Raw genomic sequence first — 121,896 nt, forward strand, 5'->3', positions numbered from 1 at the left:
GTAGAGTTCATGTTTAATTTGTGTGATATTTTCAAATAAACTGCATGTGTACCAGAAAGTTATGGGATGAGTACACTATATTCTGAATCTGAGTTTTTAATGCTTGTATGATGATTTGAGGCTGATTTCTTTTACATTTCAAACATTTATATTTTATATTTCCTTCTCCTTCACGGTTCTCTCAGGGCATCACGGTTTGCCATGGTAGTAAATCTTGTAAATAGGGATCTGTAAACTAGTGGGCATACGTTGGGAAAAAAAGTTATGAAACGTTGAAACTTAAGTTTTGAAATGCTACGTCACTTGCACTCCTAATTCAGACTAGTCTTCCAGAGCTGGTCTTACAGCTGGTCTTACTCTTCAGACATTTGGCCACACAGTTGCGAGTCATATGATTTTTGGCAGCATTATCACAATCTAAAAGTCCTGTGCTTAGCCTTTTGTTTACCCCACTGAAGGGCAGTCCAATCCCATCTTGTATTAAAGGGATTGACAGACTCCTCCACCAATGACTGTCTGTGGTTCAGAGCAAAACAATTTTAGACTTGAGTCATGTCTCATATTTCAGATGTTACTTGTTGCTAAAAATGGTTTCACAGTCTCCAGGACGACCTCTTTTTATGATGCAACCTCGGCTTGTGACAGTAACAATCACTTTTAACTTGATCTGCAACCGTATTTGAGTTCAGAATTTTTTACTTGATTGTTAACTGTACACAATCTTTTTCATCCATATATTATTATTATTTTATAAATTATTCCAATGTCAGAAATTGTATAAGTTACAGTGTCTGTGTGTCATTTGGAGCTGGAGCCTACACCTGTAACTTTTGGAGATTCATTTGACCAGAGAATAAAACCAAATTGTTCCCTTCACACTCAGGACAAAACCTGCATGTTAATGGTGTTGGTGGAAAGTGCAAAACGGGCTTTTGTCAGGAGAAAATGGTTTCTGTAGGTCAGTTTCTGTTTTATATGAACGTGGGGAGGGCCAGCAGTTTCACAGGGAGGGCCTCATGTGCACGGACATGAATGGCCACCAAAACATGTCACTATGTTAAATTAAGTATAAATAATTCCTGGATCTGCCCCTTTGTCCGGATCTGCAACAGAATTTAATGAGTTCTTTCTTGGCCCATGTCCCATCCTTCCACATAGTTTCATGGGAATCCATCAAGTGGATTTTGCCTGGCTGCTGACAAACAAACCAACCAACCAACAAATAAACCAACGGTCAGGGGGCAGACAGCAATATTTCCTGCTGGAGATAATACATCTATTGGTCAAAAGCTTGTGAATAAATGGGCTTTGAGAAGTTGTGTTGAAAGAAGGGACTTTGTGGATATCTGCCAGGAGAGAATTCCAGAGGGTGGGGGGTGCCACACTGAATTCCCTGTCAACAAAGCTCCTCAGGCTGATGCAAAGGATGGTGAGCAGACCTGTGTCCAAGCACCATTGGTTCCTGGATCGAGTAAAAGGCTAGAGGAGGTCTGATAGGTGCTGAGGGACGAGAGCATGAAGGGATTTATAGGAGAGGATGAGGATTTTGTAAATTATCTGGGACTTGACTGGAAGTCAGTGAAGAGATAGAATAACTATTCTCTGCTCAGGACAATTGACTTTATATAAAGATGGACGACATGACAGCTCCCCCAAAGTAAAGCAAAGCATCTAAATCGCTCCCTCATAATGGCTGGCTGCAGTATAAGTAATAAACCCTTCCTCCATGTTAATGAATTGGTCATGGACCAAACAAAATAGACAAAATACATGTCAAATTTAATTTCTCTTGTTTTAGGTAGTCCTTATCACACTAATGTTTGTTCAAGTGTTCATGATTTTTGGTCTTAAGAAGTTATTTGATGCAATAACAACATGTGAAATGTCATGATTGACAGCTGAGACCGACTGGCTATTGGCTAAGTATGTGCCTTGACCTCAACACCGAGTAGGTCAAGAGACATGGAGTCATGGGCTTTTTTGGAAATCAGGGAAGTATAGAGGCTGCTGCAAACAAGTCAAGGAAATGACTGGAAGAGGAACTGGAGGAAATATTGTCTTTTTACATCCTGGACACTTTTTATAAACACTGAGCACATGCACTGGAACTTGTAGAAGAGATGAGTGCAAACAAATGAAACTAATGAAGCATGAAATCAGTTTGTTTTACAAATGAATTGACTTCGTGATCGACAGCTGATCATTTTAGTTTGTTGAGTTTTGGCTGAGTCACTGACTCTGACTGTTTTTCTCAGGGGGCTGGGGGCTGGGGGCTGGGGGCTGTGTGTATGAGCGTGAGTGAAGACACTGACCTAGTTTCATTGTAAAGGGTGATGGGGGAGGCACTGTGTGTGTATGTTCGGGCGCGCTCTGGCATGGGGAGAGCACTATTTAAGGGAACAGGGATTAAGAGGCAAGAGCAATAAACCAAACTGATAGCACGGCTCATGACACATGAGGAAGGAAGCTAACTCTATTTTATGTCTCAATCTTGTACCTTTTATAGCTTTAACATTTTAATAATATAGGCTATTGTAACTGTTGATATTTCATGTCTTTTATTTTATGTCTAGATAGTTGCTCACAATACACAATAAATACTCCTGTATACTAAATGTGTGTGTATAAGATACAATAAAATTAAACAAATAGAAACAAGAGGAAATAGAAAAGAGCTTGCATATATAAGATATTGAAATTTCAGACAGGTAGACAAATATATATACATATACTTCTGCATGGTAGCACATGTAGCCTACCTTGTGCGTAGATAGAAATATCTACATGGACCATGTACATCTAGATATAGGCTAGTATGTCTGAAATTTCCATATCTTGAAAGTATGTTTGTAGATATATAAATATATATCGATGTGTACATGTAGATATACATATACATGTCTGTGTCTGAAATTAAGACCTCATATATGTATGCATGTGTAGACATATCTATGTCTGAATTTTCAATATCGTATATGTAAAACCCTATATATATATATATATATATATATATATATATATATATATATATATATATATATATATATATATATATATAGATGTAGGGATACAGGTGAAAACCGAGTAAATAAATCTACGTTTCTAAATGTGTATTTAATGTTATATCACCAGTATCTTTTCTTTTTTTATTCCATTCATATGTTTCTATATTTTTTATATTTCCGTACACTTAAGTATTATTATCTTTACACTTAAGTACTGCATGTTAAATATTATTACTTACTGATGCCTAGTTTTGACTCTTGCTCCTGTAATATTCCATCTTCCCCATGGTGGGACTAATAAAGGATTATCTTAGCTTTATTGACTGCTCTAGCGCACAACACAGAACCTACAGTATCTGAATGTTTCAAATTGTATTAATTCATCGTTTGCTAAATGCATAAATGATATAACATTAGTGAACCTAAGTGGTCCGAGCAGCAGATTGATTACAGTGGTTGTCAACAGGATCACACCCCTCTGGTCAGACTGGAAATGAGTCTTAACACATCAATGCATCAGCATCCTGCACCTGATTGGTCGACAAAAGTCATGCCTGGTCACATGACGTGAATAATGACAGTATGGCAGCGTGGCGAGCCAATGGCCTGATCCATCACCTGACCGCTCTTTGAATATTGATGCTGCCTCCGCCGCCACGGTCGGCCCGCCCTCCCCGTGTTGTTGTTGTGTGACATTGTCTGACTGGGACCTTCGCCCCAGTAGAGGATCTTCTGGAACCAGCCCCTGAGCGACCAGACATGTCTTCGCTGCTGAAGCCGTTCGCGGTGTGCGAGGGGCCGTGCGAGAGCAGCGGGGGTGTCAGGAGAGGATGCCCGAGTCCGGCTCCGCATCAGCAGCCTCCATTCCAGCGTCTGAGCGCCGCGGCGGGGCCGGGCGGCTCTCTGCCGGCCCACCAGCGCCCGTACCCGGACAGGAGGAACCTGGCGGCGGCTGCGGTCGGGGGGAGGAAAATTACGCATCCCGGGAAGGCTATTCTTGCAGGTGGATTTTGCACGCAGGATCCCCCCCCCCCTTTCATCATAGTCACCTATCGCTTTCTGCACATCGCAGCCTGATCTCCAGTCTGTCGCCCATTAAGGTTATCCATGCAGAACTGGGTCAAAACGCACTGGGCAAGCAGTGATGCTTCAGCAGTTGCATGATGTATTGTATTGTGTCTGTATTTATTCAGCATCATGCTCACATTTTCCTTCTTATTTTAAATATACATACAGATGCTGAAAGTTGTAATGCTGTGTTTTGAATGGAGGCAGGTACATTCAGTAGCCCGGCTATTCTTTCCAGTTCTGCTGTATAGTCACATCAGCATTTATTTTAAACAAAGATCCAGCAGTGAGGTTTCACCAGCATCACTCTGCAGTTAATCCATCTAATCTTTTTTTTTTTTACATATACTGAAATGGAGATGCTGGTTTCTCCTGATCTCACAACATGCACAAACAATTCTGCAGTGAGTCAACAAATCTTGACATGCAGTGCTTCTCTGTCCCCCTCCTCGCCCTCACCCAGGTGGCATCGCAGGAGGGATCGAGATCTGCATCACCTTCCCTACAGAGTACGTCAAGACCCAGCTGCAGCTAGACGAGAGAGCCAACCCGCCGCGATACCGAGGGATAGGTAGGTCACTGGGCCGTGTGTGACTGACTGCTGGGTTGTGTGCTCATCCTCTCCTGGGTTACTCACTCCTGGATGCTGTGTGTGTGTGTGTGTTTGTGTGTGTGCAGGGGACTGTGTGAAGTTGACAGTGCAGGATCATGGACTCCGAGGGTTGTACAGAGGACTCAGCTCGCTGCTCTATGGATCAATACCAAAGTCTGCTGTGAGGTAAAGATGCACACATGACACACAGCAGGTTATTTACTGGATTATGTGTAAGAACACTGCAGCTGCAGTAGTAAAGCACATTTGGCTCCTTCATTCTTTAAGCGTCACGGTTGTAATCCTTTAATTACTTAAACAGTTGACTTGTGTCAAAGCGCCGACTCAGCATTTCTCAGTACTTAAAGTAAAGGCCAGCCAAATGTGAAGGGTTGCAACTAATAAGTCCTGTTAGAATCTATTTATTGTGTTTTTTGTGCAAGTCTTAAGTGTTTGGTCTATAAAATGTAGCAAAACCTTAAGAGCCCACAAGGATCTCCTCTCTGGAGTTGACAGGGCCTTTGCTGTCCAGGCTCCTCATCTCTGGATCTCTCTGCCTGGAGAACTTAGTTACTCAGTATCTTTCTCTAAATCTCTTCCTCAGACTCAGTTTTATCAAATGTCCTATTTTTAACCGTTGAGATTCGATTTTAACAATTTCATATTGTACAATTTGGTGAATCTTGCATCTTTTAACACTGTAAAGCACTTTGTAACTCTGGTTTTGAAAGGTGCTATATAAAACAAGTTATTATTATCAAATAAGTGGTTAAAACATTAACTCCTTAAGGAAACTATGCTACTAATTGCAAACCTATTAATAGCACCATTGAGTCAGTTGTTTGGAGCCAGGAATTTAACAATTAACTATAGATTACAGTTGATTCCATCAAACAAATGTCCACCTATTCTTATCCTTGAATGTGTCTCTCCCCCCTCTTTCTCTCAGGTTTGGCACATTTGAGATGCTCAGCAACCCGATGCGAGACGCCACAGGTCGGCTGGATAACACGCGGAGCCTCTTGTGTGGGTTAGGTGCAGGGATAGCAGAGGCCATCGTGGTCGTCTGTCCCATGGAGACACTCAAGGTCGGTGGAGCTGACATTTGCACATTTCTTTCCAGTGTCTGTTTAATCAACATTGACTTGACTTCAACGGTTTTCCCCTTTTGCTCCAGGTTAAGCTGATCCACGACCAGTGTTCCCTCAGACCTCGTTACAGAGGCTTCTTCCATGGCGTCAGCGAGATTATTAGAGAACAGGGTAAAGACAGCAGCGAATCTAAAAACATTGAAGCAGTTGTTACAAACTCCATCTTTAACTAGCAATTTGTATGTGAATGTGTTGTGCTCCATATTGAAACCTAATCTGTTTGACTGTAGGTGTGCGGGGGACGTATCAAGGTCTGACAGCGACAGTGCTGAAACAAGGAAGCAATCAGGCCATTCGGTTCTATGTGATGAATGCGCTACGAAATTGGTACAAAGGTGAGAAACACTGCAAAACAAAATCCAATGTCTCTCTCCTCTTTTTTTCCCAACGATCCAAGTCCTTTCACTGAAAAAAATCCCACTATCCTCTTTTCACCCTCCATTAATCCAACTCCTGGATTTGGCCTCAAAGGGGATGATCCCAGGCGAGATATGCACCCGATTGTCACAGCGATGTTCGGCGCAACGGCTGGAGCCGCCAGTGTTTTTGGAAATACACCTCTGGATGTGGTGAAGACCAGGATGCAGGTAGGAAGTCCACCCACTGGTGATTCTACTGTCGCCAGGTTTGCCTCTTTTAAGACGCTGGTTTGTTTTTTTAGGGTTTGGAGGCTCACCGCTACAAAAACACAGTGGACTGTGCCTTCCAGATCTTGAAGCACGAAGGACCACAAGCGTGAGTAACCCTGATCCATGGCTTGCATTGTATCAGCTTTCTCTGCTTCAGACAAACCATCTCATCTCACCTTGTACTTCATGCAGATTCTACAAAGGGACAGTCCCCAGGCTTGGCCGTGTGTGCTTGGACGTGGCCATAGTGTTTGTCATCTACGAGGAGGTGGTCAAACTACTCAACAACATGTGGAAGACCCAGTAGACCGACCGCTCAGTGGCAGAGGTTCAGAGGGAAGCACGGAGCAGTGCATCATGCTACGCACAACTGAACACCTCTACTCTAGTTCATACTAGCTCACTGCATTCGCCGAGAACAGATGACACTTCATCTTGAGCAGCTTCCACTCATAAATCAATTCATTTTGCAGGACCTATCTACAATCGGTGATAATAAAGAAGGGAGACTGTCTAGTTGCAGGATAAACAGCTCAGTTTTGCATTTCTCTTTGTCTCTAGTGGTCAGATTTGGGAATAGAGAGGGATCACCTTGTTTTGAAGGAGACAGGAAAGGGAAAGAAGGAAATGAAGTAGGTGATGAGTTATTCTCTGCACCTGACCAAATTGTAGACTCAGTTTGTTGAGTCGTATTACAAGAAAAACAACCTTAGAGTATTTAGAGAAGCAGCACAAAATTACTTGAGTAGATTTCAAGAGGCATTCGTTTTTTTGAATTGTTTTAGCTTTCTATGACTGTTGTTACTGTACATGTTGTAGAGTGACCACTTTGTACTGAAACCATAAATGTGTCTTCTGATTCACTAAGTACTTACTACTTAATACTGAGGGAAGAGCTGGGATGCTACCGGACACTGAACGAGCCTGCTGCAGAACGTTAAAATGTCTGTGCAGTTCCTCAACACATCTCGGTGTTGGAATCGCTTACTTGACCGTGATTGTGGCATCATTGTACTTTAGTACTCACAGTATTTTTGTCGCTGTGTCTTGGTGATGAAGTGTAGATACTGTTCATTTGCGCATTTTATGGCTGCTGCTGACAAACAAGAGTATGGCTGCATGAAAATTGATGCTGCATCCGTCCTGTTACACACTGGCAGTGGCTCACAGGCTTGTTGACACGACACAAACTGGTCTGGAGTCAGTAACTCTCCTGAGTTTCAACCAAACATGACTCAACATTAAAGCATATTGTTGGGATGCAAAAATCATATGTAGCAAAAATATTCACACGCAGTCTTAATAGTAGGAGGTAAGAGTCAGTTTTTGAACTCGTCCACATCCTGGAAAAATGACTAAATTCTAAACATCAATTAAGTTACTGAAGTTTTCAGTAGGTGGTGTGATCTCTACAAATGAATATTTGTACTGTTTTATTTTGGAATATATAACTATTCATATTTATTCATATTCAGTCAGGCTGACTCTTTTGTATTTCCAACCATGTGCTGGTGTGCTGCCGGAAATTTACAAGTGGATCCACTTAACCCCAACCCTTCTCCACACGAGATAACAAGATGGGAAAATGTCCGACTGAGTAAGCCATACGACTCCGACACGCTTGAGCCTTCAGTTGTTTTCTTGCGCTTATTGTTTAAAACATCAGACTGTCCTTTAGTCAAGATTTACGTCACTTGAGTATCTTTTGTTTACATCAAGCTAAAATAAGTATTTTGTACGCTAACTGATGAAATTGTTCATTAGCCATCTTTGAATGCACTTATTCTTGTCTAACATAGTGTTTACATGCATTGAACCCCAGCAGGGGGAACTGAGATGTGTCAGAGGCTTGATAGCAAAGCAAGGATTTTAGTGAGGCTTTTTGTTGACCTAGTTGAATTACACAGCCTCGCACTGAAGCCTTTTATTGCTCTTTGCCAAACTACTTCTAAAATATCTCGCTGCCACTTTGGTTTTATTAACCAAAGCACATTTTTTTTTACAGTGTTACAAACTTTGTGCTTCTGCTTTACTGCTTTGTATAAGCAGGTTAACACCATGTGGACCTCTTTATACAGCATATTCATACTGTGTAGTCATTGCCATTTCAGAAGATCCTGTCAGGGATATTGAATGATTTGAGTTGAAGGAAAACAAACATGTTGGCAAGACATCAATAAAGAATATTGTTAAAAAAAACCTCAGTGCTCAAAGTTTGATTTAGGTCATCAGATGTGGAAACCTCTGAAGAAATAATGTGGTTACATTGATCTCAATATACTTGAACTTAATAAAAATGATTTGAGCGAAGGTAAATGAGATCAATCAGATTAATAAAATGAAGCATTAAATGTTAACAATATGATGGGATGTACTGTGAGGCTGTGTGTGTATGTTTATATGGAATTTGGGGTAAGTTCGGCCTCCAGTAGTGTAGAAAGCGTCTTAAAAAGTATAAGTGATACTTAACATAAATCGCAGCCAACAACTGCTTACTACATAAAGATAGAGTAATGGAGTCCTGAGATGCATGTTTATGTACGTGCATGTGCCCATCAGTGCATGTGTATCCCTCTCAATTTTGGCATGGATCCGGACAAAGGGTATTTTTTTTTATTTCACTTTCTTTGACATTGTGAGATAGGGAGGTTATTTCTTTTTTTTACATTTGCACAGATTTTCTAAGGAGAAATTCATTGCCCTCGATGAAAAACAAATAACAGGCATATTTAGGGAACTGATATATCGTGTTGGCAATTTGAAGGGGACTGTTGGGCCTTGGTGGAAATATGTGCTCAACTGAGACATTCTAGTTTATGTCCGAGATGCTTGTGCAACATCTAGAAGCTGTAAAAAACAAACCAAACCCCCCCAAACATATTTATACCCTTCCCTAAGCATTGGAAATTTAGTATTCAATGATGCATGGAACCTGAACATTTATACGTCGCTGTTATTTATTGTCTTATAGGTTTTAATTTTCTACATAGATCAGTTATGTGAATTAACTGGAAGTGACATAAATGCTGTGATTTAGATTTATTGGTGGTAAATATACACAAAGCAAGTTGGTACAGATTATAAAATGTCTCGTAGCTGGAATGGTGAACCTGGATTTTCCTCACTGATGAGAATCGCATGGTTCAGAGTTGGTGACACTTGGCTTTGCTACAAAAGGCAGAAAATACAGCGGATTGCGGCTTTGCTGACCGCGAGACTGAGGAGATTAAAGGCTGACGGAGCACGGCGAGCTCCGTCTGCATTAACATCACAGAGGAAGGTATTAGCGCTCCCACCTGTCACCTTCGGGATATAGGTCATTTAGTGAAGCTTAAGGTGAGGGAGGGGACAAACATGCTGCTGAGAAATATGTTTCCTAATGTGCAGGTGAAATGTATTCACTTTTAAATACAAGTCCTTGTTTGTGGCTTCTGTATATCCAGTAGGTACATGAACAGTATGTACATGAATATAAATCCTCATAGCACAAATCTGAGATGCAAATACTGAAATCCGCACAGTACAGCTTCTATTTGAAATTATCTTAACGGATGTTTGTTGTGATGAAAAGACCGTCTCCCATTCTTCAGTTCCATTGAGCTGAACACCTTCACACTCATCAGTATTCCCGTGACGTCTGCATTGTGACCAGAGTACAGTTCCTTGACACAATGCATTTGACGGACCGTGTAATAAAGCCAAATGGTGGATTAGGAACAGTCTAGTCACCCTTGCTCCAGCTGTCGGGTTTCTTGACGTTAGAAGATGTGAATCCTCAGCCAGCGTCAGAACAGAGGTCTGACTATCTTCTCCATCTGGGAACACGCACACAAGGTGTTAGGTTAGAGGAAACACTGGTATTTAACGATTAACTAAACCGATAAAGATGTTTGGCATTTCACTTACATTCGGAGACATTTGTCTTTCCCGCCACTGGCCACTCTTTGTCCATCAGGACTCCAGTCCACGGCATAAACCTACAGATACAACAAACATTGCTATTAGGGGAAAAAAATAGAATAAAAACACAACTATCACGATTTCTGTGACATCTTTCCTCACCTCATCAGCGTGGCCAGGCAGGTCCATGTTAAGCTTTCCAGTCTTAACATCCCAAACTTTTAGAGTGCTGTCACTGCTGCCACTGACCAGCAACCTGCTGTCTGCGGACCACGCCACTTGATACACAGATCCCACATGGCCACGCAGGGACATCAAGTACCTGAAGGTAGATAGACAAACAGGCAGAGGAATTATATAGTGATAGACACATTATTAGGCTTACAGCCCCATCATCTGGACAACAGCAGTATTACACACAGATAATTTATGACACCTCGTAAAATGCCAGATGTTGTGGATGAGAGATTTTCTTACTTTCCAGTGCGTCCGTCCCATATTTTAACAGATTTATCGAACGAGGCAGAGGCGAGGAGCCTGGTGTCCGGGGAGAAGAGGACTTCGTTGACCAGAGCGCTGTGGCCTGTCAACCTGGCGAGAGGTTTCTTCTCTTCTGCAGGGTTCCACATGAACAAGGTGAAATCATCCGAGCCGGACACCAAGCGCTCTGAGGCGGAACCCTGCGGCAGAGGAGCAGGAGTAAGGGCACTGATATAAAGTGGACACAGACACATCAATACTTCACAACAGATAATAACTTACCCTGACTTTACTATATCTCTCCAAGGCCTTCTCCTTCAGCTCTTCCACTGGGGGAAAATAATACTTGTTACATGAAAAGAATCCTCCACAGAAACATGTTTTACAGAAAACGTGATTTTTAGATTTGAACAGAAAAAGTGAGTTCACACTTTAAACTCTAAGGCCTTACGTGATCCCTTGAGGTCTTGTGGGTTCACAGTGGCAGTTGCAGGTTCAAAAGCACCAGTGCGCAGAACATAGTCTGTGCTGAGGGCTAGGGTGTTCACCCAGTGGGCATGACCCTGCAGAGTCCTGCACTGGACACCCTGTATCCACAGACACACATTACACACATTATGACTTGCTCTGCCACACAGATATCTCCTCACTCTTTTCTCCTCAATTTTCTCAGTCACACATACACGCATGCACACACACTTACGTCTTCGGCTCTCCAGACTTTGATCGTTCTGTCCTGAGAAGAACTATACAGAAGTCCATCTCCTCCCCACTTCACGCAGGTGACTGACTGAGTGTGTCCAGTCAGGATCTTCTCACAGCGTCCCAACACGGTGTCCCAGATACGTAATGAGCCGTCCTTCGAGCTACTGGCTATGTAACGACACTCTGGGTTACTGAAAGAGAAAGGGAGATAGTGATCAGAAAAACAGTAAATCAGGACAGATCGATTAAAACTAGGGCTGCACAATATTAGGAAAACATGCGATAACGTTGTTGAATATGGCGATATGACTTGCGATAAACATTAACAGTCCTTGGCTACAGATGCAGAGACCATGGACAGCTCAACAGCTGGGATAGGGCGCACAGCCCGGCCACAGCCAGGGAGCACTACTAAGGCCACTGTGTTAATTTGGAGTCTTTTCATACATGTTTGGACCGTGAATAGTACATTTTTTACAGTTTTTAGCGTCTCTGTCTGTAATTTACTGCTCCTCTCTGTGTCTCTATCAGAAGAAAGAGGAGAGAGAGAAGGAGTAGTGAGAGAACATGAACATTTTGAAACTGAAAAACACTGTTTTAATTAGGGTTGCACAATATATCAGAAATGTATTGTCCTTGTGATATCAACGTGCGCGATACACATATCACAATAGACGGCTCAAACTGCAATAGATGGTGTTCCGTGCACCATGCATTCATGCTCTGCATGTCCATATATTTGGCCAAAATAATAGGAGGCGATATACATATGTGAGAAAGGGATGACTTGAGCACTTACAGATGGAGAGGCTCCCAGCACAGCCAGGTGATCCACTTGGTGTGTCCTGTCATAGTCTTCCCAATCTGTGCACCTGTCACTGGATCCCAAAGACAGATCTGCAGAAACACACAACCACAAAAGAATAAATGCATGTTCATGTGACACATCTAACAGAGATCAGATGAGTGTGTTGGAAGCATACCTGACTGTTCTTGCACCCTGAAGCCAGTTTCTTGCCATCAGGTGACCAGGCAATGGTCAGCACCCAGTGAGTGTGTCCTTTAATAAAGCAGAATAAAGCTCAATGTTTTCTTAATTCACTGATTTATCATTTGTATGTTTAAAACATTGCAGATCAAGATGCCCCAAAGTGGAGACTATACCTCTGGCAGTGTGATGAGGCGTCTCAGTTGACAAGTCCCAAAAGCGCACTGTGGTATCACCGGAACCACTAGCCAGATATCTTAAACAAACAAGGACAACTTAATTACCAACATATCTGAGCCTATAAGGTGTGTAAAAAAGATGCTGCTAAATGATAAATCTACAGAACAAAAGACTGTGAAAACAGGCAAAACAAATTCTCTATCAGAGTTACTCACTTGCCAGTGGGGCTGAAAGCAGTTGAGATGACCGCTTCCGTGTGTCCCTGTAGTGTGCTGGTACACCGGGACACAGCTCGGACCCTGAACACAGCCTGGGGCTGGTACACAACTGGAAGGACCTGCTCTGTCTCGATGGCAAGAGCCTTCACACAAGTCCGCAGGTTGGACACCACCTCTGACTCTCCGCGCACAAAAAATGCCAGTGGTACTGGCTCGTCCTACACAAAATGTAACACAAAATGAGACATTCATAAGTGTGGTTAAAACAGAACCCAGTCTTTTTATAGTATATCTAAACTGTTGATTAATTAAATCTGCATTAGCTACTGCAATATTATTACTTGGAATAAGGACTTAACATGGGAAGAGTGAGAACTGTGTTGAAGACTACAACAGGATTAACATATAAGCCTGTATACCATAACTGGGTGGAAGAGGAAATGTACAAGTCCAGACTTCGAAAGACAGGCTTAGATATTTTTAAGGACCCCTCCCACCCAGCTGAAATGTTCCCTTTCCATAAGAGACTGAAATGTTTTAAGACAAGAACACCCAGATTGGAGAATAGTACATATCCCAAAGCTGTCTACCTCCTGAATACCTGGATATAGTACTACAGCACAGTCAGTAGACTTTTACTAAAGGGTAGTAAAGCAGAGTTTTATTTGTAATTGCCCTGGTGCTTGTGTCTTATCTATGCATTTTAGGTGTTGAGTTTTTATTTTTTTTAAACATATTTTGACACTAGTTTTATCATTTCATACTTAATCCCTTTTAAGGGCTGGGATATTATTTATGTGTTTCATACTTATATATTCAGCATGTGTATTTTTTCTTGTTATGTTTGGGTGAGCTCAATGATTCATATATCAATCAACTTATTGATTCTTGATAGACTGGCAGGCTTTCATGTGAACATCACACCTCACGTCCTGCTGAAGTTACATAAAACCACGTGCTTACCTTCTGTAGCAGTGCATTGCAGACCAGTTGGAGTTTGTCTGGGGTGATGTCTAGAGAAACATCGAAAGGTGAACCCAGAATCTCCCCTTCCTCATTCTGAAACTGGATCAGCAGGCGCTCCACGTCCTCACTCCACATCTTCGATCTGGTTTGTATACAACCCTAAGAAAAACAAGAGATTTATTTAGGTGGAGGCATAAACACGTGTTATGTTATGTTGATTTAAAGTTTGTAAATAAAGTGAAGTCTCTTGTGGTGTTTGGGAAACATCTAAATGATACATCAGCAGTCTCTACAAAGACAGAAAAGGTGGACAGACCTTGTTTTAAATGTTAAGGATGGTGGATGGGGACTCCCTTTAAGCCCCAAACCATGACGTTGCCAAAATATAATAAAGATTTTTGCAGAAGTGAATACAGTTCACTACACGATATGGAGTTTTCCTGATTGTCCTGAAGGCAACAGTACAGCTAGCTAAACTAGCTGACAGCATGTTAGTTAGCTTACTAACGCTCATTAAAGTATTAAAGTATCGGCACACAATAGATCCAGGTCTAACATTGTTATCGTAACAATCGGGACCAAGTCGTCCCACATGAACTTAACCCATGAGGTGTTTACTTTGAGCTAACCCAACCAGCAAAGCTAACACCACTAGCCTGCTTGCTAGCTAGCATTTCAGACACGTTTTTAGCAGGGAGCACGTGACCCTAAGAGAACCGTCACCTGTTTACACAACAGTTTCCAGGTTTGTATGATATCACGTTAGCTTATAACTCAAACTTTACCTTCAGAAACGCAGCGACGTGCTAACACTCTCCACGTGTGAAGCACCGAAGAGCCTTTAAGTGACAGATGCCCCGGAGGTAGTAGTACTCAAGTGAGGGGACGGAATCTCGCAATGGATTATGGGAGAGCAAACTAGCAAGAGGTTGTCGGTGGTTTACCTGTTTGCGCATCTTTATCTTTAGTAATGTTTCGGTAACTTTTTCTGCGCGCTATTTCTACGTCAAGTTTCAGGTAAAGGCGCAAGCACGAAGAATAAGGACGCGTCATGGAGGATGTGGCCTCGAGTTAGGTCTGCTCCTCTGAGGGGTTTTCTGACCGATCAAAGTGAGAGAAGAGAGAGAAGTTTAAACTGATCAGATCTTTCCTGAGAAGATATCAACCAGAGATCGAGTCCAGCTGTTCCTTTTGTAACAGTTCATATTAAACTGTTCATACAGAAACGTTTTGTTTCAGATTTGTCTTCTTGCTTTAAGGATGTATTATAAGATTGATAGTGAAGGTAATTTCTTTATGATATATGTTTCTTTGTAATGGGTAAATACCACATTCACAAATGTCAATTCAGTGGCTCTAAACCTAGACTATACAGAGAGAGAACTGTTCTTTTTTTAAAAATAATTCCTTGGTTTATGAATTATTTTAGACAAGTATCCCTGGACCATTTGTTTTCGATCCTTTGTTAAGCATTTCATGTGTCGATATGTTGTATGTATGTTTTGGATTCTGTCTTTGATAAATACAATTATTTAAAAAAACAGAAGAATAAAGAAAGAAATTAGATTAATTTTTTTATTTTTTGTCTATCCTCATAGCTATATAAATATTAATATGGTCGACATATATGATTCTGTGTGTTTTGAAAAGCACCAAAAGTCTTCACTTGATTGAACACATGTAGGTTTTTTTTAACAAGAAATATAAAACATAACAATGTTTATAACAGTTTACATGTTTTATGTCAAATTTGCTATAGACAGTCACTGAATTACGTGATATGGAATAAATATTAAAACAATCTAAACCTGTCCAATTTCTGTCCACGATCATTTACTTATTAGACAACTTTTTTCATAATTATGAAAATTGTTTTGCAATTATTTCGTAATCATGGAAGTGAAAGTTGCCAGACACGAAAGATATTATTAGGCCATGATATCATTTCTGAATATTTTTTCTTCTGTGAATGCAATGTGCTTCCGTAGAGGAGAGAAATATCCTTGTTTATCCATTAAGCAAAGCCAAATCTTGTCTTTCCTTGCAAGCTCCAGATGCACAGTTAATCCCTGAAATGTAGACTATACATAAAAACTGAAAAGCACCTGTTGAGATGTGAATAGAGCTGCTGATCATTTAGATTCAGAACATTTAAAAACTTACTGGAAGCAAGCACTTCATTTTCATTACCAATAAACCAAAAATTCAAATACATATCAGGGTTAGTTTCTGTTGTTGTGATATTAATCACACACACAAACTATTTATCAGTCAACCAAATATACACAACTTCACTACAACACACAGAAACATTTCTTTTCTTTGTCCTTGACAACAATCATTTTCGCATTGGAATCGAAAAGACATCATGCAATTTGACTGAAGTGAGAAACTACAGTGAAGTTCAGAGAAAGATATATATTTGAAATATTAAAATCATAGGTCAATTTAAAATATAAATCTATTGCGATTGATGTTCACTACCTTATACTCAGTCATGATACACACACGTTTTATATTACCACACAGATAATGGCTCATAAAGAAATATATGACTCAAAACACCTCAGTGTGAAAGTCCACATCAACCTTTCATGTTCTTCAGGGGATTCATGTGTACATTATATTTTGAATCTTTCTCCCATCTTCCTTATTCCACCCCAACAAATTAGGGTCTAATAGCTGCTGCAAACAATTGATAGCAAGACAGCCTCCTCCTGTATTACAATAAACGGCTAAATGATTTATATTGTTCCATATGATTGACAGGTCATTCTGCACGACTTTCAAAGAACAAACTTAAGCACACCTTTTGCTTTTAAATGAACTGTGTCATTTGACATGTTTATTACTGTATTTTCTACTCTAACAGGCATAAACTCATAACAGCAGTTAAGGAACTGTTCCAGCAAGAGTGAATCTGACTTAAAGTGAATTCCTAACACGCAAAATTCGACAACAACTCAAGTTTCCAGTACACGTGATGGCAGTTAGAGTCGGCTTATCCAGTACAAGATTGTATCCGTGTATCCAGTTGATCATGAGGCATTTGAAAGTTCGGTTCTTTGTAGATTTGCTGGCGAGAGGAACACGATGTGGCACTGTGGTGACTTTGTTCTTATTTGTTGATCCCGTTGATGCCCTCAGGAACCAGGCCCTCCATTACAGCACGCTTTGACTCCAGGATCTGCAAGACCAAAACCAAGATGGGATCCTTAAACCAACCAGCCCACTGCCATGCTCACTTACTACTGAAAATACAATGGCCTCAATAAGATCTGCCGTAACTCGCCTGTAAAGAGCAACGTTTATGTATAGTTTTTCTTGACATAGGAAATTCTGTTATATGTTTATTACTGGAGCCATATTTAGCCTCCATCTATTTCTGTCATTATTCTAAGAGTGAATATTAATTACTTAAAAATACAACTATTATGTCAGTGGAGAAATGATAATAAGTAACTGAGAGATGACTCACCTGGAAGTTTGAGCTAAGGCCAAGGATGCTTTGCATGTTCGTGCTGTAGTAACCCAAAACATACTGTCCACCGAGCAGAGGGATCTCATCCTTATCCACAGATATCTGCAACCACAACACACACGTGTCTGATAATGAAGCCTGCACTCATAACTTATTTTCATTATAAACAGTATAATTCAAAAGCCTCATTTGTAATTTACCTGTATGACTTCATTTATCTCTGGCAGCTCGTTCTCCCTCACCCAAACAAAGGTCTCATAGTCGGACGCACTCTTGAATCCAACCTGCAGGACATAAACCTCTTGAGTTCAGATCTGTCTTATATCATTGGTTTTCTTTTGCCATATATGTTGTTCTCAGTACCTTGTACAGGCCGATCCAGTCCCATGTGGAGGACATGAAGTCCTCTTGGACGGTGTAGGTAAGAACTGCATCCTGGTCGGCGCTCCATACACCCACAGGAGAGATGTGCACCATCGGCGTGTCAAAGCATTTCCTCAGCTGATGGAACAACAAGAGGAGGATGAGTTTTGACAATGAACAAAAAAAACTTCACTTAGTGGTAGTATTTGAATGAAAAAGGCAAACTTCACCTCCAGGCTGAAGGTTGCAATGACAGGCTTGTGGTCACTGACTCCATAGCTCATATCACTGGTGTACTTATCCTGGGTGACCATGATTGGATATTCATCTTGTCCATCGTCGGTACAAGTCGATGCTTTCTCATCATCCTCCGATGGCAGGTCTTTGGGTTTGATGCGCCAGAGGATCCGATCTGTCCAAGCTGGTTTCCTCTTCTTGCCACTGAGCAACGCAAAGACAAGTGTTGGTACCACAGGCTGAAAAATAATTCTCTGTTTCTAACGGTTTCCACATGTGTCAAGTGTCCGTTTCAACCTAACTTGCAATTCTTATTCTCATACAGAAATATTGGAAACAAAAACCAGACACACACACATGCGATGCAGAGCTGTGAAGAAATGACAGATGAGCGTGGACAATACCATTTGACAAATAGCTTATGTCTATTCACTTTCACTATAAAAAGCAACACATACATTATGCAGGAACAAACAGTGGGGTGCTGGGTGCAGGAGGGAGCGGCCTCCGGTCTCATGAATTTGCAGATCACGTCTGAAATTCATCGTGGTGATTAGTTTACTAAACCCCTTTTTGTCTTGTCATTTACATCAGTGTCTCCACTTTGTGAGCGTAGGTTTTTGTGATTATACAACCTATCCTATGTAAATAACAGGGCATGTCTATGGAGACACCCACCTTGGCGGGTCTAGCTCCCTGTACCAGGCCCCCAACCAGACAGAGAGCAGCCCCCATGTGAGGGAGGTGAGGAGGAAGAGGAGGGTGGTGCTGCAGCGCTGCAGGGGCCTGGGTCTGTACATGGTTAGAGGCAGCGCCACAGTGCTCTTTCTGAGAGAGACACATACACGGTGCTCATGTCAAGAACGGATATGACTCACAGAAGGAGCTGCTCCCAATTGCATCTAAGCATCAGGGTTCACTGCGTTTGCTGCTTAGGTTTTCTGTCTGCGTGTCTCAGGGGGTGCATGTTAAATATCAACCGAAGATGTGGCGGCTAAAGCTTTGGGGAAAAAGGACAGATGGTGCAGAGACTAAGAAATAAGGGAACGTGGGGCATGCAACACAAAGGGAGTCTTACTTAAAACCAAACCATGTCTTCGGAGAGCTGTGCAAAAAATTCAAATGGGAAGAGGAGCACGGATAAAGTTTGGATGCATGTTTGAAATGTGTGTGTCTGTTTTGGCGACTTGCTAGAAGCTCAGGTTACCTGGTATCATAGGTGTCAGAGTTGCGGGCAAACTTGTAGGTGGGTTTAAAATTCAATGGGCCTTCCTCAAATTCCTGCAGGAACGCTTCCTTCTTCTTCATCATCAAGAGCTGCAAAAACATGACAGACGTTGGCGAGTGAGAATTATAGTGTTTGTGCGTGAGTGTGAGTGTGCTTGTGCTCATTTTGGCACATCACCTGGTCCTTGCTCCACAGCAAATTAAGGCGTCCACTGTTGATGGACGAGCGGAGGAAGTGCAAGCCGTGGTCTGCAATACGGAAGTTCAGGTCGCCGAACCAGAACACCACCCTGTGAGAGAGAGAGAGGGATGGAGCCACGTTTTTACCTGCTTTCCAACAACCCCTCTTTGCATATGTTCCACAGTGCAAGTGTGCGTGCGCTGACTTGTGGTCCAGCACGTTTGGGCTCTCGCTGATGTCAAAATCTTGCGTCTCCAGGATGTACTCAAACTCGTCGACGCGCTGCAGAGCGTAGTTCATGTGGGCTGCTAGGTGGCAGTTGAGGAAGCACACCATGTGGCCGTAGAAAGAAAAACGCACGGACACTCCTCCTTTATTACCCTAACACAGACAAACAGAGGAGGGGGAATGTACAGGAGTATGTGAAGTAGATCACAATGTTTCATGAATCATGAATACAGAATTATAGTATCTTTACGAACACTAATTAATTCCCATTTTTCCATCAATTCTCGATCAAATAAAGTTTTTCCTTTAACTTGAATCATGCATTCGACCATTTGTATTGGAGGTGTTTGCCTCGGATGTACCAGATCCAGCACTGAGTGTTCTTTGTTTGAGATTTCATTCAGTCAAAGCTGTTGATGTTCCACTAAACAAACACAATAGGCCTTTCATAGTGTCTTTAAACTCCACCGCATCTCATGCTAGTGGGATTCCTGGTGTGCAGGGTTTAACCGTGTTGTCGTCATCTCTATGGCTTAGGGCTAACCAGCGCTCGCCTTGTGATTTCCTACCCAGTAGCCGAAGATGCCGGTGCGAGTGTACGTGGTCTGGATGTCTCGGATGTAGGGGAGGTGGACTTGTTTGGCGAAAACCAGGAGCAGCAAGCCCTGCATCCTCACTGATGTCACCTAGATAGATAGATAGATAGATAGATAGATAGAGAGAGAGAGAGAGAGAGAGAGAGAGAGAGAGAGAGAGAGAGAGAGAGAGAGAGAGAGAGTTTTGTTCAGTTTCATTATTGTATTTATGATAACATGTAAATGCAGTAGGACTTCAGTTATTAATTCATGTTATATATGTTACTAACCCTAATTGGTATATGAGACACCAAACACTACAGGCGCAGTGATCAATTACAAAATAAAGTATTGTTTTACAACTCGGTCTTCAACGAAAGCGAGACTAAATTTTTGGTATATATTGTTCATACATTTTTCATATATTCTCGTAGACACCAGAGAACATTACAATAAGAAAAATCTTACTCATTCTCAATTTCACAACAAAGTCTGGAGTACATTTTTTTTTTTAAATGTTTGTGGTTCTGAGTTTAACATTTTGAGTTTTGGGGATTTCATTGTATTTGGATGTATCCTTAATGTAAATTTTGTTTTGTTCTTAAATTGAGGATTTTTGAGTTGTTCTTCAGGTAGTTTATTTAAAAACAATTGCAATAAAGACACCCAAATACAATGAAATGCAAAAAAACTCACAATATGTGAACATAGTGTTACAAGTGATATAACCCAGTACAAGCTATTGTTTTATTATTGTTATTTTTTACAGTAGGGCCCCAGGTTAGTATTATTTATACCAGTTGTTCACCTCCCCTGATTTCCTCACACTTTTTTACTTATATCAGCCCACACACTAGTTTCCCTCTTCCTGCCTTTGTCTCCTCTCACCTTGATGAATCCTCTGGGGGCCAGCGTGTCCATGAAGACGTGGCTCCAGGAGTCCTCCACCAACAGGTCTGAGATGAACCTCACAGGCGAAGAGCTCACCTCCTGCAGGCTGACACACACATACACAACAATGTATGACCATTACTGGCATACTGTCGTTGTTTCAAATTAAGTGCCAGGTTCCATATTTTGTTGCTGACCCAATCACATAGAGATCTGTGGGGGGTTGGACATCCAGCTGCAGCAAAGAGGTGATGTCTTCAGGAGGCTCTGCTGTGGCCACGTTCCAGGTCACCATGTGCATCCTGGAAGTTTTGGGTTTTGGTTAATGACAGTAATTAATCAAAGTGATGAAAATACAGAAAATAAAAAATATCCATTAGATAAGGTCACATTTCCTTCAAATTCAAATAACATTTGTGTGAATATTTTTACATGACTTGGAAAAATAAAGTAGAGGCATTAAAAATGGATCCATTGTGCATGTGTCAACATGTGTCAACCTGAATGCGTCTGTGGGAATGTAGCTTCCACAGAGCTGAAACGCCTCGTCCAGAGAGCGGGACACCTCCTCGCTGGCCTCGTCGTCAGAGCTCAGGTCCTCGATGCAGATCAGCAGCTGGGCCAGACGCTGGCGGAGGAGCACCTTGGACCTCGAGCCCTGAGATGCAGAGCTGCTCATGCTGTCTGAGCGCAAACGCAGGCTGCCTGTGAAGGTGTCCATCTTTGGATATTAGACTGAAAATAAGGTCTTCCTGATTTGAGCTTTGTTACCTCTCTGTCCTATAAGTTATTTTGGATTGTTCAAATAAAAACGCTTTATTGGAAACGAGCAGAATCCAGTGAACGAAATGCTCTTGGCTTGATTCCTCCTCAGACTTCTCTAGTTGGTTTGTTTGCAGCCATTTGATGAGAGAGGCCTTCGTTCTGCTCAGACCAGTGGAAGTAACGTGAATCGTTCCCCCCCCCCGTTCGTCAAATCTCTCTGCAGGTGCTTCAGGGAGCTTCTGTTTCAGGTCCTCCAAACTGACCAGGATGAAAGAATACTCTGCGCCTCTGTGTTGGTGTAATCCTTTCTGTGGCAGAGTCCGGTGTGATCAGGCAGCGATGGAGCAACGATTCACAAAGCAGTGGGGTCGACTCAGGAATGTGGGCAAGAACGAGTCCGATTTGGACCATAATCGCTGGCATGTGAATGTGTGTTTGTCCTTGAGTCACAGGGGGATAGAAGAGGAGGACCAGGGGCTGATCCTCCATCCTTGCGGGTACTTTTGCAAGACTTGAGTAACCGTTCAGATCTCTAAGAGGTTTACTCAACCAGCATTCTCCCCATCAGCTGAGTACACTTACCACTGCGCCGCAGTTACAGCCGTGTATTAGTGACGGGACATCAGTGCACAATAGCATTAGCTTCTTTTGGCCTCAATCCAGCCCCTCCACATGTAGGTGAAAGGTTATCTTTGTAAACCCAGATTGAGGTGGGGGTTAAACGGAGTTGATGCGGCTCTGACACAGATGCCTCATTTCTTTATATAATAGTTTTATCTAATTTTATTTTTGCGGCACAGTCAGTAGTGGACGAATTTACATAATGGATTTGGAAGGTCATAATACATGAAGCAATCAGTGACTCTGAATATTTACCCTAATGCGTAAATTTATATTTAGACGCTTTAAGATTTCAAAACCATGAATGTGGATAAGACTTTCAGCTGTAGGTGAGACGTTTAGTTTCAGAGTTTAGTAGCCAGAATTAGAAAATGTGTCGCTCTGTGAACAATGACTGGGATTAGAAACTGTGAGAAAGTTCAATCAAGCCTCTTACTCTTTATAGACTCTGTTTATTCTTTTTATTAATTAGTAATTATTCATTTTAATTCGACCTTTTATTTTATTAAGGGATTAAATTCCTTATTTGTTTTAGTTTTTTTTGGCAAATTTGCTGCCATCAATGATTGACAACATATTAAAACAAAAAATGTTTTGCCTTCAGACATTGAATATCTGATTCTGACACTGTGCACTGAATCACAAAGCATTATTAAATTTAATTACTGATAGCATTTAACGAATTCATTTAAAAAACATATTTATATGAGTAATCAATGTCAGTGTTTTCACTGTGGCGGACAATAGTGTATGATGAAAAAGAAAACAGCAGTGGAAATGAGCTTGGAGAAAATACATAAAGTGCTAATCTTGGGTGCCCCAGTTCTCCCTGTCACACCATGTAACAGTGTCACATGAAGAGAATTAGGACACATTCTTTAGCAAGCAGAAGTGTTAAGTGGATAACAGACGGGGGTTCACTGGTCCAGTGAGAAATGACGAAGTGGAGACTGTTTCAGATTTATCACGGAACCCTGAAAAGACTATATTTGGCTTAAATTTGTACTAGTTAGGCAACTGTACAGGAGGGTCCCAGCGTCTTTTTCTGTACTCACGTATACAGCCTGTTCTGCCTAAAGTCTGTGCTTTCTATCACAATTACTTTCATCGCTACTTTCTCTCTGTTGTTTCTAGAAGAAGAAGAAGAAGAAGAAGAAGAAGAAGAAGAAGAAGAAGAAGAAGAAGAAGAAGAAGTGGGAGAAAAGGTGAATGTTGATCTTACCTGCACTTGTCCCTCCCACCACTTCGAAATCTTCCAGTGCTCATTTCCTCCCCTGCAGATACACAAACACACACACGTGCCCAAACAAATTGAGAACAAACAGGACACACATAAGCACAATAATAGAGCTAGAGCCCAATAAATCAGACAAAAGCCGAACCTGACCGGGATGCCTGAAAGCCATTTCTGAAATGGCTTTGTAATCATGTCAAATCACGCTTAACTTCCTCCACCTGAAAGTGACAGTGCCCTGAAGGTCACATGTAGAAGCACATTTTTTTTACACAGATTTAGTTATAGTGGAAGAAAAGGTTCCTGATGTTTTAAAGAGATTTTATTTTTATACTTTGTCCGTGATAAATATTTGGCTGTGGGGTCATACAGCTTATTGGCCAAAAAGTAAAAGGTCTCAGAGAAGAACACTGCAGAATGTCAATATATGATATTCATTTAAATATTTAGAAAATGACCATGTGGTTGTCTTCCATTAAAATCCATATTGGAAAAGCCAGTATCTTGAGGCTTTTGCACCATAGACCATTTTGACAGGCTGATTACAGAAAAACCAAAGTTTACAACATTATTGATTAATTTCCAATGGGCACATGCAAACACATTCTTTTGTCGTTTGTGATGACATTGTGTTAAAGTTGCATTAATTGGTGTTTTGACCACTTGGGGGCAGCATAGCAAGCTGCAAACAGTAACAGTAGACAGTTTAACGACATTGGCATTAACTAATGTTTCTGGCCACTACAGAAATGTAACAGTCACTCACCTCAGTTCTGTTTATGTCCCAAAAAAAGAAATACCTGAAAAAACTATGTGGCTCTTTAACTGCTAAATGCTCCACTATGTTTGCATGCTAGCAAGTCGCTAAGGCTAACATATATTTTGACATATTGATGTCACTGTCAATATAAACATTGTTTGGTAAACTTTTAGTCAAACTGACATTTGCATAAACCCTGATCACCTAAACCTTAGCGCCACAATGGGGACCAGTTTTTAGGGACACACCGGCGAAAGATGAGTGATGGTTAATAGGTTTTTTTTTCTACACACACACACACACTAACACTGGTACTCCGTAAGTGGATTCTATAAAGGCTGGCATGTTTTGGTTTAAAAGTAACACAATGGTTCCAATCATTTGTCTCAAATGTAACCCATCATTTTCTATATCTGTTCGATTTTTGGATTGATTGTCCAGTCTTAAAAACTGTGTTCTTCGAACCCTGAAGGACAGTCCTACCTGTTTCTGACCTTTAAGTTCTCAAAGCTTTGAACATCAACTGAAGTCTTTTAATGTGACAATTTAATCTTCAAGAAGATCATTACCCTCTAATTTATTTATGAAGATGTTTAATCTGGTGTAATCAAGCCATGGTCTTAACATTTTTTTAAATGTGTTTTTTTCCTTCTTTCTTTTCAAGAACCTGCTGAAAATAAACCCCCACCATCATCGATTCAGGGCAGTACCTTTATCAGTGTCTCTCTCTTGTGGTGTCGGGAAGAAGCCGCAGACCCCCTGGGCACAGATGACGAAGATCTCCAAAGGGGAGTCGAGGGACTGGATCTGCTTTCCAATGGTGAGTCCCGTTGTTTGACTGTTTCTTCTCTTTTCCGTTGCCTTTACTTTGCGCTCTGCTGTTCCCCTCCTGAGTGCAAGGTCCCACACACAACCTGCTCTGGACTTAAAGCGGAACATCGGATCAAGCTTATTATCCCAGGTTGGCCAACAATCCAGTGAGAAAGTATTATCTTATTCTTGAATGGACACGTTTGTTTATCGAATGTCACCATGACGCACGGTGTTTTTTGCATTAAAGCCCTCTTTGTATGTTCATAAATAATCCCTCACTTTCTTAACATATGGAATGTGTTGGGTGCTCAGCATCGCTCTTTGTGCCATTTCAACGTAAATACAGCAAAAAACCTAGAACTTCTCTTAAAGGGCAATGATTCTGGACAATTCAGTCATGGGGAATAGTATAAATATTAGGTTTGAACATCTAACAATGCATGCTGGGAGAGCTGTTAATAAGCTAGTGTTGTTTTCAAAACTTAATTCAATGAGTTGAGCAGCAGTTGAGAAAAAAGAGGTGAAGATTATACATGCTGGAGTGATGTAAAAAAAATAAAACATTTACACATTTGAATGACCTTTAAAACACTTAAGCTAATGAGAAACAATTAATTGATTCCACAAAATCAATCCCCCCCCCCCCATGTGTGGGTTTTCTCCAGGTGATCCAGCTTCCACCCACAGTTCAGAGACATGCAGAGGGTTAGATTAATTAGAGACTCTAAATTAGCCATGAGTGTGAATGTTTGTCTCTGTATGTTGACCCTGCGATACGCTCTCGACATATAGAGACACTCACGTTTAAACAAACAGGCATTTCAATGTTTCAAATCAACCTAAACTGGATGCCTTTATTGTGGGAAGCCGGAGTACACTCTGAGAAAACCCACACATACATGGGAAGAACATGAGAGAACATGTATAAAACACCCACAGACTGGGTAGAGTCTCATCAACATCTCCCTAAACATGTTGCAGTTCTCATTCTTGGCTCCTCTTCAGCTTCATAATCAGGATTTAAAGTAATCTTTGCCATCCAAAGCCTGATTAATTTTACCCTGCCTACAGTGTGTGTGTGTGTGTGTGTGTGTGTGTGTGTGTGTGTGTGTGTGTGTGTGTATGTGTGCATATAGCAGCTACTGCCTGCCACAGTCTGTGTTTTTAGTTTTCTCACCAGTAAATTGTTAAATTACCAATCTTACTGATATATTAATTATATTTAAAATGAATATATATGTAAAATATGTATAAATTGCAATATGATTTTTCAGTTCCCACTTTCATCATTTTCTGTAATTGTGGGATAGTCGCCGCATAGGTTTTATTACGAGCCTAACAGGTATCATTGTACACGCTGCCTTGATTGCTTTTGTGTAAAAAAAAAACATTCACATCAAAACGTCTGTACAGTTGCTCTGCTTCTTTTTATTCATTTCTTACGTCTCCAATGTACAGTAGTGTTATTGGAAGATAAGATGACAAAAAGGCACAAATTCACAATAAAAGAAAGAAAAACAGGAGACAGGTCAACAGGAGAGAGAGAGAGAGAGAGAGAGAGAGAGAGAGAGAGAGAGAGAGAGATTTAACAATTTCAAAACAGTTTTGGAATCATTTGGTTTCATACTCTGATTATGAATTGAGGAATCTAACAACAGATATCTATGAGATTGTCTCTGTTAAACCACGTCCTCTCGCCGGTTTGTGTGGTGTGTCAGGCTCTTACAATGGATCTACTTTTTTCTGCTTAGAGGAGTAAATTCCCTCTATCACGAATCACAAGAGGGGGAAAACTTATCCAAATCTAACCCAGGCTCCACTTGTAGTGCCGACATCATCCGTGAGTAATGTGGATCAATGGCCTGACCCAAGCTGCCGTTATAGAATACGTTCCTTTTTTTCCGTGAGAGAGAGGCGAGTGTAGTTCAGAGACCGACAACAGAGGTACAACAACACTCAGAACAAAAATATATATCTATACACTGTCCTGTCAATGAGACGTGGTCCCTGTGAGGAGGGACGAACGTGAGGAGAGGGAGTAGTGAGCAGGCTTTTTGCTTTTCATAATTTTTTTTCTCTCCACAACTTTGCTGGCGCATCCTAAAAATCTGCAGCCAGCAAAAAAAAAAAGAATCACTAACAATATGTAAGAATGCATTTAATTATGTCTACAGCTGACAGTACTCCTCGAAATGGTCTTATCAGCACTACGACTATATCTCTACACATCCTCACAACACCTCTGTGAGCAACTTGGTCACTCTGGTCTGTGTGATGCTGAAGATTTCGGACGGACGGAATAAGAGGATCAAGTGCCAAGAGGGTGTGCTGTAGGTTTTGGCAGGACAGTCTGGTCTATATATATATATTTATGTGTTCATCTACATTACTTTATTTTCTATTTACAAAGTCAGTACATACAGTACGTCCACAAATCTCCATGATTCAGTTGGTAGCCCCATCACTGACAGTGAGTGAGATGCGTGATGGACACAGAGAGAGGAGGAAGGAGGTGGGACGCCCGGGGGACAGTGGGTCTTCTTCAAAGAGGATGCAACAGATACTCAATCAAGACATGGAGGAAGTGTCATGAGATGGATATTAAAGAGCAGATTTTTAATGGTGTAAAGTTGGCTTCACCGAGGTTGAGCTTTACTTAAGTGTATTGAATTCACTTGAGAAAAAAGAAACCTGCTCTATTTTTCAAAATTAGCGAGATCATTTTCTTGAAAAAAATCTGCTCTGTTTTTCTGAATAAACGAGAAAGACCGAAAAACAGAGAAGATGATTTTTTTTCTCAAGTGATTGCAATTCTCTTTGTAGAGTCTTGACTAGAATTCTGGGTAAATTGAATTGATACAGTAAAATGCCAAAACTCTGCTAAAAAAAATGTATATATTAGGGACTGTTGTCATTTTGATGACAATATGGATATATATGATTGAGTCATTAATGCAAAATATCATTTTTTTCTTATATCCACAAATCTCAATGTAATCTATTTGGTTTATAAATATGTTAAGTGCTTACAACTATAAATACATGTTTTGATGGCAGTAATTTGTCCATGACACTTAATCCAATCCCAATGTATTAACTCTGAGTGAATACCTGTGTCAGCAGCATTATACCAATGGTTTACTGTTGCTTTCTCTCTGAACTTGCCACACTGTACGAACATATGGAGGATGTGAAGGAAATGGTAGAAAAGAGGAAAATATAAGTGACTGAGGACAAAGGAGGCCAAACAGACATCAACAAGAGGAAGAGGTATAATGCATGTTGTGATCGCTCCTCTAGCTTCACTATATGTCCTCCCTTCTTTACCCAGCCAGCATCAGATCTCTTCAACAAGACACCGTACATCACTCATGTACACTCATGCATATACCGAAAAAACCACACCGTCACAAACAACAGATTCCGATTCCAGCAGGAGAAAAAAAAAAACACCTCATCCAATCACAATAAAACCAGCATTTTAATATTTCACCAACAACTTGACTCTCAGCTTGGACACTGTTTAACTAAAGCTGTTGTCATGACAAAAACAAACTGTCAAGTGAAATGGATTTGCGATGATAAAAGGTAGGAACCAATGTGTCATGGTAGTTATTGCTATCACTGGATAATACCATTTATCCACTGGAGGAATGACAGAATGGCTGACAGGGCAAAAATAAAATCATGCAGAGGGCATAAAGTTTTCAAATAACATTCGTTTTTCTATCTACTGCACCGTATATCCTGGATGGCTGTTCATTTTAACATCACCACCATGTTGACAAGCTTTGCATTTAACATCTTTGAATCATGTGGACGGAAAGATTGTCAGACTAAGAGAAAAAAGAGACAGTCCTACACTCCTTCTAATTGTCTACTGTGCATTTTCCATTGTAGCGTCACACATTTCATCTTCTAACTTTGTAGAAGAGAGTCTTTCTTTGTGTGTGTGTATTTGCGTGTGTGTGTGTTCTGTTTGAACAGCCTGACTAGAAATGTTCCTCGAGCTAGAAATGATCTGGGGAAGGAAAAATTATAAAAAAATATGTCTGGAAACCTTGAAGACCTACAATGACTACAGAAACACACACACATACACTCACACACACACACACACAAACTCACAAAGCAGCAGAAAAGCCTAATGAATGCATCAACATATTAAGGGATATACAGCGAAGAAATCCTATGTGGTAGGCCAGGAGCACAACAGACACAACATAACACTCTGAGCACAATTGCAACCGTGCAGCTGCGGTTTTGTAGATTTGCAAATTGACTTTGAGCAACAAAAGGGAGAAAAAACCCACTGCATAAAACATGACACGAAAGGAGCGAAGGGAGGTACTACGATAAATCCAGAAAAAATAAGAAATAAAAGTAAAACGAGAAAAAAGCTATCACAGGATCAGAACGCAACACTGAGCAGACACAGCTTGGTCTGGAAGAATAAACATCCACAGACAAACTTAGGGACAAAATCCTTTTTAAAAACCCTGTTTATATATATTTATATATTTATATATATATTTCAATACAATTATTCAGCTCCCCGATATACTGTATATGTACACATTGGGATATCTTAAGTAGAAATAAATCCTAAATTGCAGAGTATATGACACTATTCTCTGTAGTTTAGAACGGTTTAGAGACTGAGAGAGAAACAGAGGACTGACTGACCGACAAAATCTATAGTGTTGCTACCAGAGGCCTCAGAGCAGTTATTAAGATGGGGACGCTGGATGGAAAAAAAGAAGAGAGACGAATGGGAGTCGGGGGAGGTGGGATGGGGTGGAGGAGATCATCTGAAAAACTGGGAGTTTACTGGGTCCAGGTCCCCGAAAACCAGATTGCACCGGGGAGAGGAAGAGTTTGGACCGACTGGTCCGGTGTTGTATCAGTTGGAGGAGAGGGAGGATGTGAATCCGCTGGTGTCTGGGTGTTCTGGTCTGAAAGAGACACAAACTGATAAGAGCAAGTATACAACACACTGCCATCATCTAAATTGCTGGAATCTTTTGACCCCTCATCAATATACTTTTCTAATATGCAGCCAGATCTCATGCAAGACTTTGGTAGCTGAATCTGTTATTAATATTTTAAAGCACATATTTTCCCTCAGGATCTGTTAACGCAACACTAATTAATACTGTTACAATAACAATAGACCATGTGATGTGAAAGCTGTTGCCCATGGTGATGAACCCACAGATCATTGCAATCCAACTGTACGGAGCTTTTTAGCTTCTTTCAGTTCATTGTTTTGGTCTTTGAGCAAAAATAGCAAAGATTTGGATATTGAAGAACTGCAGCCATGACATGTAGTGAGCGTCAAATTTTACAAATTGTAACATCAAGAATATCATGAGCATTTCTGTGCTGCAATATCTTCTTACTTATCAGCCAACATACCCTATATGCAGTGATACTGATACCCGCCATGCTCGAATGTGAGTACCTTCCTATTTTTTGTGTTTAATATCATTGAACATTGATTATCTTACTGTTGCAAAAACACAAACAACTTAAAGATACCAAAAGGGGAAATTGTAGTAAAATAAACGTGTATTTTTGGAGGCAAAATAGCCTGAAAACACTGACATACAAATAAACACCAATGGTTCACAAAACACTTCCTCTCACCTGATGAGCAGCAGCATTCACAGTCTGACGCAACCTCAGTCCTCGAGAGCCACCATCCCCTTCACTGGGTCCTTAACTCTCATCTGACAAACACAGCACAAACATATCATATGCAGTACACTGGCATGCTGTCACAACCACACGAGAGCTCACATCCTGTCCTGTTTCATCACTCTGAGATAATGTATTTAGCTTTGTTTTACTAATGTGTTTATGTGTACTTACTGGGAAATAAAAACTTGCCTTGATCTGTCCTTTGGTGTTCTTTTTTTTTTGCTAACCTCATCTAGCTCCTTGCGTGTCTCCTCCTCCATACGACGAATGTCTTCCATGTTCAATTCGATCCACTTGTCAATCCAACAGAACAGCTGGCGGTGGAAATTAGTGAACAACCGCTTCTCTTGCTGAGAAGAACAGGAAATGAAATATGAAGTCATAAAGTTGTTTGGAGAAAGTGAATCTTCAAGCAGGAACAATAAAATGAAGCTGTGTGATTATCAGAGATGTTCAATTCCATCCTGCTTTACCCTGTTTATCCACTAGAGGCTGGTACAGCACTTATGTTCAGGATGTGAGACACTGTATGCTCTGTTTGCATGCACAGGACACACAGTGGGTCAACAGTCCTTAACACACAATACTGTCCGGGAAGCAAACTAACACCAGCGTTTCCGGTGACACCAACATCATCCCGTTAAACAGTAGGTTGTTAATAATCCATGCTCAGCAGCTGACCTTGAGCTTTGGCTACCTGGATGTCATGACGATCATAAGGTGACAAAACAGTCTGAGCTGTAAACAAACCTTCTGAATGAAGTTCTCCACTTTATTTTGCAGACCCCACCACTTGAACTTGACAGTGACCAGTTTGTAGGCACACATGTGTGGGCAGTCTTTCTTGTTTGGAAGTTCCTTCTGCAAACGTACAAACATGTCAATTTCAGTTGTTAACAAGTTCAACATTTTTCATTCATATATTTAAGGGCAATCTCCATGAATGTATTTCATAAATATTCACTAATACATTTTGACGAAACAACAGCAACAAAATGTTCTTAACGTTTTGAATCATTCAACTTTTTCATATTTTATAGATTCAGATAGGAGTTCGGCTCTATTGTCAGTAGATGTGAGCTCAAATGACGGCTTACATGGTCTTTCGAAGCTTTCTGTACACTACATTGACAGGGATATATTCAAAGCCTTATTTATTCATCCACTTATTTTTCTGTTTGTGGACCTAAAACAGTCAAACTTAAATATACTGAGGTAAAACATCCTAGAATATATTCACGTTAACAAACTGCAAGTGGCTGTTTGTAATTTAGTTTAACTCCCCCACAGGTCGTTAAAACCCAAAAGGCCCCAAATTGGTTATGGCGCAGGTTACATTATAAAGAAATATTTGTCTTGTGCTAAGTACTTCAATACTGATTAAATGATACAGTTGCTAAGCAACAAGAATCGGTGAAGTGATACATTTTTTTTGTTCATCAGTAGTTAACACTAATGTAGTTGAAGGTCTCTGTTACCTCCCCTTTATGTTTGTTGGTTTGTTTGTGTGTTTGTTAGCAAGATTACACAAATACAACTAGACGGAGTTCCACTAAAAAAAACATGGAATTTGATATCACTTTCTTTACCCCTGTGAGTTTTTCAACATATTCACCATTTTCCGAGGGGATATTTCATAATTGCATAAAAGGGGACTATTTGGCCTTGGTGGAGATATGCGCTCTACTGAGTGCCACTCTAGTTTATCATATATCTCAATCAACATTTACAACAAGACACTGTACCTTCCAGTCTGGTCCTAGAGGGCCTCGGCTGGTCTTCACTGACTTGAACCTGCGTGGGTCCTCCTCTGGCTTATAGTCCTGGAGAGACACAGGAAAACCCAGAGTGAACCACGTGGATGAGCTGACACAAGAAGTCAGAGATCTAGTTTCTGCTGAATATGGCTGAATATGGATCTTACGCTAAACATATTTACCTTGGGTTCCACTTGGGATGAGTCCGCAATATCAATATAGACTACATCCACCTTTTTCCAAGTTTCCGCGTCCAACCCGTGAACCTGAAGCAGAACCACAGAGCTCAGCTATAGATACAGACCGAAGTCTCTGCAGGCAGCACACACACACGATACGACAGAAACGAGAACATGAGACTCGGGGTAAAAACGTTTTTGAAAGCATAGATGATGCAAGTGAAAATGAGAGCCTAAATAAGGGGCTTGTTTCTATGTGTTCTGGACAAGAAAGTAATTTTTTAATTAGGAGACAAGTAAACAGAGTGTGTGATTTACAATGAAGCCTTAGTGGTGTCAAGTTAGCACCTCTGTGTCTTGTACATTTTTTAAAGTCATCCCAAAACCAACACAAATGCCCGATTCCAGATGCAGCTCATACACATATAAACCTTCTGTGGTCTTTGGTAATTACATTTTCAAGGTGTCCTGTGTCAGGTTTGTGCCATGTCTCAATCTTGATCAGGAAGTTATCTTTCATATACTCGTTCTGCAGAGAAAAGAGAAGTGAACCGGAGTGAAGAGGAACACCAACGCACACGCACGCACGCACGCACGCACGCACACACACACACACACACACACACACACACACACACACACACACACACACACACACACACACACACACACACACACACACGGATGGAATGGATCAGATTTCTTTCTCCACTTTCAGGTTAATTTGCTGCCGCTATGTGAATCACAGTTTGCTGTTTGTCGACATACATGACATTTAAAGCACAAAAGTAAAAATAATACTTACAGTGATAACTGCAGAGCAGGGTGAAATAATGTACAGGAGCAAAAAGAGAAAGAAAGAACATCAGGAGTTTGGAAAACATGAGTCGTTTAATAACTAGTGTGTTATAATAAAGATGAACTGTTGAATTGGTCAGTGAGTGTAACCTTTATAGGTTCATTTTTGGAAAGTGATGACATTTTGACAGGTCCTAACTTTTTCAATGGGCTGTTAGAGGGTTAAGACTTGGTTTTAGGGTTAGAATTAGGTTTAGGTCTAGGTTAATTTGGGGTTAGGGTTAAGCATTTAGTTTGGATGGTTCAGGTTATAGGGTAAGGGGCTAGGGAATGTATTATGTCAATGAGTGTCCTCACTAAGATAGAAGCACAAACAGTTGTGTGTGTGTGTGCTTGTGTGCTTGTGTGTGCGTGCGCGCGCGCGTGTGTGTGCGCGTGTGATCTCAGCCTGAAAGGCTCGAACGATTGCATGACTCTTCTCACTGGACACACAGTAAATTATTCAACTACTCCTTCAAGGTGACAGAGAGAGAGAGAGAGAGAGAGAGAGAGAGAGAGAGAGAGAGAGAGAGAGAGAGAGAGAGAGAGAGAGAGAATGACAAAGAGAGATAGGTACTTAGAGAATTAACTCCATGGACAGATCAGCATCTTTGTCACCTCTAAAATTTTAGGCATTTGCATTGACACTATTCCAGGATTAAAGTGCACATGATAAAGTTGAGCATCATAATTTCCCTTTAAATCAAGTGTGATGACAACAGATAAGAAGTTCCTGGTTTGGTTCAATAAAAAATGAGCCTCTTCTGATTCCTGTTTAATCTGTATTAGGGGACAGATCTCAGATAACAAGTATATCAAAACATGAATGAATTAAAAGTTTGGAGGTTGGGACTTCCTCCAGGGACCTTTCTAAAGATGTCAGGATTTTGTTTTCAACCATAACTAAAGATTTCCTGCTACTATGACATTCTTATTATGCACAGTATATCCCACTTCTAAGAAACATGTAGTTTATTTATTCATCCTTATTCATTAATTCATCACCTATGTCTTTTAATAGTGTCTACTCCTGTAAGCCAAAAATAATTAGAAGGTTTTCTTGTATGAAATACACAAACCCTTATATAAATGCTATTTTTGGTGCACCACAAAAGCTCTGTGAGTCAGATGTGGCAAAACAAACTAGCTAATTATAACAGGTGCCGCAATTATGAATATAATGAAAAAAAGCATGTATGCAGCTTCAGATATATGGTGGGTTCTGAAGATGATGCATGTGTGCAAGTGTGTAGTTTGGTGTGTGTGTGTGTGTGTTTGAGTTACCTGTGCGACAGTAAGGGTATGCGTTCCATGCTTTCTCGTGGATATTGAGAGCAGAGGATGGAGCCAACATTCTGACAAATGATGGCACTTTACTGCATAACAGGAAAGAGAAAAAAAACAAGAAAAAGAAAATATTATTTAAAAAATTATATTTCTAAATTTAAATTTAGTAATCTCAAGTATTTGATTTCTTTACCCCTGATATAAAACATCTTAGAAACAGTTACACAACACTATACCTTTCAGTCTTTATTTTACCCATATATTTGTTTGAAAACAATATATTTTTTATAATGTTCTTCAAGTATTGGTCATTTACAGCCTACTACACCACATAGACTAAACTGGGAGGTCATCTTTGAATTAAATGAATGAACTTACCTCTGCAAATGGTAAATTTTGTGTGTGTACTGTCCCTTCTCTCCATCTTTCTCGTAGGGCTCATTTTTTAGCACCTCCACTCCTTCTCCTCCACCCGTCTCATTCTTACTGGCCTCAGCCACAGAGTACAGCTGGCCAACCTGGTACTGGAAACAAAAGAGAAATAGAAGGAGGTTGGACTGAGGCAGAAACACACAGTGTGTGTGTTTACAGGGAGACATAAGAAGACGTTCCCTTCAAGCTTTCCTTAATGCATTGAAGAGTTGTCATGTAGCATCCTGAAGATTAGTGAGCTTTCACATTCACACAGAAAAAAAATCCTTCTTATTCTCCTACCAGCTCATCTTTCTCAATCTCAAGTGATGGATTACTTTTTCTTCTGTCCCTTATCACTACCTTCACCATACCATGTCCCTGAATCCTCATAATCTCTCCCATACACTATTGTTCGACATAGTTTCTTCTTGTCACATCTATTTTTATGGTGTGCCCAATTTATTCCCACATTCACAACCTGCACCACAAACGGTCATCCCATTCCTACTCTCATCCCCCATCTTACTGATTCCGATGTGCGCACGTGAGTGTTTAAACACAGGACAATGGCTCCTTTCATTTCTTAATCACCTCTAATCCACCATGTAACCTCTGCACAAAGCTGGACCAGAGCACAGACACACTTACAACATCCATAAACATGGGACAAGTTGATGTAGTGAGAATTATTCTATTTTCTACAGATTCTACAGATAAGAGATTACCGTTATTCTTCTGTAAAATCAAACCATGAGAACATAACAGGTTACATGTGTGTACATTAGATAATAAGGAAGAAAAATAATGAAGCATCAGTTCCCCTTGTGGTCGTCATCATCTTCAGCTTTGTTGAAGTGATACAGATAATTGTCCAGTCACAACTGGGGGGTTTTTGTACATTTGAATGTAGCCTTTCATCACTTTCAAGGATAAAGGTGTGTTTTCAACTGAGAAAATATGGGAGGTGTTCGGATCTAGTGTTTTTAAGAAGCACAATAAATGTACAAATGTTGCAAAAACAATAAACTGTAATACAAATAAATTTCATGGATGACATGGATATATACTGAAGCTACTATCTGTGGTAAAATATCATTTACATCTCAATTTATCCTGTAAAAATGTTTAATGTTGGTAAGAAAAAATACTCCAGAAAGGCATCTTTTCTTCAGACCATCGACAAAAAACTGATTAGACTTTGGCAACATATATATCATTTTAATAGCAGGGATAGTTAAAGGGCCTTAGATATATTTGCAGTGGGACTAGATGACAACTTTGCTGAATAATAATGACATTAAGAAGAAACATAAATGAACAGGAAAGTTTTTTATACTGATGTCGCCACTTTTAATTGTGACCTTCAGTGTGCATTTTAAAAGGGATTCCTCTGCAGCAACAGCAAGGAAAGACAAAAAGAGTGAAGGCCTAGATGATCTGTGAAGAACTGGTTCAAATGACCTTCACATACTGTGCAACAAAGAGAAAGACAGATGCAAACTGGAGGCAAGTTCCCTTTAAATCAGCTGCAGAAGCCGCAACCGGCTGCTAAATAAATGAGATGCAGGAACAGTGAAGCCTCCTCAGTTACAGTGTTGGACAATTATAATTCCCCCTTGCTTTGTGGGACGACTCGACGTCCGGTTAACAAACTGCAAATTCAATTCAGTGAATTATCAACAGCTGCAACAATCTCACTTAACAATTACACTTCCAAACAAAAGGCTTTAACCTATTGTGATGCATTTTAAAGAATAACATTTCATTGGGGAAGGGTAAAAGAATCTAAATCAAAGATAGAATCTAAATCAAAAAATGGCAGATGGTTTCAATATTTGGATTCCTTTCGTGTTTTGAGCAAATAACACATTTCCATATCTAGTATGTGGTGGCAAATAACTGAAGAGCGCTGAAGACGAGGCTGTGGTGGGATGTGATGTGAAGGGCAGAGGGGGCACATGTGGTTCAAGGCACAGTGGGATGTTACTCAGCTGTCTTCAGGCTTTGTAGATCACATATCAGACAAATAAAAAGCTTTTTAGTTGGTGACACACCATGCTGACGACACAACCGAGACACAACCGGACCTAATACGCAGACATATGACGACGCTATCACCACAGTTAATGAGAAGCAACATGTGAAGATCTAAAGCCTCCGAGGGAATCAGGATATGTTGCTCTGTCCACTGCTTTGTGGTTTTGAGGCAGATTGAAAAGGAACATGTACAAGACCAAGGGATGTTTCCAACTCTGCTTTGGATGCAGCTCAAAAGGAACATGTACGAAATGTCTTTTTTATCATAGACTGTATATAAAGACGGATGACACGTCTCTTCCTCCCACTATCCAGAAATACAGCCAAAATATCTCGGATACGAGCATTGCCATCTTGCATAATTTGAGTCTACGCAGTAGCGATTGGGGGATGGAGCTGTGGTAGCGAGGTCCCTCCAATACACACGTTTGACCAATCAAAAATCACAGAAACATATTTGAGAAATTTTACTTTAATCTTTGGTTTGGTCCATATCCCATCGACTAACATGGTGGAGGCCAGCCGGTCACCAGGGGGCGATGGAGACACTTTGGCTTCACTTTAAGGCAGCTGGCATGTCATCCATCTTTATTTACAGTTGATATACTTAGTATTTATTGTATTTCCCTGTATACACACATACTGTATATGTGTAAAAACATGTTCATTCTAATCTCGACTGCAAACAGGTTTTCTTACCTGAGACAGTTCAGTGTGTGTAAGAACAGATTATTTGTTTAAAATATTTATCCGGTCTCTATCAATATGTCTCCACCGAAAGAAAAATGTGTCTCATGTAAATGCAAATAAACCACAGGACGAGGACGGTACACAAACACACATACACACAGTGTCAGGCAAGTAGTTTCAGGTGACTCATTTAACATGCAGGCCTGAATAGAACAGCAAAGTGCAATGGAACTGAGGATAACAGGGGACAGAGGGACAGCCAGAGAAAAAGAGGACGAGGACGGTGAAAGACTTTGCTGACTGTGCTGATTCAAAAGACTTTGCAATCTATTTTGATACGATGGAAGCTCATCAGATGTAGAATATCAAGATAACAAGTTGTTCTCGAGGTGATCATATCTGCATTTTCCATATGCAATGGATTTGGCTATATACCACTCCTGAAAATATAAAAAGTCCTATATTTGTGCATAATTTAAATATGTATACACGTATAAAACTTCAAACATTATCCAGAAAAAAACTGTTTAAGTGGTGGCAGGTACGTGATTGCTAACCTTAGAGTAACCCTAACATTAACCTAAACCTTAACCTAACTTAAACATACAGTAAACCCAAACCTAGACTTAACTTTACCATAAACCTAAACCTAACCTTAATCTATCCTTAATCTAACCTTAAACTGAACATTACCCTAACCTTAACCTTAACCTTAAAACATATCTTCATCTTTAACTTTAATGACTTGATTTTTGTAGTCAGACAACGCCCCGTAATGTGACCATATATATATATGTCCCCACAACATGAGTAATACCTGGACCACACACACACACACACCAAGGTTTGCACAGCTATCCTTATCAGGTCTTTTCAATGACTTCCATTCATTGGGGACAGCCTAACCAAAACATTACCCCTAACCTTAACCATGACCAATTCATGGCTAACCCTGATCCTGAACTAAACACAATCCACATCTTACAACTAACCTTAACCAGGGCCTCGGAAAGGATGTTTTGTTCATTAGGACCTGGCTTTGGCCCCCATGAGGTCTACTGGTCCTGACAAGGTCAGTTTTATGCTGGAAAAGGTCTTAAAAAAGGTATCAAAAACAAGCACACACACACACACAGACACACACACACACACATACACACACACACACACACTGACATATGCTGAAATAAAACTTACCTCTTCCACAGAGATGGGAAGAATCACTCGACTAGAAAAGAAGAGAAAAGAAAGTTAGTCACAAACATCAAAATGAATCAATCAACCAAAACTTTGTTCCTTTACTGAGCTCTACATAATCTATTCGTTTGTGTTCTGAAGTTCAGTGGCATCGATTCTGTTAAACTCATTCACAGCATTAAATGCAGTGAAGGAAACCGGACATTCAGACCCAGTTACTCTCGCATTACTTTCCCTGAAGACTGATAATGGTACTGTGTCAGCAAAAATCCCCAAATACTGTGATAAGTTCATTACTGACATTATATTATGACACTCATGCTCTTTGGACTGGATTAGCCTGAAGAAATCGGGTGAGTGACACACTGACCACAGGAAGCGACATCTTTAACCATTCAGCTCAATACAGATCCGGAGATCAGTTATCGGACACTATGTCAGACGAGCTGGAGTACAGCTACAGAGATTCAGCACATGCACTGTATGTGAGCTATACACACACTAGATAACGATCAAACAATCATGGTGCTGACGCTAAACGGCATCGCACTTCACAAGTTACATTTTGTGATGGATTTCACCAAACAGTGGACTTTATGACACACTATCCTTTGTTATTATTAATAACGGGATGATAAATTACAACACGTCCTCCAAACTTAACAGAGAAAGCAGACAATTACGTATGGATCTCACATATTTCACTTTGACACTGTGACACTGAGTCATCAGGAGAGAAACCTGATTTATTCTATGCTATTCGGAGGAGAAGATGAGAATATGCTTCAGTGAAGCAGGAAACCAGCCGAGATCAAATTTAAAAGCTGCAGAGGTGTGAGGTCTGCTTTTCACATCGACCGTCTGAGCTGTTCTTTTAACAAGGTTTATGACAAAGGTCACTTTAGATGAGAGGATGCTGTGTTTTAGATACACATTGATTTTTAATGAGTTATTTAAATATATTTATATAACAAAGACAAGGCCTGGATAAAGTGCAAGATTGTTACTTTTTGTTTCTGCACTGTGTAGAATGCAGCACTTTGACTACATCTTTGTCAAATACAAACATGTGTTATTTTTTTTACCACAAAGGAAGCTGTTAATTTTATATCAAATCTGCAGCTAACATTTTCTAGGGCTATAAAAGCTGCTCTGCTCAGAGCTAACCAACTATCTGTCTGCTCCTCGACTGCAGGTCTGTGTCATGATCCTGATGTTTCCAACATTATCTATGTTCTGCTTTTTTTTAACATGAAATCAATGTACTCATTATGTTTTACATTTTATTGTGTTTTATTGTTTTACTCCTTAAATTCTTTCTAGCTACAGAAAATGTTTGAATGTATCTGCAGGTCAGATGAACACCAGCACCTCACAATGGGTGTAAACTAACCTCATGTTTACTAATGTTTACTGGACGTAAAATCTAATCACACAAAAAAAACTGAATGTACAAAGTTAATCAAAAAGATTATAAATATGTTATATGCATTTTGTGGCGCATGTGTTCCTTTTGCCATATTTTGTCTGTCTCAAACATTCTTTCATTCCATAAAAAGGATGTTGGGAAACCAAACAGGAAATACTGACACATAAGTCGGTAAACCACACAATATAATGACATCCATGCCTGCACTGACTGAGCCGGAGTGGAAGCAGTGAAACAATGAAACATTAAACATGGAGATACTGGTGTGAGATGTTGCACTTAGTGCTGTGAACTTCATGAATATGGTCACTCATTCATACCCACAGGATATCATTGTAAAATCAGATTTTAAACAATGATCTCTTTCACTTTAACTGATCTCAAGGGAAGTAATGGAAAATGATGTGTTGATTCAGAGTTTCAGTTGTTTTGCTTTGGTAAAATAACGTCACAAATTTATATTCCCATTGAATCTAATAAATACCTATTTTCAGATTGATATTAGTTTAAATTGTTAGAAGTAAAATAAACATTAAACAACTTGCTACAATGTAGAAATATGGATATTATAATTTGTTGAGAACATTATATTTTAGAAAAGATGCTGAGGTTCAAGTTCAATTGAAAAAAAAAGAGAAAAACTATCCAGAGTGTGCACTGGTTGAAGAAAGTGTGAGCGGAACTCATTTTATACCCCATAATACTGATACTGACAGAATAAAAATAAAGCTGGGTTGATTGTTTTGTGATTTTGAAATGAATGCTCAAATTCTTATAACCCTGCATCCCACTCACTACTGAATGTAATCAGGGTCTGAGTCCCAGTCTGGCATTGGAGGGTCGACAGTGAAAACCAGCAATGACAAAATTAAAATGATTGTACTGCAGCTACAACTTTCAAGATGCTCGGATTCCTCAAAGTGAGTCTTTTGTGTAGCATGTGGTGAAGTTTAAACTGAGAAAATTTAAATACTGAGTGTTCTTTTAATTGCTGCTGAAGTAAGACTAAAGGACTTAACTCCCCTGGTTGCTCTCTCTCGTCTCTACAGAAATATCAGGTGTCTTCCTGTTGCTTAAGGGCACACCTCTTCTCTCCTGCCTTACTCCTATTTTCTGTCTTCTCCTCCTCTCCATTTTTTCACTCCGTACTTCCTCTTCCACTGCTATTCTTTCATTCATTCATTCATTCTCTTCATCACATCATACAGTGCACAGGGTATTGCTGAACATCTGACAAAGCTCATGGAAGTACAGAAAAAAGTGGATCAGGAGTTATTTAGGTCAGTGGTTCAGGTGAGCACTACCGAGTCTAAAAAAAACCCCCTGTAGGACATGGATCGATTCCCTATCTCTTGACCCCCAACGATTGTATCTTGGTGTGTGTGTATGTGTGTCTGCATGCACGGATGTCTCTCTGTACCCATGTGTTGACAGTGCAGTGAATTCAGCATTTAATCATGACCGATTTAATTAATTTCCAGGCGGACCGCTGAGGCCCAGACTCTCCCTAGTCATTCCAGATCTTCAGCCAATGCCATCACCCCGATTCCTGGGCTTTTTTGTGCAGGGCCATTTATTGATTTAATACACGTGGTGAGAAATCAAGACAATAATCAATGTTGACAAATGTTATGCCCATTTAAGCCATGCAGACTCTAATCATTATCGATTTTTCAAGATCAGATAGTGTTTGTAGAAGCTGCCTGTGGTGACAATTGTTCAGTAGCCTATGACCTCAAATAGCAAAATATAAACAATGGATATACATTTACGATTAGAAATGGGGGGAAATTATATTTTATACTAAAAATGTATAGAAAAAATTGACAAATATGTCTGGAATTATACTGAAGCCCCAAAAATGTAAAGGAAAATAGACAGCTGTGTTTCTACAGGTGTGTCACTATGGCTCCTTGAGGCACAATGGCTAAGATCATGAAAATGAAGGAACCATCATCATGTCTGAAGTCAACAGCCATAGTAATGTGGGATTTTTCATCTGAAGGCCAACAACATCCCACTTCATTAGCTAATGGTTATGGAAAGAGTGTATAATGCCCATGAATGGCAGATGAAGTGGGATGATATTGGCCTTAACCTTTATTCTGACCACCAGCTGATTCATGGGTAGGCCTCTGTCAGTTATCCTCACAGCACACTCAGGCCTGCGGAGGCAACGTGTTACAGCACTAGTGTCAAAAATCCCCACATCTCTCCCTTTGCACGCGAGATCCCACTTTATCTTTCCATCCGGTCCCCTCGGCCCAGCTGTCAGATTCTCAGAAATGCCCGACTGGTGCGTCAAAACCTCGCCGTTTGCCTTTTTTTGTGCCAAAGCTTTGCCTCCCCGACACCTGCCCCACTCCCCTCGAGCATCCCTCCACCCTTGGTGCACCACACACCTCGCATATCCCCCATTCCTCCAGAGGTAAACGCTCCATCAGTCGTTTCACCTTCACCGCGAATCAATAACATGGCCACGGCTGCTTACATGGATGGACGCTGGCACGGCGCGGCGCACACCAGCCGTCCCTCCCTCATGCACCAGCACTCCTAACACACCATCCGTCATCTTAACACCACAGCAGAAGGGGAATAATGTGATTCTCCTCAGTGACAGTCTATTCCCCCGATTTCACTGGAGGGCTAGTTGCGCTCAATGTGAAGGGCACAGCCATGCCCGCCTGCGCCGGCTGCTGATGCGACTGCAGCCGCTGCTGCTTCACATTCCCTCGCTTTATTCAAGGAGCACATCGGGCTGAAGGAGACCCGTGTGCGTGGACAATGATGACGGACATGGAGTCACACAGATACGGGATGCCGACATCACCCTGGCCGCTCTCTGGTAATTCCACACCAGGGCGACTGGTCACAATGTCAGCGCTGCGTAACCAGACGGATGGACTCGCTAACACACTCTCTCTCCTCTCTCTCCCCCTCGCTCTCTCTCTCCCCCACACACACACTCATGCACACACAGTTACTTACAATTCCTTTATGAGCATTTTTTGGCGGCGCAGTGGACTATATCCCAGAGGGCAGCAGCTCAGTGCAGGTCCAGAAACAGGGTCGATCCCTCCCTCCGATGGTCTCTTCTTTCTTTCCGCTCGCTTCTCTTACACCTCTCCCCCTCTATGTCATCCTACCTCCACAGTCGCTTATTTTCTTCACATCCACTTCCTGATCGGGCCGCGGCGATGCGTTGCTGTTGCGCGCAGAGCCACCGAGGCCTGTGCGGCGCAGAGCACACCCACAAAAGGATGGTTCAGCAGGGGTGAGCCTGGTGGGTCCACACAGCTCAGAGAACCAAGCTGATCCATTCAGGTTTTTTTTAAATACACCATAGATAAATGTAGACTGAGGCTACCCTTTAATAAGAATTAACAGTAAAAAACAAATCTGCCTAGATAATGTTGGAGGCGTTCATTGGCTACTTACTATAGATTAAATATGAATGGGTTACAAATGAAAATAGGAGACAAGACAATGACCTATTTCAAGTTCAAGTTTGCAATTAAAGTTTTATATTACCACAGATCTAGTATTTTTCTTAATCCGAGACATAAAGAGGCCACAATTTACGCAGAGGGGTCGTTATAAATGTCCAACATCCACAAGCAATTCCCAATTCAGTAAAACCAATTTCAGACATAACCTCTAGAGGACGTCCAGAGAATTGGGTATCGAATTTCTCCAGGGTTTGACTTTTAAACATGAACAACGCAGCAGGAGTTTTTCTGCTCAGATGTGTTCACAACAACACAGAAATCTCCCGGAGCGTTCAGACGAAGGGAGGTAGAGGCAGGACGTAATGTATAAATTCTGCCACGGAGATCAAGTGTGTTTGTCCAGAGCACATCGACAATGGTGTGAGCTCATATCACCAAAAGCTCCCTCGGCAACTTCGTCAGTCTCGTCTACGTGTATAATATTGCTTTTTCATCCTGAGATATTTGTTTTCTTTTTGTTTTTATCCTTTTTGCATCTGTCTCATGTTACAAACATCATCAACACACTCATTTGCGTGCGGGGAATCCTGGAGCATTTCCTGTTGTGTTCTCACATTGGCTCCTCCTTCGGAGTGAGAGGCTCCGGACTTTCTAGTTTCTAGTTTAAGTTTGCAATGTTTACATCAAAGCTACTACTCAGCAGTGGCAGATACAGAATTTTTCTTAATTGGGGGCCAAAGGGGGGCCCACAATTTAAACAAGTTGTACTCATTCCCTGCTTTATGCTCTATAGCTTTGAGCAAAGCCACACATCATTGAATGTATTTTGAAAATTGCACATTGTGTACTTCAAAAAAGCTTAGAAAATGACAAAATGTTAATGTTTTGTTAGAAATGTTAATAAGTGATTTTTTATAAGAATACTGACAGGAAAGGGGTATAGGGGCCAATCAGATTAAGGTCCAGTGCCTCTCCTGACCCGGCCCTGTATCTGTTCATGCTACTCAGGTTAAAGTGATAAATACAAAACAGATACAAAACACCACATTATTAATGAATTAGCTGGGGGATCACTTAATATCATGATAATGTAAACTCATACCACAAAGCCCACATACCAAAAAAAATACTATACTATACTATAATACTATACTAATATTTAGACTAAACAAATATAGTCTAAATAAACCTAAGTAACAGGGAATGGCACAGCAGTGATGTGGTGCAGGACCAATGGAATTATCTGCACCCTTATTCTTGCGAGTGTGCTACACCCTCCGCGTCATCGCAGTGACAGTGACGTAGAAACGTGGTTACTCACCGTCAGAGTATATATATGGGCATGACACGGGGACCACCAGCGATGGCACGGACGCGGTGCGTCAGCTCTGCAAAGCCCTTTAAGCAAAGTCTCCGCAACGGATGTGATTATCTACATCCCAAAAAAATACACTCAAACCCACTCGTGTCCACACTGATGACTGACCGACATGACCTCATTTGTTTTACATTACAACCACTGTGAAGACGAACATCCTCATATGTAAACCTGTCGTTATCTCTATAGGACCCCTGGTGGTCCCCTGCATGGCCACACTTTGCTCCACCACCCTCGACCCTATGACAATGGTGCTGGCGCGTGATGCTGATGGCATCACAGGTCCCTAATCCAGTCCCACGTCCCGAGGATCGCAGGATGTGATTGCGTGTGCGTGCGTGTGTGGCTAAAATTACGTAACAGCGCACTGCTGCTGTATTTATAGCGCATCTGTATCCGTCTGCCAACAAGCTCTTATCATCATCCCTCTGTCTCCTCAGCTGTATACAGCATCTATCTATCTATCTATCTATCTATCTATCTATCTATCTATCTATCTATCTATCTATCTATCTATCTATCTATCTATCTATCTATCTATCTATCTATCTCTAACTAATCAAGATTTAACATTGTCAAGGCAAATCCGCCAATTTCTTTTAATTTTGGAGCAGACAACCAATTCCAGACAAACGCATTAAACTAAAATAAATGTCAAGTTTAAGTTTGGAATTCCCTTTTTACATCTCTACTCAGCAGTGGCGGATCTCGGATTTACACAAGTTGCACATTTAAGTCATTCCTTGTTTACTTGTCTATCTATCTATCTATCTATCTATCTATCTATCTATCTATCTATCTATCTATCTATCTATCTATTACTGTTAAAAAAAAGGAATAGATCTTTATTTGGGTAAAATAAGTCAAAGAAGAGTGGAAATAATCAAGTATTGGCTGAGTAATCATGTAATAATATTAATTTTAGTTTTATAATGGATGTCTATGGGAGGCTCCTGCACAGAATACATTGGTGCATCAGCAACATCTGGTGTTAAAACACTGTTCAGAATTAGTGTTTATCTCACCTCTGAACAAGATTCATGGAGTCAGTTCTTAAACACAGCTGTTATAGCAGATTATTTTACATTTTCTAATGTAAGTGCTCTGTAGATATGACACCTGTTACATATGAAACATGCATGTTATACAGAACTGTGTGTGCTATCTAGTGTGGTGCATGATGAGGCCCTCAAACACAGGTCTCTAATACTGACCTCTGCTGGTTGGTTGTAGACCGACCTAAAAAAAGTATGGATGTTTTTACTTTTCTGAAATTATACAGATCTTTAAATACCTAACCCGAACTTCCAACACAGACAAAACATCACATTGTTTTCCCCTCAAAACTGAATTTCATATTAAAAGCCTGAGCTAATAATTATTATGAGGAGTTGCCACCTGAATACAGATATCCACTTTGTGAGTGGGTGGATTTTCATCATTAAATAATGTATGGAGATGTAATCTCTGTTAGGATGTCACCTCTCAGAAGTGTTAAATACCCAGAGCTTCAGGTAAGAATCACACAGATACAGTTACACATATAAATATAGTGCAGCCTGGAAACAGGAGCAAACATTTAAAGAGTTCAACACATTTTTATTAACCCCCAAGAATTCTTCCACATGAACCTAAAATACAACAAACATCTCTTTCTTATGTTCAATGATAGAAGAAAAGAGCTCGATGCAAACAACACAGTATATGACACGTGTGTCGTTGCCAGCCCGGCATCATTTAAATACGGTACTTCATGAAGTTGATGATGGAAAGAAAAAAAGAGTGTAAGATAAAATAAAATGTGTTAAAGTGAGACTCTATCTACCAGGAGAGAAGTGCTGAAATGAGCTGGTGTGTTCACAGGGAATAAAGTGCTGCATTTCTCTTAACAGTAGACAGAAAGAACGAAATACTCACTTTAAGCTAAGGCCTCTGGATAATGATGGTTTCATGGACACACGTGTGTGCACCAGAAATTGTATTACCATATACTTTCACTGATATGTCTAAGTTTAACAGAGCATTCTGACCACTCAACAATAAATCTTATCTTTTATATGGGGCTGTATCTAAAAAGAAACATCTGTTAAACTCAAGGTATAAAAAAGAAACTAAAGAAACAAAATAAATAATCTAAATGTTTTGCTTTTATCAAGACTTACCACAGTTTGTTCGATGTCCCTCTTACAGAATACAGCCACGTAAAACACTGACAGTATAATTTAAACTGAATAATACGATTTTAGCCTTGCAATAAAAAAAGCCCTATAATTAATCTTAATAATGTCTTTTCTAATCGCTCATCAGCAATAAGGCTCGACTCTCCTCCCTGTCACTCATCAATGCCTATTAGTCCACACTTAACCTTCCAGCATCTGTCCAGATAGCACCATGTTTTTGGGACTTAGAATCAGGAAAGAAAACAGAACTCATACAACAATGGAATCACTCAGTAGTAATAATAACGCTGGTTCATCTGATGCTGGCATTCTCTAGTCTTGCTGGTTTCACAAGTAGAAAATTGTGGGCGACACAAGCTTTCTTTTCCCTCGTACAGGGAATATGAAAGAAGTCTTATGTGAAGTGGAGCTGCACCCGACGTGCTGCTGAGAGGAGGGAATCAAAAAGAGAAGTCAGAGGATTTTGGGGGGAATGCAGAGAGCCGACGCCTCTTTCCTTTCACAGTCTTTTCCTCTCTCTTCTTCTTCTTTTTCCCTCTCCACGTTTCACTTTTCTCCTCAGCAACACTGTTCCAATGGACTCGTTTCCATGGCAACCACAGCCTAAGTTCATCTTGGTCTGGATTTTGGGAAAATGGAGGTGGCAGTTTTGTTTGCTCGTGTGTGATTGATGGATAAATGTGATGTTTAGGATTTCAGTTGTCCTTTGACATGTGTTTTTGTGAATGTATCACTGGATTGCTAATGTTCTCCGTTTCTCGGCCGGCACGTTCCTCTAGACGTAGGCCTCGGGGATGTCGGAGCCGTTAATTTTGATGAAGATCTTGGCGTTCTCCTCCTTCTGCTTTTGCTTTTTGTTGAGCGTCCATCTGTAGTAGATCAGGTAGAGCGGCAGCAAGAAGCCCAGCATGCTGAGGACAAGGAGTCCAATGTTGACCTGGAGGAAAACACCAGAGTTAAAACGTGCCCGAGGGTTTTAATTCAGGCATAGAGTCTGTTTGAGTGCGTGCATATTCGTACCCAGAGAGGGTCTCCCTGCAGGGGTCCCATCATAGCAAGAAACAGTGGTTGCTGCAGCAGAGCGAACACGGCACTGACCAGAGACTGCATGCCTGTTAGACTGCCGAACTGAGAGGACGGATACCTGGGGAGAGAGGACAGGTACATTTAGTGTCTCAGTTTGAAGCTATAGAGTCACACTGCAGACGGTCATGATGATGGTAACAAATGTGTGTGTGTGTTTGTGTGTGTGGGACTTACACAGCGGCATAGAGACCACCAACAGCAGAGTGAATGAACCCTCTCACCACAGTGTGAAGGACAAATGACAAGATCTGAGATAGAAGATAAAAGAAATAAAATACATCCATTATTGTTGATAATAATAATAATGCATTCCATTGGTTTTATAGGGGTCTAAACCCCTAAAGGAACGGCTTAACATTTTTGCAAAAAACGTACCTTGTGACTTTCTCACAAAGAGTAAAATAAAAAAACCTGAATATAACTCTGCAAACTGATTAAAATGGCATGTAATTTTTTCATATTCTATTTCCACTGTGAGCTAAGTTAACTTCTCCTGGCTATAGCCTCATATGAACCTGTCAGATATGAGTTGTCTTGGTCTTCCTCCCACGCACGCTCGACCAATCACAAGTCACTCTCAGCTGTCAATCAAGACGTTTCATCACGATTTTAAAACCAAACTTATCTGAATAATTAACACTTTGGTGTGATAAAAATCGACCCAAAATGATAGAAACCTTATATATTTAACATTAGGCTTTTTAGTCCATGTCCCATCCACTTACATGGTGGCAGTTTATGACCTGTACTTCTCTGAGCCACCAGCGGGCGATTGAGACGTTTTGGTGAGCTCTAATGTCGTCCATCTGTATGGTCTTAATGCTGATTTCAAAGAAATGGGTCTAGTTTTGCAGCTGGATGCTTTATTTACACACAGTGATGATGTTAACCATGTTGACTTTTACATAACTGTGTGTCTCTGACGCCAACAGCCTGTTAAAGAGGTTAATCAGTAACGTCTTTACAAAGAGACAGTGATAACACTATTAGCAGGGCAGCTGTATTCCTGAGGTACTCCATGGCCTGTGTGTGGCAGAGGTGGACCACTCACCTGCAGGGGGAGATTGGGCACCAGGCATGTGATCCCAAATCCTACCAACAGGATGTTTGTGAGAAGGAACGCTCGTAGGGCATTTGTCACCTTCTGGGTCTTCTTGTCTCTACGCTTTTTCTTTGGCTCGTCCCTAGTAACAGAAGAGAGGTCAGACAATCAGACATTGATACCACAGCTTTGTTTCACAATACAGGATAGTTTCTAGGTTCTATTCCCCTTCACCACGCTGACAAAACTGTAAATATTAATGTCTGGGTCTATAAATGGAAAGGGGTTAAGGCAGACAGGGGGGTTGGGTGTTTATCCTCCATCGTGGGGGATTAGTGGACGTTGACTCACTTGCTGCAGGGTTCCTGTTCCTCCTCTCCATCGCTGCAGTCCTTCAGTTTCCAGTCCATGATCTGACCAATCACAGGCGTGGTCATGAGGCAAAGCAGTTGCAGCACGCCAAAGATGGAGGAGTAAAGACTCACTGAGGGAGAGAGGGAAAGAGGACAATAAATGAAGAAGAAATGGAAATGAGGTTAAGATTAGAAGGAGGGATTGTTCTACCCTGGTTAATGAAAAGGATGTCATTGTTAATTATTAGTCTTATTATAGCTGCTGGAGCCATAATGAGTGAAAGAATTGGATATGGAGAAACCACAAGTCAATACGATGCCATTACTAGGTGGATTTATGGTCTGGGAGGACTGATGATAAATGAGCCATATAAAACTGCTCATATGATGTGTAATCTCTGCAGGTGCCGAAGGGCAAGGTTAGTTAATGAGTACAACAAATGGTACCTGGTGACTTCAGGTTAAAGCTGAATGACAGCTGAAGGACTGTGTTATGGACATGAGCCAAGGTCGAATGATGAAGTAACAGCACTAAAGCTGTGACAGTAAGTCGCGGTAGAGGAGTATTAGATTGTGATGACAGGCCTGTACATGACTAGAAGTTCAATTACCTCCGCCAAGAAGGTTATGTTTTCACCCCTGTTCCTTTTTTGTTGGTTTGTTTGTATGAAAGCAAAATTACGCCAAATCCAATAAAGGGATTATCGTTAAACTTAGTGGAAGGATGTGGTATTGGTCAAGAGTGAACCCATTACATTTTGATGTGGATTCAAATAACATCTTTAACATTGCGAGATAGGGCCTTTATTGGCATTTGTACATTTTCACTATTTTCCCAGGGATATAGGAATATAGGAATATCAAGGATGTTCATGGTGCATTCAGGGAACTAAAATCTATGAGTGTGTGAAACTTGGTGCAGCTTTATTGGATTTAAGGGGATTGTTGGGCCTTGGTGGAGGTTTATGTTCTCTACTAAGTGACATTCTAGTTCTAGTTGATGTCAGCTGAAAGTTAAAAGTCTAAACTACTGATACAACAACAGTCTTACCAACTTCCATTCTCTCCACTGAAAAGTCAATGAAAACCAAGTAAGTCCAGCGGCTTTGAAATCATGAATCAAACATACTTAGCAGCCTGTGTCATAGACGAAGCAACAAACAGACCTGTGTTGAGGTCTCCGTCGCTGAGAGACTCCAGGACGCTGTTCATGGCCCCCATGTAGAACAAGAGACGAAGCTGCGTGACGGACATGGTCAACGCGCTGAGCAGGAAGATCGGGCTGATGATGCTTTTCAAGAATGACTGGGCTGCAGAGGAGATAAACAAGTCAGTGATGAGCCCCAGGTCAACTCTTACTACGATCCTCACTTCAAATTCTGCTCTCTTACACTCTTGTCGTGGCTTGCAGTCCATCTCCAGGTCCATGGTGGACAGGCAGAGCTTGTGGCCCTCCTTGGTGGCGAGCTCCTTCTGCTTCAGGCTGTTTCCCACGCTGAGGCGGCGGCCCACTGTGGTCACCTGGCGGTAAAACTGCTTCCCTGTTATTTTGTGGTCAAAGCCCAGCCAGCTGAACTTGATCTTCACACTGTGAGAGTAGATGTGGTAAGAGGGGAGGGGGTCATGGAGGAATAGAAACAAGGAAGTAAATATCATGAACAGAAAAGAGTTTTAATGTGAGTCAGTCATCTGGGTAAGTTTGCTGCTGAATAGGCAGGTTTAGTTGATGAGTGTGCAGATAGACTTAGACCTAGAGCTGCATTACAATGGACTTTTCCTCCCACATATTACATAATTACATTGTGGGAAAGCTCAATGAGAATGAGAATATCGACTCAGAGTAAGACTATAGACTGTATAATTACTGCGTTTATCTATGGTACTTACGTGTAGTCCATGTCCTCTGGTCCTGGGAATGGTTCCAGTGGCCAGTTGAAGAAACAGTTCAGGAAGACCACTGCAGCACAGGCAGCCCACACCACCAGAATAGAGATGAAAGATATGCCCATGTCATAGATCACCTGCGCACATGACAACACAACAAATACATGTTGAAAAAAAATACAGAGAAGACAACATGTATAAGAAATCAAGAAGTGTGTCAGTATTTAAAATCTGCTTGTGGAGTCATATTTCCATCAATTCACGCAGTTACACCACCATAATGTTTAAAAACTCGCTAGATACTAAATGTTTCTCTGGGAAAACTCTGGATTTACATAGGAAAGATCATTTTCTCTTTGCTTGAAATACAAATTGATTAAAAAACAGGACTTTTTTTACATTATGTTGTAAAAAAGACTGAATGACACTCACAGGCACATTAAAAAAAAAACTGCAGGCATGTGGATGTGCGCTTCAGTGCTTGTTACCTTGACACCAGGGAATGTGACGGCTGAGGAGGCATAAGAGCCGATCATCAGAGCGATGAAGGTGGAGCGGAGGTCCCCGAACATGGTGGGCAGCTAGAGAAGACACAGACAGACTGGAATTTAGACTTTGGTTTATAACATTATCAAGACCTGCCCTGATTCTGCCTTTATGAGTCAGGAGGAGGTTTTTGTGCACACTTGCAATTTAACGAGTGAAATGTCCCATTGTTAATATGAGTATAAAGGTTAAACCATCGAGTGTCTAGATCCTGGTGATCTCAGCTGCTCTTTGGTTGCTCTGAGCCTGAGGCCATGGGGGTGCCCACTGACACTGGGGTCAGCGTGGACACTGGGAACCAATTAACAGAAAAGAACATCAGAGACAATAAAACCACAACAAAGTGACGGGGAACACCAGCAAAAGAAACAGCGTCACATGACACACACACAGCTGTCCAACACCGGATGCAAGCGCAGCGCTGACAAATTCTATACAGCTGAAACAACCGGCGAGCAAGGGTGACTCAGGTGGGGTGTCGATCGAGGAATAAGGGTATGCTGTGAGGATGGAGGATGACGAGAGTTAATTTTCTCCTACTGGCTTTTGAGGAAAAGGGAGCAGGGAGATGAAAACAGGCAGGAGACAGTGAGTGGCAACAAAAACACCCAAATACAAAGGCATTCACGAGCTGTTTTGTTTTCGTGAGACTGAGCAACAACAAGCACATTGAATTACATAAGAGAGGGGGTAGTGAGGAAGAGGCATGTGCATGTGTCTGAGGGAGTAGGGACACTGTTGCACAGAACAGTACAGTACTCCCCTGCACCTTTATCTGGGATACATGAAAAAGAACTGCTCCAGGAGGGTTTTAAACTTTACAGATACATTAGGGCAAACCTGGGGTGGAGACGTGACCTTCAGCAGGGAGCCAGGGTCGGCCGCTGAGCGCTGAGATTGAACGATTGCTTGCAGGTCTGAGGTGGAGTCGTAATCAAGGAGTCAAGGAGCAACATGGAGTCTAATTATTAACCCAACACTGATGCTTTAAAGTGTAGCAGGGTGTGAAAGTGATGACGTGGAAGGGGACGTAAGGGGGAAACATGTTTTTTTATACCCTGGAGTCCTCCTATGGGCTTCGGCCCTAAATCCACGGTTTTACATCACTGACATTAAAGCTAGTGGCAACTACTAATGAGAGATTTCGGTGGACGCAATAAACGCCACATAGGAGACGAACTATGCGGCCTGTGGTGGTATAGAAAGTGAATGTTTTATTGGGTGATTAACCAGAGTAGAGCCCCTCTCTTGTGAACAGCATCACCATGGTACAAGCCAGGACTCCTGTGTGTAGGCTGAACTGATGGCACCGGGAGGGAGCAGGAAGATGAAGAATGGCACGGAAGGAATGCAAAGGAATGGTGAAGGACTGAGCCGGGTGAACTCTGCAGGTTCTCAGTTGTTTTTCTGTCCCTGTGTATTTCATCACAGGTTTTGTGGAGTGTATATGAGAAAAAAGTTGGATGATAGTCTACGATACAGCCTGGGAATCCCCAGCTCTACTGAGTGTCCTTCCAGTGACCTCTGCAAGGGAGGTAAAGTTTTCACCCCTGGCCACTGGTTGGTTTGTTGCTTGATTTGTTTGTTTGTCAGCAGGATTACAGAAACAGTTCTAATAAAATATTTTCACAAATTTTGGGGCATATTTAGGGAACTGATATCTGTAAGTAGTTGCAATTTATAACAGGATTGAATTTAAGGGGAGTGTTGGGCCGTGGCGCAGGTATGTGCTCCAAAGGAGGTTACATTATTAGTGATGTAGGCTACAATTTTCTTAAAGGTCCATCTTGATACTGAAAATGTTAAGGGTATGCAATACCAATCTCTTCCCTAACTTCCCTGTTGACAAAAATTACTTAATACGATTGGAAAACTGACTGATGTGGATTCATGATTTATATTTCTATCTTTTTCTTTGAACCTGCCACACACTGTGAAACTGAAAATTAGCCCTGGCTCTCCTCTGCTGCCTCGCGTCTCAGTTTTTCAGGATAATACTGCATTGCAAGTCTTGCCTGAGTACATCTGTTTCCAAATATTAATTAATATGAGCAGCGAGTATTTGTGCATGTGCACGTGCTCTCCATGGTGTTCTTGCTGAGGCACAAAAATAAATGCAGTGGACGGTGATAATGAACCATTGTGCTACTTTCTCTCTTTCCAATCAGTCTTTGCTTCCTGCTTTGCAAAGCTGAGCTCAGTTGTCTGCAGGAACACAGAGTGCAGTGTAAGGAGCCAAAAAAACAAACAGACAACACAGAACAGGAGACAGGGTGGAATGCCAGACAAGAGGGGAGGGAGAGGGCGAGCAGACGGGGGAGCCAGTAAACTATTATACAAACTATTAACACTAAACTGAACAGAGACCTATGAAGATATAGAATATACATCTGGACAAACACCATGCAGCCGGTGCAAAGGCTCTGCAGCAGGGGGAATTCAAAGCACGCGCTAGAACGTGCACACACTTACTGTGAGAGAGGTGAAGGTCATGCACATGCCCCCGAAGCCATTGAAAGTCAGGGCAATGAAGATAAGGACAGAGAGTTCTGCAAATGACACACAACGGGTCATGAGACTGTCCAGAACCAAACTACTGTACATTGCCATAGGTCCACATGCACTGCTCAGGTATACTTACCATTTGGATTGTATGCTCCATAAGCAATGAGAAGGCAGGACAGTCCAAAGCATGTGCTGGAAAGAGACAACAGTGTCAAACTCTTCTTATGACAAATTGAAAAGGGAAGTGATTAGGGTTTTGTTCCCAGAATGGAAAATCATTACATCATTGTTAGTCTGGGTCATTTCTTGCTTTTCTTACCTGCCCAGCAGTCGTAGCTTGCGAGGCCCATATTTGTCCATGACGATCCCCAGAGGCAGCGTGATGGCTGAGAGCAGGAAGGAGCCCACGGTAAACGCCAGATTCAGCATCTCGTCCTGCTCCTTACAGATCAGCCAGCCGTTCATCCTCAGGTGCCCGTCCATCGGCACGAGGGGCCTCATCTCCACGCCGTCTCCCAGACCAACCACAGCATCTTCGTAGTAGTCAGCATAGTCATCGGGCGTCTGCGTTGCGTCGGGCAGAGACAGATTATAGCTGGAGCTGTTACCTGCAGAACATGATGGAAATAGGAAGAGAATTAGGTGTAAAGAAACATTTGGGAGAGGCATGCAAGTGGAAAATATGCTGTCAGGTAAGATGGTTCCATTTTGACCATTCTCTTCATTTGATCATACTGATGAAAAAAAACACACCGATGATAAATTATCATATAAGTGTGTAAGGTTGAGTTCAGCTGCTATATACTATATAGGGAGCAGTGGCTTCATGTCTTACATTGAAGTTGGCGGTTCTGCTTATTCACAGGATCCTTATATATCAACACATAGTAGCGACATGTGCACTGGACTCGTGCAGAGGTAAGTGTATAGAAAAACCCAAACTAAAAAGTTATAACCAAGACAAACATGCATTTCTACCTCTGTAGAGTTTAGACCCATGAGAAAGATTAAAATGTGCCACTCGTCTGTAACAGAGATGTTACTTTATTAGTTTGTCAGAATGCCAGGGATAAAAAGGGATAAACTAGCACTGGCAATAAACTTTTTATTATCTTGCAACACCATGCAATGAGATAATGTGAAAAACATACAAAAGTTCAGGAGAGGAAGAAGAGGGGAGCAGGAAACTTATCGGTCATGATGTATGAGCCGATGTTTTCTGGATTACCCTCCCTGCCACCTCTCTGTTGTCTTTGTAGTCATAGGAGGCAAGTATGTGTGTGGCATCCCTGTGACAAAGTGACAGAGTCTTCCTGCAGGAAACCAGATCACACACTTGGTGGGAAGCGAGGCCGCAGGGGGGAATTGTTTGGAAAGTGTGTGTCTGAACATGCAGGAGGATTTGATTGAGCAGAATGGAGCGAAATAATAAGCTTGTGAAAGCCTTTCATTGATTCGTCAAAAATATAGTGGCATGAAAGGTCACATTATATGCAAATGCAATCTTGTGCAGTAGCAGCGAAATGTGGGGATATAATTCATAGATAAATAGACCCAACAGACATGTGCACACTTGTTTTTGCATATTCTCTTCAACCACTGTTATAACTTATTATTTATAATTTTTACTTTCGTAACCTTTTTAAAAAATTCATCCTATTTTTATATTTATAGATGGCACCAGGCGGAGACATAGGGATATAACAAAACGTATTGCTATTGATAACTATTATAAAGCCTTGAAAGAATCCAAGATTAAGAAAACTGAATAAAAAGAATCATAAACCTCTCAGCCGAGCCTTTCCATGCGTAGGCACTTTCTTTACAGTAACACCTGACTGATAAGCAGCAGCAAGGGGCAAAGGTGATTTGAATGAGTGATGAGACATACAGTTGGTTGAATGGTGAAGGTGAACAGAGAAAACTGTGTATGAAGGACTGAGGAAAACCCAGAGTTTTGTTTGTCTGCATTCAATTAAATATCATGAGATATCTTGTGTTCTAAAGGGTTAAATGCATGAAAAATCAGCTTTGGATAAATTCTAGGGACTATTTGCAAAAGTAAGCTCAGAAAAATAGTTGTGTGGCAGACAGAGCAGAAAGAAAGTTACATCGATAGTTAAAGATCCTTCATACCCCATGTTTTAAGAATTTGAAATTAATTTTTGACGATCCAAGGGAAGTGAAACATCTTTAAATGATCTTTTACTTCCGTCTGTCAACTCACAGTTACTTTTGTATGTATGAGCTGTAAATATTTTAACACTTTTACGTTGAATATTTAGCACGACGATAATTGTATTTACTGTTTTTCTCTTTGAATGCAGGTTTATCTATAAAGGTCTTTTATTTTATAAATTAAGTGTCTTTGTCATGTGTCTTTCTGAAATGTCTTATCACACCCTGCTTTGTAGTGGGCAATAAATATTTTATATTCTACTCTAAAAGTGTTCTAAAGTAACACAAATATTTTGACATGAGAAAAAAATTCAGCCAACTGTATCTAATGACCTGTGCAGACAGGCTTTAACCGTTCCCCTCATATCTTAAATTCCTGCACCGCCTCATTATGTTATCTTGCGTTCCGTTTCGTTCTTACTGTCAGCCTCCACCACAGATCGGACTTTTCTACTGTTCATCACTTTACTATCAGTCCTCTGACCCTTTATCTGTGGACTTTAAGCTTCCATATTAGCGGTAATAAAACCCTGCTGTGGATCTTGCGGTATCACAGGTCACATGCCTGGAAAGAGCTGAGCTGGTGCTGTCCTCTCCCTTCTTATATCATCACAACAAGATAAGACGGCTGTGGCTTTGCCCCAGGAAGTCACCTACACCCGTGGAATGCTTGACTGTTGCTTCAGGCTGGTGCACGTCCAGGGGTAAATGTGCAGATTATTTGGAGGCTCTTGGCAGAATTTGCTGCTAAATGATCCGATAGACCAAATCAAGTGTCAGACAAAGTTGTTTGGGGACAAGATTAGAGGATTCTGTGCATTTTAGTACACAGGAGGATTTGGAGCTGGAAATACATCCTCCTGTGCAAATCACCAGTTAGGTAAAGCAATGGTGAGAGATAAAAAACCTGATTCCAACCAGTAGCCTGGTGTCTTCGGCCTCAGCAGTGCTCACCACAGTCAGGGGCGCGACACCGTGTCACCTCAGGTCCAAACAATAAGTCTGTTCTGACTCCTCTCTGTCGTTCCCTAGTGTGTTTATCAGTTGTCACTTTAGCTGGACTTGCCTTACACTCCGAGGAGACACTGGAGCCCTTTTATTCTTTTACCTTTGGACCACTCTGGCTACCTGAAACCCTGGCTCTCTCCTTAATTTAACTTATCAGGTTTAATCTCCCGGGACCCTGCCAAGACAGTTCATGACCCTGTCACCGAAAACAGATATTCCTCTGAAAGAATGGAAGAGGCAAGACAGGAGCAGTGCAGAGTTGCGTGTCTTAAATAAAAGCTTGCTCCGGTCCCTTCATCCTAAATCAGCATGACACTTACTGACTGAGCCATCTCCACAAATCCTTACATTGACAGCAATAGTTAACAGCCATGAGGTTTGCAATATAAACTCATGAAGACAGATGCCCCAAAACCTGAGAAATCTAGGCCAAGGTGCGGAAATGTTAAATGGAACATGTGGGAGAAAAAACAGACTGTGTGTCCTTTTTAAAGTACAGCAGTTATGACTCACCCTCCTCGTTGCAAAGGTACGAGTAGAAGCCCTCGGACTTGAGCATGATAAGGAGCGACCCCCATCCCAGCAGCACGGCAGAGAAGAGCAGATTCTCAATGATAGCAGTCACTGCCATCCACCAGCGCTTGGCGAACGCCGAGGCCAGGGTCGGAGCCATGGTCGAGGGGGAATAAGTTACCAGCAGAGGAGAGTCAATGGAGGTAGAGAGAGAGAGAGAGAGAGGGAGGAGAAGAGCAGGCTGGAAGCTCAGAGAGAGAGGCTCCCTGACTGACACTCGGGATGAAGGATCTCTGATCACTTATCTGTGGAGAGGAAGGGGGAGGTTTTATAGTTAGCCTATCACACAGAAGTCACTGACGGACAGGAAGGTTGAGTTTTTATAAGATCACAAGATAAAACCACATAACCACTTCTCACCCAAATTAATATCACTTGTTTTCAAGTTAAAAAAAAAAGTATCTGCACATTAACATGCTCTGTTTTTCTTGATTAATTGAGTCTCCCCTTATATTTAAACAAAGAGGAGAGGTAATGACATTCACACTAAAGAACTAAACGGACTCATCGATGGGCAATGATTAACTCCCCTGCTATAGTGCAAAGATCATTACATCACTCTCCTCTTACGTCACAACACAGGCACTATAATAACTGAAGCATCCGTGCAATGTCACAGAGTTTGTGCTGTTCGCTGGAGAACTGGTCCAAACTGGACCCAAGAGAGAAAAGTGGGGCTCCCTCACTGCTCCCTCAGCCCCAGGCCCCCTTGTCTCCCCCATGCTCCCCAACCCACAATGCCCTTCTCCGCCACCCAACCCCTAAATGTCCTCCCGGGCTCATCCAACCGCAACTCCCCTCTGCAATTACTGTCGTGCACCCAAAAACACAGAAGGGAGCTGCCAGACAAACAATAAACAAACCAGCCCGTACAGTCAACTCTCTCTCTCTCTCACACACACACACACACACACACACACACACACACACACACACACACACACACACACACACACACACACACACAATGCTGAACGTGCACCCACACACAATCTGTTCTACCACTACCATAGAAGTGTTTGCAGAGATGACAGTATGTCTCATGTAAAAGCTAATAATCAAGGGTAGTTTTTCCTTTTGTGTTGCTTTATCAATTAAAAACAAATGTTTCCTCACTACTGCAGCACAAGATAAATTACAGGTGAACTTTATAACCTGCACAGAAGCAGGGAAGCGTCTTTACCTCTCCAGGCTCTGAACAGCAGCAGCAGCAGCAGCGTCCAGCTCCACTCTTCCAGATGTACCCGGGTCACTCAGCTTTAAATGACCAGTCCTCTGAGAAAAGCCAGGTTTATATACTCAGGCTGGCTGCCTTCACAAGGCGCCCCCTATTGGCCATGTCTGATGCCTGCACCTAAGCCAAAGAGCATTGAACATCTTATTTGGGCCTTGCACAGTGATTTTTCAGTTTGAAGGCCTGTTTTGAAGGTGATCATTTTCTGAATGAACTGAACATTTTAGCAGGAGCCCCCCAAAAAACTGTCTGTTTTATAAAAAGAATGATTTTTATCACAGCCACTGTGTAACGTGAAGTCTGAGAGCACTTTAACTGACTGAATGGAAAGGATTAATCAGGCCAAACAAGTTCTGGCTGAAAACATAATGGACTTCTGCAGATAAGGATGCGTCAACAGTTGTCAGATCAATAACAGGAATTGATAAAGAGCAGACCGGAGCTGTGACTCATCTGCTTCAGTTGTTTTTCTAAAAGTGTTTACTGTTGTTTACCGTGTGTTGGATGTTTACGTAGGCATGAGCTGCTGAGGTCGAACAAGCACATCCAGGGAAGCAGTCGGCTCATGTGAGTTCATTGAAACCAGTTGCTATGTTTCTTTCTTGTGACTTTGTTATCAGTTGTTTCTCAACATTAATGCTGTGCTCACATGAGGCCAAATTTACATGAGCAACGATCCTGCCTCTTTTGGTTTAGTGGATACAACCAGAGTTTTAAATGGTTGGATTTTTTCTTTGCATTTGTGAACAATGATGCAAAACAGGAATCTCTGAAATAAAAAATGTAACGAAAACTGTTTTTAACATCTACTTCATACATTTTTCCACATTTAAACCATTTCGGGTTTTTCGACTTATCAAACTTTATGTATAAGTAAATAAAATCTTGTATTGCAATATGTCTGTAGTTGTGATGACTTTTGGTTGTGTATTTATTATTGGCTTTGTGTCTTGTGTCGAATTTTAAACTGTTTTTTTCATACATTTGCATAGTTTTTTTTTTCAGAAGTAGCAATTCTAATTCTGTTGAAATGCTTTCTTGTACAATGACAATAATGTCTTTCTTTTCTATTCTATTATTTAATAAGCTAAAAACGCAATCAAAGCCTTAGGGTGTGATTTCACACAACCTGGCAACCAAACACTTGTTCTTTTTAATAGCTTATACTTTATATATAATACCATAATAAATAGTTGATAACTGATATTTGAGCATTAACAAAACAATTGACTCCAGTTTATAGGCTATTTATAAAGCAGGATTCATCACATAGTTGTGTTTTCTATTCATTTGGTCTGGACGTTTACATGTATTATTTTTTGAAAGTGAAGTTTACATTGTCAGCAAACTTGCAGTGAAAAGCTGTTTTTCAAAGTTTGAGACTGTTGATTGTCCACTTACAGAGCGTGATGCTGAAACTGTGATCAATATGCTAATCGATGGCTGAGTGAACAGTCAACCTATCCAAACAAACACTGATATGGTAATTTGTGCTGTTACTGTGATCAATGCCCCTGATAAAAGGTAAAAACAACCCCACCAAGTTTGAAATTCGGATTTGCTTTTAATCTGCTGATGGAGCATTTGATCTATTGATCGATCAGTCCTAGATGAACCAGTCAGACTGAGTATCAGACGTTAAATGATCAGCTGATCTTTTCTGAGTTTTGCTGATGCTGCAGTGGATGTATCTGCCCTGATTTAACAGTTATTTACAAACTCATTACAAATCACCCACAACATATACAGCTAATCTGGTGCAGTGCTTTATTTCCTAAACCTTATCAAAGACACTGATTGATCTGATCAGCTACCACAGGATATCACACACTTCCAAGACAGGGTGCAATTGTGTGATATGTAACAAAAGTCCCAAAGAATTAATTATGTAAAAAAAAAAAAAGACCTCAACACTTCCACACAGTATTATTCTCCATGTGGATCTGAGTATAACATGTTTGCTGTCATAAAATCAAAAAAAAAAATTGTTGAACTGTGTTGCATATTTAGCCAACTTGCAATTTTCAATTTGTTTTAACTCCACCTTGTGGTGTCAGAGGAAAAGCACGTGAAGGACAAACTAGAGGGGCTTTCAGAGAGCATACCCCTCCACCAACAGTCCCCGAATGAAACCACTAGACTAGACACTTTACAAAAAACAATAACTGTACATGTTGCACAAGTCCTCCTGCTTATAGTATATTTTGTTTGCTTATAGTATTTTTTTTATCTTTTGCTTAGAGTATACTTTTTTATTTTATTTTTACATACATTTTTTGTTTTTGTTTATAATTGCACTAACACACCACAGCAAATTCCATGTATGTGCAATAAAACCCGATTCTGATTCTGATTAAATTCTCTGGATCCAGATCTTTATTTGGTTCTGCCCCAAATTACACACACTCATAAATATATTTCCCTCTCTCGTCAAGATCCATGAATTATTCTCTGAAAACGGAAATGTGGAAGGAAGTGAAAAAAATCATTGTATCCGCCAATTGATACAGATCCAGTTCCTTTCTGACCCTGATGTCACATCCGTCCACCAAGTATCGCGGAAATCTGTCAAGTATAGTTTGTGTAATCCTGCTAAATAACAGACAAACAAATAAACAGACTGACAAACAAATGCATACGAAAACATCTCCTTGGTAGAGGTAATAACCACTAATACACATATAAAACAATATTGTTCATTGCTCATTCAAAACTGTATTAAAATATTTGGTATCGCAGGGCTTTGCTCAAACACAGTGCAACATGTCAGAAAACAGAAAAAACGTAGAAAAATCCACAGAATTGTAATATTAAATAAAAATTCTTTCAGTCCTAACAAATGTTATACGATCCCGAGCTTTTAACACGATTGCACAGTCGCAGATGAATCTTAACTGGTCTGATCAGTGTTTGATATTTACATAGAGTTCATATTCTCCAGCAAACACACCAACAGTGATTTCTGTCCCTGGAATTGTGAAGTGCTTTATGGTGGTTACACACAATCCAGTGTTAGACTCCTCTTATCAGTGCAGTTCACCTACGGCCAGGAAACAGAGTAAGAGCAGGAGCAGCGTCTGTATGGAGCCTTTCGTTTCTGTTGCTGGGGAAAGGAAACATGTTGAGAGGGAAGTCAGAGACAGGAGGCATTTCCGCTTCAATACAAATTTGTTTAAGAAAATCACCCTTAATATAATTGTAATGGAAGCTATTTAATGTAATAATGTGTGTTTTAAATTCCCTCAGACAATCTGAAGTTTCAGATTAGGTGGTACAGTGTTACATCAAATTCATTCAGAATTGAACTGACAATAATTATTAATAATATGTAATGTTTGGGTGCTTACCATGTGAGGAGTTTTCTGGAAAAGAAAAAGACATAAAGTGAGATGTTTGACAAATCCTCTTTAACTGCTGTTCATTTCCATTCACACACACACACACACACACACACACACACACACACACACACACACACACACACAGGCATACGCACCTTCGATGGTGAAGGTGGTCTCCATGCCGGCGTGGATGTGATCAGTCACATGACAGTGGAGCAACCAAGTCCCTGGGATCCCGGCCACCATCTCCACAGTCTGGAAGGTCCCGGGGAAGAGGTCAAAGACGTCTGCACGGTGGACGCGGTCCGTCTGACACACACACACACACACACACACACACACACACACACACACACACACACACACACACACACACACACACACACACACACACACACACACACACACACACACACACACACACACACACACACACACACACACGCACACGGTGCGTACAGTACAACAAAAGGGAACAAAAAAGAGGAAATAAACACTTTCTGAGTGAGCAGATGAGGAAATACCAAAGTGATTTCAGAAAGTCGAGACATTGACAAGACCGAGCTTGTCTGCCTTCTAGTGCCATCCGACCTCTGCAGCCCATCCAGAATGTAGCAGTCAAGCTGCTACATTCTGGATGGTCTACTCCGCTCCTCCGCTCCCTTCACTGGTTACCAGTGGCTACCCACATCCGCTTCAAGACAGTAGTACTTGCGTACAGTGCTGGGAACGGATCAGGCCCAGTCTACATCCAGGACATGGTTAAACCTTACACCCCAGTCTGTCCACTCCGCTCTGCATCGGCCAATCGACTTGCTGCTCCCTCACTGCGAGTTAGTCACTCAACAAAATCACGACTCTTTGCTGTCCTGGCTCCAAAATGGTGGAACAAGATCCCCATTGACAGCTGGACAGCAGAAAGTCTACACATCTTCCGCCGCAGACTAAAAACACATCTCTTCCGACAACACCTTGGTTAAGATGATGATGTCTAATAACCATCATCAACTCTGGTGTTTATACAAAAAAATATATATATATCACATCAGCTAAATGATTTGATATGTAATGTAGAAGTCATTATTATCATTGTTGCAGCCCCACTCCCAGATAAAACCAGTGGTATTTGTTTATAAATAATATTGCCTCACACTCTTTTATTAAAAGAAAATAATAATAATCCTTTTTCGTTGGTGTTGTAAGTTACCTTGTAGGTGAAAGTCTCAGCGTGGAAGTGAACGGTGTGCATGTCCACTTCGTTGCCCATTCCCAGTAGATACCAGTCGACCTTCTGGCCCTGCATCATCACCAGTCCATGGAGGTTACCGTACAGCTTACCATTGATCCCTTCAATATACACATTCAATTATAGAGATTAACACACACTCACATCATCAGACAGAGAATCACACTCAAACAATTTTCAGAAAGGAAAACCAGTATCACAGATCTTCCTTTTACATGTTGACACCAATCCCAACTGGAGTGTGGCTAGCCGACCCAAGCCCACTGGGAGCCATCAACCAAGTTCAGACAAAAGATTTGAAATCAGATCACGTTGGCTGGGCTATCCATTTGATTTTTGACACTACACATGTCTGTAATCCGGGAACACATCAGATTTGGTTTGGTTTCGGACACAAAACAGAGGTTTGGGTCGAGCTAGGTTAGTTTTGTCTCAAATAGGAGCAGCACTCATAATTTCTCATGAAAATCCATAAATCTTCATTTTTATAATAGATTAGATGGTTCTTTTTACACCCCCTCCTCCTTTTTCTTATCTCTCACCGTGCATTTTGTTACTTTCTTCAAAGTCATCGTCGTACGTGACGGCATCGGGCTCGACGCCGAGGTACGTCCTGATGTTGTCGTCCAAGTACCAGGACTGGTTTTCATCATGCACCATAAAGAGCAGAGCAAACTCCTTCTCCACGTCACCCCTCTGTCTGTCGGGCCCCCCCTCGCCGCGCCGCAGAGTCCCGGGCCTGCATATCACCAGAGGCCCCAACAGACCACTGTACAGATCCTGAACATAAACAAAGGAAGCTGCTCTGTCACAAGCATGCAGTAAATCTTCTACCCAAAGAAGAAAACACTTCCTTACAACAGCAACACGGTGAATCATGATGTGACTGTGATTGTCTACGGAGTGTATGTACCTTAATGAAATCAACATTGGAGTAGTAGGCGAAAGAGATGCAGTTAGGATCCGAGGCCCCTGGACCAGATCTTACAGGAACATCCCAGGTCAACTCGAGTATGTGACCTGAAGACAAGAGAACACAGGACAAACAAAAGTCAATCCAACTTTTGTAAGAAAACTTTGAACTTAACTTATTTTATTCCAATTTTACTCTCACCAGGTTTGACAGGAATGTGCGCGCCACTGGCTCTGACTCCATGTGCACCAATCGAGTATTCACGACTGGCTTTGTTCTTGAATGAGATCACGATCTGCTCTCCCACTTCTGCTTTGATTATTGGTCCTACAGGGGACGAGAGAACACACGTTGTCTTCAGCCTTTTCTGTCTTTTCCACCAAACAACACAAAGTGCAGCTGAATTTACCCATAATTTCCAGGTGCTGTTGACTGGGCAGCCGTTTCTTCTGAACCCTGAAGGTGTCGTCTGTGTATTCTCTGTACACCACCTTCTTATAGCGTGATCCAATGCTGTTCGTCCCTTTCTCCACAAAAGTGCTGCCTGGACTGGGAGACATGTGCCAATTTGCTCCCATTAACAAACAGCAATAAGTAATGCTACTAATCACATGCTCCGGCTCTGACACTGAAATGCATCATCCTACAATTATCATGCTCGTACACACACACACACACACACACACACACACACACACACACACACACACACACACACACACACACACACACACACACACACACACACACACACACACACACACACACACACATACACACACACACACACACACACACACACACACACACACACATCGATCATTGACAATTACCTGTCCCCTGATGTGACCTGGTGCTTCTCCAGCTCCCAGGTTCTCTCGGGTGAGTAATCCCACTCGATTTCTTCAGCACTGATGAAATACTCCACAATCTTAGTTGGCTGTGTGTGGGTGTGGTTGTGTGTGTGCTTCACTTGACGTCTTGGGCAATAGTCGACTCTGTACTGCTGCCTCATGCCAGCTGAGTAGTGGTCAGTCACTCTGCAGCTCACTTCATACACACCTGACAGAGGAATGGAAAGAGGTGAAGGTAAGGTAAGATAGGGTAAGATAAGGTAAGATATAGAAAAAAGGCAAAATATGCTTTCAATGACACGATACGACATAACAAGATAATGCCTCTTTTTTTAATTAAAAGAGACGCTGATGCAATTTTGAACATTTTAACCTAGTTAATTTTTGTGGGAAAAACAAAGATAAATGTTTATTAAAGGCAGGTTTCTTTTTTTTTTTAACTACTCTAACATTCAGCATATTTGACTAGTTTACAGCATCCACAATGACACGTTGACACTTAATCTGTTTCTGTCTCCGGATTTGTTTTTGAGGTTTGTGAGAGCAGACGTCATTCGAATGGGAGAAAGAACATTCCACCAACCCAAACAGCCAACAAACATCCCATGAATCATATAAATTCAACAGAAAGCTTTGAACTGTTTGCATAGTGGTTATTGATGATTCCCGTTGTTAAGTGTTGGGTTTGGTGTGGCAGTCAGAGGACACATGGCATATGAAGGAGGAAATGTGCTTTGAGTGAATGTGAAGAGTAATATGACTGACCAGGGGTGTTGGGCTGCATGGAGACACTGGCAGTGGTGTGAGGGAACAGGTTGACAGTGTCACGTGTTGTGCTCTGCTTGTTGAAGGTGTTCCCTTCAAAATAAACACCATGGATGTCCACCTCTGTGCCCAGCCCGAAGGTGTACCACCAAACTTTGTCCCCGGCGCACATCTCAAGTCCGGCAAGGTTCCCGTACATGCGTCCGTTCACAGCTTTAAATGATCGAGAATATTTAAACAGGAAAACACACATCAAAAGTAGGAACTGTACTGAAATTATCGTACTAATGGTATGAGAGCTACTATAAGAAATATTTAAATGAGATAAAACGACACACTCTTAGCCAAACACACTGTTTACCGTGCATATTATTGCTCTCGATGAAGTCCTCATCATCTATATCTGACTCGTTTCTGCCAAATCTCTGAATATTCTCCTCCAAGTACCAGCTCATGTTTTCATCCATGATAGAAAAGAGCAGGAAGAACTCCTTGTCCACATCTTTCTATGAAGCAACGCACAAACAGAGGTGACAATAAGGACACTGCCGCAGCTGCAGGTAACAGCACGAAAACTAAAAACGTATCAAGATGTTTTAGACTCTTAAACGCATCTTTGAACATGCAAACATCAACGACTATATTGTCTTCTCAGCATTTTATCCTCAGCCTCATTATTTTATCTGCAAAGGCTCAAATACTTGGTGGCCCTGAGGTGTAAGACAACGGTCAAATCACAAAACAACAAATAAGAAAAGCACAAAGGGACGTCTGTCGGGACGGTTCCACTGTGTATGTTTTTAACAGGAAAGAAATGCTGACAAAACGTGTTTGGTGATTTGTTGTCGCCTTTTGTGTTTTGCCTTCGTGTTAGAAGGAGGCACTTCAGGGCCACCATACAAATCGCCTGACAACGATGATTAAAGTTTTATTTAATCTCATTTTATGTAAGTCGCGCTGTAACAATTATTCCATTAATCAATCCTTGTCAATCCATGATTCAATAAATCAATTAAAAGCAAACATTTGTGGGTTGAATATTATTTAAAAAGGGGATTTCTGTCTCTGCATGAGATATTTCGTTAAAGGGAAAATAAATAAGCACCCGGGTTCCATTCTCCGTCAGCGCTCCTCTCTTACACACGAGCAGAGGTCCCACGAGCCCAGAGTTGGTGTCCAGTGCGGGATCAGTGGCGGAGTAGTACAGGTAGGGGATACAGAGGGAATCAGATGGAGACGGACCCTCGAGGACCTGCCAGGTGTAGACGAAGCGCTCGCCTGGGCCAACGTGGGAGCCGGGCTTGTCAACACCTACAGTACAACAAAGTCCTGCGATTATCCGATCTGGTATCACTTCAGTCATTTGTTAATCCCCACACATATGAATCAAAGACGCTGCTCACATTGCCAGTGACCTTGATTCTTTCAGAGAGCATTAAGTTTGTACTGTGGTCACACAGCAAACAAAAAACTATATAACCAATAAAACTTGCACAGAGAAAATGGTGCTGCGGATCTGAATGTATTCTGTTTGCCTAAAAACAATAAGAGCTATATCACTCCTACAATTCACTATACAAACAAGGTTAAATTAAGGCGCCAGTTGGTATCGCATTAAAAGTTTGTGTCTGCAAATTGAGCCTGGCAACAGTTTTCATATTTCAATTTGTGGTATTCTGAAATTCAAACATATTTCATTGCAATACAGCTCGTGAATTCTTTATTTTTTGAGTCTTTTTGAGTTTTTTGCTCAAACTTAATAAAAGTATTAGTCGATCCCTCATTAGAGGCACAGAAAGGGAAATTTAATCCAGTCTTAAGGTAGTATTCAGATGCTAATGTCTGAACTTTTCAATTATCGGCGGCAGCATAATTTGTATTGATCCACTCCCCTTGTTATCACTCAATTTGAGTCCTGATATCTAACAATTATATCACAGTTTCTTGGTTGTGAAATAAGAATCTGTGGCTGCCTCCTCACCGTCCTCATAGCTGCTTCCCTGGGAGAGTTTGTCATAGTGCACGCCGTGAGGCTGGATGCTGTAATTTCTATCAGCCTTGTTCATGAACGTCACTCGGATAGTGTCTCCTTCCTCTGCCCTCAGGACTGGACCTGGACAAATAGAACAAAAAGATTACTGGAACTAGAAAAAGGCGAAAGACGAGCAGAGATCTGTTTTTGCCAAATCTGGAACGCCTTACCAAGGATTCCTAAATGTCCAGGATCAGGGGATTTTACAACGGTGAAGGTATTGTCTGTGTACTCCTTGTAGATCACTTTCACGTATTTACCACCGAGCCTCCCACCGTCTCTGCCAAAAAACATCTCTGATGCTCTGAGAGAGAGACGGAGGGGAGGGGGGAGACAGAGAAGAGGCAACACCGGTAGAAATGACTGTTTGGTCTGGATGAATCAGCAGCGTGACAGTGGAACTGAACAGTCAGAGAGGCTTTCACTGTGTTAGGTCAGGGAACAGTAACGTAAACAATTGTGTCCCTGATAGGATACTCCCCTGAGCAGGACTTTAGAATGACTCTGTGGACTTTTTGATGGTCTCTATTTAGACTGGGTTTGGATTTGCAATTTGATTGCAATGGACTTCTAACTTATCATTTCCTGTTTTGCTTTGTAGTTCTTACCTTACATGCCCCTTACTTCTTTTAACTTCCTGTCTTTGTCCTGTTTGTTTATCCACATCACATTGCTAGGGAACACTGGTCATTTCTCTTTAATGAAGTCTGCAGAAATGCTGAAGTACGGAAAGTGTGCATAAAGGGCTCGGAGAGTCTGCGAGAAAGCCCTCAGACAGCTGAAGATATCACAGTGGGACAGCTCTGAGTCCTCACTTACTCTATACTATAAGCCCATCTGTTTGAAAAACACATTCTCTTTTCCGCACTTCCTGCCTTGTGCTCTGTTTGTACATCCTGTAAGCTTGACAAATCACAACAACTATCAACACTGTTTATGATGGGCACATCAAAACTGCCTCACCACAGGAAGGATCTGCCCTAATCAGCACTTGTACTTTCTACATGTAAACTATCCATCTGTGACATTTCAGACTTCTGCTCTAATTATATATGCAGCTGCCTGGCTGTAAAGCACATATCTCATTCCACATTAGGTGCTTTGAGACATGTTATAGTTTTATTACAGCTGTAAAGTGATTTGCATCATAGAAGTGGTTTAGGACTGGATATTAGGCGGACTGACTGTGATGAACAGACCAGATGAGGCAATAAAACAAGCACGGATGTGGCCCCCAATAATCGAAATAGTTTGGAGAAAGCTGGCATGGATCACTGTGTTTGATGCAGAATTCATGAAGTGCATTGGGCTGGATAATGATTCACCCCTTACTCAGCAGTGACCCTGTGTGTTATCATTAATTACAGTAGGTTGAACTCTCCAGTCCAGTGTGTTGCTCACGTCTGCCCACCTGTCGGCCTCGGTGAGGGACACGTTGTTGATCAGGTCCTTTTCAGAGGGAGCATAGCTCCACAGGACCTTTTCTGCTGCCAGGTAGAAATTCCTCACAATGCCGCCCGCCGCTGCAGTGCTGGCCTCACTGTCACATGACTTCACTTCATAAAAGGCCTGCATCCCGGCTGCAACAGATGAAGAGACATGCACAAAATATATTATAATAATATTACACAGACCAACTCTGGAGGTTCAGATTTAACGATACATCAATAATAAATACTCCGTTCAGTTTACACTCTCAACGCCCTTATCTTGTAGCTGTCGTCATATTAAAGAGAGGTCAAGATCTGAAATATGCAAAACTACCAGAGGTGTGGTTGGAGGGTAAATAACACTTTCTTTGAACAACACAGGAATAAGAATAACACATTATATAAAGCCTGGTATGATACAAAGGAATTATTTTACAATTATTCATAGTATGTTCATAGCAAATAAGATAAGATAGACTTTGGTCCTGGCGTCTTTTGAAATACAAGCTTTAAGACTCATTACATCACACACTGACATAATGGCCTTGACTATACCTCACAAAAACGCATTCTCCCCCTGTCAGCAACTCAGTAAGTCTCGGTGCAAAGAGGTGAAAGGTCAGGAGCCCTACCCTGCAGGTGGTCATTAACCTGGCAGGTCAGCAGCCACTTCCCTCTTGCTCTCGGGACCATTTCAGCGGTAGCAAACGTGGCAGGGAACAGGCTGAGGACGTCTGTGCGGTGGCCACGGTCGAGCAACGTGTTCCCATGGAAAAAGGCTGAGTGAATGTCAACTTCGTTGCCCATGCCGAACAAATGCCAGGCTACTGCACGGTCCTGGCACAATTTGATCCCGGGCAAGTTACCAAACATGTAGCCGTTAATGGCTGTAACACAGAGAAACACACAGAGCGAGGTCAGAGGAAGGAACAAAGAGACCTTCTTTTATAGCATAGTGAAAATGAGGTTTGCGATCATATTTGAAAGACACACCGTGCATCAGGTTTGACTCCTTGAATTCTTCGTCGTCTTCGACTCCATCTGGATCAGAGAGGCTCTGAATGTTGTCCTCCAGGTACCAGCTCAGGTTCTCGTCCACTATGTAGAACATCAAGAAGACGTCCTGGTCCACATCATTGCGGGCTGAGTCTGTGACGGATTCTGGCTTTGTCTCCTTCAAGGTTCCTGCGCTCATACAAAAACATGCAACATAGGTCCTGTGCAGACTTGGTGTTCAAGTGCTCAGCTTCAAGTACATGTGTTTAAACCTGGCTCTAAAATGTGTCCTAAATATGACTCCTGTGATCACTTGTGATCACATCTCACTTCCCTGCTCTATATGAGAATAATCACTAACGTCACTGGTGTTCACAAAGATCAAATTATGTTGTTTTACCCGGTCTGAGTTTACAGATGTGTCCGATGTCACTGTGTTTGTGTGGTGTTGTGTGTGTAGGTGTGTTTGAGTGTGTGTGTTTGTGTATAACGGCACGGGCGAGCAAGCAAGAGAGAGAGAGAGGAGTCGGGAGGGGCTGAATCAATGTTCATACTGTGGCGGTGGCTACAAACAAATCGACATATGGTCACTGAGAAGCATAAAAAATAAGTTTGGTTCACGGTGCACTGTAGTGGGTCCTGATGCATTTGTGTTCACACATGTGTCGCAGAGCACTTCTAAATGTGGTTTTAATGATCGGATCTCAGTACGGATTTGAGTGTGTTCAGACCTTTACCTAAGATAACACTGAACACTTGGGATGGGATAACTCTGGATAGATGTTAATATAAGGTCTGAACTGGGTCATAGATGTAGGACAGGGTTAAGATATTATATATTAATGTAGCCAAACACTGATAGAGGCACATTTCATCTTTCCTCGCCTCTGGTCTCCCAACATCTTTGTTTTAGACAGGTTCAAAAAGGCCCTTGGTGACTGTAACTATGACTAAGGAAAACAGAAATCATTTTCATTTGCAAGTGATCACATATCTTCATACCTTTCTTGCAGGTGAGCAGAGCCCCGATAAGTCCAGAGGCAATGTCCATAGGGGCGTCTACGTGAGAGTGGTAGACCCAGGTCAGGCAGTTAGCATCATCATCCGTAGGGGCAAATTCTGGCCTGACCTCCCAGCGGTAGGTGTAGCTGCCTCCTGGAGGAACGGAGTCATCCTCCTTTAACCTGCTTGACGTCCCATCTGGATAGAGTGCCCCTGGTGGGAATGTACAAGATGTTTATGTTGAGATTTGTCTGTTTAGAGAGCAGCTCTGCTGCTCTGATTTCATTGTTATGTCAGTAGAACAACATCTAAATGGTAAGGGTTAGGGTTTAAAACGTGATATGGAAGAATTTAGAAAATAATATGCCTGAAACAAATGATTCTAACAGGTTTATACTATATGCTTCAGTTGTTCAGCTTTACAAATCATGTTCATATCCACTTCTTCTCTATCTCTGTTCAGCTTTCAGCCTCCACGTGTGTGTGATCTATATACACATAAACATCTCAGTCTTAGTCATGGGCACACTGACCTCTGTACCCATATGCACTCGTGATGAGAAATAATTAAGGACACACTTATCTGATTTCAAAGTTTTATGTGTGTCGTCACCACTGCGCCCTTCAGAGTCAATAGGCCCACAACTCTCCCCCTTCTTGTACAAGATGCTGTTTATTAAAACTATTTGACTCAACAGCTGGTTACAGTTTATCTGAGCTCATGTGCCTCATAGACAGACACAACAGGCTCCTGCTTGCATTCTGTTGAAAGAGGAAACACCAAATTTTACTTTCACTTCCGAGTTCTTGGAAGACTATCGAAATTCCTGAACCACGATGTATACTATCAAATGGGTGGGGGATGGGGGCTTTGTTACATAACAACGAGCTGCAAAGGTCAGAACACTTGAGAGACGTTTTGACAAGAGGCCACATCTTCCATGTAGGTCACTGAGTTATTGCAGTTGCCATGTCACTTTCTGCACATGGCCACAACATGCCATATTTACACACCAGCATTACACAAAGCCACAGCTTTTGTGTAAAAAAACAGAGAGAAGAGATTATATCTATTCAAGCTAAATATGCAACCAATGTTAATATTTCATGATGGAGTCTGTGTGGTCAAATTGTCCCACTGTCTAAAGTATTGCCATAACTTTGAAGACCAAATCTCTTGACAATGGCTCACATATTGCATTATATTTTTAAACTAAGGGCACGTCTCTACAGTATGCCTAACAGTTGCCTTATGAAACCACATTTAAATTCACTAGATCTGTATCTTTACAGTATTTGGATCTGCACCAAATTTCCCACACTCATAGATATCAGTCCTATTAATATACATAATTGTTTCAACAAGATCCATGAATTATTCGTTGGTGAATTGGTGAAAATGTCAACAAACGCCCTATTTTACAATGTTAAAAAATCCTGGTTCTGCACCAAAATCGAATGGCTTCTTTCTTGACCCATACTGCATCCTTCAAGTTTCGTGGTAATCCATCAGGTAGTTATTTCTGGTCCTCCTAACTAACAGACAAATAAACACGGACAAAAACATAACCTCCTTGGCTGATGTAAAAATGACCATATATGTAATGTAAAGCGTAACTTATTAATTTAGTGTCTTTCTGTGTGTAAATACAATATGTGCATTTCTATGATCACATGTACTGTATTATATTGTGTAACACTCTACCCTCTGATTTCTTATCATAGAAGACTCCATGAGGATGCATAGAATAGCCCCTGGATGCAAAGTTCTTCAGGTGGACCGTGATAACGTCATCGACCTCCGCGCGCAGTATTGGCCCCAGGAAGCCCAACCACTCAGGGCGGGGAGCCTGTGTGCTGTATGTAGCGTCCGTGTACTGCCGGAACATGGCCTTCTTATAAACACTGCCCATTCGGTGGGGTCCTCTTTCCAGGAACACAGCCGCATGCCTGAGATTGAGACAGAAAAACATGGGAGATACAGACACAGCAGGGGATTCACACACAGAGGAGAGTGTGTAGGAGGTGGAGGAGAAAGAGATGGCAACAAATCCTGTTTCAGTTTGCACATCTTAAAGTATTATAGAACATTCTCAAAACAGGATTGCACAATGGCACACACTTCTATCTCACTGTCATGATACAATCATATTTTTGCAACAAGCACAGATATGTGTAAGGAATGTTAAAGCACAAGTTGAAACACATCTATTAGGGCTAGATTATATCTGCATACACCGTCACAGCAATGCAACTGCCTACTTTGTGTCAAGATACAAACGGCATGCCTGTGACCAACTATACAACTATAAATATTTAATATAAAAAAACAATTACCTGTATAAAAAAGTAGTGAAGTATAAATATAGCAAAATGTGTGATACCACTGTGGAGCACTGAGCTTTCACAAAAGTCTCTGATTACCTCCACTGAGGAGGTACCTCTTCACTGCTGTCCGTTGGTTTATTTGTTTGTTTGTGAGCCGGAATACGCAAAAATTACTCAACTGATTTCTAACAAACTTGGTGGAAGGATTGGACATGGGCCAAGGAAGAACTCATTACACTTTGGTTCAAATCTGGAAAAAGTGGTAGATGGCATATTTATTTGTCACTTGTATTTTTGAAAATGTTTTGCCAATTTACCTGGGAGCCATGGATCAGACACATTTAGGGGACTGATATCTTTAAGTGTGTGCAATTTGGTGCGGCTTGATTGAAATTAAGGGGATTGTTAGAAGGTATTGGCTCTATTAAATTCTATTTTACCTTTTGAATTCTTTACTGTCTTTGTCCATAACTAATGAAAATTCACATCAAACCGCACATGAGCAGGTCACAAAGCTCTTCACACTATAATCCTGCAGAACAAATTGTATCTCTCCAGCAACTGGACTTGTCACTATTGTGATTACATGTTTCTCTTAGTTAATGACCCGTTACAAGAGCTGCGGCAAACACATTTTTGCTACTGCACATCCAGGACATAGTCAAGACAACAAGGATGGAAAGCATAATGTTAAGTCGATCCATGCATGGGTCGTACTTTGCTGACAATCTAAAAGGGGGTTTTACTAAGCCCCTGGTTGGAGAAATTGTGTGCTCATGATCAACCACCCTCCCTCACAGGAGTGAGTCAGGAAAACTCCAGCATTACGTAAGGATGTAAAGCTTATGTTGCTTCGTGTTCTCTCTAAGAAGAGGAGGCAAACTGGAATAATCCAAGCGCGATTAGTAAAATCATGATTATGATTGAAAGAGGGCTGTAGTCCACGTGTTTGTCAGGTCCGTGAAAAGAAGCCTTGTCATCTCTTCTTTACAAATTACATTTTCCATCTGAATCCAAAAATGTACTTTAAATTACAGGAAAATCAAAGCAGTACATGATGCTGTGTGTTTTCCATAGTGTTCTGAGAGTCTTTTAAACTAGGGATCATTATGAAAACAACAAAAAAAACATCCCTTAATCTACCATCTGAACTCCAAATGATAACACTGGCTATATGTGATTTACAGCCCGGAGGAACACAGCTGCCGGCCACGTTAATAGTATTATTTCTGGGCTCAGCTTTCCATCTAAAACTTAAAGGCAACGTACATTAAATGTTCCTAATCACCAGGTTGGAGGCATTCAGAAAATCCTCACAAAGTCCAGACTTTGCACCCTTTTACATTTTTCTGCTGATGCATCTACTTTGTAAAACGTAACAGTATTGATGTGCCTGATGAAAACTTTTCTCTGATTTATATGGGAAGCAGATGTTTTGCGTGCCCTGGTTTATCTAGCTGCTGATCGCAGGAAGGAGAGCAGACATTTACTGTTAGTCACCATCCTCTGTAAATAACAGACGGTCAGTTAAGCACCCAACAATCCCCTGCGAAGTCTAGACACGGACAAGACGACTTAGTGCAGAACTTTTTCATTTAAAACTTATTGTACTCTTTGTGTTAATAGTAGGGATCTTTCAGCACTTACATCACTTCAGATGTGTCAGTAATATCAACACCTCGCATGTCAATTTCACGTGTATGATTAAATGAGTAAATGATAACACAAATTCAATTACTTGACACAAAAAAAAGCAAGATTATAGAGAAACTTGAAGTTGATTATAATGATGCTATGAGACTACTACACAAGAGACTGAGATGATGTAGTGCGAGTGAAATGTTTGTCGCTGCAGGATTATATACTTTCAAATCTGTCCTAAGAAATCTCATGTGTACATTTATTTGCAGCTCAGTGACTCTGAAAATGAAATAATCCCTGTTCTATGAAATATGTAGTAATACTGCAAACTACCAAGCCCAGCTGTGGATACATTGGTATAGTTGTTAGTGAATATTGAATATGTTAATAATAATGAATCACATTTTCTTCTGTATTAAGACTATCACATGTGGTGTTTGTTTAAAATGCAGAAATGTTCTGATAAACCGATTTTGGAGGGATTAGAATAGTATAGTATAATGCAGTAGAATATAAAGTAGTATAGTAGGCTATAATATAGTATTGTATCATATAGTATAGTAGTCTATGGTACAGTATATACATTATATGATGCATAGCATGACACACTAACATAAATCTAAATCAATCAATCATATGCTTATTTAAATCTTTTTAGCGCCTTTGATTGTATTTTATTCTGGACCCTGAATCTGAATAATAACATCAACGTCATATCAGTGTGTCACAACTCACTCGTCATTTCCGATTTGTTCCCCGTTGAGCAGATTTTTGCCACTTGGAGCATAGTCCCACGTTTCCTCAATGATCCCCACATAGTAAACTCTGTCCCGGCTGCGCGTCCCTCCCGCCCCGGAGGGCAGGAGCGACAACATCAACAACAAACAACCCGCAAACAGCCTCAAAGTCTGGGCCATGGTGCACAGGGTCGCTCCTCTTACTAGTCCCGCGGCAGAGCTGTGCAGACGGATGGGGAAGTGGAGAGCACCCGTGTCTCCTCCATGTACGCACACAGTCACTCTTGCTGCTGCTGCCGCTGCTGCTGCTGCTGCTGCTGAAGTTCTTGTGAAAGTGTGCGAAGGGGGGAAACAGTTGGTCTATTCAGCAGGAGTGAGCACCTCCTCCTCCTCTTCCTCCTCCTCCTCCTTCTGTGGTATCCGCCATCAGACGTGCACGGATGATGATAATAACCACTCAATGTTCTCCCGTTAATTACCAGTGATTGAAATCTCCTACTGGGAAATTAAGGTAATTAATCTACTTATACTGAAATGCAGACTCAAGCAGCGTGGATTGTCTCAATTGGCTGTCAATTTTCCAGAGGTGATGAATAAGCACGTTTCTCAGCTGGTGCGAGTGCACTTAAGAGAACTGTGCGGGATGATAATGACACACTGCAATTAAAAAAAACAAACTATTATGGCCTGCAATTATGATGTGATTTTCTCGTTCTGATTATTAAATCTTTCAACCTCATCACTTTCTGATAAGTCAAAGAAGAAGTGCCTTTAAGTCATAAAGTCAGTTATAAACCATTTATATGAACAACTTGGGTTGCCAGGTTGAGAAAGATCTACCTGGCTGATTGTAAATGTTTTTATACCATTAATAAATACATATGTATTTGTAGTTTTCACACTTTCTAATAAGTAAAATGGATTTTGGTCGAGATGCAGTGCCCTGTTGAAGGACGAGGAAGCGTCCAGTGGATTTTTACTCAATCTGGCAACAAAACAAGTTGCCATTACTGCTGGATTTATTTAACACCGAATAGAATAATTGGAGATGGCTTAAAAAACAAACCAAAACTTAATAAATTCCTTTACAATGTGATTTGTAAATTATCAAAATAAATCCCCTTGAGCCAAATTCATTAACATTCACATAGCAAGTAGCTGAGCTCTTTAAATTAAGTCGAGATATCTATTTTCGTAGTTGTAGAAATACTGCACAACCAGTGAAATAGACGTAATCTCAAACCAGCACCTCACACCTTGCATCTAAGGAGTGCAGAGGCTGACACCTGCTGACCAACTCTGAACAGTGCAGCAGTAGAGATCAAGCCGGGTGAACCGATGGCTCCACCTCTCATCTCTGAGCTTCCTTTTTCTAAAAAAAAACAAAATCAGACAATGGCTCAGTGGTGATATGATGCAAAAACCAACACTCTGTACTGTTTATACTGGAAATAAAGTCACAATGGCTTAAAAAAGTGTACTGTTATTACTCTGCTATGTGCTTGTAGGTCAACAGGGTCAATCCCTCCACTCGGGGGATGATTATGTTGTCTTTTGTCTTGTGGCTCCATTGTGACCACTGAAATCCAAGCCTGTAGAAACAGGGCCGTTTCAAGGGACTTTGAGTGCCCCAGGTTAAAGGGACCTGGGGGCCTCTACACAATGGGTTGTTGTTGGTGACTAATGTGATCAGCCATTCTCATGGGCCCCCTGTCAGTTCGGGGTAATCACCTACTTTGCCCACCCTGTTGGGACACCTCAGTGCGAAAGAATACACTGTTCCACAAGATCACGTGAGCTCTCATGTCATTTTCAGTCAGGCATCTGCTCAGTGATCCACTGTGGAATAGACACCTAGTGTCACCTCATTAATAGTTCACCTCAAACATTACGATATTCAGCTTGGTTTAATCGAAGGATTCCCATGCTATCCTCGGGTATGTGTTTTTCTGCTGTTGATTTATTTTAGAGAGAAAACATGCTAAATTTGCTGCGTAATTATCTCGACAATCATATAAAAGAAACAAAATCATGCTGCTGTGTACATTCACACAATCCACACGTCTCCCTGCAGCGTTAACATCTTGCGTCACATTAAGCCTAAATTCAGATTGAGAGGTTTACGTATAAAGAAGTTCTAAGAACAAAGCTTATACATCATGTAACACAGCAACAAATCTCTAATATACTAATCTTTATAAATCTGGTTTCAATGAATACCCAAGTTACCCAAGTACCACTCTGTCTCTTCAGCCTAAATCTTGAGAAATGATTTTGGCGGAGCAAAAGCATTTGGACGGCTGAATCCAATTTCCAAGAATTAATTAGAAGTAAATTCAAACTTAATATCACAAAACATATTTTAAACAATTATTAGTGACAATTTAATCCCAGGATATAAATGCATTCTACACTTTTTTATGAACAAAACTTCTGTCTGTGTGACTGTTTTAAACCAGAAGATGGGGCCCTTGAGTATCTACAGACAGAAGTTTTATGAACAAAACTTCTGTCTGTATGACTGTTTTAAACCAGAAGATGGGGCCCTTGAGTATCTACTCAACTTTATTATTCTATATGCAATTCTTTTTGACTCACAAACTGACATTTACAGCATTTATCTTAGACCTTGAATCAGCACTTAAATCAATACATTTATAAGGTAAAAAAAAGAGAATTAATATGGTGAATATCTACATTATTATTATTATTAATATTACTATTATAATAATTATCATTATTATTAATAATGATATTATTTTTCATGTATATATGACGTGTAAGGGCTATATAATATATATGTGTGTGTGTGCGCTTTAAATGTGTTGTCGTCGTAACCTTATTTTTGATAGTTTTAAGAAACAACTCACAATCTATTTCTATGATCTTGTTTTTAATCAATGAAATGTTTTTTTTTATTTTTATTTTTGACTTGTTTATAGACCTTTTGCTAGTTTTATGCTTTTATCCTAAGTCTTTGTTTTATTGCTAACGTGTTGTTATTGATCCAGCTTATTTTTAATGTCTTGCTGCATTTAATGTATGAAAGGTGCTGTATAAATATAATGTATTATTATTATTATTATTATTATTATTATTATAAAACATTGCGGATAAAATAGTTTTCACTGGGATTTGAGTTTTGAACACAGGATCAGGATTTACTCCAGTAACCATTTTACGTCCAGCGCCGTGCGCGTTCACAGCTGTTCTGCGTGCCATCGCAGGGCCTGGCAGTGAACGCGCACGCTGTGTGTACTGGGTGTTGTGGTCAGTGTTCAGACCTGCAGTCATGGGCGCTCTGAGCAAAATACCACACAACTGCTACGAGATCGGTCACACATGGAGCCCGTCGTGTGCGCAGGCTGCCGTGGACATAACCCGGGGGGCTCTGGAGGTCTCCTTCAAAATATACGCTCCTCTCTACCTGGTAGGTTTCACCCGCTGTTCTGAGACTTGTACACTCTGGGGCTAAAGTTAGCCAGCTAGCCAAGTAATGCTAACAACCTCTGCTAAACGTCATAAAGATTAGCTGCGGTGTCAACTAGCTTTCAGTCGGGGACTCACCGCACCTCGCGGGTTCGTTTCCGGGAGGTTTCAGGCTGTTCTGACACACAATTCATCCAGAACACGGGGCCTCCTCAAGAGGACTTTCTGCTGACTTCCAGAGAGGAAGTCTGGGTTCAGACTTCAGGAGAGTCCACCTGGGTGCTGACCTCGAGAGTGTCCGCCTGGGTGCTGACCTCAAGAGAGTCCAACTGGGTGCTGACCTCAAGAGAGTCCAACTGGGTGCTGACCTCAAGAGAGTCCAACTGGGTGCTGACCTCAAGAGAGTCCAACTGGGTGCTGACCTCCACAGAGAGTATGCCTGGGTGCTGACTTCCAGAGAGTATGCCTGGGTGCTGACTTCCAGAGAGTCTGCCTGGGTGCTGACTTCCAGAGAGTATGCCTGGGTGCTGACTTCCAGAGAGGAGTCTGCCTGGGTGCTGACTTCCAGAGAGTATGCCTGGGTGCTGACTTCCAGAGAGAGTCTGCCTGGGTGCTGACTTCCAGAGAGAGTCCACCTGGGTGCTGACTTCCAGAGAGGAGTCCGCCTGGGTGCTGACTTCCAGAGAGAGTCTGCCTGGGTGCTGACTTCCAGAGAGAGTCTGCCTGGGTGCTGACTTCCAGAGAGTATGCCTGGGTGCTGACTTCCAGAGAGTATGCCTGGGTGCTGACTTCCAGAGAGAGTCTGCCTGGGTGCTGACTTCCAGAGAGTATGCCTGGGTGCTGACTTCCAGAGAGTATGCCTGGGTGCTGACTTCCAGAGAGTCTGCCTGGGTGCTGACTTCCAGAGAGAGTCCGCCTGGGTGCTGACTTCCAGAGAGAGTCCACCTGGGTGCTGACCTCCAGAGAGAGTCCACCTGGGTGCTGACTTCCAGAGAGGAGTCCGTCTGGGTGCTGACTTCCAGAGAGGAGTCCGTCTGGGTGCTGACCTCCAGAGAGGAGTCCACCTGGGTGCTGACTTCCAGAGAGAGTCCACCTGGGTGCTGACCTCCAGAGAGAGTCCACCTGGGTGCTGACTTCCAGAGAGAGTCCACCTGGGTGCTGACCTCCAGAGAGAGTCCGTCTGGGTGCTGACCTCCAGAGAGAGTCTGTCTGGGTGCTGACTTCTCAGAGAGGAGTCCACCTGGGTGCTGACCTCCAGAGAGTCCACCTGGGTGCTGACTTCCAGAGAGGAGTCCGTCTGGGTGCTGACCTCCAGAGAGGAGTCTGTCTGGGTGCTGACCTCCAGAGAGAGTCTGTCTGGGTGCTGACCTCCAGAGAGAGTCCACCTGGGTGCTGACCTCCAGAGAGGAGTCTGTCTGGGTGCATACACAACACATTTTTAAAAACTGGACAGTCTACATTTACACATAGAGTGATGCAGTGTGCAGATATGGACAGGGAAGTGTTTGTCAGAATCAAAAGCTCGATCAGTTTCTTAATCTTTCTTCTTTGTAGGTAATAATGATAATAGTATTAAAAACTTTATTTCTACAGCATTTGCATGCTTCACAAGTGTTGAGGAATTTTTAACCATCCTCACACATTACTGTATATGCCACTATAAATAATGTATATTATATTATATCTGTACAGGAGAATAGTGCCTGTCTAGTTCCACAGATACTCCCTTCTCTCTCTAAGCAGTACCCAAGGTCAGGTTGGACCGACCAGCAATGCATTTCAGTGTCTATGTCTAGGGACTTTCATATCTAACTCAGATGTGCCAGACAGAGAAGCACCAACTTCAACTCTCACCAACTCTTTTGCGTATTTTATCATACCTTAGGCTTAACTATCCAATAGGATGCGAACACCTACATATAACATAGAGAGTGACAGCAATTCTAGCCGTTCATGGATGTGCTGTTAGAATGGGTGACTCAAGTAGAGGGAGATATACTGGATCCTTGATGCATCAAGTCTACATTAAAATCTTCAGCATAAGACATCAGCTGAGTTCTCCTTTCACCAGCTTCCAGAAAACTTCCATAACAACAAGGAGAACAAAAAAAAAACCCCAGTTAAAATGAATAAAACAAATAAATCCCCAAAGCCATATAAAGAGAAAGGCTTTTCAGGACGGCATTTAAACGGAGCTGTGTCAGGCAGCATCTGACTCCACATTATAAACCGTAGTAAATGTGTCAAAATGCTTTCGTCCACTTATCACTGTTTGTTCTTGCTTGGTATGAAAACGTTTTACTCTGTCCTGGAACAAGGCCTCCTTCACAGATTCCCCTTGTCCATGAGCTTTCAGTTTCTTGGCTGTTAGCTCACTCACTGCTGCCTGTGTATCGACTCTGTCGGACTGTGGTCATGTGAAAGCTGAAAGCTCTGATCATTCTATCCATTTGTCAGTATAGCTCAGTGGCTTATCTTTTACAGCACTCAAATGAAAATAAAGTTAAACAACTGATTGTGCATATCTCTTGAAAAGCCATGGTGCGGTGAAGAGGTCCAGAGATGAGCTGCTGTAAAACCCTTTATCAATTTACCTCTGTTGTCTGTAGCCTTTGAAAACATAAAAACTAAAAGAAATATGATAATAAACCAATAAAGAAGTGGATCAACTCCAGCACAGTCACCACCTTCAAACGTGAAGCTATTTCCCAAGTTGACATGAAAAGGCCTTCAATAGGAAACAGCCTGTAGTGGCAATCCAGGAATTCCCCCTGGAGCAAAAAGTGAATTCTTCCACAGAGGTGTGATACTGTCAAAACTTTAGAAGTATTTATACTAACACTACAGTGTGTTCTGAAGAGCTCAGGGTTACATCTCGAAGCAGTTGTCTGTGTTATGCAGATCATGTATATAGCACAAAGTTTAAGGTTAGCTAACACGTGAAATTCAGCTAAAGTTTGCTTAAAATTATGAAAGCTAACGATGTTAGCAGCTACTTCTCATAGAACAATCCTTCAGTGATGGGAGCTTGTAAAAACATGCAGTGTAATAATGTATTGGAAACCATCAAATGAGCTTCTTGCTGTGTTTTGCTTTGCAGCTTTCAAACCATCATCAGTTCAAGTGGGGAATGTAGTACATTTAAACAACTGTCCTCAAGTTTTCTAAAGCTGTGATTTGGAAACAAAATATGAAAACCAGTAATGCTCTATGTTTCACAGATTGCAGCGATTCTTAGGAGAAGGAAGAAGGACTACTATTTAAAAAGGCTTCTACCTGAGATCCTGTGGTCTACCTCTTTCCTCACTGCCAATGGAGGTCTCTACATTGTTTTCTTCTGCATCCTCAGGTTAGTGCATCCAATTGTAGGTCACACAGCTCAGCTAAGATGAACAGATTTTACATTACACGCATTTGGCGGACGCTTTTCTCCAAAGCGACTTACAATTAGTGCATTCGACATCTATGAGGGGGCAGATGAGGAAGACTGAGGATTGAACCGCCGACCTTCTGGTTGGAGGATGACCGCTCTACACCTCAGCCACAGCCTATCAATCAATTGAAATGTTTGTCATCAAAAAATAAGGAGCCAATGGGTCATCTAAACTTTGCAAAGCCAATTTAAAACCATATAAATCCTCTTTCTTTATCCACTATGTTTAGTAGATGGCAGTCCTCTTCTATACTGTCTTTGTTGCCTCAGTTGTATTGTTGTAACATGCTCACGAAACAAAGATGTAGTGTCTAGTAACAGAGTAAACTTCCGCTTCATGCTTTTGAGAATATTATTGCTCACAGTTGGTTGGTGTTGCGGTGTAAATCGTAAAGTTTTTTGTAAGCAGATCTGAGTGTAAGTGAGAGAAGGAAGTGCCTAGTGTTGTGTAAGTGTGTGTCTGATTGTGGTTAGGACTGGCAACTGCCCAAGCTCAACCAGTGAGAAGAGACACTGTGTAGGTCGGTGAGATCTCCGTATGGTCAGAAGAAGATATTTGTGACCTGAAACATTCGATAATGAACAGACCTGCAAAGACAGACAGGCTTGTACCAAGTAGCAGGATGCACAATTCTAAAGTTAAAGGCAAGAGTGCATAACCAGTGCATGCATACATTTCTACGCAGCCAAACTTTTCACCAAGTCCACTGAGTGTTTACATGGTGTGGCGATCACAGAATGTTTTAGCTCCTCCGCCGAGTAACACCTGTACCCGAATGAAGGTTCCTCCTGCATAACTAATGATCCAAACCACAGTGATGACACCTATTGGACCAATTTGGTGTCCTACATACACTTAAGTCTGGACATGGACAAATAAAACTATTGGCAGGAATGTGCATCGCAGAACCCACATTTTTGTGCAAAAAAACCCTCACAGGTCGACACAATTTAAAAAATGACTAGTCTTATTAAAGCCATACAAATATTTTAAACATGGAGACATTTTTGATTTTATTGAGATAAGAAAGTAAAGGACTGTTATCTGAGGGAATAAATCTAATAACATTTAATTTTCCAACTTCAGAAAACTGTTGGGAGGGTTCTACTCCTGGTCTGCCGGGTTTGGCTCGGCACTGCCTGCCTCCTACATCGCTATCCTCTTGGAGCGCAAGAGCAGGTGAGATTCCAGTCTGTTTATTTTCACTTTATTTGCTTTCATGACTCTTTCAAAGTCTTCTCATAAAACCCATTTACCAGGTCCAGCAATGCACAGAAATGGCACCTTTTTATTTTGGGCTGTAATTCAATTGTTGGATACATCTCAAGTATCAGGGATGTCCTCGTAAATATTGATTCAGTGTTTTATTACCAAACTATGTCTCAACCTTTCTCCCCGTCACCAGGAGAGGGCTGCTGACAATATACATGACAAATCTCGTAAGTGCTGCTGTTTTCATTTAAACATTATCTGTTTTACATCAATTGATACATTTGCTCCTGCCACACAGTGCATTTGTAATATTTGTTGTGTAATCTTGTTTTCAGGCCACTGAGACGTTGTTCCGCATGGCCGTAACACGAGGCATCGTCAAACCCATCAGACATGGCGAGGTAAGACGAAAGTGAAGGCAGCTAAATAATGGTGGTTGGGGCCTTAGTAATATAACAGATAGTGTAGGAGGACACCATCTCTACTCAGTGGCTCCCAGATCGGCTTGAGCTTTCTTTTATCAGGTAGCCAAGCTTCATGAGGACTGTTAGCTAACACAATGTTTCCCTTTCCTTGTTTTCTGGTATGCCTCTCTCACAGACACAACAAGATAAAAAAAAAAAACTGTCAAACCTACACATGACACATACACACATTCCAATGGGCGTTTGTGCGTAACTGGATAAGACCGAGATGTGTGTTTTTGTCTCGAGAGTAAACAGGGAAAGAGCCATGTAAAAAATGGTAGTGGTTTGTTTAGGACAAGGAAGATGTTGAACAAACAGCGTTTATCTGTAAAATATGCAGTAAAAACATTGCCACAAAAGGTAGCAGTACCTCACAATTAATTTAACTATTTGAAAACCCACCCAGTACTAAACGAAGTACTGGAAACGCCTGAAACTCTACATGTCCACATCTTGCTTTGGTTCTTACAATCACAGCAGTGTGATGATTCTAATAGTCTCCGAAAAAAAATGACAGAAATTAAAATGTTCTTTCTTACAGTATTTATTCCAACCCAATAATTGCAAACATAGACATTTAAAAGCAGTTAAATGAATAAACAATGCTCTGACGTAAGCCCACATACTGTAGCCAGTGGTCTGATGTAGGCCCACATAGTGTAGCCAGTGGTCTGATGTTGGCCCACATACTGTAGCCTAGTTCAAGGTCGAGCTGAACAAAGACTCCAAACAATAACGGCTCAGAGAAACAAAATGTGCTTTCAACAAGAAACCCCGAGAAGGACATTTCAGAACAAACACAGACAAACCACTTTTCAGAACGATAGCAGTCACATCACAGGAGTGTGTGTGTCTGTTGGGGGGGATATTATTAATTTTTTTTAAATGTTTTTAAGCGATGTGTATTAGCGCCCCCTCTTAGCTTAATAGGCTGCATAAATGTAAAATAATTTCTTTAAACTGTATCACTCTTTATTTCAGATGAGGGCCTTGCAATGTGCCGTTAGTTTTGTTTCATACATTAATCTCGGATGTGTAGATTCATACCGATGTGTCAGTACAGAATATGAAGTGAGTCGCATCAGCTGTCAGATTTTTATGTATAAACTTGACAGTTGTTTGTGTCACTTGAAGATTAAATTTACCGTCACCTTACAGCAGAATTCTACAGCTTCACCATCAACATGTCATCAATCTGAAATATATAACTTCACTGTCATCTTCTCCTATTGTTTGACAGCTTCAACACAAAGCTCTAGTGTCAATAATTGTACACTTGTACAAATGTTTATTTGGAGTGGAGTCACATGACCATATTTCCTCTTTCTGTCTCTGTTTCCCATTAGGTGCTGTTGTTCTGCATAACTGCGTCCCTCTACATGTTCTTCTTCAGGTCCGAGCAGCACAGTGCACAGATTATTACACTGAAATATGCAACATTGCTTCCTTACGAATATCAAAACCAAATGTTTGGTGTTTAATGCGTTAAATCTTGTGTTTTGTTCTGCAGGAGTAAAGATGGTCTCAAAGGCTTCGCATTCTCTGCACTGAAGTAAGTTCAAGTTAAGTCTCTGCTCCCACAGATGCCTTGATTTAGACTGTTGTCAGTTTTGGGGTGAAGCTCAGAGGCTTCTTGTGTCACAGGTTCATCATCGGGAAAGAAGAGATTCCAACTCACCCTGTCTCGGCAGAACTTGTTGGCACCCGACCCCTTGAGAGGACAGCTGCTATAGAGACGGAGGATTCACAACCGTCAGCAGGAAGGCCCAGCTCCAGGAGGAAGACTCTGGTGGCCTACACCAGGGAGCTGCTAGAATCAATGTGAGAGAACACAGACACATATGGGTTTGTGCAGAGTGGTGGTCAATACTGACATTTTTTTTTCACCCTTTTTTTTATAACTCAGATGCAAACATGGTCCAAGACACAGATGTTGTAAACATTACCAAGACAACTGCATTTCATACTGTATTAAGGTAACACACTTTTAACCAAGATACTACCGTTGGTGTGAGGTTTTTTTTCTCATCAATGATAATAAAAATAATAAAAAATGACTAAATACTAATCCTAAATGTGTTTTCTCTCATTGTCCAGGGCTTCATCAGGATGTTCAGTGTTGGCTACCTGATTCAGTGCTGTCTTAAAGTGCCCTCAGCGTTCAGGCAGATGTTCTCCAAACCGTCACGTCTGCCCTCTCTCTTCTACAACAAGGAGAACTTCCAGCTCGGGGCGTTTCTGGGATCTTTCGTCAGTATCTACAAGGTACATTTCATACACGCTGCTTTGTTTTTCCATGATGTGTCTCTTTTAAATTCTGATATCCTTATAATATGTCATGTGAGTATTGTAATTTTTTTTTTTTTATGAATTTCTCTTATTCAGGGAACAAGCTGCTTGCTGCGCTGGCTGCGTAACATTGACGATGAACTCCATGCACTAATAGCAGGTAACTGCCACATAAAACTCCCGTAGAGTGATCCCTCTGTAGAATCTGTTTGACAGCCGTCTCTTTTCATTTCTCTTTCAAGGCTTCCTGGCTGGTATGTCAATGTTCTTCTACAAAAGCACATCAATATCCATGTATCTCTTCTCTAAGCTGGTGGAGGTAAAAGAATATCTATTCGCAGACGAATCACAACTAATCTCAGTGAAAAGAAACACAACAAAATAAATACATTTCCTATCTCAAGGATAGAGGAACAGGATTTCATGAATATCATACAAAATACGATTCACCCTTTAAATAAAAGATAATATAACATTTACATCTCAAATCTTAATTGAGAAAACTAGTAAATACTGTAAAAATGTGACAGAAATGGAAGTAGGTCAGAGGTTAGCTGACTGACAAAACAACTTCCACAGATGTAACATGTTGCCTTACATCTCATCTTATCTGGATGGCCTTGTTTATCATTAACAGCACATGTACTAATCTCTGTCTTTAGACCATGTACTTCAAGGGCATTGAGGCCGGCCGGTTCCCATACTTTCCTCATGCAGACACAGTCTTATACGCCATCTCCACTGCTATCTGTTTCCAAGCTGTAAGTAATCCGTGCACAAACATACAGATCTACTCAAAAATACAACTTTTTTTTGCTGAGAAAAGATATAATGTTTTGACTCATTATTGTCCCACAGGCTGTGATGGAAATGCAGAACCTCAGGCCTTCGTACTGGAAGTTCCTGCTGCGTTTAACAAAGGGCAGGTATGAATGTGTGCTGTTGTCAAACAACAGAGAGAAATACTTTATTTTCTTTAACAGAGTTTTACTTAAAACAAACAATGTTGTAACAAGGACTGATCTAATTGTGACTGCGTGATTGAAGAGTGTTTGAGCTTTGTATACCGTCACGATGTTTTAACGCAGTTTGCATAAATATATTAGGTTTTTAAAACTAGAAATCCAATTCTGTATTTTGTGCTTCATTATCAGTATTCAGACCTTTTCTGTCCATGTTCAGTTGATCTGTTTGTGAGAGTTTAGATCATTTTCTTTCTTTTCTTCAAGGTTTGCTCTCATGAACCGACACTTGTTAGATGTGTTCGGGACTCAGGCCTCCAGGGACATGAAAGGCTTTGTGCCCAAACTGGACCCTCGATACACCACGCTGCTTCCACCTGGAGTCGACTTCCAACTGGGATGACTTGGTACCAGGCTCAGGGAAGGAGCTGTAGGTTTACCTCAACAGGAAACGGACAGTTTGCTTGTTCTTTCTGAGCGACTTTTTTTAAAGGTCTTATGACTGCTCAGAAGTAGTGATGTTGTTTTATGAGATGGGATTTACTTTGAAGATGTAAAAGTCCAAGATCTGTCCAAATCAGGGCGTCGTGGGTAAAAGGTGTTGTCTTTATCAAGGTCCTTTACTGATTTGGGTTGTATGTTCACAGCTAATTGGTGAAATAACTGAAATGGACAAGTTTGGAAGATTGAGATTGAAATCAAAATTGACAAGTATATTAACAGTATCTTAAGTCCCAATGAATCCCTTAACCGTACAATACAAATAATAATGTAATAATAATATAAATGTTCAAGAAGTCAATTTGTATTTGGCAGGTTCTTCTGAACCTGTTGAGGGTTTATGCAGGGGCGTTGCAACAGGGGGGACAAGGCAGGCAATTTACTGGGGCCCCTAACCTGAGAGGCGGGGCTCTGAGAACATTTGACTACGTATGTCCACAACAATTATAATTGTGTGGGCCCCCAAAAGTAGTATCAGTTCACCCAGACCACAAAAAAAAAGCAAAATTTGGTTTAGTGGAATATAAAAACTACACTTAGCATGCAGCAAATTTTATTTTTATCCTTAAATCGTTATGTTTCTATCGTTTTTGTTAAGTTACTTGAAGGTTGGCAGCGTCAGAACTCTGGTTATTTGGATGGGTACATGGCAGTCAGAGGGGGAAACTCACTAATCCTTTAGCAACAAACACAGTGATGCCTGATTTTAATTTCGATTTCAGAGGACTGATGGGGAATGTATGAATGTGAACTTTTTCAAGACAATGGATGCAACTGATGATATATAATTATCTAGCCTTATCATATAGTGTTAGGAGTCAAGGGGAGATTGTTTAGATTGTGTTCTGTGATGTGAAACATGGACGTGTGAAGTCGCTGTTGAACTTACATTTTTCATAGCTTAACTGATTTTCTTTCCAATTTCTTTTTTTTAACAGCACTTGACAGTAGAAATTTCAATTGGAGTGAGTAGTACAGCTCATTAGGTGTGAAAATACCAGATATTTTATATTCAAGACAAAAATAGCAATTAGAGCAAAAGGAAACAGTAAATCGACTGTTAAACCCTATTGATTCCACCCTCGTGTGGACAGGTTATTGGGTGAATCATGTTAAGGCTGGAAATCAGACTGTTTGCACAGCACAGATCACTAACCTGATTATTTCAAAAGTTACAGTTAGCAGGTTGTCATTAATCACATTTATCTTAAATGTACTAAAAGTTAATGTTATATGAGAAACATTTAATCAGACTGTGTGTATTTGGTGTCTGCCTCAGGACTTTGATTTTGCAAACTAACTCATTGTGACTCATTTATTTTCATTCCAGATTTTTGTCTGATTTAAGATTTAATCATTTTTGTGACATGGACATGATTCTACATGTAATGGTTTTTCTATCACTCCCACTGCCTTCCTGTTAGAATGAAACTTTCGCAATATGTCACAGTTTTGCATATGGTTGAATTCAAATATTTGAGTCCTATCCACTGCTGTTTCACAGTAAAGTGCAAATGTATTCGAGAGCAAAGTATGAGAAACCTGATACTTTATAGAGGATAAATTGGCCAAATCACAGTGTAATGCAGTCAAAATTTTTAAATCCATATTTAAATCAAACTATATAATTTTGCAAATGTTCTAAAAAAACAAAGTTCGATATTCTCCACCCAAATTTGAGAAATAAATTTCTTCAATCAACCTGAACCATCATTTTCATTTTATTCTCTGGAGGTGATTGGGTTAAATATTACTTAAATATTTAATATCCACTAATAGAAATCATTAACAGAGATTGAATTAAATATTTTTGTATCACATGAAAAATAAATACATTGTGTTGTCGGTTTGAATTTCAATTGATGCTTACTGGAAATTCCAAGATAAACTGTTACTCAAAATCTACGTTGATTGAAATATTGTTTACTGAAGAAGTTGGTGCTGCATCAAACGTTTTAGTGTCTGAATTAATGTGGACAATTGGGAAATCTGTGGCTCGTGTAATATTTCAGTGCTCAACACAAATTCGACATTCATGACACAAATTGGCCGCTTCATTCCAGATGTGATTTCATATAACTAGGTTGTAAAGTAGATTGTTGTAGGGAACTCATAGTTCCGTTTACTTCAGTGTTTTGACTTCAGTTGTTCAACCCAGCTTTAGACACATCTGACCTCCACACCAGAAGCCATGATTGTAAAAAAGAAAATACAATGCAACCTTCTTGTTGAGACTAAGGCAGAGAAAGAGTGAGATAATAACAATCTATCATATTGAATTAAAATACAACTCTCTACAAATGTATTTGATTTATGTAAGAAGGTGTATATTAAAATATTTTTCGATTCCAAGTGCATGACTTTTTTTTAATTCAGTGCTGAGTTCGATCTTATATAATGATAATGTCCGTTTTCTGTTTTTGCTTGTGCAGTGACTGGCGTCACCTGGTCATGAAATCCTACAGTCCAAACTACAGTGTTACAGAATTTGCCTTTTATTTCTCTGATTTAGAACAGTTGCAGGGACATGGCAGAGGCTGTTCCAATAATGTAATGGTCACATTGCCAGTATAATCAGAGTGCTGATGATTTGTTATTAGGGTTTACAGTAGAAGTTAAAGTGAACTTAAGCAAATTTTCAACATCCACAGGAGGACAACACATATTGTCAGACCAATGCAATTTTATAATATACCCATGGGTCCCATAATGTAAATCTTCATGATTTTAGAAACCTAAAACTTTCACCCCAAAAAACTATGAAAAAATGTCCCCTGGCCATTAATGTTGTCTATTGTAAAGTTTCTATAAATGTTAGGATTTCAATAAGTGTAGCTACACACAAACACACAGAGGATGACTGGATATGGAAATTATATTCAAGGTATACGGAGTTTAAGGTTCATTGTGTAGAATGTAGTGACATCAAGAGGTGAAGTTGCATGTTGCAGCTGAACACCCCTCACCTCACCTTCCAAACGTGGTAGCCTTCAGTTGTCCTAAAAACTCAAAAGGTGTTTAGTTTGTCCAGTCTAAGCTACTGTAAAAAAAACACGACAGCCTCCTTAGAAAGGACCCGCTCTGATGTAAATATAAAGTATTTAAATATAAAGGGCCCATTCTAGGGTAAAGAAAACAAGAATTTGTACAATTCAATTGAAACACACTAGTGGAATCATCACTAGGATTATTTTATATTTAATCTCTGCCAATAGATCCCTTTCACCTAAATCTTACACATTGAACCTTCAATGGTCTGATTTCCATGGAACTTGCTGTGCAGGAGGCAGCAGGGGTGAAATCGTCATTATCTACGACTCCTGAACTTTCCTCTAACGGTACCATCAGGTCAGTATTTCCTGTTTTAGGTAAAAATAGCTGAGAAGTTTCAAATGATTCATATTGGGCCCAAGAAATCCTGTTCATGACTCAGAGGACTGCAGTACCTGATATGTTTGTAGAGGGCAGTGATGAGCGTGCAAAGTTTTGAGTTCACTCAAATTGGGGCCAGAAAGAAGAAACACTGCGGAAGTATATCCAAAGAGCGTCAAGAACACACATGTTAGGCGATTTCCCATTCAAAATAAAAGTATTTGTGATTGACCTCGCTTAAATGAAGTTAAAAACAATTCGACAATAGTTATTTTAGTGGTTAGGTGTTGTTTTAAAATGCTCTATAAAATCCTGCATAATCTACTCTTGAATGACTCAATCGATGACTGTTATTAGAATACCACAAAATAGCCGGTTAGCCTGCTAAATTATTATGTTTCAACTCTCTGTTCACACTGTGTTTGTTGTTATGATTCGTTTCGATTTGCGTCTCATTTAATTTGAACATGGGACTAATTTTGGACTTGCAAGAGAAGATTGTTTTTTAGGTGTATCCAAATTGCTTGGGGGGCGGACGCTTTACTTTGAAAGACCGAGGCAGGAAGTGGTCGATTCCCTGACAAACCGGTGATTTTCACTGTGAGTCACTTCCTGTGGTCATTGAAAGTCCTGTCAACAGCGAAAACAAGCCAGTTACTGTAGAAAGTAGAAGAGAAACGCGGATCCATGGGGGGTAAAAACAAACAGAGAACCAAAGGCAATGTTCGGGTGAGTAAACGCACCATCGTAAAGTAAGAGTTAGCAACAGATTAGCTCAAACCCGTCAGAACAACCCGGGATAAACTTAAGGCTAGTTAGCGAACCAACATGTGGCGGTTCTGCCTCAGCTGTTTTGTAACCATCGCCATTAGTATTCTTTTTTTGTGATAATAACCACGCGTTTCTCTCCCGGCCCGCCAGCCATCGAGTAGCGGCCGAGCTGCTGAGGCACTGACCCGGGAGGGTGGCGTCATCCCGGGGTTCGTGGGCTTTGACACGACGGTGACCTCGGAGCTGAGTTACGTCCCCGCGGTCCACGGCGCAGAGGAGATCGACAACCTGGTGGATCCCGACTTCCGCCTGGTGCTCAGGAAACTCTCCAAGAGGGATGTCGTCACCAGACTGAAGGTAAAGAGTGACTCTAACTTATAGGTTTTCTAGAGGAGCTCTGCCTTCTCCCATGGACACAAAGAGTCAAATAATGTCAGAATCCAACACGTTTAGTGACAGTCTAAACATCTAATGCATCCACTGTTACACAACCTGACACGAGGAATTACATAAAGTACGGTATGAAAGAAACCTTCAAAGTAATGTCTACGTGCTGAAATAACCCCTGTCTGATATGTATTTGGTTCAGGCCAGTGTTGTGATAATGCAGGAACAGTGTATATATAACGTGTGTTCATCTCAGGCGTGTGTATTAGTAACGTGTGTTCATCTCAGGCGTGTGTATTAGTAACGTGTGTTCTTCTCAGGCGTGTGTATTAGTAACGTGTGTTCTTCTCAGGCGTGTGTATTAGTAACGTGTGTTCTTCTCAGGCGTGTGTATTAGTAACGTGTGTTCTTCTCAGGCGTGTGTATTAGTAACGTGTGTTCTTCTCAGGCGTGTCTATCAGTAACATGTGTTCTTCTCAGGCGTGTCTATTAGTAACGCGTGTTCTTCTCAAGCGTGTGTATAAATAAGATGTGTTCTTCTCAGGCGTGTGTATTGATATCGTCTGTTCCTCTCAGGCGTGTATATATTGATATTGTGTGTTCTTCTCCGGCGTGTGTATTCATAACATGTCTTCTCAGGTGTGTGTATTTATAACATGTGTTCTTCTCAGGCTGTGCAGGACTTCGGGTCCATGTGTCAGGAGCGGGATGCTGAAGAGGTTAAAGGGGTCCTGCCTTACTGGCCGAGGATTTACTGCAAGATATCAGTGGTGAGCTCATCTCACATTCTCATCATATTTGTGAATATTTTATTTTGTTTCAGCGTGACATTAGTTTTATCCTCGTGGAAACAGTCAGGGCATCTTGAATACTTCACCATCATAGATTTTGAACTATCCTGAGGAAAGTGTCCCTGTTCTACAGAACATGCATCAAATTCACAATGAGAGATATCTATGAAAAAGAGGTCTGACTAAAACTACCCCCAAATTCAGGACGTCATTAAACTGGGACTATATACTCCGTGTGTGTGTGGGTGTGGGTATTCAGGTTTGCTGTGTGCACATTAAGACAATAAGTCTTCATCATTATTTCTGTCAGGATCATGACCGCCGGATCAGGGAGGCCACACAACAGGCCTTTGAGCAGCTGGTGCTGAAAGTGCGCCGCAGCTTGGCGCCCTTCCTGAAGAGCTTGATGGGCCACTGGATTCTGTCCCAGTGTGACACTTACTCACCTGCAGCCTCTACTGCCTGCCAGGCCTTCCAGGCTGCGTTCTCACCTGCAAAACAGCCCGAGGCTCTCGGCTTCTGCAAGGATGAAATCCTAAATGTGAGTAAGAGCGGGGACTTTAGTGCAGACAAAGGGATGTGAACTTTAATCCAATGAGCAAAAATCAACTGAATTAAAATTGTTATTTTGATACTGCAGGTACTTCAAGATATTTTGTTAAAGGAAACAGCAGACACACTGAGTGATCCACAGTAAGTTATCAGTTTAAGTCATTATAGCTTCAGCGGCCATTCCACTCATTGTATATGCGTGGTTATAATGAATGCTATTAGCATCTTTGCTCAGGCTCTGGTCTCCATGTTCTCTAGAAGCGTGACAGCAGAGGAGAGAGAATCCAAATATGTGCGCATGCAGACCTGTTCCCTGCTTGGAGTGAAGAGACTGCTCTCCCTGCTCGCTCAGAACGACAGGGAGGCCCTGGAGCAAAGACTAGTTCAGCTGGTGAATTCTGCGAAGTTCTGGAAGTACAGCAAACACAAGACACCACAGGTACTGGCACAGACTCCACCGTTAACTAAGTAAATCATGTACTTGTTCACCTGAAATGTGCACATAATGAGTATTTATTAATATATAACATTCAATGTTTATTCTATGGTTTCAATTAAATACATTAATCATCACATCATCTTGATCAGATTTTTATTGTGAATAACAGATTGTAGTTTGTAAAGATTGAAAGTGGTAATATGTAATGACTTCACCCCTATAATTCCAAATGTAGTGATCTGAATTTATGTTGCTGTTACTATGCTTTTATGTGGAGTTAATTTAAAGGTAATTATCTGGGGTTTATATTCTGCTCAACAAACCTGTAACACTTGAGTGGACTATAATCTAAAATGATAAATCTACTACATGTGATCTGTTCGTGCCACCTTATATCTAATACAAGAAGCTGTTTTGAGGAGGATGTTTCTCTAACCACCACATTACGTTGCTCCACAGGTTCGAGGGGCATTTTTCGAGATGGTTTGCGCTCTGTGTGAGTTCACTCCAGCGCTGATCCAGGCTGAAGCAGCACGACTCTGCCCTGCCGTCCTCCTCAGTATTGATGACACTGATCCTATCGTGCTGCCTCCTGTGTGGGAAGCCGTTCTTCACGTCGTGTCTAAAGTCCCCGTAAGCTTGTGTTTAAAGGATGATCTCACACATACAGCGATTCACTTGCCATAATGTTGTCTACTAAATAAAGCAAAAAGGAGTAGTAAGCAACACAAGTAGAGTATAGATATTAAAGTATGTGTTTTTAAATTTTTCATCGAGCCAATTTATTGAAATAACTGACGTATCTTATTTTCTGATGTTTCTGTTTCTATCCCAGGATTGCTGGACACATGTGAATGCCAAGAAAGGCTTCCTACCTAAACTATGGACTCTACTAAAAGACGGTGGTAAAGGCATGGCTAAAGCTCTCCACCCTAATTTAATGCCACTCCTCAGCAAACTGCCCCAACAGGTCACAGATCCAACCCTGGACTTTTACACCACCTTCTTCACGTCCCTCACACAAGGGTAATTTGTTTTCACATGTCCATGTACACTTGGGCTGAGAGCTAATTCATCAATTTTTAAAGGGAACTGCATTATGAAAATCCATTTTGTTGATTCTTTTTTGAGCAAGAAAATGATCAATTCATCAGAAGTTTAAATGCCAAAAAGGAATGTTTAGATCATTATTTATTAGTAGTTGTCTAATACAAATATACATTTCATGTTGCACAATCCTTGAGCCCACCCATTACATGATTTTGCATTTGAAATATCTGCTGTATCACTCCTATTCCCTGTGTTAATATTGTTATATTGATTTCAACCATGTCGTCTGTCTGTCTTAGCCTTTCAAGTGAGCGTGCAGCAGCAAGTCCATCAGAAAGTGCAGTTATAGTCAACTCTGTGGTTGAGTGCTTGAGGTACTGCATACTCCAAAACACAGAAAAAATGGAGGATCAGAGAAAAATACGGACCATGCTCATTTCACAGCAGGTGGGATCACAGAGTAGCACACACTTTTCTCACCCTGTCAAATCTACCTCCTGTCAAGTCTCCACGTTTTCTACATTGTTTTGTTGTTTTTCTTTTTGTAGCTGCTACCTCTCCTCGAAAAGTCCCTCGGCAATCCCTCCCTTCAGAATGGTCCTCTCTTCCTTTTGGTCACTGAAATGCTGGTTTCCTGGGAGAAGAGAGCAGGTTTACTTAGTGTTGGTGAAGCAAATGACAGCACGGGCGTCTTTGAAGATCTTCTGGCTGACTTCTGGGAGGAGCTTGGTCTTCTCTTTGTCAGATATGTTGACGTTGAAGAAGCGGATCCACAGGCTTTGGAAGGAATAGCCACTTTGCTGCAGGCAAGTTTTGGTTTAAGACATAATCACCACGGAAATTTCCATGTTGACACGAAGGACACAGCAAATCAATACGGCTGTCCGATTCATTCATGTCTTAAAAAAGTGGCCAAAGTGAAACAGAAAACAAAATGCCAAAATAAATCTTTTTTCTCACCATCTCTTATGTCTGCAGGTGATGCGCTACCCCGAGAGAGTAAACAGAAACCACATCCAGAAGAAGAAATCTGTCAAGATCTGTTTCTCTAAGCCAGAGGACAACGAGAAAACTGAAGTTGAGGGGGATAATGTTGAGAAGCCTGCGCAGACGGTGTCAGAGCTTGTGAATGAGAAGACGTTTGGATCCCTACAGACCCAGCGCTTTGAGGACGTGGTGTGCCAGCTGGCTCAACTGTGCCTGGTGAATGTGAATGAGAAAAACTCAGAGAGGCATCTTGTTTTTCTCTCCCTTCTCCTGCGGTCCTTCCACACACAGAGGGTCTTCAGTGTAAGTTATTTTTGACTATTGTGTATTTCCGTGTCCGTTGTTTTTAATCATTGTGAGTCGAATGTAAGCACTTCTGTCCACTAATCTACATCATTTATTTATTGGGTATATATGACCTTTTAATGTATATATTTGGCTAAATTCAATATAAACAAATTTAAAACGCTTGTATGTTAATTTTAGATTAAAAAATGAAGTAAGCTCTGAGTTCCTTGATGCAACTGACTTTTCTTTTGATCTGTGCTTCTTTTAGTCATTGGGCGAGTTGGACGACAGCGTAACAAAGGGCGCTGAGCAGAGAGATGAGCTCAATGAGAAAAATCCAGCAGTGCAGTTCCTGCTGCAGCGGGTGGTGGTGTGGCTGACTGAGAAGGGCCGCACCGACACTGAGCACCTGGTAGAGATGGTTTTCAGCTCGCTCTACTGCTGCAGCCGGCAGGATACCACCCGTTTACTCAACCACATCACCATGGTAACATTGAATGACGTTGATTTCACCCAAATTTTGCTCTTGTTTCATTGCTGACATTTATGCTCTTACTCTGCTTCCTAGATGGATTTGCAGTGGAGAATTATCCTGCAAATTATACAGAGGGTATGTATCACTCAGTTTATGATAGACGTAAATCAAAGTGTGTTCCCTAATCATGCATCAAATGTGCACTGTTATACATGTCTGTGCATCTCTGCTGTCTGTTCTGTTAGGCCTGTGCAGATCCTCAGGCTCTTGACAGCTGTCGTGATTGGCTGAAAGGTTCAGTTCTGGGCGAGCAGCTCCTGGGTTTGGCTGAGGAGCTGTGTCAGGTCGGACACTGCACCCCCAGTTCTACAAGCAGCCAAAGTTGGACGCTTATAAGCCTCGTCCTCTCTCAACATCACAACAACGGTGAGCAGAAATACGTACACCAGCAAAGATTATCTATTTTCTAAATGCTTGTGGTTTTCATTCCAGTCACCAAACGAAAATATTTTTGACCTGTTTTCCCTCGCAGAGCCTCTGATAGGGGAGGTATACATGGAGAAGATATTAGAGAAGCTGCACGCCACTCTTTCTGAGACCAAGAGTCTGTCGGATGCCGGCAACATGGAGCCACTCGTCTCCTTCATCGGTGACGTTGCCTCCACGTTCTTCTCCTCTGTAAAAGACTGTCTTCTACTGCTCTCTGCCGAGGAACTGTTGCTCAGTATCTTCCAACTCACCGCCCAGGATCAAACACACACTCAGCTATCTAGTATGTAGTCACACACTGCTCAGAACATTTAGAATGTACTTGTGAGGTCAGCTGAGTAACTAATATGTGTGTTTTGTTTTGAAAGACTCTCTATTAGATAAACTGAGGAAAGTTTGTGTTGCTGGGATCCAGTCATTGGTCCAAAACTCTGAATGTGAGGGCAAGGAAGGTGGTTTCCTGCACAGTGCGGCTGTTTGGGTGAAAAACCAACTTCTCACCGTCTCTCTGGACATTAAAAGGTAACAAATTGTTGGTTTCCCAGTTATCCTTCCCCAAATTTCAACCCGATGACTGTGTCTTATTCTGTGCAACCATATTATAAGAAACTGTGCTTTTAACTCTTCTTGGTGGTTAGTTTGCAGGTTCTAGTTCAGGCTGTAGAGAGCCTAGTGGAGACAATCATCTCTGGCTGCAATCAAGACTCCTCACTTCTCATCCAGTTCTTTACTCTACTGATGCCAAGCCAGACCGAATGGACAAGAATCAGACAGGCCTTACCTCCTCAGGTGAGTCCTTCATCAAGGAAAACAACAAATTCAGGCAACATACATTGGTTATGTAAATCACGCATTCATTAGATCACAAAACTTGACATTCCTACATTGTTCCTCTCCTTTTTTCTGTCCTGTGCAGTGGATCAAAACACCTTTACTGTCCAGCCGCCACAGAGGGGTTTGTGAAAAACCCTCCAGAGATATGTGGAAGTTTCAGTTGCCAAACAGGTTGCCAGCCCACCTATGTGCCTGCGCCCTATTGGGGAGGGTTGCCAGGAACGTTGCAGCTGTAACTGTCGACCAAAAGGAGGCACAATGTCCTTCAGACCTTAAAGACACAGGTATGCACACAGGACATTAACTATTGTTTCTGTAACTTTGTGCTTTTCGTGTGAATGTCAATCTATGATCCTGTTTAATATATTTTGATATGCATGTTTTTCTTTGACAGTTTCAGAACTGCTGCATGCACTGCAGTGGTGTAAGGAGGTAGAGTACAGCCCCACTATAGTGTCTGCCTATCACAAGCTGCTGACTGAGTGGGGGCTGTCAGACGGACTCAGCAGCCAGGTTCCGACGACACGCCTGCTGGAGACGTTCTACTCGAGGTGATTTTTGATGAATAAGAGTAGTCGGAAAGAATACTCGGCAGAATATACAAAAAGTACATTAACACATTTTATGATTTTCTCCATAAGCAGAGAATTAAGTCACCTGGATCATTTGAGCCACTTAAAACAATATGGATGTTTATTTAATGGGCTGATTACAAAGAACTTAAAAGAAATATAATAAATGTCACCAGCACTTGTTTGTTTGTAATGTAGGTTTTCTCCCCAATGTGATCATTTTAAACGACCTCCACTCAATATGCTGCATTGTTTTATATATTACTCTGTAGGTCAGTGGAGGATGGAGGACTGTGGTCTCTGACTCTAGAAAACTACATCCACACCAACAACTTGGCAACCACTTGCAGTGCAACCATTAGGGAGCTTTACAAATCTGTGGAAAGGTCAGTAACTTTATATGTTGAAGTCATTTATATTTTCACATTAAAAGCTATTCTGTTGTCACCCTTACCACTGTGTTACATGCTAAAAGATGGTCTGTGCTTGATCAGTTTATTCCCAGTGTCTCAAAGCAAACTGAGCACAATCCAGGTCCTCTGCCCCACTATGACCGATACGGACAAAGAGATTCTCGTAACCCTGGCTACTGCTTCGATTATCAACTGGGAAGAGGATGACAGTGAGTAAACACACTTAAGTATACACGCTAAATATATACATGGGGATTTTTTTACTTCAACCATACCAATGCTAAATCTGACCTGTGTTATCACAGATGTTTATGGAAGTCTGGTGGTGCTGCTGTGCTGTCTAAAAGCCAACACAGAAATGGAGGAGGAGGTTTTACATGCAATCCTGGCCACGATGATGGAGTGGAGGAACAGCAAGGAGGACTGGTTCCTCTTTGGCAGGTAATGTAATCACACAAACCCTGGAAACATTTACACATTGTTTTTAATTGTTCTACTGCTGTACCAACATCTGTCACATCTTTGTCTTTCAGTGACCTGTCCAAAGCATCTGCAGAACAGTTGAACCTCACTGTGGAAATGATGCGTTACCTGTCCTGGCTCGTGGCTCATTGTCCGACGGTTCTTGGCAGCACCCAGTGGGACTTCTTGCTCTGCTCTATGCTAGCCTGGTTGGAGGTGAGATATAAATCATACATACTGTGCTGTTTTGTGACTTTAAGGTTTAGAGGCAAAGGTCAGCCAAAGATTATTTCCTCCAAGAGCTGAAGAAGTTTGAGCCTTGAAGCAGGATGGGTGCCTGTCATCATGTGGTGACAACTCATTGACTCAAAATGGACATACGCCATTACAATGTAGTTGTGTTTGTTTTGGTTGTACATCTTCAACAACTATTCATCTGCAGTCACTCATTATCTGTGACTTTCCTATCTCAGACTGCCAGCGAGAATGTGAGGAGTCTGTGGAACCCATGGGTGCAGCTATTTGTGTGTGAGGTCGCTGCACTGATAGTGAACCTGAACCAGTTCTTTGCATCGTCCTCGCCTGACGCTCTGGAGACGCTGCCGTCAGAGCTGGCGGGTGAATGGAGAGACTTCTTTGTAGAAGGAATCTACAACCTCCTCTTGCCTCTCCCTATCAACATTACAGGTACGTGTGGCTTTTATTTTATGAGGTCTGAGGAAGCATTCTCTGAAAAGGGAATAATCTTTTTGTTCTGTTTTCTGTTCAAATAAAGATGCCTTTAAGGAACCGGATGATCCTGTGTTCCCGTTTGCGGTGCTGCAGTCGGTCGGTATGGCTCTGACCTATGTGCCTGTGCAGCAGCTCAATCAGAACTCCCTTCCACCGCAGTTCATAGCCGACCAGAAGACGAACCTGCCAGAGCCCTTGCAGACGCTCCTCAACACACTGTGTCCTCTGCTGCTGTTTAAGGCCAGACCTCTGCAGATCACCGTCTACCACCTTTTGGAAAAGTAAGGATTTTGTGCACAAACACAAGCCTCTTTAAATTACTAGAAAATGATCTCCAATTCCTGCTACAAAAATCAAATCTTGAGATATTTAGGGCACCCAGAGATTAGTAAAGAAAAACAAATCAACATACTTTCCTCTTGCCCATACAGAGTCATGCCTCAGCTGCCTGAGTGTGATGGAGAAGGAGACAATAACAAGTCTGATGATGACAGAGACGAGCCATGTCTGTAAGTCAAAGAGGGAAACCACATTTCTGAGTAAAGATGATATTGTTTCAATAGATTTTTTTTCCTTACATTTAAGTTTCGTTCTTCAGTTCTCCTCCAGCTGCCCTGATGGCGCTCCTGTTCACCTGCGAGGAGCTGTGCGACAGTATCCTGGCGGGGGTTCAAGTAGGAGAGTTTGCAGTGGTGCAGCCTCTCAGTGTTGAACACTCATGCATTCTGGGATACCTGTTGGCCTGGAAGCTGCTCCTCACTTTTTTCAAATCCTCACCTTCTCACGTGAGTCATGATGATGTCTTGTTCAGAGCAACTTCAGTCTTTGTTTCTATTATATTTTGTACATTGTGGTTCATTTTTTTAACTAGAATGTCACTCAGTCGAGCTCATACCTTCGCCAAGGCCCAACAGTCCCCTCAAATTCAATCAAGCCGCACACATTTGCACACACCATATCAGTCCTCTAAATATGCCAGATTTTTATTTGTCCATCTATGTCTATGCATTATTCCCTAGGAAATCAGATAAAATCTTTTTTAAAAGGGGCTGACCCCTTTGTCCAGATCTGCGCTAAAATGTAATTAGTTCTGTCTTGGCCTATGTCCCATGTTTTGACCAAATATTGTGGAAATCTCTTCAGAAGTTTTTGATAATCCTGTTGACAAAAAAAACAACAACCAACCAACAAATAAAACAACGGACTGGGGCGAAAACATGACTTTAACACGTTTTACTTTCTATTAAAAGTGTATAGAAACAAACAGATATATATACGTTTAATGGGGAGAGTGGGCTTTGATGTCTGATGTGTCGATATCAAAATATTGCTCTTCTCGTATATCTGTAGCTGCGTGCCCATTACGCCCAGTATCTGAAGAGAAGCTGCTCCCTAAACAAGCTCCTCCTCCACCTCTTCAAACTGATGCCTGAGAACCCTCTGTACCCCGGCCAGGGGGCAGACACCAAGGAGACCAAAACCTTCTTCACAGAGAGCCTGTCTCTGGCTGTTGAGAGTGAGTACACGTTACCCACTCCTACACACTCTCTGTACCTGACTGTGGAATGTAAACAAGCCCAGTGTTTTTCTCTCTGGTGTTTTCTTGCAGACAGTGACAGCGTTGAGTGGGAGCTCCCTCACCTGGCTTGCAGCGTGTACTACAGCACGGTGCAGGACCTGCCTGCCATGGTGCGGCTGTGCTGGAACAGCCAGGAGAAGAGAGTGAGCGCTGCTGTGGAGAAATTCACCATCAGATACGTCACTCCCGTTCTCTCAGCTGAGGAGATCTCGTCTGTCCACTCCAGCACTCAGATGTTTGACAGCATGACTGTAAGTGAGAAAATACATTTCTGTGACAGCTTGTACTAGCTGTAGACTCCAAATGTCAGATTTAATAAAAGCAGACAAATTGTTCATGATAGTTATGGAAGATAAAGACTTGAGGAGTCTACTTAATTTGCCTTCCTCTATAAACCTGTTTCTTTAAGAAACCAAATAATCTAAAAATATATTTGATATAAAATATAGTAAAGGAGCTGTCAGTTTCAAATTATTACAGCATAATAAATAGAAAGAGTTCTGCTTTTGGGGTATTTCTGACAGAACTACATTTTTTGATGTTTTGATTTATTTCTCTCACTCTTCTAAGTCATAAATATCAGGATCAAGTTACTCTTTTCTGAAGGCCTTTTGTTTTTGGTTTATTTTTCATCTCATCTGCAGTGAAGGTGTTAAATATTTAATTAAATGTACTCAAACTTACCTATATTGTCCTCGTCGGATGTAATAAAGATGAAACATGTTATGGGAGGGGCCACCTAATCGATAAAACCCAGCATACCTGATCTCAAAGAAATTACACAAAGGTTGATGGGCTTAATAATCATGTAAACTGAACAAATCCTCTGGTGCAATACCTGCATCAAATTTGCAGCATAATGAATCAGAAACAATAGATGCTCTTAATTTGAAATCATCCAGTGCGATCTGGCATTGAATTATAAAGCAGGTGATTATTTGACTGAAGGACTCCCAGTGGCTCAGACAAACAGTGGATTTATTTATTCATCTTCTCGCCCCAGGTTAAAGCCCGCTCCGCAGCGCGGGAGGTGATTGCTACCTATTCTGTGGATGACATCTTCATAGAGTTGGTGATTCAGCTGCCACAGAACTACCCTCTGGGCTGTATCACGGTGGAGAGTGGGAGGCGTGTTGGTGTTGCCGTACAGCAGTGGAGGAACTGGATGCTGCAGCTGAGCACGTACCTCACACATCAGGTAGACACAGAAACACACAGTGGATAGAAGTTTGTGTAGTAAGTAGGGACTTTTTCCTCAACTTTTGGCGCAGAAGTTGTGAGAATACTTAGTTTTTAGGGATCAGAAAATATACAAGAGGATAAAACATTTCCATAAAATCTAAATGTGTATTTGGTATCTTAAGAACGGCAGTATAATGGAGGGCCTGGCTCTGTGGAAGAACAACGTGGACAAACGTTTTGAGGGAATAGAGGATTGCATGATCTGCTTCTCTGTTATCCACGGCTCCAACTACTCGCTGCCCAAGAAGGCTTGTCGTACCTGCAAAAAGAAATTCCACTCAGCGTGTTTGGTAAGTTGTCTTTTGATTATCTGTCCAGATCTCTGGAGGTTTTAAATAAAATATTCACATCGATTATAGTAAGAGATGACGAATACCATTAAATGCATACGGTCATATAGTTCTAAGTCAACATTGCTTTTTGACTTTGTTTTGTAATTGTTTTTCTCATCTTTTCACAGTACAAATGGTTCACCTCCAGCAACAAGTCCACCTGCCCACTCTGCAGAGAAACCTTCTTCTAACACACACGTCTGCTGCCATTTCTCCATCCACCAGGTCTGGGATGACTGATTACATGCAGAGGATTGCTAAGAAACTCTACATTAAGGTCTACTTTATAACATGGGTAGAGTTTCTCTCTGGGAGGATTTCTCCGATTGACATGATCAGTGTTGTTTGGTACCAAAAGTGTTCACAGTAAAATCCAGGAATAATTAAATTTTGGTGACTTTAATGTCCATATTCAGTAGTTTAGGTGAAATGTCAATAGTTTGTATTTTCCAATACATCACTATATTGTATATATGCAGCAGCAGTAGTTTTTCTGTTAATATTTTTTAAAATAATTTTCCTGGACTTAATTTTTATCTTTTGTGTAGAAGAGGCTGAATCACAAAGCTAGGGAAACCAAAACTGGTTAAAAATGGATGTTCTTAATTAAAACAATGTTCCTAATTCCTAATATTTAGGATTATAAAGAGATGATGTCTGATTAGTGACATCCTTCATGACATGGTACGTTCACGCATGAAAAGCAGGAAGGAGAACTTCTTTAGGTTGATTTTCAAAGTTGATTTTCTCCCAAATGTCAAATTGATGAACTATGTCATCTCCTGTGCCTGCATACAGCTGTAAATGATGCTGGAGAGTAAATAAAAAACAACTTGATGGTTATCATCGATGGATGCAGTTTGTCTTTTATTCAACAGGGCTCAAATAAAGAATACGCAGGGGAAATGTTCGCCACGTACCACACAGAAACTAGTAGATATGTAAATTGAAATAATTTGTCATTGGATCGTGTCCCTGAACCTTGATGCATGCCTCACAACCAAATACAAATATGTCCAAGTGCTGATATCTATGTGATAGACCACAGTGAGTAATGGCCAAGCTTTTATAGATAATGTGCATCACCATCAATAGCCGATAATGGCTTAGTGTAGCAAACAAAGAAATACTGCTCTGGCAGTTTTTCAAGAACCAGACTGAGCACAGAGTGAAGGACAGTGCGTCCATTTCCCAGTGAGTTCAGTTATACAGAACAATGAATATTACACAATATATAAATCTAACAATGTCTGCTCCCGCATATTTTTACCTGTATACACTGACCCACAAAGATAAACCTGAAGAGAGTTGACACTGGTTAGAGATTTGATTCCCCTCGGACCAGCTCCCCTCAGCCAATATACAAGTGGATTTATTACATTGTGCTAATAACTGGGGCTCAGGGGGTAGAGCGGGCTGTTCTCTCACCAGAAGGTTGGAAGATTGATCCCAGCCTTTCCCATTCCATGTGCCGAAGTTTCCTTGAGCAAGATACTGAACCCCAAATTTACAGCTGTTTTCTATGAAAAAAGTGCTGCCCATATATGCACCTAAGGAGTGAATGTGTGTGTGAATGTAAAACTACTGTAAAGCACTTTGAGTGGTCATCAAGACCAGAGAAGCACTGTATGAATACAGACCACTCACCATTTACTTAATCTTAGATAACTTTATTCAAAGTAAATGAAGCCCAAGTGCTTCAGCGAACTGTTAAGTCAACCTGAGCCCCCAATTACAGTTGCATGGTATTTCCATATAACTATTACTGTAAGTCAACCTGAGCTAGTTTCCAAGAAAAGACTGTAATTAACCTCAGCCTCTGACTGCTGCCACGTTACCCCCCGCACTCATTTATCTTTGATCCACCACCTCCTCATGCTGAATAATTTATCTGTTTTAATGGGGAATTGCTCTCATCACTGTTGTTCCTATGGAATTAATTATGACAGATTAAGCATGATCAATGAATTAATACCTATCATTTGGTCTGCCGTGCTTGTGTGTGTGTGTTTGTGCAAGAGTGTGTGCATTTGTAATTCATTAATGCAGTCAAAATTTATCAATACATACAGCTAGCATCCATCATCATCTGCCCTTGACCTTTTTAATAGCCATTGATCTGTTTGCCAGGCATAAATATGATGAAATCCCCGTCTGGCATGGGCTCTCTCTCTCTCACACACACACACACACACACACACACACACAGACACACAGACATGCGCGCACACACACACAGCCTCAAATTTTACTGCTCATTATCTGCTTGATTAAGCAGTGGTGCAAATGTTATGAACCACAGAACCGTCTTGTGTGCGGCCCGTTTCTCTTTGAATAATGTAGCTCAATCCTCACCAGAGGATGGCAGCATTACCTCAGGACGTTACTCCGACCAAATAAACCTACCATTTGAGGAGGTGTGTGTACATATTAACCCGAATAAAAATGTTTCTGTTTCTGGATCTCGAGAGAGATTAAATAAACGACCAAAATCAAATCTATGTCATTACATTCTCTGTCTGGTGGTTTAAATGTTTTTTCATTTCATCCAAATAATTAATATGTAATTTTAAACAGGAATTAATGAGGGATCCAACAGGGATTATTAATGTGCCATCTTTAATTACTCAAATTAGTTGAATAAATTTACCACACGACATCATACACGACAGGTGGAGACCCAGGTTCAATGTTGCCAACATACTTGGCTGTAAAGGATGTAGTTTTCAAGGGAAGGTGCCAGTCAAGGTAGAAATTACTCATAACTCAAAAAATGCAGACAATGAGTGTCCTTTAAAAAACTTAAATCACCACTTTGATATTATGACTGAATTTCTTTAACAAGTGAATATGCAAAAGATCAGAAGTGTGATTGGGATTGTGGGAGTGTTGCAGAACAGGTGTTGAGCAGCTCAGATTCACGTTTCTCCTTCCTGTGCAGTGAAAGACGCCCTCCATGCTTTAACCAGCCTCTGACCCACTTGCATGAAACCGCTGCACCAGTACAAGCTAATTAACATCTGACTTGTGTATGTACAACCAATAAAATATGAATTAATGAATTAAAACCTGCCTACAACCAGTCGCCTCGCCGGCCTCTTTGGCCTCCGAACCTGATTGGTGGAGGCGGGGTTGCCTCATAATTAGCCCAGCTCTCCTTTAGCTCTCCCTGACCCATTTGCGAGCCCATTAGCATTCCGAGCCAGTCAGCTGGTCCTATCCCAGTTGCACCACTCCTCCACACTGCAGGCAACCGCTCAGCTCCGCAAATGGCTTTGAATGAGTCTGTGTGTGTTCGTGCAGGCATGTGTGAGTGTGTGTTTTGTGTCTGTACATGTGTATGTATTGCTCTGATGATGATAGTTATATTGAAATGAAAGCCCACACAGTCATTTTATTTGTGTCTGCCTTGCCGTACTCCCCCGGCTCCTCCTTCCCTCGCTCTGGGCCTCAGTCCCATCTTCCCCATCACACAGCCACACTGTATGAAATCACACAAAGCACACAATCAATATCTGAATTTAAATGGAATCCTGGGAATTTATCGGCTTCATTTATCCTAAACCAAAGCAGGGAACTTAATACTATGTGGGTTATTTCCGCAACTGCCCTCAACTCAAAAAGCAAAGTGATCAATTTTATTAGCACTTGAGGTTTTCATATTATGAATAAACAATGACTATTGATCTCAATCTATTGGCTCTTAGACGTTCATTTGTGTTAGTCATTATGGCTTGAAAGGGCCGCCTGGTCTGACACAGTTTAAATCTACTGTTATTACTCTGTCATCACATACAGGCTCTTTATGGTTTTCTATTACCGCTGCCGTGTTATAACAGCAATGGGGGACACCAAAGTCCGAGTGGCTGAGTGGCCTGGTTTTACAAGACTCTGGCTCAGATTCAAAACCATAGTGAGTAGATGTACGTATATTTTAATAAAGTCTAAAGGAGAAATCAATGAACAATAGAACATGTAATATACATTTTTCACGGTCTGGTTTAAAGTTTGGTTTCAGTAGTCATTGATGGGTAAAATTGTGTGTTTTTTCTATTGCATGACTATTACACATTTTCATTTTGAAAGAGTAACATTTTTTCAGAATGGGTGAGAAGAGGCAAAGCATCATAGAGAAACAGCCAAACATTTTCTTAAAGTGCTGTTTAAGTCTAATTCACTAAACTCTTTCCCATGATGAAACTTTTCAGCCCAAGGGGAAATGCTTGGCGAAGGACTATTTAAGTATTCTGAAGCGCTGCCTAAGTTCACAGTCAAGCACCAGCAGCACAGGTCTGCCTACGAATAACACTGGCTGTGTACTTTTCACCAGGCGTGACAGTGTGGCTGGGATTGTTTTCACCTTCTTTGTATGTGCGCGTGTGTCCTGGAGACACCTACACCTACTGCGGCAGGAAATACCACATTGGTGGTTTTGAGTACTTTGGCAGGTGTGTACTTCTGTCTGTGTCTGTGGAAGTCGTGCAAGATGCAGTCACGAAACTTTACGGGGGGTGCAGTTAAGATAATGAAGGTTCAGTTCGAAGATGAGTGTGATCAGACCCATAAGTAGCTACTGAGTACTCATATAGTAATGACTACTGCAGTACTAATGTGATAATGTAGTGTTGACTACTGCATATTCATAATGTAGTAATGACTACTGAGTACTCATACAATAATGATGACATTGTACTGATGTGATAATGCCAATGAGGTCTCATGTTATCATGTGGTACTCACTACTAAGTACTCAAGTAACAATGCTTTTATTATTGAGTAGTCATGTAATAATGTAATCACTACTAAGTATTTGTAATAGTGTCTTTGTGATTACTGAGTATTCATGTAATATGTAGTAACTACTACTGAGTACTCACATAATGTATTGACTACTAAGTATTCATGTAATAATATATTAATGACAACTGAGTACTCATATAATGATGGAGTAATGACTAGTGAGTACTCATGTAATCATGTAGTAATGACAGCTGAGTACTCGTACTATTGACTACTGAGTACTTATATAGTAATGTAGTATCCACTACTGAGTAGTCATGTAATGGTGTAGAGTTGAATACCGAGTATTCATATTTTTGGCTACCAAGTCCTCATGTGATAATGTAGTATGAGTACTTGCAGTATTGACCACTGAGTCCTCATGTAACAATATCTTGACCATTGAATAAACCTGTGTCGAAGCATGAACATGTCAGCAGGCTGCTCTGATCCCATCGCAGCATGGTCTCCAGGTTGTTGTACCAGAAACTTTCTGTATGTGGCTCCAGTCGACCAAAGTAGGGCCCTCGTCTACAAGGAAATAACAGGACACGAGGACTGGAGAAGGAATCTGAGCCTGACCGAATCCTTTTAGATGCAACTAGGACAAACACATGAGTGGTACTTCCTGAATATTTTAGCTTGAGTCTGTTAACTCCGGCACATGAGCTAAATAGAGGCAGGGAATAGGGACAGTACGGCTTCACACTTCGGGCAGTAGCTCACTCCGAGTTCACTCTGCAGTCTTACTCTTATATAAATTAGCAGGATGGATTTACTGTGCACTCGGTATGACTCACAGTGCAGAAGGTAGCAAGAGTTCACATGAGACAGACCTCTATCAAGCCCCATTCCCTAAATTTAGAGAAACCCTCAGGCATGTCCATATATTGAACAAATGCTCTATATATTGTGATAGAAGCAAGGAAATGGAGTTCTGTTGCCCATGGCGAAATTTGATTTACTGTTCTATTTAAATGGCCACATTGTTTCAGAGAGGTTGGTGTTTCCATAGCTTAGCTTGAGGGCATTCAGATACATCATGCTGTAAAGCAACCAGACTTTTAACATACAGCAGAGAAGGCACACGGAGTCGAGGGAAGCACTGAGCCCGGGTCACCAAAATCATACTCTGGATTTTACTTTGTGCATTTTGTTCTTGCTTTCGTAATTGTTCCAATCAAGGAAACTTGCCTTAATCCAATTCTACTGCACAAATTGAAGGAATTGTTATTTTACAGTAAGTGCAAACAGCAAACTTTTACAGCTGTCTACCATGAGTACAGGGGCTCATTGTGGTGACTGAGTCGATCCACAGCATCTTCAAGAAACCTCATCAATCTGATGACTGATTAACATGAGGTAGATATTTATGGTCCCCAGAGGATGAATGACTTTTGTGATCCTCTGACTTCTCCCCTGGCACCGAGGTGGACATTTGTGGTTTTGTGTCAAATATCCCAACAACACTCGTGTGATGGGTTGCAGGCAATGAATTTTAAAAACTGGTTTTCCTTTTAGTTTCTGACCAACTACCTTTTAAAAAGATTGTCTTTCCTATTGGCCTGTGTGTTTGGTGCTAATTAGCCACTGTTAAGATGATTAGAATTTAGCTCATTGCACCCTGTGCTGACTGTAGACTATATTTAGATGGACGTTTTGACAGCTGCTAAAAAGTGAAGCCAAATCCACTTGATCGCCCCCCTGGTGGCTGGCTTCAGTATGGGTCATAAACGCTGCCTTCTCCATGTTCCTGGATAGGACATGGGCCAAACTAACATGCCAACAGAATTTTTTATTTTATTTATTAAACATGTACTTTATTTTAGGATGTTCTTGTCACACTGATATATGTCCAAGTGTTAATTTTTCCTGTTATATGTTCAGGTTGTAATTTGTAATTTGATGCTATAAAAACTGGTAAAACATTATGATTGACAGCTGACACTGACTCGTGGCTGGTCAAGAGCGTGTATCGGCAGGACCTGGATACCTCTGCTCCACACCACGGACTCAAGCTCCAAATTATGTCAAAATCGCAAAATGGTGGCACTTGAATTTATTTTGACTTCATTTTGTACAGTGGGAGGAAGTGGAGACGTGTTGTCCGTCTTTATTTACAGACCAGGACACGAGCACGGCTGTTTTTCTTCTCAATAGACAGATTTTTGTTTTGCAACATATCACTCAAAGAAAAAGACACGAAGCTCGAGCTTAATTTGTCGTTTTCTCACTTTGACATCAAGGTTGCCGCGGCATCTTAGCTGACATCACTCAGAGATACAGACGTACGTTAACTGTTTTTAGTTACCTGTCCCTCTCTGCTTCAGCTGTAGTATTTACTGTGGTAAGTATATCACATTCTGAACCAGGCCGACTCTACCTGTTTGCATCCATCATCAGAATGGCTCGGCTGATAAATAAGTGTAAGGTGTGACATGAACCTGCGCAGCGCCACAAACGTAGTGAGAAAACATCAGATCCTCGAAGTTTCACATAATTAGGTAAATCCTAATTGCCAATTACTTTGATTTGTAATCCTAAAGGTATTTAATGAGCTCATTTAATGGTACCACGGTGCATGATGGAGTATGGTAATTGGTTTTTATAAGAAGAATAAAAATAAAGGTGTGCTTGTGAGCTGGGTGGCGTTATTCGCCCAACGCCATTATGTGGCATTAAAAGAAAGTTTTCTGCAAAAGAACTTTAGGGAAGAATCTCAATATCCCTGCTGTAGTCCTTCAGACAAAAATAGACACATGGAGTTTTGAAGTGAGATGTTTTGGCGCTGGCAGCTCCCTTCTTAATGATCATCCCCTGATGATGATGTGTTTATGTACATCCATCTTCAAGGGTAAAACTAAAGGTAAAAAAAGTCATACAGCTGTCCTTGCATTTTTTTTTTGTGGTTTTTTTTGCGCTGCTGCAAAAGTGGACGTCTTCACTCTCCAGCTCTAACAAGGTCGGAGCTGTCAGGAGAGACTGAGGCCGAGGAGCTAATATACTCAGGCCAGGAGGAAGAGTCATCCCTCATACGCACACAGCAGACGGAAAAACTGGAGGAGAGATAGTAGGGAGGAAGAACAGTGTGAGACCGAGCGAGAAAAGCAGGGGGATGAGTGAGAAGAAGGGGAGATTAGGACAAGTCGGACAGGGAAGACAGAGAGAAGAGGCAACAAGATAATGGAGAACTGGAGCAGGGAGTGGGGGATGAAGAGTGGAGAGAGGAGTGGAGAAAAGAGAGGCTGGCTGTCCTACCCTAAAGCAGTGTTGATATGACAGTTGTCTGAGGCCAAATCTGAGGCCAACTCATTCCACTGATAAATGCCTCTGGCTTTACCAACTTTCACACTGAGCTATGCATGCACAATACTTTATCTCTTTTTTTCTATCTGGAGAACAACTCGCTCGTAACGCTTTAGTTTCAGATCAGTTGTATCTGAGCTTTAACTATAAATTCTCTGCAAAAGGAGACATTGTTGGCTGAATTCATTGTTAGGGAATGAAACAATAAAAACCAACCTTGTTTATTGATGTAACAGGTTCCAGATTAGTTATACAGTTGGCCACTGTGTTGGTTTTAGAGGAAAATTATACAGATTAAAAATTTTTTAAACTATTCACTGACCAAATAGCCTATAGTTTTGGCTGAACCTTCGAAAACTCACTAAGAATACAAAACACACAAGACACACAAAACATTTCTCTTACACCGTTTAAAACCAGAACGTAATACAGAATTTCTAATGATTATCTCCGCCAAGGAGGTTGTTTTCATCCCTGTCTGTTTGTAAACAAGACAAAAACCACCGGACATATTTTCACAAAACTTGGTGGAAGGAAGCAGTTTGGGTCAGAGAAGAAACCATTACATTTTGGTGCCAATCCAGATTTGGAGGTGGATCCAGGATTTTTTGTATTTTTCATTTGACATTGTGAAATAGGGCAATCTTAAAATTGTTTCATGATTTCTCTATCAAAAAAATTCATATACATTCACTGAAACTGAACGTATAGACTACAGATCTATAGGTTGGCAGACATGAATCTATGGGAAGTGTGTTTTTCCCTTTACATCTCTCACTCTCTGCTGCTCCCTGGTTTATTTTCCTCTGACCATGGCGGTTTCCCATTTTGCCAGGCAACCTGTCTAAAATAAGACAAGAAGGTAGACAGTTTTTTTTTTTTTTTTTAAAGATTATTTTCTTTGTCAGGAGAGAGAGAGGGGATCACATGCAAGATTTGAACCGCTGCTGGCTGTTGTGATAAAGTCCTTATTTTTTACATGGTAGAGAAAGGTCCTGCTGCCGCCTTGCAAACCACAACCCCATTAAACCCCCCATTATCCTTTGCAGTAACCACGTGAGTCCAAACCACACTGAACCAGAACCCTTACTTTAACCTAAACCCAAACTTTCTTCAGCCCTGATGGTTTCTAGGTGTGTTGTCATTTCTGACACTGCAGTGAAAGACTCTGAGAAGTGTTGACTTATTGTTGCTTGCTATTTTCTCACCAGTGGAGCTGACTGTGGACTGCAGGCTAAACCGCCCCTCAGGCCACTGTTTACTCCTCCGCTGCGCTCCTACACGACCTTTATCTCACTGACATTAGCATGACTCAGTTATGCCGACACCGGTCTGCAGCACTCAGGCGCACTCCTGTGCCCTGCTTATCATTTTCGTGTTTGATTGGATGTATTCAGCTAATGACTAATAAATAAAACTAATTAAGCGCTTGATAATGGAATGATAATTTGACATCAATTACTCACTCAGTGCAAAACCGGGACAATTAGGTATTTCAGCGAGTGAGTCAGGAGCGGGGAGGGAGGAGAGATAGACACCTGAAACCGACGCTGCCTATGGGCTAATACTCATGTCTACATTATCTCACTGTGCAATGGTGCCATATCAAGGGTAGGAAAATAACAAGGTAATCAATTAAGTTAACCATGCAATTAAGTTAATTAATTGCTTGTATGCCCAGGAGCTTCCCGGGGCTTGTGCTGTGGACTGCATTACAACACTGGCCAGTGATTAGATTACAGAGTTAGTAATGCCATTTGAGGCTCAAGTGTGAGAGCTGCAGAGTGGAGTCCCACCGGTTGCTGTAATGCTTCTATCTCCAAATTAACAGTATAATGCACCCGACCGCATCAGCAGCAGCAGCAGCCGGTCTGTGGGGATTCCAGTGGATTGCGATGCCTTCTTTAAGCCAACGCGATGTAAAGTGAAAACTCTTTTGAGAGAATCTTCATAACGGTGAAGATTAGATCACTTCATTGTAGTGTGTGTTTACTGAAGAGGAAGGGGAGAGAAATTGCTTTGGCACAGAGAAGTGCATCAGAGGGTTTTACTCACTGTGCTCAGATAAACAGCTGATGGGAACAACACAGCGGGTCTTAAAAAAAAAAAAGAAGACAAAATGTCAAAGTTGAAACGTACTTTATTTCAAATTTCCTTCCCTTGGAGGGTTTTTCTGTACGAACTGCCAGACTGGACCTTGGTTACACTGGTAACAATGAAAACTCAGTCACGTATGTGTTTCACCAGCTCACTAACACGTAGGAGTAAGATAGGAAACTGTATATTTAAATCAAGTAATCAAAAATCACACATTGACACAAGATACAGCCTCCAATTAACTAACTTTTTTACCGAGTCGATTTTTGTTGCATTGCTCATTTTAATTCTATGTTTTTAACAGGAACAGACTCATAAGCACCAGGAATTGAACCCCGCATATCATGAAGTTTATGGCCCAAATTAGTTGTAGCTTCAAATTTGTGCCGACATCTCACTTTCGTCATTTTACATTTATCGTGTATTTTTATGGTTTATACTTTAGGCGGCCGTTTACCGTGTTTGCACTTTTGTTACATCATGTCGACAACAGCAAGTTTAGTGTGCGTTCATCTCAATGTTATTGCTGAATATGCAATGAGATTCGTGATTACTGAAACCCAACAATCGCCCCAGTTCCCTCACCTATTTATCCATTCAGCTCACGGCCATTTTATGCCTGTTTATTACAAACTGAGTTAAGGAACAGACTTGCAGTAGTGTAAATATTGAAAACTGATTAAATAGCAAATTGTATGTGTATTTAAATACACACACACACTCTTTCTCTCTCTCTCTCACAGACAATAGGTTGATTTGCAGTTGCTCAGCCGTGTCTCTTGTGCGGTTTGTCCATGCAATCCTGAAGATAAGAGACGCTGTCACTACTGTGATGTACCGCGTTTGAGCACCGTGCTACGACGCCACACATCTTTGGTGGATTTTTTACCAGAACAGAGTGTTTCTGTCCTTCTGTCACGTTTTCCTCTTGTATCATAATGAACACGCTGACAGTCGAATTAGCATGGTGTCACTGTGGTAGTATGCTTCAGCGACACGGCTGCACAGCTGTCCCGCTGTGATAGCGCCCCACACTCTATTAAAAGATCATAGCGCAGCCAATGGAACATGTAGGATGGTGTGTCGTCAAGTAGGCCGACTGCGCCATTGTTGGGAACGACTCCTTCACTCGGCCCTTTCAAGTCATTTCAATACATTTTATTGGGTTTAAAAGCTTCTTCTCAAAATCTACAGGAGTATCTGCAGCGATGACAACAACACTGAAATTGCCTAAATGGGATTTAAAGGGTTGTTTCATTGTGAGGCACCATTATTTGATGCAGAGATTTTCCTATGATCAATAAGACCTTTGAATCCAGGAATCTTCTTTTTTTTTTTGCCAGGAGATAATGAATTCTGTCCTTTTCTGTATTTTTCACACATGATACGCTTAAGGCCTGCACCTCATACTGAACATGAGAGAGGTGCAATAAAAAAAAACGAATTTTCATAGAGTCCCCCTGAGAGAGCTGAGGACATTCACCCATCACTCTGATACAGGGGTCCTATTTTTCAATACACACACACACACACACACACACACACATACATACATACACACACACACACACACTGTGGAGAGGCCTGCGTTTTAATAGGATCCCAGGGGTTATAATGTTATTGTTATTTCCATCCAGAAGATGCAAAGATGTACATAATCAGATTCACATGTAAGCATGCAGAGACGCTGCACACATGCATGAATGCATGAACACTGGCAGGACCATATAAGCAGATACTCCTCCTCCTCCCATCTTTGTCTCCCCCTGTCACTCTTACACACACACACACACACACACACACACACACACACACACACACACACACACACACACACACACACACACACACACACACACACCACACACACACACCTCGACTTGCAGCATCATTCTGTTACCATTGTTAAATTAATTTACAAGCCTGAATATTAACTAGCGTCTGTGATGTGTGTGAATTCTAAGTTCAGCGTCTATTCACAGGGGGAGAATTTTTTAAACTGCGACTGTATAAATCTTGACTCCTCTTTTTGTCGGGAGTTAAATTAGTTAAAAGAGTGCTTTAATGCAAACAGCCAAAAACGTTCTCCTTTTCAGGCACTTCATCTTGTCCAGTCAGCATACACTTAGCGAGGCAATAAAAAGCAAGTTTGTTGTTAATGTCTCCTTCCTCCCCTCCCCTGATTTATTGCAAGAGATATTTTTATGGAGGAAATGTGCATCTGTGTTAAAAGTTAAATAAGGACGCCCATTTAGCATGGAGTTATGAATTTAGTGCAACACATACTGTTGATTACTGCGGCACTACAGATCACTGCTATTACTGCTGTGGATAATCAAGCTTTAACATATTGACGAGGAGTATGCAGAGAAAACACTACTTTGTGTTTGCAGTGTCTTTTTTCTTTTTTAACCAAAGGTTTCTGTGACCTTGTGTGCGACCTGTCAATCATATGAAGTCCTGCAGGATGATTGAAAGTATTTCTGACACGGACCGTACCACAGCGTGCGACGCACCTTGCATACATAAGTGTTTCATATTAAGTCAGGAAGATTGACTTTGAACATTTGACACCAGGTCTGCTGCAAACATAACATGAAAGTGGGCCCATGGGACAGTAAATTGTTGCCAGATTGTGAATAAATGTAACATTTATGATTTTTAACATCTTAAAATTTTTCTATTAATAGCTAGTTCACATAAAAGTTCTTTTTTTTTCAATGCAACCATCAGCACCCACTGGGGCTTACATTTACCTCCACAGAGGAGGTATGTTTTAATCATAGACTGTATATAAAGATGGACGATAACTCTCCACTTCCTCCCACTATATAGAAATAAAGCCAATTTATCCCGGTTACAAACGCTTTTGAATTCAGAGCCGGAGTCTTCAGGGGAGTGATTGGGAGATGGCGCAGTGGAAGCGAGGTCCGGTCGATAAATGAAACCTAACCAATTATCAATCAGTACTTGCACAAACATCAGTGTGATAATAAGATGACAGAAACAATCTTTGACGTTTACTTTGACTTCTTGATTTGATCCATGTCCCACCCACTAACATGCAGGAGATTGTTGCGGGATTTACCAACACTGCAAAATTACTGAACCACTTTTCACCGAACTAGGTGGCTGGATCGGGCAGAGGCCGGGGAAGAGCCCATCACATTTTGGTGTGAATCCTTTAAATGGTTAAATCATCTCAACAACGTTTTCTTTATTTTTTTTTACATTTTCATGAACATAGTTATTTGTTAGTTATTTGGTGCAGGTCAGGAAAAAGCGATTTGGCCTTTGTGGAGTTAACACTCTACTTAGTGCTATTCTAGTTGTATATAGTTTTTATCAAAAGCGTTTAATAGTCAAGCCAAATTCTAACAAAGTCAGTGCATGAAGGGCAGACCACAGATGGATCAATGCGGAACTGAGCTGGATCAAATGCTCATTAGGACAATTCTGCTCTCAGACGTCCCATTCAGTATCCTAATGAATAATGATCAATAACTTCTCTTTTATAGAAAGTCACACTTTAAAGATGCTGCATTGCTGATGTTGTCAAAACAGTGAAAGGAGACTGAAGCGTGATCACAGGTGAAGCATAAAAATCCAAAATTAAATCACATTTGTATGTTATTATAATTTCTCAATCTGTTACTTCCATTCTGACCATATGTGGAACTACTACACCGACTGTCTTACCTTGACGTTTTTAATCAAGTGGTTGCTCTTTATTTGCGAGTGTGTTCCCATAATATACACTTGGATTAGTGCCCATGATGATTTACTCTGCACATTCAGAATGTTGTGCAATTAGTCTTTGTAATTATCTTGAATGTAAATTCACAAAGCATCTTGCTATAAAGAAAACGCAAGTAATACATTTAAAAAGGGAGAACTCTGCATGCAAATCGTGTAACTGAGGAGGTAGCGAGGGTCGTCCACTGACCAGAAAAATCAGTGGTGTGATCCTCGACTCCTCTTATCCGTATTTGAAAGTGTCCTGGGACAAGATACTGAAACGGATATATCCCCTGATGTCTGTGCTGACTGAAGCGTATTTGATTTAAGAAGCGCTGTGTGAATGCATCCTGTAGTGTAAAAGTTCTTTGAGTGGATGAAAAGACTGGAAAAGTGCCATATACAGTAAATACTGTCCATCACTGTTGATCAAATCACTAAACTTTAATTTCCTCTTTCCTCATTCAGGCCTCCAAGTGTCGATCACGGCAACATAAAATGCTTGTGTTTGTTGTTTTTAAATAACGTTTTATTTAGAAAATTAGACATCTGCCACTGAATGGTCTTTGGGTTTGTGTCTGTTGAGCCAATCAAATTGACCAGCTTTTATTTGGGTCTCTGTCCATGGTGCTGAAATATTCTTACCCACTATCCCAGGCATCAGGAATTAGCTTTAACCAGGGCTCTGCTTTTTACAGCATTCTCCAATAGAGGGCTAAAACTTCTGGTTGGACGACTGTGTTTGGCTCATAGGACGTTATTTGCCACCACTATACTGTCTCTGTGGGTGGTCATGAAATAGTTGAATCTCAGTCTCATGTCTCTCTCCAGCCAGCTGCTCTAACCCAGTGTTATCAAATTACAATCAGCTGACATCACACCACTGGAGCCACATTATTAACCCAATGTCATTTCTCTGTAGACTTTACTTATACTAAATAACATACATTATATATAAAACATATTCTTTCTCTTTAGATGTTTTTATAGACCCGACAGGGACGTGATTTCCTTCACATCATTATTGAACCATATTTCTGACTTCCTCCTGTGACCCTTGCTTGACCTGCTCTAATTTGCATGTCCCTCATACAGATGGGTAATCATTTTTCTCTTCAGCTTCCTCTACAGGCATCGGGGGAGCCATAAAACACATCTAAGACTCGCCCCCAGACTTGTCATTAGTATTCATCTTGCGGAGAGACTGAAAGAAGTTTGCTGGACAATAAAATTACCTCTCAGACTCTTTTTTTCCCCAACAGACAGAGCCTGGAGGTTGGGTTTAACAACACCTGCTCGAGCACATTATCCACTTGGTAGCCACAAAAGAATGAGCTCCTCCAAGTGCCACACCTGATTAATTCCAGAAAAAAAGCTGTCTTTGTGAAGAAAGAAGCTGAAAATCTTAAAAGGCAGACTTCACAGAAGGAGCCACTTTCCAGCTATACATGTTGTGGGAGTGTAAAAGATCGAGAGATAGCACACACACACAAATATGATCTGCCTTTTGCAGAAATAAACCAAATTTGTCTGATAACTAATGAATTATATTTTTATTATTTTTATGAACAAACAGGATCTTTACTTCTCGCTTCTGGGTTTAGACAGATAGAGTTAAAACATATTATGTGATGAAAACATGCAATCTTTCAGTTGTTGGACCATGTAGCAATATGACATTTCTCCTTCCCTTTACATTTTTTTTATTTATTTACTTGTCTGGTTAGTTGGATATGTGAATATGGAATTTGAGATCAGATAATAAATGTAAAATGTGTTGACAGCTAGAAGTGAAAAATGTAATGAACGTTTTTCCTCGTTTTTCAAAGTAACTCACAGAGATAAGAAACATAGAAATCTCACATTGCATAAGGTATGCAGTGGTGTATGATTGATAAATCCAGGCCTCCTGTTATTTGCTTGTTCCAATGAGGTCCAAGTTGCTCCAGTTGTCTCTGTTGGGGTTTTACTAAATGACATGTGTTGGAATTGTGAGATTTAAGAATGAAAAAAAAATCATGTTTACTTTCTTCACTCGGGTCTCCTGTGTTTACAGCACAAACTAAGATTTGTGTCACAGTGTGTGGGGCAGGAGGAGCCGAACGCAGGAGCCAAGTGAAGGTGAATGACAAAAGGTGTCCTTTAAGAAAGGCCAATATCAAAACAAAGGAAAACAAGTGAAAAGCAAGGCATGGTGGAACAAAAACTAAATCCCAAAAAGTCAACATGCAAAGAAACAGGGAAAAGGCTGAAAACAACATGAGATCAGAACAAGACAAACGGGAGCACAGAGACTTATATACACAAGAGATGATTGAACACAGGTGAAACACATTAGGAACAGGTGCATCACCGGGGCAGGAAATCCAGCTGGAGACACACAAGGAGAATCATTTCAAAATAAAACAGGAAACGGAGCAGTCGGG

At 41.2% G+C, this 121,896-nt stretch overlaps 8 protein-coding genes across 16 annotated transcripts; 3 read left to right on the plus strand and 5 right to left on the minus strand.

Moving 5' to 3' along the window:
- Window positions 1-3,602: 3,602 nt before the first annotated feature.
- Window positions 3,603-8,644, plus strand: slc25a1a (solute carrier family 25 member 1a). Its single transcript, XM_035178957.2, has 9 exons — window positions 3,603-4,008; window positions 4,537-4,644; window positions 4,752-4,851; window positions 5,615-5,753; window positions 5,843-5,927; window positions 6,047-6,151; window positions 6,288-6,403; window positions 6,478-6,551; window positions 6,638-8,644. Exons 1-9 carry the CDS (start codon window positions 3,765-3,767, stop codon window positions 6,750-6,752), a joined length of 1,086 nt encoding a protein of 361 aa, XP_035034848.1. The 5' UTR covers window positions 3,603-3,764; the 3' UTR covers window positions 6,753-8,644.
- Window positions 8,645-9,469: 825 nt separating this feature from the next.
- nle1 (notchless homolog 1 (Drosophila)) lies at window positions 9,470-14,784 on the minus strand. The gene is made up of 13 exons (XM_035178956.2): window positions 14,668-14,784; window positions 13,880-14,041; window positions 12,914-13,134; window positions 12,695-12,774; window positions 12,514-12,590; window positions 12,330-12,427; window positions 11,529-11,721; window positions 11,277-11,412; window positions 11,108-11,154; window positions 10,823-11,025; window positions 10,508-10,667; window positions 10,352-10,422; window positions 9,470-10,260 (listed from the first exon to the last, which is right to left on the minus strand). The coding sequence occupies exons 2-13, from the start codon at window positions 14,015-14,017 to the stop codon at window positions 10,248-10,250; spliced, it is 1,437 nt and encodes a 478-aa protein (XP_035034847.1). The 5' UTR covers window positions 14,018-14,041; window positions 14,668-14,784; the 3' UTR covers window positions 9,470-10,247.
- Window positions 14,785-16,098: 1,314 nt separating this feature from the next.
- Window positions 16,099-25,399, minus strand: inpp5kb (inositol polyphosphate-5-phosphatase Kb). Of its 6 annotated transcripts, none has more exons than XM_035179383.2 (14): window positions 25,156-25,399; window positions 23,674-23,725; window positions 21,263-21,367; window positions 21,063-21,171; window positions 20,169-20,285; window positions 19,577-19,752; window positions 19,369-19,480; window positions 19,171-19,280; window positions 18,642-18,791; window positions 17,957-18,167; window positions 17,727-17,864; window positions 17,564-17,647; window positions 17,361-17,465; window positions 16,099-17,069 (listed from the first exon to the last, which is right to left on the minus strand). In XM_035179383.2, the coding sequence occupies exons 1-14, from the start codon at window positions 25,382-25,384 to the stop codon at window positions 17,001-17,003; spliced, it is 1,767 nt and encodes a 588-aa protein (XP_035035274.1). In that variant the 5' UTR covers window positions 25,385-25,399; the 3' UTR covers window positions 16,099-17,000. The 6 variants fall into 6 exon arrangements, with proteins under 6 accessions (XP_035035274.1, XP_035035277.1, XP_035035278.1 ...); XM_035179386.2 differs by lacking the exon at window positions 18,642-18,791 and adding an exon at window positions 19,042-19,068; XM_035179387.2 differs by lacking the exon at window positions 18,642-18,791.
- A 3,321-nt stretch (window positions 25,400-28,720) lies between these two features.
- Window positions 28,721-44,019, minus strand: pitpnab (phosphatidylinositol transfer protein, alpha b). The gene is made up of 12 exons (XM_035179389.1): window positions 43,777-44,019; window positions 39,360-39,390; window positions 35,400-35,545; window positions 35,019-35,110; window positions 33,703-33,710; window positions 33,352-33,426; window positions 32,901-32,984; window positions 32,707-32,784; window positions 31,712-31,822; window positions 31,189-31,311; window positions 30,908-30,990; window positions 28,721-30,213 (listed from the first exon to the last, which is right to left on the minus strand). The coding sequence occupies exons 1-11, from the start codon at window positions 43,791-43,793 to the stop codon at window positions 30,943-30,945; spliced, it is 813 nt and encodes a 270-aa protein (XP_035035280.1). The 5' UTR covers window positions 43,794-44,019; the 3' UTR covers window positions 28,721-30,213; window positions 30,908-30,942.
- Window positions 44,020-47,193: 3,174 nt separating this feature from the next.
- Window positions 47,194-60,275, minus strand: slc43a2b (solute carrier family 43 member 2b). Of its 3 annotated transcripts, none has more exons than XM_035177707.2 (15): window positions 60,154-60,275; window positions 58,911-59,215; window positions 55,531-55,819; window positions 55,348-55,403; window positions 55,179-55,255; window positions 52,649-52,741; window positions 52,164-52,297; window positions 51,668-51,864; window positions 51,443-51,586; window positions 51,328-51,345; window positions 50,275-50,407; window positions 49,933-50,065; window positions 49,056-49,129; window positions 48,816-48,939; window positions 47,194-48,732 (listed from the first exon to the last, which is right to left on the minus strand). In XM_035177707.2, the coding sequence occupies exons 2-15, from the start codon at window positions 59,068-59,070 to the stop codon at window positions 48,571-48,573; spliced, it is 1,794 nt and encodes a 597-aa protein (XP_035033598.1). In that variant the 5' UTR covers window positions 59,071-59,215; window positions 60,154-60,275; the 3' UTR covers window positions 47,194-48,570. The 3 variants fall into 3 exon arrangements, with proteins under 3 accessions (XP_035033598.1, XP_035033599.1, XP_047199283.1); XM_035177708.2 differs by lacking the exon at window positions 60,154-60,275 and adding an exon at window positions 59,331-59,613; XM_047343327.1 differs by lacking the exons at window positions 51,328-51,345; window positions 60,154-60,275 and adding an exon at window positions 59,331-59,614.
- A 1,682-nt stretch (window positions 60,276-61,957) lies between these two features.
- Window positions 61,958-77,835, minus strand: hephl1b (hephaestin-like 1b). Of its 2 annotated transcripts, XM_035178133.2 has the most exons (20): window positions 77,488-77,835; window positions 74,489-74,733; window positions 72,784-72,996; window positions 71,779-71,970; window positions 71,418-71,672; window positions 70,767-70,935; window positions 69,526-69,659; window positions 69,305-69,436; window positions 68,429-68,634; window positions 67,685-67,829; window positions 67,324-67,536; window positions 66,538-66,766; window positions 66,114-66,253; window positions 65,906-66,031; window positions 65,705-65,811; window positions 65,334-65,571; window positions 64,753-64,892; window positions 63,701-63,854; window positions 63,552-63,566; window positions 61,958-63,307 (listed from the first exon to the last, which is right to left on the minus strand). In XM_035178133.2, the coding sequence occupies exons 1-20, from the start codon at window positions 77,667-77,669 to the stop codon at window positions 63,231-63,233; spliced, it is 3,312 nt and encodes a 1,103-aa protein (XP_035034024.2). In that variant the 5' UTR covers window positions 77,670-77,835; the 3' UTR covers window positions 61,958-63,230. The 2 variants fall into 2 exon arrangements, with proteins under 2 accessions (XP_035034024.2, XP_047199505.1); XM_047343549.1 differs by lacking the exon at window positions 77,488-77,835 and having other exon boundaries at window positions 72,784-74,315; window positions 74,489-74,629.
- A 2,896-nt stretch (window positions 77,836-80,731) lies between these two features.
- On the plus strand, window positions 80,732-92,135 carry tmem135 (transmembrane protein 135). The gene is made up of 15 exons (XM_035178134.2): window positions 80,732-80,919; window positions 84,140-84,267; window positions 85,439-85,531; window positions 85,758-85,791; window positions 85,900-85,965; window positions 87,378-87,424; window positions 87,542-87,583; window positions 87,676-87,852; window positions 87,938-88,007; window positions 88,129-88,296; window positions 88,417-88,480; window positions 88,563-88,639; window positions 88,983-89,081; window positions 89,179-89,246; window positions 89,550-92,135. Exons 1-15 carry the CDS (start codon window positions 80,782-80,784, stop codon window positions 89,683-89,685), a joined length of 1,407 nt encoding a protein of 468 aa, XP_035034025.1. The 5' UTR covers window positions 80,732-80,781; the 3' UTR covers window positions 89,686-92,135.
- Window positions 92,136-93,727: 1,592 nt separating this feature from the next.
- Window positions 93,728-106,398, plus strand: ltn1 (listerin E3 ubiquitin protein ligase 1). The gene is made up of 32 exons (XM_035179109.2): window positions 93,728-93,884; window positions 94,077-94,283; window positions 94,985-95,083; window positions 95,415-95,645; window positions 95,745-95,797; window positions 95,915-96,095; window positions 96,555-96,728; window positions 96,931-97,121; window positions 97,445-97,592; window positions 97,694-97,951; window positions 98,124-98,435; window positions 98,689-98,907; window positions 98,989-99,030; window positions 99,141-99,321; window positions 99,428-99,667; window positions 99,753-99,906; window positions 100,023-100,173; window positions 100,301-100,502; window positions 100,613-100,769; window positions 101,063-101,176; window positions 101,285-101,412; window positions 101,509-101,644; window positions 101,737-101,881; window positions 102,139-102,352; window positions 102,441-102,678; window positions 102,829-102,906; window positions 102,996-103,182; window positions 103,748-103,913; window positions 104,007-104,227; window positions 104,980-105,174; window positions 105,341-105,508; window positions 105,679-106,398. The coding sequence occupies exons 1-32, from the start codon at window positions 93,843-93,845 to the stop codon at window positions 105,739-105,741; spliced, it is 5,295 nt and encodes a 1,764-aa protein (XP_035035000.2). The 5' UTR covers window positions 93,728-93,842; the 3' UTR covers window positions 105,742-106,398.
- Window positions 106,399-121,896: the final 15,498 nt, after the last annotated feature.

The sequence above is a fragment of the Hippoglossus stenolepis genome, chromosome 15, assembly GCF_022539355.2.
Source record: "Hippoglossus stenolepis isolate QCI-W04-F060 chromosome 15, HSTE1.2, whole genome shotgun sequence".
NCBI lineage: Eukaryota > Metazoa > Chordata > Actinopteri > Pleuronectiformes > Pleuronectidae > Hippoglossus > Hippoglossus stenolepis.

Excerpts from the sequence above, each read along its gene's own strand:
- slc25a1a (XM_035178957.2), top strand. The coding sequence starts at position 3,765 with ATGTCTTCGCTGCTGAAGCCGTTCGCGGTGTGCGAGGGGCCGTGCGAG. Across the intron at positions 4,645-4,751 it reads GCCGCGATACCGAGGGATAG|GGGACTGTGTGAAGTTGACA; the intron begins GTAGGTCACTGG and ends GTGTGTGTGCAG. Across the intron at positions 6,552-6,637 it reads AAGCACGAAGGACCACAAGC|ATTCTACAAAGGGACAGTCC; the intron begins GTGAGTAACCCT and ends TACTTCATGCAG.
- nle1 (XM_035178956.2), bottom strand. The coding sequence starts at position 14,017 with ATGTGGAGTGAGGACGTGGAGCGCCTGCTGATCCAGTTTCAGAATGAG. Across the intron at positions 11,155-11,276 it reads ACAAGACCTCAAGGGATCAC|TGGAAGAGCTGAAGGAGAAG; the intron begins GTAAGGCCTTAG and ends ATTTTCCCCCAG. Across the intron at positions 10,668-10,822 it reads TGGGACGGACGCACTGGAAA|GTACTTGATGTCCCTGCGTG; the intron begins GTAAGAAAATCT and ends ATCTACCTTCAG.
- inpp5kb (XM_035179383.2), bottom strand. The coding sequence starts at position 25,384 with ATGTTCCGCTTTAAGTCCAGAGCAGGTTGTGTGTGGGACCTTGCACTC. Across the intron at positions 19,281-19,368 it reads TGCTGTGGAGCAAGGACCAG|CTCTTGATGATGAAGAAGAA; the intron begins GTGATGTGCCAA and ends ATGTTTTTGCAG. Across the intron at positions 17,865-17,956 it reads TTGCAACCTTCAGCCTGGAG|CTGAGGAAATGCTTTGACAC; the intron begins GTGAAGTTTGCC and ends TTGTTCCATCAG.
- pitpnab (XM_035179389.1), bottom strand. Across the intron at positions 35,111-35,399 it reads AAAATTTACCATTTGCAGAG|TAAAGTGCCATCATTTGTCA; the intron begins GTAAGTTCATTC and ends CCTGTTATGCAG. Across the intron at positions 30,991-31,188 it reads CACGCAAGGAGCTAGATGAG|ATGAGAGTTAAGGACCCAGT; the intron begins GTTAGCAAAAAA and ends TGTGTTTGTCAG.
- slc43a2b (XM_035177707.2), bottom strand. The coding sequence starts at position 59,070 with ATGGCTCCGACCCTGGCCTCGGCGTTCGCCAAGCGCTGGTGGATGGCA. Across the intron at positions 55,256-55,347 it reads TGGAGCATACAATCCAAATG|AACTCTCTGTCCTTATCTTC; the intron begins GTAAGTATACCT and ends TGTCATTTGCAG. Across the intron at positions 51,587-51,667 it reads CTGCAAGCCACGACAAGAGT|CCCAGTCATTCTTGAAAAGC; the intron begins GTAAGAGAGCAG and ends TCTCCTCTGCAG.
- hephl1b (XM_035178133.2), bottom strand. The coding sequence starts at position 77,669 with ATGGCCCAGACTTTGAGGCTGTTTGCGGGTTGTTTGTTGTTGATGTTG. Across the intron at positions 69,660-70,766 it reads TCCCTCACCGAGGCCGACAG|AGCATCAGAGATGTTTTTTG; the intron begins GTGGGCAGACGT and ends TCTCTCTCTCAG. Across the intron at positions 64,893-65,333 it reads AGAAAGTAACAAAATGCACG|GGATCAATGGTAAGCTGTAC; the intron begins GTGAGAGATAAG and ends TGTATATTGAAG.
- tmem135 (XM_035178134.2), top strand. The coding sequence starts at position 80,782 with ATGGGCGCTCTGAGCAAAATACCACACAACTGCTACGAGATCGGTCAC. Across the intron at positions 87,584-87,675 it reads TTCGCATTCTCTGCACTGAA|GTTCATCATCGGGAAAGAAG; the intron begins GTAAGTTCAAGT and ends CTTGTGTCACAG. Across the intron at positions 89,247-89,549 it reads CTGCGTTTAACAAAGGGCAG|GTTTGCTCTCATGAACCGAC; the intron begins GTATGAATGTGT and ends CTTTTCTTCAAG.
- ltn1 (XM_035179109.2), top strand. The coding sequence starts at position 93,843 with ATGGGGGGTAAAAACAAACAGAGAACCAAAGGCAATGTTCGG. Across the intron at positions 101,177-101,284 it reads CTTTACAAATCTGTGGAAAG|TTTATTCCCAGTGTCTCAAA; the intron begins GTCAGTAACTTT and ends GTGCTTGATCAG. Across the intron at positions 103,183-103,747 it reads TCAAATCCTCACCTTCTCAC|CTGCGTGCCCATTACGCCCA; the intron begins GTGAGTCATGAT and ends GTATATCTGTAG.